We start from the raw sequence: 144,179 nt of genomic DNA, 5'->3' as shown, positions 1-144,179 counted from the left end.
AGGAATGTGCAAAAAAGACAAAGGAACAAAGTAGAATTTGTCAAGGAAATGCTGAAGTATAATTTCAAATTATGTACTCACGTTTGAGGGTGTGTTCAAAGTACAGCTTCAGACAATGCAGTTGGATATCTTGGGCGGAAAACTGCTTTAAACTACTTTGGGATAACTACCAGTAGAAGCCCCTAACTCTGACTCTAATCACATCACAACATCATCAACTTAGGGACTATTTTCCAAGTGCAAAGTACAAAAAAGAGGGCTCATCACAGTTAGTGTTCTGGTTGAAGTAATGGCAATCACATAACTTTTCTTATAAGTCTTCATTTTTTTGGAAAATGTAGGAAAAAGTAGGAAAAAGTAGGTAAAAGTAGGAAAAAGTAGGAAAAAGCCAAGTAAATATTTTGCATGTACCTAAATTAAGTGGGACGCGTTATGTTGGTCTCTTTTTAACTGGGAAGCTATAGATTACGTCTTTTTATACTCTAACTTAGAACAATGATCTGCTGTCAGTTATTTCTTCTCTTCCTCTTCTTTTGCCCTTCCACTTACATAATTTTTATTTAAAGAGACTTACTTGAGCTTGCATTTCTAAATTCTTCAAAATTATCTGAATTTCTTCATATTTCTGGAAGCCTCCTATATCTTTTTCAAGGGAATATTTTGTCACTACCATTTTTATCCTATATGATGTCTTCTTGCCTAACTCTGCAAGAAATACATTAGAGTTATCCAGGTATCTCAACACTTGTACCACCATAAAAAACTATCTTACTTAGAAATCATGATTTTAGTATATCTGGGGAGGCGGCATCTGTCACTTTTTAATGACCCCAATGATACTTACATGCAATCATGATTTAAACCAACATGCCACTCAGAAGATGAACAAATCCATTAAACACACACACGGTGGAATTGGAAGCTTCCAATTCATAAGAAAATGGAAAGACTTGGAAAAATCCTACTAAGAAAAATAAGCAAGACACAAAGAAACAGATTCCATGCTTTTCATCATGTGTAATAATTAGGTAATGTCTAAGATAGTCCTAGCGGATGAGCAGGATGGCTCAATAGCTATGTATAAATATACATATAAGAGGATGCTAAACAAAATGAACTCCTAGACATGGAAACAGAGGTTTTCCTTTGTGGTTGTTGTTTTTACTGTACTATGTGATTTCTTTTTTCTTTTGTGTTTTTCCCTATGGTTTATTTCCTGCTGTATTTGATTTCAATATCCTGTGTATTATATACACATGTATCTTAATTTAGCAAGGGAAGAGGAACAACAAAATGGCGAGAAAAAGGACAACATGTAGGATATTCACATGACAACTTGTGAGGGGTATTGGGGTAAAGTAAAAGTGTGAGAAAAATGAGGGAGGGCATAAAAAGTTAGACTTTTTAGATAGTCACTACCTTACAATTAATGCAACCCCTTCCATATATCACCTTGACAATAAAATTAAATTTAAAAACAAGCTACATAAAATATAATTTCACTGTATTTCTATAGTATATGATATTCTATATGTATTTAATTTTTTAAAAATGAACAATAATTGGCTTCTCATTTGAATTAATTGCCCCTTTCTTTTTCAGAGGGTCATCAACTTGAATCCTATCAAACTATACAAAATTTTCAGAATATACTGCCATTATTTTAAAAAAACATTATTTTAGTATTGTCTCATACTAAATAGGAAACAGTCCAATTCTCTGGAAACTCCTAATTTTTAAAACTAAATATTTGTTAAGAGGACAGAATATATGTGTTCTACTAACTACTCATTTTCAAATTCTTAGCATGCCATACCAGAGGCATTTAAAACAGTGCCTGTATGCATTTTATTTAATTCTTCAATAGATACAGTTTCCAATGTGGCATTACATATTTAAAGGTCAACAGAGAAACTAGCCTCATTCTGGTAGAAGATAAAACTATGAAGTATCTATAATAATTAATTCCTCTAGAGTAAACATTTTTTCATCATAATAAGCTATTATTTCAATGACAATCAATTCCAACATTTTATGCAGTAAAGTCATTGTAGCCCAACAGTTTACACTTTGTAAGCCGCACCTTAAATTTCCCTAAATTCACAGCATGACTAGCTTATCTCTATTGTGAAAAAATTCTACACTTCTGCTAATATTATGCCCTTTCTATTGTTGAAAAAACACTACACTAAACTTTGCTGCATCGTTTTCTCTCAAGTGGTATCTTTCAGATCAGAAAACTTGAAAATATTATTTATACATATCTTTTCGTCTACCATGGATATTCATGACACAAAGATCTGTATATTATGGTTCAAAGCCCACCCAGTCAGGAAGGTTCCTTAGATTCTTATCTCCAATAAACTGCTCAGGAAGAGCCAGACACAAGTAGCACTGAGGTTCAACTGGTAGAGCAGTATCCATGAGCAAAAAACAGGCTCAGGGACAGTGCCCAGGCCCAGACGTCAAGCCCTAGGACAAACAAAACAACAAAAACAAAATGAAAACATACCCCAAACCTAGCATTTTTCTCATTGTATACATAGGTATATAAATAAGGAAATTTCTTCCTATGTTATGTACAGGTAGAAGAAAAAAGATTTCAAACAATAACTCTCTTCATATCATGTTACACCAAACTCTCAAAACATTGCTCTTTTTCTAAATTTATAAATTAATAGCTTCTATTTATTCTCAACTCTTTCTAGATTATTCACATTATCATGTTATACATGAACTGCTGGAATTAACTATTAACTAAGTCCTAATTACAACTCTCTTGAAAGAATATTCTAGACAAATAATATGTCAGAATCATTTGTGAATTTGTAAATTAAAATTTCTACCTAAAAAGTATTTTGTAGTATCCTATAGAATATGAAATTACAAGCAAAAGATATTTATTTCAAATCTAAATTCTAATTTAGTAAGGTCTACAAAGTCCTAATTAGATAACTTTGCTGTTTCTCCAGGCTTAAACTTTTGTAATCCTTCATTATTTCTTTGGAATCCAACAGAATGATGCTAAATTTTTCAAATTTTTGGTTCGGAATCCTGACATATTTTGTATCTAGAAGTATTCTGTAATGAAGACAGCATTTAAAACATGACTGAGTATGATATATGAGTTGCATTTCAATAAGAAACTTGATTTCTCAAAACATAATGACAAAATTAGCCCAAAATCCAACTATGTATTCCTTTCTTGTTCTTTGGTTTGTTTTATGGAGGCAAAATTATACTACCTAATCCAGGGAAGGTATCACTACTTAATCCACTCTCTAATCACCTGTATTAGTCTGAGTGCTAGAATTCCAGACTTGTATCACATTGCCCTGCCATAGTTTCTTGTTTTATTTAATCGACAAACATACTAGTAATTCTGAACTTCTCCGATGTTCTTATCCATGACTGACTGCTCAAACTATTTCTGTGCAATTTTCAAAGACGTTCTAACATTTGACACAGGATATGAACATTTTCTGATGCACCTGCAGGGATATCTGATTTGTTCTTCCATGGATCCAATCCCTTTAATAATTATTACTTGGCTCTTTTACTATCTCTGGTCAGTACCTATGTAATAGTCTCAAACTTTTGGGGGGAAAGTTCACTTGAGGACTTTCTAATATTAAAAATTATCACTTGATTCTAGTCTTACTCAAGACATATTTTCTATTATTTTCTAACTTTTCTACACATTGTGAGAGTTGTTTCATATTTGTGTTTGCACATATAAGTGCTTCTGTGTGTATGTAAATGTTTGTATGTATGTATGCAAAAACCTCAGGCTATTATTCAGCACTCTTGCTCATAACGAATATCCCATCACTTGAGCCATTCGTCCAATGTAGCTTTTGGCTGGTTAATTATAGGTATTGTTGCAAAGACTGTTCTGCCGAGGCTGGATGCAAACTGAACTTTTCAGACCCTTTTATATTCTTAGTTTTTATTTTTTCCAGGAGTATGGTTTTAAGCTACAAACATTTTTTTTTTAAATTGTATTTTATTTTATTTGAGAACATACTGTACAAAGGGGCTACAATTACATGGGCAGGATAATGGATACATTTCTTACCAAGCATTGCAGCCTCCTCCTTTGTTTACCCTTCACTTCCCTTCCCCGCCTCCCCCCTCCCCCCACCCAATTTTACCCCCCTCCCCCCACCCAATTATACCCCCCTCCCCCCCCCCACACCGGCATTGTAAAGCTGGTTTTGACATGACATTTTGTACTTCTCATTGTTGCAACAGGTCCACCTGAATCCTTAAACGACTTGTTTGTCCCCATCTACTCCACATGTTATACTGACATCAAATATAGTGAAAACGGGGGTTACACTGTGGGGGAGGGACATACAAAGCAACAAAGAAATAATCTTATAAATGCATTAGAAATACATGCATGAAAGAAACGAAAACATTAAAATACATATTTAAGGGTTCATTTTCCTAGCATCACATTATCTGACCTTTTCGGCTTGACTCATACCTATACTAGATATTGCAAATAAGGGAAACCATGGGACCTATGCTTCTTTGGGCCTGGCTTACTTCACTTAATATAATTTTTTCCAAACCTTTCCATTTCCTAACAAATGGGGAAATGTCATTCTTTCTGATGGAGGCATAGAATTCCATTGTGTATATATACCACATTTTCTTGATCCATTCATCTACTGAGGGGCATCTGGGTTGGTTCCATATCTTAGCAATGGTAAATAATGCTGCAATAAACATAGTTGTGCTGGTAGCTTTAGTGTGGTCTTGTTTGTAAACATTTGGGTAAATGCCCAAAAGTGGGATTGCTGGATCATAGGGGAGATCTATGTGAAGTCTTTTGAGGAACCTCCATACTGCTTTCCAAAGTGGTTGAACAAGTTTACATTCCCACCAACAATGAAGTAGGGTTCCTTTCTGTCCACATCCCCTCCAGCATCTGTTGTTATTGGAGTTCTTGATTTTTGCTGTTCTAACTGGAGTGAGGTGATATCTCAATGTTGTTTTGATTTGCATTTCTTTTATGGCTAGGGATGTTGAACATTTCTTCATGTGTCTATTGGCCATCCTTCTTTCTTCTTCAGAGAAGCTTCTCTTTAAGTCTTTCGCCCACTTATTTATTGGGCAGTTGTTTCTTTGAGGATTTGTTGTTGGGTGGTTTAATTTTTTGAGTTCCAAGTATATTTTAGATATGAGACCCTTGTCCGTTGTATGGCTAGTAAAGATCTTCTCCCAATCGGTGGGTTTTCTATTGATCTTGCCAGCTATGTCATTTGCCCTGCAGAAGCTCTGCAATCTTATGCAATCCCATTTGTCCAACCTTTCTTTGATTTGTTGTGCTTCCGGGTCTCTATTCAGAAAATTTCGACCTGAGCCAAGGAGACCTAGGGTTTCTCCTATTCCATCCTGTAATGTTTTCAGAGTGTCTGCTTTGAGTTCAAGGTCTTTGATCCATTTGGAGTTGATTCTGGTGCAGGGTGATATATAAGGATCTAGCTTTAGTTTTCTACATGTAGTTAACCAATTTTGCCAGCACCATTTCCTGAAGAGGCTGTCTTTCTTCCATTCTATTGTTTTAGCTTCCTTATCGAAGATTAGGTGGCTATAGGTCTGTAGGTTCATTTCGGGATTTTCAATTCTATTCCATTGGTCCTGAGGTCTGTTCTTATGCCAATACCAAGCTGTTTTGATTACTATGGATTTATAGTAGAGTTTGAAATTTGGTATTGATATTCCTCCAGCAGTGTTCTTTCCGTTGAGGAGCGTTTTTGCTATTCGGGGTCTTTTATTGTTCCATATGAATTTTTGGATTGCCTCCTCTATTTCCTTGAAGAATGAGGGTGGAATTTTGATAGGTATCGCGTTGAATTTGTAGATAGCCTTGGGAAGTATTGCCATTTTCACGATGTTAATCTTGCCAATCCAGGAGCATGGGAGGTTTTGCCATTTTTTAAGTTCTGTGTTGATTTCCTTTTTCAAGATTTTAAAGTTTTCATCATAGAGGTCCTTCACTTCTTTGGTTAAGTTAATTCCTAGGTATTTTATTTTTTGTGGGGCTATTACAAATGGAGTTGCTTTCCTAATTTCAGCCACACTTTTCTCATTGTTGGCATATAGAAAAGCCATTGATTTTTGGGGGTTAATTTTATAACCTGCTACTTTGCCAAAGTTTTGAATCAGCTTGAGTAATTTGGGAGTGGAGTCTATGGGATTCTTTAAATACAAGATCATGTCATCTGCAAAGAGGGAGAGTTTTATTTCTTCTTTCCCTATTTGGATCCCCTTTATGTCTGCATCTTGTCTTATTGCTGTAGCTAGGCATTCTAATACTAGATTGAAGAGAAGTGGAGAGAGTGGGCATCCTTGTCTTGTTCCTGAGTTAAGAGGAAATGGCTTTAGTTTTTCACCATTGAGTATAATGCTGGCTGTAGGTTTGTCATATACAGCCTTTATTATATTGAGGAATGTTCCATGGATTCCTAATTTTTCCAGAACCTTCATCATAAAGGGGTGTTGGATCTTGTCAAATGCTTTTTCTGCATCTATTGAGATAACCATGTGGTTCTTATTCTTGCTCCTGTTGATGTGATGAATAATATTAATTGATTTGCGTATATTGAACCAGCTTTGCATCCCTGAAATGAATCCTGTTTGATCATGGTGTATGATTTTTTGGATGAATTGTTGAAGTCGATTGGCCAAAATTTTGTTGAGAAGTTTTGCATCAATGTTCATCAAAGAAATGGGTCTATAGTTCTCTTTCTTTGATGAGTCCCTGCCTGGTTTTGGGATGAGGGTTATGATGGCTTCATAGAATGTGTTCGGTAGTGAGCTTTCTCTTTCAATTTCATTGAAGAGTTGGAGGAGTATTGGTGTGAGCTCTGCTTTGAAGGCCTTGTAAAATTCCGCTGTAAAACCATCTGGTCCTGGACTTTTCTTAGCTGGGAGGTCTCTTATTGCTGTTTCTATTTCGATGCTTGATATGGGCCTGTTAAGCTGGTTTAACTCATCTTGGTTTAGTTTTGGCATGTCAATATTTGCTAGGAAAAGGTCCATTTCTGTCAAGTTCTCAAACTTATTAGCATAAAGTTTTGAGAAGTATTCCCTTATAATGTTCTGAATCTTGGTTGTTTCCGTGGTGATGTTTCCATTCTCATCTCTGAGTTTATTAATTTGGGTGTGTTCTCTCCTTTTTCTGATAAGGTTTGCTAAGGGTCTGTCAATTTTGTTAAGTTTTTCGAAGAACCAACTCTTTGTTTTGTTGATTCTTTCTATAGTTTTTTTGGATTCTAATTCATTTAATTCTGATTTAATTTTGATTATTTCTTTCCATCTACTGGATTGGGGTTTATCTTGCTGCTCTTTTTCAAGGAGGTTTAGATGTGTCATTAAATTATTAGTTTCCGATCTCTCCAATTTGTTGATGTAGGAGCTCAGAGCTATAAACTTGCCTCTGAGTACTGCCTTTGCTGTGTCCCAGAGGAGCTGGTAATTTGTGTGTTCATTTTTGTTGAATAGCATGAACATTTGAATTTCCTTTCTAATCTCTTCCATGACCCACTCATGATTCAGCAGTGTGTTGTTCAGCCTCCATGTGATACCGGACTTTCTTTGGTGGCTTTTGGTGTTGAGTTCTAATTTTATTCCCTTGTGGTCAGAGAGAATGCAAGGTATAACTTCAATGTTTCTGAATTTAGACAAGTTTGCTTTGTGGCCTAAAATGTGGTCTATTTTAGAAAACGTCCCATGTGCTGCTGAGAAGAACGTGTATTCTGATGCTGCTGGGTGAAATGTTCGGTAAATGTCTGTTAAGTCTAGTTGATCTATGCAGCTGTTTAGATCTGCGGTTTCTCTGTTGAGTTTTTGCCGAGTTGATCTATCTAGTGGGGAGAGTGGTGTGTTAAAATCCCCAACGATTAATGTCTTTGGATCTATCTGGGATTTGAGGGAAAGTAGTGTTTCTTTGATAAATTTGGGTGCTCCATTGTTTGGCGAATAGATATTTAGAATTGTAATATCCTCCTGAAGGAGAGATCCTTTAATTAGTATGTAGCGACCTTCTTTATCTCTTCTCACGAATTTTAATTTGAAGTCTATTTTATCTGATATTAGGATTGTAACTCCCGCCTGTTTATGAGGGCCGTTTGCTTGGTAGATTTTGTTCCAGCCTTTAACCTTGAAAATATGTTTGTTTTTACGGGCAAGATGTGACTCCTGCAGGCAGCAGATAGAAGGGTCTTGTTTTTTAATCCAACTAGACAGTCTATGTCGCTTAATTGGAGAGTTCAGTCCGTTAACATTAAGAGATAGGACTGAGAGGTATTTGGGAGTTCCTGCCATGTTATCCACCTTCTTGGGGGCTGTGAAAACTGGGTTCTTCCTAAGGCTCTTGGATTCTCAGTTTGGGTGCAGTTTCTTGGCCTTTGTTGCGTTCTTGTTGGTTTTCTATGTGTAGGACATCTTTAAGAATCTTTTGCAGGGCTGGTTTGGTGGAGATGTATTGTTTCAATTTTTCTTTGCTATGGAAGGTTTTTATTTGGCCTTCAGTTATGAAGGAGAGTTTAGCTGGGTACAGTATTCTTGGTTGATAGTTGTTTGTTTTTAGGGCATGGCATACATCATTCCAGGCTCTTCTTGCTTTGATTGTCTCTGGTGAGAAATCTGAGGTAATTCTAATTGGTTTCCCTTTATAGGTGATTAACCTTTTCTCCTTGACAGCTTTAAGGATCTTTTCCTTGGTCTGGGTTGATCCTGTGTGGATTATAATGTGATGGTGGGATGTCCTATTCTGGTCTGGTCTATTTGGGGTTCTAAAAGCTTCTTGTATCTGAATAGGCCTATCTTTTTGTATGTTTGGGAAGTTCTCTGCTAGGATCCTGTTAAACAAATTTCCTAGACCATTAACTTCTGTTTCTAGGTGCTCCTCTACACCCATTATCCTTAGATTGGGCCTTCTGATGGTGTCTTCCAGGTGTTGGATAGACCTATCATATATCTTGGACTTGTCTTGGATGGTTGTATGTTCTTTCTCTATAATATCTAGGCTGTCTTCAATCCCTGAGATTCGATCTTCTGCATGGTCTAACCTGCTGTCAAGACTCTCTACTTTGTTTTTTATCTCTTTTCCTTCTAATTGGTCAGCTTTGATGGCTTCAAGTTCTTTGTTGAAGCTCTGTTTTAGGTCTTGTATGAATTTCTTTACTTCCTTAATTTGGTGTTCAGTGTTTGTTCTCAAATCACTTAGTTGATTGGTTATGGTTTCTTTTGACTCCCATTCCTTCTGTTGGGTTCCATTCAGCCTTCCCTTTGTGGTCTCCCTGACTTCCTTCAGCTCTTTGTTAATGGATTCCATGAATGTCTTTAGTGATCTTTGTGTATTCTCTACCTGGTCTCTTAATTCGTGAATTACTCTTTGATTAGTTTCCTCCCTTCTGTGGGATTCCTGCAGTTCTCTTTGAGTGTTCTCTGCCTGCTCACGCCATTCCTCCCTTTCTCTTTGAGTATTCTCAAGTTGTTCACGCAAATCCTGTATCAGTTTTTGAGAAGCTTCCTCACGCTTATGATGTTCCTGTATAAACTTCTGGGATGCCTCCTCTCTCTCCCTATCACGCTCATACAGAGTCCATTGTACATTGTCAAACTTCTCATTTATCATGTTTGCTATTAGTGTTTGTAGAGCTATTTGGGAACTCTCCTCTGGATTATTCTTTATCTGTTCTAATCCCTGATTATCAAGGTTGGGAATTGAGATACCCGAATTTGCCATTTTTCTTGTGTTTTTCCGGCTTACTCGGCCCATTTGAGATAAAATTGCACCAGTTTTGTGCTAGAACACTATCTTAAGGCAACCATCAACCAAAGTTTGCATTTGTACAGTCAATAGTCTACAGATACAATCTAGTTCAACAGATACATCTATTCAACATCAAATGACTATATGTTAAAGGACTTCGAACCGCAGAAAAGAATTTGGAAAACCAGAAATTATTAGGATTAGGGAGAGATGTGGGTAAAAAATAGGAATAGATTGGTGTGGGGAGGCACAGGGAGAGTTAACTATGTCCTAATCACAGTGCAGGAAATGGGTTGGGTAGGATGCAAGTAGAGAGAGAGAGAAAAAGAAGAGACGGAAAGGGGAATAAAGAGAGACCAGAAAAAGAATAGAAACGTAAAAATTAATGTTATTATAGAGGTTAAAAGACCGTCTATTTAGAGAGGAATGTGAATATGTTCAGAGAAGGGGAGGGACATAGAGGAGATGTGGAAAGCTTTAAGGATGGGAAAGGGAGAAGAAAAGATCAGAAGTTCAGTAGAGCTAGATAAAAAACAAAAAGATAATTAAGAATGAAAGAAAAAGAGAAAGAAGACAAGAAAAGAAAGGAAAACTCTCATTCACGTATTCCTAAAATAAAAATTATAAGATGAGAAAAAAAATTACTGGAAAACAATTATTTTTTCAGAAGAGGCAAAAATTAAAGATTAATAAAAGTTTTAGAAGGGAAAAAATTTATATATATATATATATATATATATATATATATATATATATATATATATATATATATATATAAGGTAACAAAAAACAAAAAACAAGCAAAAAAAAGAAAAGAAGAAGAAGAAAAAAAAAAAAAGAAAAAAAGAAAAAAAAGTCTTTTGATTTTTTTTTTTGGGGGGGGGAGGAGTGGGAGGAATCCTGTATCTCCCTTTTGTCTGCGACCAGTCTCTTGTTGTAGTCTCTGGTCAGCTTGAGGTCCTGTGGCTTGATTGGTTTCTTAAGTCGGTTGGTTGGAAGAGGCAGAAAAATGCTCTGCTTTACCCAAGATTTTGAGATCCCCCTCCCAGGTTAGTTTTCTGGGAGGGTGGTCTGCTTTGAGAGTCACAAAAGAGGGGGATGTGGTTATGAGGCGAGGTTCTGGGTAGGGTTGAGGCCTTTCAACAAACAGTAGCTTTTCCCTGGGGCTATTTTGTGATAGAGCTCACAGCGCCCAGCCTAGAGCCATTCTCAGGGTTTCTGTTTTTCAATTGATTGTGGTGGCTGCTAGAGGGAGGGGCAGCCTCTGGCTCTGGTTACCCAGTGAAGCTAGACACTCCGATGGCTGGCGCCTGAGCTGGGTGACTTTTCCCTGGATGGAGCTGAGTCTGGCAGGTCACTTCGGCGTTAAGTTCTTGTGACCTGCTAAATGACTCGTTTTATTCCAAGGCCTGAGCTGGAGCTAGCAGCAACTCCGAGCTTTGTCGGTATCCAAGATGGAGATCACCGGTGCTGGGGGGGGAGGGGTGGCCTTCCCTCCTCTGCTCCCTGAGGAGTGAGGATGTCGGGCTTGTACTCACGCCGAGTCTTGGATCCTGGGTCGTCTCTGGTCTGCAAACAGCAGGATGAAGATGTTCGCTCCTTGTCGGTTCTTGTTGGTGTTGAGTAGAATCCGCTCGTCCGCTGCGTCTGGCTCCTTCGTCCCCGACTCTCTGTGTCTCAGGTATGACTCCGCGGCGGTGGTCGCCGCCGCGACCCCGCCGCCGGAGCGGCAGCTGATGCGTTTCCTTGGCTTCTTCTCTCTTGTCTAACTCTCTGTCCTGTGATGGCACACTTGGTGTGATTCTCTGGCTTAGGACTGTTCACTGGAACTCTAAACCTACTTTCTATGCGAGAGCTTGTTCAGATTCCAGCTTCTCCTCCGCCATCTTCCCGGAACCCCCCTAAGCTACAAACATTTTTGTGGATGTAAAGTCTAACCTGTAGCCTAGATTTTAACTCAAGAAATCATACAAAGATAGATGAACATACACATTACATATCCTGAGTGTACACTGCTAGAAATGTGATCTTAAGCCTGGTACTGATGGCTCAAACCTATAATCCTAGTTACTCAGGAGGTTGAGATCTGAGGATTGCAGTTCAGATCAAGCACCAGGAAGAAAGTTTTCTGAGGCACTTATCTCCAATTTACCACCAGAAAACGAATTGGAACTGTGGCTCAAATTGTAGAGCTCTAGCCTTGAGCTGAAGAGAGGAAGGACATTGCCTAGGCCCAGAGTTCAAGACCCACAGCAATAAAAAAAAAACAAAAAAGAAAAAGAAATGTGATCTTATCCACCAGTTCATTGCTGCTATATTTCCTGCTCTCTCAACATGGCCTTTTTTTTTTCCAGTTGTCTATGCTCTTATATCTGACTTGTTTTGGAACCAGAATTACTCTTCTGTTCTACTTTTTTACAAATTTCCATGATTAGCTACCATGATTTAGATCTAGTAGACAAGAAGAGAGGCCTCATCCTTCATGTTCCACTTAGTAGAAAAGCTTTCCCTGTATCACCCGCATAGATCTACATATTGGCCTTGTATTTATTGTTTCAAAGTTGTCTTATTGAAGAGTCTTCTATAGTGTATTGAACCATTATACTTAAGCACAAAACTTCTTTTTCTCTTATTATTCTTATTGTTTTTCCTACTTCTAACTTATGTACACTTGGGAAATAATGCACAACACACACACTCACAAAAAATGTTTCTGAGAATATTCTTCCCACATAAAATTGGTCTTAATTACAGAGCACTTAGGAAATTTTGAACTTAAAGTAGTCCAGGATGTTTTTTTCATGTTTTTTTTTAATTGTAAAAATGGTTTAAAGAGGGGTTAGAGTTACATAAGAACGTTAATGAGTACATTATCTATCAAGCGTTGTTACCTTCTCTTTTGTATTTCTCTTTCAATTCTTTTCCTCCCCACCAACCAAACTCCCTTCTCCCCTCCTCAAGTTGTAAAGCTAATTTTCTACATAGTGCCTTATACAAATCATTGTTACAATAGGTCATACTGTATAATTGTTTAAGCATTTTGTTATTTCCCTTCCCCTCCCCACATTAGAAAAATGTATATGCAAGATGCAGGTCACTGACAATAAATATAGTGAAAACAGGGCTTATACACCATGGAAGAAGAAAATAGAAGAGAAACAAAAAAATCGCATACTACATGTTAGATATATTAAAAAAAATAGCAAGAAAGAAAAAGCAAGTTGTGTCCCTATCTTGGGTTCCATTTCACTTAACATCATCTTATATGGCCATATGTACATGAATGAGGTTTTATAAGCCATGCAAATTCCATATTTTCTCGCTATGAAGTTATCTCTGAAACACATATTACCTCATGTCCAAAGACATACTTGTGCTATTTCAGTGAAGCCAGAAAACATTCATTTTACCTGGAGCAGCACCATGGATTGTTACTGGAAGTAAGTGGAAGGAACTGTTATTGCAAGAGAGGAATTGAACATAGAAAAATAACAAAGTTCAAGGTAATTTGTGCTGTCCTTTTTACGTTACAAGAAAATAATCCAAGGCCTGAAGGAAACTCTGTCCCTGACTTTTTCAAGTTTTCCTTTACTTATATAAAACATGTCTGTAAACTTCTAGTTGAGAGTATAACAAAAGTTAACAATATGCCATTTGAAGGCCGGCATAGAATAAAAGGAAATAACTTTGTTTTAAAAGTGTTCTCCTGCAAAGAAACAAAGATATGGGGGTTTTAAAGAGACTTATGCACGGATATTTCACTCCTGAGATGATTCTCCTGTTGCAAGAGTCAGTTACCCAATTCTTCAGTCTGGTCCTGAGTTCTCCATAGCAATAAGGATTCCAAAAAGCAGGATCCAGTGAGTATGATCAGCAAAAGGAGCCTCTTCTCAAACCAATGCTTTAAGGATGGTCACAAAGAAACAGGTGGGTTTTTTCATTTGCTTGTTTGTTTATTTAGTTTGTGCTGGTTTGGGGGCTTGAACCCAGAGGGTGAACCTGGTCCCTGTACAGTTGTCTTTCCTGCCCACCTGCCCCCAAAGCTAGTACTCTATTGCTTGAGCCTAAACTCCACATCTGGCTTTTTTAGTGTTTAAATACAGATAAGAGTTAGACAGACTCTCCTGCCTAGGTTGGCTTTGAACTGAGATAGCAATAAATCCAAGTGAGTTCAACTCTATGGACTTCTCTTTTTTAATTTTTATTTATTTTTTATTGTGAAAATACTGTACAGAGGGGTTACAATTAGATGGGCAAGATAATGAGTATATTTCTTATCAAGCCTTGTAGCCTCCTCCTTTGTTTCCCCATGGATTTCTCTTTTGAACCACGAAATATTAGATGAAGTTTATATAAATCTAATATTTGACAATGTTAAAAGAAGAGAATATGTCCAGCAAAGAAACCATACCTTAAATAACTCAACAAAAGTAGGTGCACTGAATCATTTTGGAATATTTTTTTTTTCTACTTGAGAAGATTACTATTCACTTTGTCGTTCCTTTTGGGGAAACTTAAAGCCATATTTGCACTTTTTGTTGGTCATGGGTCTTTAACTCTGATACTGGACCCTGTCCCTCAATTCTTCAGCTCAAGTTGAGAACTCTGCCACTTTTGGTACAGTACCACTTCTGGGTTTCATGTGGTTAATTAAAGATAAGAGTCTCATGGACTTTCCTGACCAAGCTGGTTTTGAACCACAATTCTGTGGTCTCATCTTTATGAGTAGCTAGGATTACAGGTGTGAGCCACCAACATCCATCTTATATTTGCATTTATGTGCACTTATTGCCACTATGTAGACAAAGAATGGAAATTTATATCAAATGATGACATTGTAACTTTTTAGGAAAATCGAGGTAACAATAAATTTATCCCCCTTTTCCATGTTGTTACATTAATGATTCATGTGTTATGGGACTCTTATATTAGCATCTTCTTCTGTCTGCATTTGTCGACTTAGTATCAGAAATTGTTCATAGAGAAATAAAAAAGACTGAGATTTTTAGAAAGCAAAGAAGTTCAGGTATGAAAGTACAGCATAGAAGGATATACAATTTATCACACAGAGATAAAGATTTAGCCTAATTACTAGAATGCTAAAGGCAAGGAGGAATAAGCCTAGTTGATGACTAGTTCTTTAATAACCAAAAATGGTTCCCTAGAACATTTTGTGGTATAACTTAGTTATTACCATTTATTCCTTCTATCTAGAGTTATTCCTTGTCTTCTGTAAAAAGTATAATTAGCCTCTGCCTTTTTGGTGCCATATCTTATCAAAAAGATTTCCAAATCTCACTTATACTATCCTTCTGATTGTGATTAGCAGTGACCACTCAAAAACCTGGAATCTTTGAATTTCCAGAATTAATCTTCACCTGATATCTAAGCACATTCCTGGCATTAATTGCCATGACTTAATGAACAAAAGTTTTTGGGTTTTTTCAATATTGTATACTAATATAGGTAAAGTACATGAATTAGGGACTATTGTCAGGTATCAGTATGGAAGGAGCAATTATATATTCTAAGTATGAGTTGTTTATTTTCCATTTACTAACTAAATATTTGTTGTTGTTCTTGTTGTTTTGCCAGTCCTGGGGCTTCAACTCAGGGATAGGGAATTATTCCTCAGCTATTTTTGTTGTTGTTGTTCTAGGCTAACCCTCTACCACTTGAGACACAGCGCTATTTCCAGTGGTTCTTTTTCTGTTTATGTGGTACTGAAGAATTGAACCGAAGTTTTCATGCATGCTAATCAATCACCATACTGTGAAGCCACATTCCCAGAGCCCAAAATGGCTTTCTTAAGATGACATTACTTTTTCATTCCGTAACTATGTATCATAATTTTAGCCAGAAATTTTTGCTAGAAAAGGACATTGAACACAATACTGAGTCCAGTAAGGCTAGATGGACAAGGAATAACCGTCACGGTCTAGCCAGAGCACAGAGGGGCTTACCTCATGGAGCTGGAACAACAGACTGAGCGAGACAACTCCTAACTCACAGCCCACCTCCAGAATGAGAGGGCCACATTGGTTCCAGCCACATGGGGATGCTGGGCCACCTCCTCTAGCATCCATTAAATAAGTTCTTCAGAGAGAGAGAGAGAGAGAGAGACAGAGAGAGAGAGAGAGAGAGAGAGAGAGAGAGAGAGAGAGAGAGAGAGAGAGAGAGAGAGAGAGAGAGAGAGAGAGAGAGAGAGAGAGTCATAATTACACTTAAGCCAGGTGCTGGTGGCTCAGGCCTATAATCCTAAATACACAGGAAGCTGAGATATGAGGACTATGGTTTATAGGTAACCTGGGCACGAACATCTGTGAGACACTTATCTCCAAAGAATCACCAGAAAACCAGAAGTGGTGCTGTGACTCAAAATGTAGAGTGCTAGCCTTGAGCTGAGGAGATCGGGGACAGTGCCCAGGCCCAGAGTTCAAGCTCAACGACTGACAAAAAGTGGACTTCCCACCACAAGAAGTGAACTGAATAGCACCCATTGTCCTAGGGAGCATGGCAGAAAAGTCAGGCTGAGCTTCCTGTCAGCTCTCTTATTTTTTTTGTTTATTTTTATTATGAAGGTGATATTCCAAGGGGTGGGTTACAGTTACATAAGTAAAAGTACTTTTTTTTTTTACAGTGTTATCACTTCCTCATTTTTTCCTGCTTCCCCCAACACTGATATCCCATTTCCCCAAAGTTGTAAAGTTCATTTCTAACATAGTGCTTAGTGTATATCACTGTTGCTTTGGTTAATCTTTGTCCGACCATTTCTGTGATTTCCCTTCCCTTCCCCAAATCAGATAAACTTATATGTAAGACAAAGGGTACAGAAATCAAAAACAGTGACCACAGGGAATAATCCAAAGGGGGAAAAGTAAATAGAAATATCTAAAAGCAGTTCACTATACAATCATATTATATCCATGTCTTGGAGCTCATTTCAATAAGGATCATTTTCTATGATGACATGCATATAACTATTGAGCTGTTGTGATCTTTTATAAGAATATCCTAGACATATTCTAGTTCTTTTAAATGAGTGAAAACATGTAGCCTATGATTCTTTGGGTGTGGTTTGTTTGATGTATTATGTTTTCCAAGTCTTTCCATTTCCTTACAAATGGGGCAATGTCATTCTTTCTGACGGAAGCATAGAATTTTGTTGTGAATATATATGACATTTTCTCGATCGATTCATCTACTGAGGGGCATCTGTGTTGGTTCCATATCTTTGGTATGGTAAATACTGCTACAATTGACATAGTTGTGATGGTAACTTTAGTGTGGCCTTGTCTTTGGTCATTTGGGTAATTGTCCAGGAGTGGGATTGCTGGGTTATAGGGGAGATCTTCTGAGGAACCTGTATACTTCTTTATGGAGTATTTGAACAAGTTTACTTTTCAACCAATTGTGTAGTAACATTCCTGTTTGGCTACATTCCCACCAGACCAGCCTCTGTTATTATTAGTTTTCTTCATAATGGTCATCAAACTGGAGGGAGGTGGAATCTCAATGTTGTTTTTATTTGTATTTCTATGGCCAGAAATGTTGCATATTCCTTCATGTTTCAATTGGCCATTCATATTTATTCTTCCGAGAGGTCTCTCTTTAAATCTTTAGCCCACTTATTAAGAGGGTTGTTTCTTTGAAGATTTGTTTTTTGGGGGAGTTAACTGCTAGGGCTCTAAATATATTTGATATGTAATGCCATTGCCTTTTGCAGAGCAAGTAACGAACTTCTCCCAACCAGTGTGCTTTCTATTTATCTTTCTATCTATGTAAGTTCTCTTCTTAGATTTGGTAAGGGTCTGCCAAGTCTGTTAATTTATTGAAACAACCAATTCTGTTTTGTTGATCTTTTTATTTTTTAGTTTGTCTTTATTTAGTTATTTCTGATTTAATTTTTTTATTTGTTTCTGTCTTCTGCTTTGGGTTTGGCCTCTTTCTTGTTTTCAAGAATTTTCAGGTATATAATTAAAACAAAACTTCAGATTTCCCCAATTGCTTGATGTAGGCACTTAGAGCTATAAATTTTCCTCTAAGTACTGCATTTACTGTTTCCCAGAGGAGTTGTTATTTTTTGTGTTCAATTTGTTAAATTTCAGAAACTTTCAGATTTTCATTCTAATGTATTCAGTGTCTGGTCATTCAGCAATGTGTTGTTCAATCTTCATGGGTTTGGGAACTTTTTTTTGCTTTAGCTTTTTTAATTCTAAGTTTATTCTGTTGTGGTCTGACAAGATATGGGAATTCAAATAATTTTTCTTTCAATTTGGATAAAATTTCTATGTGATATAGGATATGTTCTATTTTGGAGACTCTTTCATGAGCTGCTGTGAAGAATGTGTATACTGATGCTGAATGTATATTCTGTAGATGTCTGTTAGGGCTAGACATTCAATGTAGTTATTTAGGTCTTCAGTTTCTTGGTTGAGTTTTTCCTGCATGACCTATCCATGCATTTCAATGATGTGTTGAGAAATGTTTTTTTGGTTAAGTAATATTTGGTTGATGAAGTGGGGTGCTCCAGCCATTGATACTTAGACTTGATATATATACCTAATGGAGATGTGCTTTTATCAATATATAATGTCTCTTCCTAGTAATTTTATTTTGAATTCTATTTTATCTTATGTTAGTAATTCTACTGTGGCCTGTTTATGGTGTTCATGTGCTTGAAATTTTTCCTTCCAGCCTTTCAGTTTGAGTATGTGTTTTTTTTTTCAATAAAATGTGTCTCTTGTATATATTACATGCATGCGTCTTGTTTTATTATACTATTTAGTTTGTTTTCTAATTGGAAAGTTAAATCCATTGATATTGAGAGTTAAGTCTGTGAAATATCTCATAAGTCCTGCTATGTTATTCACCTGCTGTTAGGCTCTGTGTCTCATCTACTCTAAATATATTTACCTTGTTCACTGGTAGGGAGCATTTTATATAACCAGTTCCTGTTCTTCATGAGCTTCTCTATGTAGGATATATTTGATTAACTTCTATCCTGTTGATTTGGTGGAGATACATTGTTTCAAGATTTCTTTGGCATGAAATATTTTTATATATCCTTTTAATGTAAAGGCGAGTTTGGCTTGGGACCATATTTACGGTTGGTAGTTGATTGCCTTTAATGTTTGTGATATATCATGTGAGGCTCCCCTTTTTACCATATCAACTAAGAAATTTGTATTTATTCTGACTGTATATCCTTTATATAATCTGTCTTTTCTCCTGACATATTTAAGAATCCCTTCATTGATGTCTAATGATCCTCTAATGGATTATGATGTGATGGTGGTTTGTTCTGTTCTTATACTGTTTGGTGTTCTAAAGGGCTTCTCTTATCTTAATTAGCCTCTCTGCTTGATTTCCCTGTCTTACAATTGGTTATTTTTTTAGGGCTTCTATCTCTTTATTAAAGCTTTATTTTAGGTTTGTATGGATTTTCTTTACAACTTTTTATTGGATGGTGGCTTGGGAGGTATGTGTTTTAGCTGTATGTTCTCTCATATCTTTTAACTTGGCATCCATTTTTCCCTTGGACTCTCTTGCCTTCTCAGAATTTATTTTTCTTTGTGTTTGGAGTCTCCATGAAATATTTTGCTGATCTTTGCTTGGTCTCATCTTGTTCTCAAATTTCCTTGCAGAGGTTTTGTATCTTTTCATTAATCACATTTTTCAGCAGTATTTGTAATGTATTTTGAAAAATATCTTCTAGATAATTGATTGTTCTAATGCCCGTTCATTTACTGTGTGAATTATATTACCTTGGCATGACTTTTCTCATAATTTTCTGATTTGTTCTGTCCATTTGAAGTGTTTCTTGGCTTTCATTTGGGGGAATGTATGATTTTAATAGGTGACTATCTATGTTCTTGGATGATTTGTCAGGTGTTTCTTTGGTCTTCTGTTGTGATTTGTTTTTCAGGAATTAGGTTTTTGTCTAGATCATTAAGTGTAGGAGAAGAGATCAGTTGTGAGAGATGTTGTGAAATTAATACTTGTGGTTCCAAAGGCAATTCTGACTATCCAGTGGTAAGGTGAATTGTGCCTGTGTTTATATGTGACTGTCTCTCTGTTCATGATTTTTTTTCCCAAGTGGCCCTTTCATTTCCACACTGCAATTGTGTTTTTGAATATGTTGGCCAACACAGTCACAGCAGTCACCTTCCTGCCTGGGTAACTTTTCATAGATTTCTGTTTTTTTGTGAAGACAGTATAAAATATTCTTTTGAATTGTGTATCAATATATAATTATGCCTAACTTGGTGTGACACCCTAGAAATGGAGTACCTTCTAGGACTCTAAATCTCTGTTTCGTTAGGGAAATCTAGGGTACATTCCTGTTGTTATTCTGCCACTGTTTTTCCCCTTCCTCTGGTTCATTTATTATATTGTGGATTTTTTTCACATAATTTAGGATTTGTGATGGTTGTATCAAGTTATTTTTGTTTTTCAGTTTGTGTTACTTTTACATAGTGATTTCTGGCTTGTATGAAGAGACAGTAATAATATGAAATGTGAAGAGCTAAAAGCTTAAAGAGGCACAATGAAGGCCTAAGTAACTACATTTCAGGCTAGCAACCATCTTGTGAGGTATGAATTATGAAAATAACCATGGGTTGGACCCAGAAATGACACAAAAGAAAAACACTTCCTGGACAACTGACACATAAACAATCCTCGGGAAAGCCACAGGAATTTTCTCCAAATGCATTGACCAAACATTGGTTGGCCATGCAGGACACGGTGACCCAGTGGCCAGACACTTCTAGTCAATAACACCTCAATAATATTAGCCAATCACATATGTATAGCTTAGTTTATTTAACTGTTAATCAATCACGTAATTTCTCATTTAAAACTTCCATAAAGTTGTTTGTTCAATACTATAAAAACTGTGCTGATTCTATGCTTGGGGTCTCTTAGTGTCATGGGTTACCGATTGCACAGAGCACCAGCCTGGAGCTTGCAAATAAAAGATGCCTTTGTTACTTGTATTGGTTGGGTGGTCTTCGGGGGGTCTTGAGTCTAGTAAAACAAATGTAAGTTATTACATTGAAAGAAAGAGTGCAGGCATTTTAACCTATTTGCCACAATTAAATTAATATTAAGCAAAGCTACTTAACTCTTATTTACTCTTCAGAGGATGAGTATAGTACTGTTGGATATCTTGGAGGAAAAGACTTTAGACTGATTACAACTGATGCCTTTCATTGAAATTACTGGCAAAACATTCTCCTTCAGAAAGGCAAATGCTCCATTTTTTTTCGTATTAGTATTATAAAATCATAACATCTGCATGTTGAATTGATTTCCTCTGCTATTTTCAATACCATTCTTCATCTATTAGGTATCTAGGGCTTGGAATGACCCGTTCTTTAAAATACCTATATTGCTTATATTGTGATATAAATCTCAGTAATATTAATATGAATTTATCACTGAGTCTCATCTTGAGCTACATTCATATGTAATTTATGCAGTCTCAAGCAAGAAACCTATTTTACTCTTTTCTATTCTTTAAACAATAAATCTATTATCTTTAGAAATATGTTCTAAAGAAAATATGTTCTTTTATATTGTTCCAGTAAACATCATTTATTTCTAGTACATTTACTGAAATAAATATAAAGCATGGAACATGCAGACAACCCCCCCTTATCACTTTAATGTATATCCTTGGGGACTATGTTATATATAAAAATAAAAAAGTGCAATGCACATGTTTATACATGAATCATCTAATGGTTATGTCAATTAGACACAAGAACTATCATACCACATCAAGTCTCAGTTTACTTAAAGGCACCAACATATTAGTGTTCATGAATATCACTCATCTTTAGAAAATGACAAGTCTCAACAAAGTTTATATTTCAAATTTAAGAAATAAAAATTACACCCAGATTTGATGTGAATATCTTGTTTCCAGGAAAACAGTTATTCAGCAAACAGGGAAACAAAAAATAAGGGCTTGTCATATAGAAAGAAAGATGTAAAAGCATACTGTCTTATTTTAAGATGATACATACATGCAAATCTTTATTCAAAGATACTATAAAAATTCATGAGCGGATTTGTGATCAGAAGTGATAGGTAAGCAAAGTAACTGGAAAACTGTATTTGTAAATAGTGCTTTCAATATATGATTACGTTTTCAATAAATACGCCTATAGATGATGATTTTGTATCTGTAACACATATCCAGTATTCTACATTTTAGACATACTCCCATTCTCTTACCTCGTTTCTTGATCAATATTCTTCTACTTTCATGATGTCAATTTCTACTATAGTAACAAGGTGGGTGTTCTCTTGGTTTCTACATCCAAAAAATTTTAGTATTTTGCAACGGTGTATAAACTCATGGAGTTTGACTGGGATGTGAAGTTTGAGGATACTGTATTCAGGGTATTAATTGGCTTGAAGCAGGCAGGAACCTATTGTGAATACACAGACACTCGGTATACTAAGAATTAGGGACTTGAACTCGGGGAAAGATAAAGGTCCAGGAAAGATCTTGAAGCTGAGATAAAGCAATGCAGCAAACATTAATCAACAATCATTACAAGGGAATGGAACATATATCTGATGTGTCTGGGTGGAAGTGGTGTGTCTGTGTGCTTGTTTGTGTGTGTGTGTGTGTGTGTGTTTGTGAGTGTGTTTGTGTGTTTGTGTGTGTGTGTGTGTAGAGAATTTTAGTGTGGCTTCTATATTTACAGTCCATAGGGCATTAATTGTTAAGGAGAAGGTGCCCTTACCAGAGCTCTGATACCATTGTCATCACTTTTTACTGCAAAAAAAAAAAAACAAAACAAAACAAAAAAAAAACACTTGCTTAATCTCTAACTAAAAAGGGAAAAATAAACTAACATCTTACATGATTGTTCTGAAAATTAATTGGCAAATTGAAGGCCAAAGGGAGAAATTGGAGATTAATACAATCTTTTTCCTCACTTCTGATTACTAAACTGTAATAGCTGTGATTTTCAGGAATCTCCTGTAATGTACTTACTGCTTAATTATTAATATGTTTAATAATATGAAACATATGATAGAGAAATAGATCAGCCAGCAAGCACAAGACCTAGTGATAAGATTGAGCTTTTGAGCAGGGTTGCCACATCTTTTAGTAAAGCAATTCCTTCATATGAATTTCAAAGGTTATGGCTTTCCCTGTGTGATTAAAAGGTAAGAAAGTACTGTAGAAACAAAAATTCCTGTTCAGCCAAGTAGAAAGTGCTCATGTTCTCATCCTCATGTTGCAAATTTCCATTCCGTAAAGACTCTTTGTTAGTGTGCTTTCATTTAATATACTTCAGCACATCATCCTTTCCTGTTGGAGACGGAAAAAAAAGATAATTTTTTTGAATATTATCTTACATAAGTTAGTGTGTACCGGCATGATTTGTATAATTACAGAAGTTTGTAATTAATATAAGTAGGGATCATATCACAACTAAAAAATATAATTAAAATCACATAAGACTAGAAGTTACAGAATTTTGTGCATGAAAACATACATTAGATTAGTTGTAGAATTTCTATTTTGAGACAGACTTTATCTTAAAGTATAAAGCAGTTTACTAAAGGTTAAAACATTTTAATAAAAAAATATATTCTTAAAGATATTTTTGCTTCATATTTTAAGAAGAAAAATGGTCCCAAAGTAATTATTTTTAAAAAATTATTTTCTTGTTTCCATGTGATTAACCTCCTAATTAGAAATCCAGATATTTAATTTAATTTAATTTAAATTAACCAAAAATATTTATTGAGTATATGAAACTTCTGCTCTCTACATTCTTCACACTAACTTTACCAAATATGATGAGTCTGAAATAATCAGTCTCTTTGTGACCTGTGTTGATATTATTTACAATGTGAGCAAAATCTTTAAAAAGTAGTATATAGTTTAGCTTAATTTCTCTGAAGAGACAATAAATGATATAATCAAAGGCTGAAAATGATAAGATTTAATTTTCAGAATTCAGGAAATGTTTTGACCACACTGGTTATTGGAGCCTTTGCAACAACCTCATGAGATAATTTATATTGATGAAGCAAAAATCCCAGTGGTTAGACATTTATGAATACAAAAATTCTGTCATTCTGAATATGTGGAGCTACATATCAAACATAGAATTTTTAACTTTTAAATACTTGAATATGCTAATACATTTAATTGCAGGGTAAATACTTGTTTTGAAAGGAGATAAAATTGCATTTACATTGAAAAGTAAACCTAAGTATTCATTTGAATGAAAGACAATGTTTAAACATCACACATTAAAGAAACAAGATATACAGTTAGTTGTTTGTCATGCCAATATGTTATCTAAAATAACTAGATTAGTAAACCTAAATTATTGCTTCATAGAAAAATAGAAATTTAGTTTCCTAAAATTCATGACTATAACTTTTTCTCAATTACTAAAAAACTGTTTTATGATTTTTTCATGGAATCTTATTTGATATATTTTTCTTACTAATAATTAACCAATAACAATATAAAATATGCATGAACAAAGTTTATCTAACACAAGTATTTTATTCACAAGACATATCATGGCTCTCTTAAAAAATACTAGACAACAGTGTGTTCTTTATTAATTTTTAGTTATTTTGTTAATGGTTATTAATGTCAGAAGTGGCAATTCCATAATATGTTTAAAGCATTTGATTATACTCCCACCTTCTATTTTCTTTTCATTACTTCTTCTTCCAAAGATCTTCTGTATTTCACATAAAGTTACATCTTTATATATGCACATATAATCTAATTTGGAAAAAAAATTAAGGTAAACTGCAATTTAATTCAACTTGTATAGTGGATTAACAAGATGAATAAAAACTTGAATATTTTTATTAACTTCTGAATTTAGCTATCATTATTATTATGGTTAGATTTAGGATCCCAGACAAAATTAGAATTAAGGTTAGTGAAATAGGTTCAATACAGGATGACTCATTGCAACAATGATACTCAGAAGACCCTATGTTGTAAAGGGATTTTACACCAAGAGGAGGGAGGATTAAGGGAGGGGGGCTAGTAGGAGAACAACAAAGAAGGGTGTAACAATGCTCAACAAGAAATATACCCATTACCTTACTCGTATAACTAATCTGTCTTTAAAGCATCTTTACAATAAAATAAAATTTAAAAATATAATAAAGATGGGTGTCAGTGGCTAACACTTTTAATCCTAGGTACTCAGGATGCTGATGTCTGAGGATCAGAGTTCCAAGCAGCCCAGGCAGGAAAGTCTGTGAGTCTCATATCTCCAATAAACTACTAGAAAACCATAAGTCGCGCTTTGGCTTAAGTGGTAGAGCACTCGCCTTGATCTGAAGAGTGGAGGGACAGTGCCCAATGCCAAAATTTAGGCCCCATGACCGACCAAAAAAAAAAGAAAAAGAAAAAGAAAACCTGACAGGAAATAGAAAAACACTTAAAAAATGTAGGCTCAAAATGCAAGTAAAATTTAGACCTACATCCTGAGCAAGAGAATTAAAGTGCAATAGAGGCTTGCTATTAACATTATGATTCGGTTATATGTAGGTTTAGGATTAGGCAAGGTGTTCCAGTTAGAGCTGGGGTTAGCATGAGAAAAAGATGTAAGATTTAAAAAGGTGCAAAATTGCAACATATTTTAAGAAGAATGAATGGCATCAAGGTTAGAATTAATGAAAACCAGTGTCTGTGTAACTTTAAACATTTAGACATAATTTGGCTTAAAGGTGAATTACATTTTGTTCTCCTTAGGTTTAGGGAAGGATAAGCTTTAGTGTAAAATTTAGTTTTCCAATAAGAAGTAGAAACAAAAAAATGTGTGATTGAATAATCTAGACAATTTTCCTTACAGTAACTATTTGGTGTTAAATCAGATTTTGATTAGGATTAGGTTTCTGGTTAAAGGGGGTTGAGAATAGGATAAATAAATTGGTTAAACTAGTTTCTCGTGCCTATTATCTTAGCTAGTCAGGAAGCTGATTTCTGAGGATCGCAGTTCAAAGCCTGCCAGGGCAGAAAGTCCATGAGACATTTATCTCCAATTAACCACCAGAAAACCCAAAAGTGGTGCTGTGGCTCAAGTGGTAAAGTTTCACACCTACAGCTAATGAACTGAGGGATCATGACCTAGAGTTCAGGGATCATGCCCAGGCCCAGAGTTCAAGCCCCACGTTGGACAAAAAGAAAAAGAAAAGAAATGTGTTAAATGTTAAGTAAATCTGAACTTATTTTAGGTTCTAGGAATTCAGGAAAAGCTTGGATATTGGAAGTATAATGTATTTCATAATATCAGGATTTGAGATCAATGGATATAATGATTCCTGTTAAGGAACAAGATAGATTCAGAGTTAAAAGTGAGAAAATCCATAGGGTTTAGGAAAACCTGCAATTTATTTCAAGAATTACAGGTGAAATTTCAATAATGATGACACAAAACAGGCATTTTTCATCAATTTTAGAAGTGAGATACTGTTAGTGTCAAGGATATGGTTACGATTCTAGCCATGATTGGATTTAGAGTGAAGGAGAAAAAAATGAGAGTCAAATTGAAGGTAAATTTTAGAATAAGCCTGGCAGGAATTAGAATGAATGTGAACTAGAGTATTGCTATTAGTATTAGAATCTACTTGCAATTAGGGTTATGGTTATTCTTAATGTTCCAGTTAAGATTAAGTTTAGGGTTAGAAAATGACTAAGATATTGGAAAAAAATTGAAACATATTTTTGGAAAGCTTATTTGAATCAAGTTAGGATGAGTGAAAACAAGTTTACTTGTGTTAGTGTTAGTATTGACATATAATTTGGATTATCATTAGGGTCAGTATTTTGTTCTGAGTATGAATAGTGTTATGAATAGTAAAGTTTTTAGTATAATATTAAGTTTTCACTAACAAGTGGAAGCAAAAATATGAGATTAAACAGTAACTTGACCATTATCATTATATTTATTTCTCAGTGATCATTCTTGTAATGATTAATGAGAGTTTTCCAGCCAGGTTTAGGTTGAGAGTTAGAGTTAATTAATGGACTAGATGGTAAGGAAATCTGATATTGTTTTAGGGCACAGGGGTTCAGGAAAAGGTAGGATCATTGGAAACTACAGTATTTTTCCTGATTAGAGAATGTGAGGACAACTAAAATAATGGTTCATGTTAGGGAACAAGATAACTTCAGAGGAAGAGTCAGAAAATTTGTGGGAATTAGGGCAAACAAACTCATTTCCAGAGTGCAAACTGGAGTATTCATTAGAATGAATAAAAACTAGAGTATTTTTCTTAAACATTAGAATTGGACTATCATTAGTGTGAAAGTTAGGTTTTAGGTCCAGCTGGAGTTAGTGTTAGCATTAGGGAAATGGAAAGTTTAGGGTCCAACTCAAAGTAAATCTTCGAATAACAAGTCTAGTTAGAATTAGGATGAATGTGAGATAAGAAACTGCTAATAATATTAAGATTAGGGTATGGTTATTGTGAGGGTTAGCTTCAATATTCCAGTTAGGGTTATGGTTACAAAAATGGCAAGATAATGAGTAAAACTACAAAGTATTTTTAGAAGGATGAGTTAAATCAAAGTTAGGATGAATAAAAACTAATGTATTTTTATGACCTTTAGAATCCAAAGGCTATTAGTTCTAGGGCTTGGGTTGCTTTTCTAGTTCAGGTTAGACTTAGGCTTAGGGAAGGGTAAGCTTTCAGGTAAAACTGAGTTTTCTGCTAACACTTTCAAGTAAAATAAGTGTGAAATTTAAAGAAAACTACAGAGTTTTCTTAAGTTTATTATTAAGGGTTCAATAGGGTTAAATTTAGAGTTAGGTTTCTAGTAATGTTTAGATATATAGTTAGGGTTAAGAACTAGAGTAGATTTTAAGTAAACCTGAAACTTCTTTTTGGAGATAGAGGAGTTCATTAAAAGTTAAGATTAGTGGAAACTACAGAAGTTTTCATGATATGAAGATTTGAGGTTAATGATTAATAATAGGGAACGATTTCAGAGTCCAAGTCAGGGAATCTGTAGTATTTGGAGCAAAGTCCAAATCATTTCAAAGACAATGAGTATCTGTTAGGATATATTTTCCATTAATTTTAAGATTGGGTTACTATTATCATCAAGGTTACTCTTAGTGTTCTGTCCAAGATTTGAGTTAGGATTAGGGAAATGGAAGATTGAGAACTTGAGTGACTTACTTCCCCTGTGTTTGTATATGCACTATTCTAAGGCGTGAACTTTAGGATTGGGTTCTGCCTCTGAGCTTTTTGCTGTAGGCCAGCATTCTACCACTTGAACCATGAGTCCACTTCCAGCTTTCTTTGGCAGTGTGTTGGAGATGAGAAACTCACAGACGTTCCTATCTAAGCTGACATTCAACTGAGATCCCCAGATCTCTGCCTTTTGATTAAAGGTAGGATTAAAGGCATGAGTTACCAGTGCCCAGGAAAGTGCCTGAATTTTACTGATTGTTTGTACTTTTGTTCGAGATTGAGACTTGAATTCATTATCTGACAGCTTTGCTCACTAAGTAGCATTTTGCCACTTGAGCCATATCTCCAAAATGATTACTATAAATAACTGAAAATCATTAAATTTTCTTCAGGTGATATGTATCATTAGTGTTGTTCTAAAACTTATCCTAACAAAAAAAACTTATAGACCCTGGAGTTGATCAGAGCAAATTTTCATTCTTTGCTTCTAATTGCATAACAGTTTAGGGACATGATTTTTTTATTATTATTTTAAGTAGAAAGAAATTTTAAGCAGTAAGAAATTATCATTAAACAAAGCATTTTATGCGTACAATATACCTTGATCAGTGCCAACCCTTTCAATGTTCTCATCCATCCTTCCTCTATGCACTTCTTCCTTCACTCTTCTTAATATTGTAGGATGTTTATTGGATTCCTTTCTGCATTTTCCCCCTTTTCTCCTGGTCATTCATCTACCTTTTAACCCTTCACCCCTCATTTGACTACCCACTTCCATATGATCCAGCAACTCTACTCCAGGCATTTACCTGAAAGATTACAAACCAGGATATAGTAAAGGTTTCATCCAGACCATTCTTATTGAATATGCCCAGATAACCTTCAAGAGAAAAAAAATCAAGAAAATGTAATACACACACACACACACACACACACACACACAGAGGAAATTCTACTTACCCATAAGAAAGAATATTTTAACATTTGTATCTCTCATTTCTAATTTCATCTGCCTAGTATCCCACTGTTGTCCTACTGTCCCTGTACTGCAGTAACTGAAACATGCAAACTGATGTAAAAGATTTTCAGGGTTATGGGCTAGCCATAATTTCCTGAATATGAGTTCTTTGCTCATTCTCTTTGTCTATTCATGCATTTGAATAGTGATTATACAGATTCATTTGTACCATTTGCTACACAGAATAGAGATGAACCACTTGTATGTATGTATGTATATATACATACATATAAATACATATACATATATGTATGTATATATACATATATATACATACATACTTGGATATACATATATACATGGACATATGCACACATATGGATATATATTAAATACTTGAGTACATTTCATGTTTTCAAGAATTACAGAGCTAACAAAAATCACATGTATTTTCCTTTTCAATTTTTTCAAAATCTAAATAACTTTGTCTCTTTTGAATACCTAATTTTAAAGAGAATGTCATCATCTCTGATCTGTCAGGCTCCTTGAAATTAGATGTTCAAATAGGCTAAAATTATTTAGGCTTTTTGGTGGAAGGGTTCTATTCAGGGGTTCCCTGTTTGCTAGATAGGACTCTGGTTGAATAGCATCAAGAAGCTCAACTACTTTTACCATACTTCTAGTCCATTTAATTACTTGAGGTCTTGAACTTTTTGCCCAGGTCTGATCTTAGATTGACTGAGACTTTGCTACCTATGCCTCCCACATAATTAGCTAGGAATACAGATGTGAACCACTATGGAAAGCTCATTCGTTAGGATGGCCGTCTTGGCAGTTTTTTCTCTGGCCTGGCCTCAGACCATGATCCTTGTCATCTCTGCTTCCCAATCAGCGGGAATTACATATGTGGGCTGCTATACTTGGTGTACATGACACCTTCTGTTTTATAAAAGAGGTTTTTACTGTAAAAATATGGTATAGAGGGGTTATAGTTACATGAGCAAGGTAATGAGTACATTTTCTATGAGGTATTGTACCTCCTCCTTTGTTTTTCCCCTACCCTTTCTTCCTCCCACCTCCACAACTACACACCCCCCTCTCCTCCCTTCCCTGCTTCCCCACCCATATTGTAAAGATTCTTTTTCAACATAGTGTCTTGTGCATCTCATTGTTACAACGGGTCAGCCTGCCCTATTTAAACATTTTGTTTTTTCCCTTGCCCTACCCAAGTTAGAGAAATGGTGTATACAAGATGCAGGGCACATACATTAAATACAGTGAAAAAAGGAGTTATACCTTGGTGGGGGAAAATACAAAAACAAAAACAAAAAGAAATCACATGGTAAATTATAAAGCCTATCTTGGGATTCACTTCTCTTAACATCATCTTATCTGTTGGTATGTACATAGCTTTTGAACTCTTATGCGTGTCCCAGATATACACTAGTTATTCCAAATAAGGGAAACCATGGGACCTATGTTTCTTTTGTCTGACTTACTTTACTTAATATAATTTTTTCCAAGACTCCACTTAGAGCTCCCCTATACCCCAGCAATCCCACTTTTGGGCATTTACCAAATGATAACACACAAGTCCATACTAAGCTACCGGCACAACTATGTTTATTGCAGCATTATTTACCATAGCTAAATTATGGAACCAACCCAGATGCCTCTCAGTAGATGAATGGATCAAGAAAATGTGATACACACACAAACACTGGAATTCTATGCCTCCATCAGAGAGAATGAAATCGCCCCATTTGCTAGGAAATGGAAAGATGGGGAAACAATTTTATTAAGTGAAATAAGCGAGGCTCCAATAACCATAGGTCCCATGGTTAACCTCACTTTCAGAAAGTAGTACATGGTACCATATAACCTTATAAGAGAATGTTATGTGAAATAAGATAGGGACACAAATGATTGTTTTTATTCCATGAGATTCTTTTCTCTATGTTATCCCCCAAATAAAATTCGAAGGAGAGCTGTGGTTGAAATACAGAGCACCACCCTTGAGGGAAAAAGCTTAAGTGAGAAGGTAAGGTCCTGAGTTTAAACCATAATATCAGCACTAAAAAAAGTGATTTCTTTTCCTGGAGGTTTTTATTAAATTGCTCAGAATATAATCAACGTTGTATTTATGTTTAGCATTATTATTAAAATCATGTTACAATTATTGATGTTATTTTCTTAAATTTAACTTACACATTAATATCCAATACTGATAAGAGATGATTACTGTTTCACAAGTTTTTATGTCAGCTGAATATATGGATGAGAGGTGTATACAAGGAATTTGGGCTGAAAATAGATGTTTGAAAGCTCTTCACATAAGTAAATGATTGCTGAAGAAGCTGTGGACAATTATGAAATAAACCAAAGAAATTAGCAAGGAAAGATAAGGTATGATTCTGGAAAGCACACAATTTTGGAAGAAAAAAAACACAAGGAAAATATGTAACTTTTGGTAATAACGTTGTAACCCACCTACTCATTTGATTCCTTATTTCTAGTGGAAGGCATTTCAGTTAACTTCATTTTACAAAATTAAACATGATTGACATTTAATATTAACTGGCCTCTGTCTCAGGTAAGCAAAAAGCCAGGTGCCAGGGACTCAGGCCTATAAACCTAGCTACTCAGAGGGCTGAGATCTCTAGATCCTAGTTCAAAGCCAGGTTGGAGAGGAAAGTTGGTGAGACTTTTCTGTGCAACTAATCACGAGAAAACTGGAAGTGGCACTGTGGCTCAAACTGGCAACCCAATCTTGAGTAGTAAATCTCAGAGACAGAACCCAGGCCCTGAGTTCAAGCTCTCTGAAATTATTCTTAAAATACTTGTTATGAGGATTTCTTTAACTTGTTTAGAAGAATGTTTTAAACTTAGGGATTTTTAATTTCATGTTGTCAGCATTGATTTTTAAGATGTGCAGGGAAAAAATTATTTATAGTCAGAAAGGGTTTGTATTGTTTTGTATTACACATTGCCTCTACATCGAGAGATCAGCTGGAAAGCAGATGGCCAAATCCTGGCTGTTGGCAATGAAGATGGATACGTATTTCTTTTAGCAAAGAAAAAAACTTATGAATTGGTAGCCTTTATATATAACACCTTAATAGTAACAATAAAATTAATATTATTACTATTACTATTTTTTGTCAGTTGTGGAGCTTGAACTCTAGGCCTGGGCATCGTATCTCAACTCTTCAGCTCAAGACTAGCACTCTACCACTTAAGCAACAGTGCCACTTCACATTTTCTGAACCTTTAGTTGGATATAAAGGTCTCACAGACTTTCCTGCCCTGGCTGGATTCGAACAGTTCTCAGTCTCCTTAGTAGCTAGGCCTGGCAGTAAAATTATTTTGAAAAAGAACAAACCCACGATTGTATACTTAAAAAAATCACAGTTTGGCAAGTGTATCTATAACATTGTTGTATCAATTAACTATAGGCACCAATCATTTTTACATCTCACTATGTTCTTTCCAATGCCAGATAATATTTCATTAATTTATTTTAATTTTTCCTAACAAAGTTCATTATGAATTCCCAACAGCACTATTTTCTAGTGAGTATAAAAATTCTTCAACATATTTATTTCAACAAACAGCATTTTGCACTTGTTTTTTTTTTTAAATTTTGCCAGAGCTGGGGCTTGAAATCAGGGCCTGTGCACTCTTCCTAAATTTCTTTTGCTCAAGGCTAGCACACTACCAATTGAGCCACAGCACCACTTCCAGTTTTTCTGCTTACGACATACTGAGGAATCAAATCAAGTGCTTCTTGCATGTAAGGCCAGCATTCTACCACTAAAAATACTCCCAGTCACTGGGTCTTTTGTTGTTGTTGTTTTAAGATAGCATTTTACTATATGTCCTTCTGATTGCCTAAAACTTAGGCTGGCCTCAAGCTAACTTCTAAATCAGCCTCCCAAGTTCGGAGATTACAAACATTGACCACTATATTCAGCTCATGATTCTTTGTGAGAGAATACTCTTTTCAGATATAGAAAGTTATTCGGTCTTCCTTTGGATGGTTTTTGCATTCAGCAATTTTAATCACATTTCTTGTCCTGGTATGTTTCCTCTTCTAGATGAATAGAAATATTTCAGGTTCTTAACTTGAAGCTGATCCCTACTATCCAACAACATCACATTCTGGTGAATAGCACCAGCTAGCCTCATGAGCATAGCAGCCAGCTGGAGCTCAGCTATCTGATGGCTTTGGGCTCCAATAATGTAATTATTTCTGTGCACAGACTGAAAACTGTCATAGGTAATTTTGATTTATTCCATTCTGTTCTCAGCTACTTGCCATTCTCAGCTTTGTATGTTTTAAATTCTGTTAAACGTTAATGACTATTTCCAGCCACTCTCAAATGTAACATATATGTATTACTTTAAAATTCATTCAAACAGGCAAAAATATTAACGTAGTTGATTTCCACCAGTGGCTCATATTTTAAAACCTATCTACTTTAGAGGTCAAAAACTGAGGATTCAGGTTTAAAGCAGCCCATGCAGAAAATCTGAGATATTTCTCCAATTAAGAAAACAAAATCCAGAAGTGGAGATGTGGATCAAGTGGTAGAGTGTCATCTTTGAGCAAAAAGACCAAGCAAGAATAATACATTTAATTCTAACTCCAATATTACTCATGGAAAACACACAGACACAGACAGACAGACAGACAGACAGACAGACAGACAGACAGACAGACAGACACACACACACACACACACACACACACACACACACACACACACACACACACACACACATATACAATCTACATTTTCCTAGATTCCCCTTCCTGAGCAGTATACAATGCCATTAACTTAATGTATGTTTTCTCCAAATTATTTTGGTAGGGATTAAACTACATTTGTATTTATGATAATATTTGTTTTGTACTTTTTGTTTTACAATTTTGTGTACTTATGTGAGAGAACAGTGTTTTGTGAAGACTAAACAGAAATCAATGTGTCAGTAAATAAGTAGGTGACAGGTAGACTGAAAGATGGAGATAAAAGCACTTGAAATTTTATTTCTACAAGTTTAAATATATATGCATATGTATGTATTTAAAATTTCTGCCAAGATTTTATTTTTATTAATAATGATCTATTTGTTACATTATATAAATTTAACATATTGTATGTTTCATAGTAGATTAATATTTATAGAATTTCTTTCCTTTGGAGACCAGGTTTTGCAGCGTAGACCAGGCTTTCCTCACCTGCTTATTCTCCTGTGTCAGGTTCCTGAGTATTGGCTGGTATTACCATGTGGTAGGATCGTACCATATCCAGTTATATTATTTACATTTTGTACAGTAGAATATTACTGTGAACAGCTTTAAGCCAAATATCTTCATGAGTATGAATGAATTTCTTGCTAATATGTTATAAATAGAGTTACTGAGTGAAGGCAATTATAGTAGGCTTGCCTGTACTCCCAGTACCCAGGAGGATTGTAAGTTTAGGAGCAGCCTGTGCTACACAGAAGTCCCTTTTAAAACAGAAAAAATCAGGTGAGCTTGGAAAAGGAAATATATTGTTAAGCAGGGTGATAGGAACACAAACAATTTAGTGTGTGTGTGTGCTTGTGCATGTGTGTGTGCTTGTGCTGGTCCTAGGGCTTGAACTCAGTCCCTTGGCACTGTTCCTGAGGCTTATGCTCCAGTATAGCACTCTACCACTTGAACCAAACTCCACCTCAATCTTTTTTAGAGATCATTGGAGATGAATCTGATCCAGTTTCCTCCAGACTTAAAACCTTGATCCTCTTTTCTCAGCCTCTTTTGTAAGTAGGATTACAGGCATGTTGTATTACTCTTAAGTAATATAGTAAACATCATGCCAGTTTTTACTCCTTCCAGCAATGTTTGAGTGTTGCACACACACCAAAGATAAAACCGCTCCATGTTTGATGACAACCAGATCTCATAATGCTGTGAGGTACGTATTGTTATGCTCATTTTACCTGTAAAGAATTTGAGATCCAGAGAGTTTCAATAATTTTGAGCCCCCATCTAGTATACAGTGGAGCATGTATTCAATTCCAACTAGTTCTGTTTATTTCAGAAAATGTGGAGTCATCAAGTGGTCTAGTAAACATGTGTTCTAGTGAGTACTGCTCTTTGCAAGTACAGTTCTGTGCCTGACAGATTACCTTTCTCTTTCTTTAACTGCACCCCTTTTCATAAGCTAAGGAAAGCACAAGTGATAAGAAGAACCATTTTTGAAGGAGAAATTGATAAGGGGGTTGACCTTGGTATCACATACATATTAGTCTGACCTCCCATTTGAGTTATGGCTCCAGCACTACATTTCTGTTTTTTCTTTTGTATTGTTATTATAAATGTGAATTACACTGAGGTTACAGGCATATAAGTCAGGTATGGATATATTTCTTTTTGAAAGGTCAGTCCTTCCCTTGCTCTCTCAATTTTTCTCACTGGTTTGGTTTTTTTTTAACTTCCTTCTTCTTCTTCTTCATCATCATCTACTTCTATCATTATTATTATTATTATTATTATTATTATTATTATTATTATTATTATTGTGCTGTAGAGGTTTTAGTTACAATCGTGTGGTAAGGATTACATTTCTTTTTTCTTGTTTTTGTTTTAGTCAGTAATGAGGCTTGAATCCAGGGCCTGGACACTTTCTCTGAGCTCTTTTGCTGAATAATGGCACTCATATTGCACCACAGCTCTAATTCCCTGAGTGCATTTTTTTGGACAATTTTACCCTTTCACTTTATCTCTTTTTCTGTTTTCCCATTCTTCCCCCAAAACAAATTTCATAGGTAATTTTCAACATAGTACCAATTGAATACCAGTGTTGCACGTGTTCATTCTTTGTCCCTCCTTTTCTATGACCCCTTTAACTTCTGAAAAAAATGACAAAAAGGAAAGAAAATATATATCATCTTGTTTCTGTTTCCTGGTCACTGGTTATTTTTGAGAATGTGTGTGTGTGTGTGTGTGTGTGTGTGTGTGTGTGTGTGTGTGTGTGTGTGTGTGTGTGTGTGTGTGTGTGTGAATACTGGGGCTTGAATTCAGGGAGCTGACATTTAGCTTTTTTAATCAAGGTTGACAGTTTAAGACTTGAACCAAACTTCCATGTCTTGATTTTGAATGGTTAATTAAAGATCAAAGTTTCAGTGGATTTCCTAACTAGTCTAACTTCAATTCACTTTCCTCAGATCTCAGGTTTCTAACTAGCTAGAATTACAGGTGTGAGCCACCAGTGGTACTTGGCCTACCTTCTTTTTGTTAAGTAGTTGAAATGTAAAAGACAGTTGCAACCATAGTAAAAAAGAAATCAATTTAACTTTCCCAGCTTCATTAATTTTTAATATTTTGTCACATTTGATACATACAGAAAAACATTTTTTGTAAATGCTCCTGCAATTTGGTTTTCATATCAGATTTTTCGTCATGATGAACTTGATTTTTATAGCTTTTTACTTACTAAATATTGATGAGAATATGTTCAGAGGGCATTGATGACCTTTTCTTGGCTTTCATGCAGAAATGTTGCAAGCTAACACTTGATAAATTTGTGTGCAAGACCCCGATGATATATCCACATTCTTAGCCAGAATACAGTAGTGCCTGTTACAAATCATCTATATCTGACAAACCCTGACTCAGGCCTTGTTACCACCTTCATGAATGTCCTCTTAGTGTGCAATACTGACTCTCCAATGACCATGACAGAGCCCTGCTGCACGTTCTCATGACACAGCCAAGGTCACCAGTCAGGCGTGGCACCTACAGTATGATGGGAGACTGGTGACTGTTCCTATGGTTGAACGACACAGGAAATGTTAGGTCCTTAAGCTGTCATCAGTCCCCAGGGTTCTTCATGAGTATTCGATCCTAAGATTTAAGGAGACATCAAACTCTCTCTTCCTTGTGCAAGTTGTGGACAAGTTTTTCTTCTGGGGCTGTCATCTTCTGTGGAAAGATATGATCTGAGCTCTATAAGCCATTTTGTTTATTCTAGGCCCTTAGGGTAAGTCTGGCATGTATACTTAGACAAAAAGAAATGTAGTGATAAAAAATAGGAGACAACATTTTTCCTGGTCTATTTATTACTCAAATAGGTTTTCAGATTCTACCAATAATTCTTATTAGTAAGAAGCACTATCTCAAAAATAATCAGTGACCAGGAAACAGAAACAAGATGATATTTATTTTCTTTCATTTTTTTCATTTCTTTTACATTTATCTCTCTTTCAGAAGTTTAAGGGGGGCTGGGAAGGTGGCTCAGTGGTAGAGCGCTTACCTTGCATGCTCGAGGCCCTGGGTTCGATTCTTCAGCACCACATAAGAAAAAAGAAAAAAGCCGGAAGTGGCGCTGTGGCTCAAGCAGTAGAGCGATAACCTTGAGCTGAAGAGCTGAGGGACAGCACCCAGGCCCAGAGTTCAGGCCCCATGACCGGACCCAAAAAAAAAAAGAAGTTAAAGGTGTCATTGAAAAGGAGGGACAAAGAATGAACATGTGCAACATTGAAACTTTGATCTCTAATTAACCATTCAAAATCAAGACATGGAAATTTGGTTCAAGTCGTAGACTGTTACCCTTGATTAAAAAAAGCTAAAGGTCATCTCCCTGAGTTCAAGCCCCAGTATTCACACACACACACACACACACACACACACACACACACACACACACACAGACACACACACACACACACACACACACACACACACACACACACAAACACAAACACACACACACACACACTAGTCCTTAGTGCTCAGGATCCTGACATGGAGATCAGCCTTTTCCAGCTCAATTTATCCTAGTTCTGGTAAGGACAGCTATTTAAGCTGAAGTTTGGTGGATAATAGTCATTCCTTCTCATTCTTTTTGCCTGTTGGTGTTGTTGAGTCCACTTCAGGGCAAAATCAGTGCCTGACACCTACTTGCTGCCATGGCAAAGTTGGCTGTGACATCCTAGATGTTATGGCCATTTTATTGTGAAGCCGTGTGAGGACACCCAACCCCACACAATTTTCCCCAAGGTATGTGTCTCCTTTGCCCAGAAGTGCATTCAACAATTCAGCAACCAAAATATCACCCAGTTCCTGATAAACTCAGAGTATGTTTCTATTTCCTTTAAAAAAATTCGACATGCCTTTGATAATTTGTCATTGAATTACTGAAACAGAGTATATAATTTTATGTATTTGTAAGTCTTTGACCATCTTTCTTTAGCTCTTGTCATATTTCTATGTGTTTGCAGCTTGCGAAGGGAAAAAGATTTAATTCAATATAGTCAGACTATCGTTCAGAAGGATCTTTTTAGAACCTTGTGGAGGGAATGCCAACTTTCCATCTGGTGTTCTAAAGATGGCCTTCTTGGTACAGGAACTGAGTACACAGTCAAGATAAGAAGCTTGTCCTGATTTCTACTGACTTTCCTCTGTGGTCAGGGAGTTTGATCCCATGGCATATGTTTGTTTGCTACACTGGAGGGCCCATGCCTCCTCTGAAAAATCTAGGGCTTGGGGATAAGAGATACTAAAACTCAAAACCGAGCTTCCTACATCAGTAGGATTACAGGTTTGAGTCTCATGTACTCAACTTTTTTATACATACTAAACTCAGTTTCATTATATTCACTTTCATTATATTCACTTCATAGACAGATATATACAAATATATGTATATAATATTTATGTATAATCAGTGTTATATCTAGAAACACACAAATATATATTCATATAATTATAATCAAATTATATCACTACTTTCTCCAATAACATTTACACTAATGTTTTGTGCAAAAAACACGCAATTCTAAAATTTTAAATGCGTTTTTACTTTGAAAAATCATATTGAATCTTATATATTACATAATATACTATGTAGAACATAAAGAATATAACATGTATTTACATATAACTGATTTAATTGTGGAAATTTTTCCTGATTTTGTGTTTGTTCATCTATGTAAGCCTTCTTTCTTCTATTGATGATGGCTTTTACTTTCCAGTATACATATCTCCTATATATTGTGTCAAATATTTTCAGCCCAAAGTAGACTTTTTATATTATTGGAGCCAAATTTTCCTTCCATATTTGCTCAAGGCAAATGAATGCAATGAAAATGTATACAGATTTGAACTCATTGTTGGAAGAGAGTCCCACTTAACGCTATAAGTATTGTGGTATTTGTCCCAATTTACAGAATAGCTTTCTAGGACATCTGATCTGCTATGTCCTAGACCTTTTGTAGCCACCTTATCACCCCATACAGGCATGGCCTGGCTTCCTTCTCACTCTTGTTGCATTTAACAGCTCCCATTATATCCAGTAGGCTCTCTTCTACAGCCCCCTGTCACTCTGCTTCCCCGCCTCCAGAACAGGTATGCACGATTCTTCAGTTTGTAGGTTTAAAAAGAAATATATTTAGGATTCATGAATTCTAGAATATGTCAAAAATATTTACATATTAATAAAGTTAGAAAAATAAATAGAATGAACCTTTTACAAAAATCAGAAAAAAAAGAAAAATAAGGATTTTCTTAGGAAGGGGAGAAGGAATCTCAAAATCTAGATTGGCCTCTAAGTTGCCTTCAGACAGAAATTCTGCCTCAGAGTCTTCAAAGGGATCTACTTCCTCCATTAGCACATATTTAACCATCACACCAAGAAGTGTTTTTTTGTTGACTGATTTAGAGCTGATCTAGCTGGATTGTGAACATCAATGGAAGACATTCTGTATCGTCTTCTTCCTTGGTGGTATGTGTAGATACACCTGCATCACATGTGGGGTTCAGAATCAGTGGGATGTCCACAGGACTCAAAACCTACTTTGGCCTTTCTACAAATTGAAAAACACCCTCTACCTTCACAGGATTTCTGGAGATCAGCGATGGCTTCCAATCTCCATCAGTCACCATAGACGACATCACTGATGGGTTCTTTACCTGGAGTTCTGCAGAAGCTTTTCTACGGTGATGCAAACCTGAGAATGAAAATAGGTACAGGAGTCTTTGAGTAGACCCTCGTAGTTAAGGTGTCACTAAACTTCCAAGATGATCTAATAGGAGAAGCAGTAGGATTTGAGTTGGGACTGAACACTGATGAGGAGGTAGGCTTTTTCTAATGAGTGGCTACTTCCAAGTTCTTTCAAAAGGAAAACAGACATTACCTGGCAAAGAATATCCATAAAAGGAAATTTTGCCAAGCTGGGGAGTACTAAGGGCTCTTGGCCAATCAGAAACATCCCTAGAGACTCAGGTTCCATCCCTACTCACAAGCTCTGGGGCATCTAAACAAGGACTTCTTCCTCTTTTTCTTGGTCTCATGGGTTCCTCCAGCTGGTCCAGAAAAATATGTAAGCGGAAGAGCAGGTCTGAAGAGGCCATGATGAGGTTGACATTCTGTGTAAGTTCTTTCAGGGTGTCATTGTTCTTGGGCTCATAGAAATCATCAGGGTAGAAGTCCATCCACATGGGGAGGATGAAACAAACAACGCTGTGGGCAGATTGAGTGTTGGGAAGTGGAAAGAGACTCCTGCAGGATGCTCCTCACAACCCACTTCTAGTAATTTCTCAAATATAATCCTCTAAAATTCTCCCTGTAATAGGAAGAGAAATTTTTTCCCCACTGGATCTGACTTGCTACACACAGCCCTCCCTGTCATCCATGAGAGTCCAAAAGCACAACCACAACCACAACTGTGTAATCTGCTATCCACTGATGTGCCAAGCCTCAACCCCCTGTTGAAAATCACAACTGGTGTTCAAAGAAGAAAGTTGAGTTTGATTCAGAAACGTCAAAGATACCAAGTTTTCAAGGATAGAATTCTTTGTGCCAGCGTCCACTTACTTCTTCACTTGTTCATCTTCTTCTCAGTTATGGTAGAAGTATCTGTACCAATGGGAGGAGAGAAGGAAGTTAACTCTATGCTTCTCCTTTTCTGAACTAACAGGACACACATAGGACTCGCTAAGTCCCACATGGTAATGTAAACATGACACACAAAATTGCAGATATGTATATACAACTTCATGGTAATTCTGTGAAGATGCTTATGTGCATCTGTCCAAATAAATGCACAATGGCTCATGCCTCTAATCCTACTAATCCGGAGGGTGAGATCTGAGAATCACAGTTTGAAGCCAGTCTAGTTTGTAAAAATCTAAATATACTTATCTTCAATTAAACAGTCAAAGGCCAGAATTGGACCTGGGGCTCAATTGGTAGTGTGTTAGAAATGGGACAGCACTCAAGCCCCCAATTAAAGTAAAAGTTGCCTCCTTTCTTCTGTCTATATTCCTTCAAAGGCCTCAAAGATAGTGATTTCCTAGGTGAGCGTTGACGTTGGGTGCCACTTGCTCCTTCCTTAAATCCTAGTCTCTCAGCAAGCAAATTACTAAGGCTCCACTAGCTTATGAGGCACATGAAATATTCTGGCAGCCCAGTCCTAAGGAATTAGCCAAAGACTGCACTTCTTTGTCTCAAGCCAAGCTCCTTTGACTAGACCCCAGTGAAACTGTCTCAGAGATGTACCTAGTATTCCAATATTCTGCCAGGGGGTATCATCAGCCCTGGGTTTGAAGGAGGAACACTAACTTCTTTTGTTTGTCATGGGGCTTGAACTCTGGGCTTGGGTGCTATCCCTCAGCCTTTCAGCTCAAGGGGAGCACTCTACCACTTGAGCCACAGCACCACTTCTGGTTTTCTAGTGTCTTATTGGAGAGGAGTATCATGGACTTTCCTGCCAGGGCTGGCTTTGAACCGTGAACCTCAGATCTTTGTCTCCTGAGTATCTAGGATTACAGGTGTGAGTTACTGGTGCCTGGCTTAGGAACACTAACTTTTTTGTTTGTCAGGGCTTGAACTCTGGGCCTGGGCCCTGTCCCTCAGCTCTTCAGCTCAATGCCAGCACTCTACCACTTGAGCCACAGCACCACTTCTGGCTTGTTTTCTGCTTATGTCGTGGTCAGGAATCGAACCCAGGGCCTCATGCATACAAGGCAAGCTCTCTACCACTAAGCCACCTTCCCAGCCCAGGAACACTCACTTTCAGAATATCCAGCAACTGCTCCATTGTCCTACACTCTGTGAAGTGGTGGAGGAAGTTTCCCACATAGAAGGGATCAGCTTTCTGGTAGGCAGGGACAAGGTCCATTACCAGAATTTCCAGAAAGCCTGAGTCCAGGCTCCATACATAATAAGGCACATTCAGGGTTTGGATGGACTCATTGTCACACTGAGGTGGTAAAAAAGAATGGATCTATGAAACATGGAAATGAGAGTACACTTCAAACTGAGTAATTGTAGTAGAGTGGATTGAAAAGTGCACAGCAAATATTTTCTGTCTACACATATAAAAGCACATAAGAAGAAGTTTCTAGTGTGGGCTAGGATGAGATTAAATAGGTTTACTGTCATAGTTATACCTGGCCTGAATTTCCTTGTGATTTCCTTGGTTTCTTCTTATAAAAAGTCCTGAGACATTGGATTCGTGGTTGGGCACTGATCGAATGTCTGCAGCATCGAGTGAGGCACTCACACCTCTCATGCTTGAGACCTGAGTCTCTTGACTTTGAAAACAGTACAGGAACATCTTTCTTGTTCCTGAGCCACAGGCCAAGTGAGCTGGCTTGAGCTAACTGTAGGTTACAGTTGCGTGGCTCTCAGAGATCTATATTCTATTCCATTGTGAGTGAGGTAGTGTCATCTCTCAGAGCCCAATGATCTAAGCTGCTTGCTCACATAAGACCATCCCCAAGACAAACTGGAGGCTGAAATCTCCCCTCCCACATCAATTTATACACATGTGGACATTGTCAAATCCCAATAGCCTCAGCTAGGCCTAGATACAGGCATGTCTCAACCTCAAATAGCCCTTCCTAGGTCAGATCCAGGCCTTATTTGTCACTATTCCTCTCATCCTGCACAAATCATTTTGCCTCTCAGGGCCCCCTCGGCCTGCCATGTGCTTCTTGCATCAATTTTTGACATCTACTTCCTAAGACATTATTAGGTTTTTGTTTCCTAATCTTACTTGCCTTTGAAACCCCAGTGTGCTTTCATCTGGAAAAAAGGCAAGTTCTTAGCGGTGGGAAAATCAAACAAGTATTGGAAAACACATGTATTGTTACACATATAGACAGACATTTTTACAGGTGTACATTCTTGTAAGATAAAAGAGTATTTTTGAATCTTTTGTCATATTTTATGACAGAGGGGAAGGGGAGAAGGGAAGAGGTGCATTGTTTTCTCATAATTCAATGATTTTTTTTAAATAGTATAGTTGAAGGAATGTAAGATTTAAAGATAAAAACCCTGCTCCTTTCTTTTTATAAGCTAGTCGTTTATAAAGTATTCCTCACTAAAGTCTTGTCGTCTGTGTCCCATGAACTATCCTCCTCCATCAAAATAATCAAGGAAAATCCTTCACAAGTAAGTAGACAGTTGTCCGATCTCTGGATAAGTATTTAAGGTACAACTTTGCCTGGTAATTTGTGCGTGTACAAGTGTGTGGGAGTATGTGTGTATGAATGTGTGTCTGTGCATATTTGTGTCTTAGGGCTTGAACTCGGGGGCTATATGACAATCCCACGCTTCTTTCCCTTGACCTTATTGCTCTACCAATTATACTACAGTTCAGCTGCAAGCTTTTTTTTAGTGAACTAGAGAGGAGAGACTCATAATATTTCCTGCTCAGGCTGTCTGAACTAAATATCAGTTATCAACCTCCTGATTAGCTAGAGTTATAATTATCAGCCTCCAGTACCTGGTGATAAAGCATTGTTAATGGAGGCAGTGGAGTTGCAAGTTTCAGTCCGGCTTCAAGACACTATATCATAAAACAGCAACAGCAAAATCCTATATCAAAATACAATAATAAGATGTAATTACAATACAATATAGTGATATAGTCTGCTAGCATAACTTTCAGGAAACCTTGGTTTTAATGATTTAGCAACACAAAACCAAACAAAATGTGCTAATTTTAGGAGACTCAACGATTTTTTAAATTCCATCTTAATAATTTCAAAACATAAGAAACAAGAAAAAATTCATACTTATGAGAATGTAAAAAGATTAAAAGATGGCAGATAATGAAATGGAAAATTCTATTCTGCAGGAAAATTATTGTCATGGTGAATATATGGTGGTATTTTTATGGTGAATATATGATAATGTTCTTCAAAGCAGCAATAGATAAATATATATTTACTACACATAGTCTAACTTGTCTATATCTATCAACATTTAATCTTCTAGTGCACATTATTAATGTATTCATGTTTATGGTATATTCGAAAAAGTGACTAGCAGAGTGAGGAAGTTACCAAAATATATTAGCTGCAATGTTTTAGGAGATCAACTTGCTAATTATATTGACTATTCTATATATTAAACATGTAATGTGTTACCATTTTATCTCTAAGTATGTACAAACACTACTTCAAAGTGAAACGGAATACAACAAGGTTTTGAAGGCATATGCCTGTAAAGCTAGCCTTTTGGGACATCATTTCAAGACCAGTGAAATTTTACCTGCAATGATCCCCACCCCTGGCTGTGCATGATGGAATACTTCTATCACCCTGGTCCATGGGGAGGTGAAAGCAGGAGGATTTCAATTATATGCCAAACAAGGCAAGAACTACCACATGGCTCCCTCTCAACCAAAGAAGGCTAAACACTGGCTAGAACCTATATCCCCCACCAAGGTAAAAATAAAAATAAGAGCATTGTAGTATAAGAAACAAACGATATTAAATAATGCCAATGCAAAGCATCATGAACAACGCACACTCGGTGTTTGTTTCTCATACCTTTATTCTTAACTATAGCTTGGATTATATATGTGAGCCAGAGACACTAAGCAGTTCATCATTATAAAATGACTATTTGAGTGTCTGCTTTGACTCCAAGGTCTTTGATCCATTTGGAGTTGATTGTGGTGCAGGGTAATATATAAGGATCTAGCTTTATTTTTCTACAAGTAGTAACCCAATTTTGCCAGCACCATTGTAAAGCTACCTTATCGAAGTTTAAATGGCTATATGTCTGTAGGTTCATTTCGGGGATTTCAGTTCTATTCCATTGGTCCTGAGGTCTGTTCTTTTGCCACTACCAAGCTGTTTGGATTACTGTGGCTTTGTAGTAGAGTTTGAAATTTGGTATTGATATTCCTCCAGCACTGTTCTTTCTGTTAAGGATAATTTTTGCTATTTGAGGTCTTTTATGATCCATATGAATTTTTGGATTACTTCATCTATTTCCTTGAAGAATGACGTTGGAATATTGATTGGTACCACATTGAAGTTATAGTCTTGGGAAGTATTGCCATTTTCATGATGTTGATCCTTCCAATTCAGGAGAATGGGAGGTTTTCCATTTTTACATTGTTTTGATTTCCATTAACAGGTTTTTAAAGTTTTCACCATAGAGGTCCTTTACTTCTTTGGTTAAGTTAGTTCCCAGGTATTTTTTGTGGTGCTATTACGAACGGAGTTGCTATCCTAATTTCAGCCACGCTTTTCTCATTGTTGGAATACAGAAAAGCCATTGACTTTTGAGGGTTAATTTTATACCTTGCTGCTTTGCCAAAGGTTTGAATCACCGTGAGTAGTTTAGGAGTGGAGTCCGTGAATAAGAGACTACCTAGGTCTCCTTGGCACACGCCGAAACTTTCTTAAGACACCCAGAAACACAACGAATCAAAGAAAGGTTAGACAAATAGGATTGCATGAAATTGCAGAGCTTCTGCATGGCAAAGGACATAGCTAGCAAGATCAATAGATCAACCACATATTAGGAGAAGATCTTCACTAACCACACAACGGACAAGGGCCTCATATCTAAAATATGCCTGGAACTCAAAAAATTAAATCCCCCAACAACAAACCCTCAAGGAAACAACTGCCCAATAAATAAGTGGGCTAAAGACTTAAAGACATACTTCTCTGAAGAGGAAAGGAGGATGGCCAATAAACACATGAAGAAATGCTCAACCTCCCTGGCCATGAAAGAAATGCAAATCAAAACAACATTGAGGTACCACCTCACCCCAGATAGAATGGCTATAATCAAGAACTCTAATAACAACAGATAACAACAGGGGATATGGACAGAAGGGAATCCTACTGAATTGTTGGTGGGTCTGTAAACTTGTTCAACCACTTTGGAAAATATTATGGAGGTTCATCAAAAGACACCACATAGAGCTCCCCTATGACCCAGCAATCCCAGTTTTGGGAATTTACCCAAATGATCACAAGACCATACCAAAGCTACCAGAACAACTATGTTTATTACAACATTATTTACCATAGCTAAGATGTGGAACCAACCCAGATGCCCCTTAGTAGTTGAATGAATCAAGAAAATGTGGTCTATATACACAATGGAATTCTATGCCTCTATCATAAAGAATGACATTGCACCATTTGTTAGGAAATGGAAAGACTTGGAAAAAATTATATTAAGTGAAGTAATCCAGGCCCAAAAAACATAAGTGAAAGAAGCATAAGTCCCTTGTTTTCCCTTATTTGCAATAATTAGTATATTTTTGAGACATGCAGAAAAGGTCAGATAAGTTGATTTTGGATGAGATATACCCCTAGAGAAAGATTCAAATACTTTTTTTCTTTCTTGCGATTATTTCAAAGATATTCATAAGATGATTTCTTTGTTGTTTTGTATGTCCTTTCCCCACAGTATATCCACTGCTTTCACTGTATTTGATGTTGGTATAATTTGTGGAGGGGAAGGAAAAAACACATTTTTAAAAAAGGATACAGGTGGACCCATTGCAGCAATGAAATATACAAGCCAATATTTTGAAAATCGAACTTTACAACTTTGGCCAAGAGGGGTGAGAAGTGGGGGTGGGGTGGGGAGGTGTGTGGTGGAGATAAAAAGGTATGGGATGGAGAAACAAAGGACAGGGCAACAATGCTTGATAAGAAATTTATTCAATAACTTGTCCATTTAATTGTAACTTCTCTGTATGTTATTTTCACAATAAAAAAAAGTCTATGTGAAACCAGGTGCCAGTGGCTCATGCATGTAATCCCGGCTACTCATGAGGCTGAGACCTGAGGATAGCGTTCAAAGCCAGCCCAGGAAGAAAAGTTCCCATAAGACACTTATCTACAATTAACAACTCAAAAGCTTGAAGTGGCTCCATGGCTCAATTGACCCAGTGTTAACTAACTTTGGCACAGAGTCTCAGAGTCAGTGCCCAGGCTCGGAATTCAAGCGCCACAACTGACAAAAAAATAAACATATAAATGTCTGAATTTCTTGTGAATTAAAATGACAGCTCTGGTATACAATTCTACAGTCTACTACAGATTTCATTATATTTACGTTTAGAAAAAGTAGCAGCACTTGAATAAAGGACACTTTTTCATAAACTAGGGCAGATTGGTCTCTAATTAGAGGAAATTGCTGGGCTCATACATAATACTTTTGGTTGGTTTTTGTTTTGTTTTTAGGACAGGATGAGAAATCTTATTTCTACCAATGGCTATTTGGATATGTATGACATCATTCACAGGCCATGCAGAATTAATAGTAAAGACAGGACACAGTAAACTTGCAGTAAACTTATTTGTCTTTATGTGATATTCCGAATGATTTGTTTAGCTTATATTTCCCTATGGCCTATAGTTTCCTATTCGTGCCTTCCTCAAATACAAGCATTTTCCACCAATTCAGATTTGAGCCAGGCAATATGTAGTATTAGTGCCAAGAGGTGAGGAAAATTGTAACACAACCAGGAAAGCATGAAACCAACTCTATATTAGCTGGACACTGGGGACTCAGGCCTAATCCTAGCTACTCAGGAGGCTGATGATCACTGTTCAAATCCAACTGGAGTGAGAAAATCTGTGAGACTCTTCTCTCCAATTAACAACCAACAACCATAAATGGAGCTGGGGCTCCAGAGGCAGAGTAGCCTTGCTTACAAAAAGTCAGAGGCGAGGGCTGGGAAGATGGCTCAGTGGTAGAGTGCTTGCCATGCATGCATGATGCCCTGGGTTCGAGTCCTCAGCATGTCATAAGCAAAAAGAAAAAAAAACATAAGTGGTGCTGTGGCTCAAGTGTTAGAGCACTAGCTTTGAGCTGAAGAGCGAGGGACAGTGCCCAGGCCCAGAGTTCAGGCCCCATTAACGGACCCCCCCAAAAAAAATCAGAGGCAGCACCCAATCTTGAGTTCAAGCAGAAGGTCAGGCACAAAAACAAAAACATTCAACACACACAAAAAAACAGAAACTGGAGAAAGCTCAGGAAAGGATGGCCTTGTCTACAAGACAAATGTACACATTACATGAATTGTGAAATGGTAACCTCACTGTACAATTAGTAATAATTACATTTTTAAAAAATCTGAGAAATCCTGTAGCCATTAGCCCTTATGATGTGCATCTACTTTCTAGGATTTCAAAGTACCATCATCTGAGCTGGCAACACACAGGTTGTAGCCCGGGGTGATTAGAAAATATGAAACCAGAGATCCTTTCATATTGTCACGACAACTCTTATTATTTTAAGCAAAAAAAAAAAAAAAAAAAACAGAGGAAAGTAAACAAAATAGATGTTATGGTGAATTAAGCTGTTATTAAGGATTCCTGGCAGAATTATAATCTTAAATGATGAGTTAATGCATGTGTTTTCTAGATACTGAACTCACATGTGTCACTAAAATATCCATGGATTCATAACTAGAAATTCTGAAGTGTAAAGCATACTAATTAGTTGAATTTCATTAGGTAACCAATGCCGAGAACACAACATGGTATTAAGCCAGGTAAAGTTGTTTATTTACTGAACTGCTGCCCATGCCATACATGGTGGAAAGGGATGTACAAAAAATAGGGCGACCCAACCTCGGGCCTGGATGTATCTAGGCAAAGGATCGGATGAGGTGTGGCAAGGTAGGGGGAAAGACTAGCAATACTGCATCTGGATGTGACTTCAGGGCCTGGGATTCACCTCCAGTCAGATGGAAAGTGTGATCAGAGGCTGACCAGGTCGTGACTTAGTGGGAGGAGGAGGTGGCTGCCTCCAGGTGTGCCAGATACCTAGATAACACATAAAGGGTGGAAACTTAGCGAAGAAGTGAAAAGGCATCTGCATAGGGTCTGCATGGCCTGGGGCAGACCTAATATTAAATACACGTAGTACTGCCATGTGACTCCAGACTCTAAAAAATTCATTCTCAAACATTTTCTTTCTCTCTTTCTTTTTCTTTCTTTTTTTCTTTTTTCTTCCTTCCTTCCTTCCTTCCCTCCTTCCTTCTCTCTCTTTCTCTCTTTCTCTCTCTCTCTCTCTCTCTCTCTCTCTCTCTCTCTCTCTCTCTCTCTCTCTCTCTCTCTCTCTCTCTCTCTCTCTCTCTCTCTCCTTTCTTTCACTCACCCTCTCTCTCTCTCCTACTTCAGTATTCTCAACTCTCAAATATTGAACACTTGCTGAGTTGAACTCACAGGCTGAGAAGAGCAGCTCAATTAGTGAATGTGAACTTTAATTTAATGTTCCTTTATACCTCTACCACAGATCACTGGAATCAAATCATGAACACTCAGCAGCATGGAATATTAAGGCATTTAGGGGAGTAAGTAAAGCAATCAAGCTTACTGCATTCTGTGAAGTCCAACCTAGGAAAGTGTGGCAGACTCCTCCCTCCTCTTGAGCAATCTCAGCCCAGTTTCTGCATCAGGAGAGTTGACTGGCTCGATGTGAGCCAGTTACCTAAGTGGCACAGGTACTTGACAGAGACTTAGTCTCTGGTTGTGCTGAAATTAATGGCATGCTTCAAAATGATCCACTAATTTGTTGAGATTGGGACTTCCTAATTTTTTGGTTAGCCTATGATCAAATGGTGATCTATTTATTTCTTATTTCTAACCACGATCAGACCACTCAAAGTCTTTATCACACATGGAAGACATGAAGTTGATTTTCCCAAATGACATACAAGTTGACAGACAGCAAAAGTAAGTCCTTAATTTTGGTCGAGATGTGTTTTTAATGTGAAACAAAATTACTTAGCAAAATATCTGACTACTGTGATTATACTTGCAAACTCACCCTACATTTTTATATCAAATCACCTATATTAATCAATGATTAACTCAAATTACCTGTAATCATTTATTTCTGTCATATCTTTTAGAAGTAGGCAGAACTCACACCATAAAATAAAGTGGTAGAATTTGAGAGGATCACAGTTCTGAATCAGTCAAGGAAGGAAAAGAAACACTCATATCAACATACTAGGTAGGGATATTGGAATGCAATCATAATCCCTGCTTTCTGGGATGGGTGCAAAAATTGCTACTATAGGAGTAAAGTAACTTAAATGAGAAAGGATTGATGGAGTGGCTCCAGTGGTGGAGTACCTGTCTGGCAAACAGAACATCAAAACTCAAATCAACTTCCTAATGATAAAATAAGAAAAGGAAAGAAAAAACAACAATACTGACCATGTGTTCAATGTAAAGATTTACACTAAATTATCATAGTAATAAATGCCATCATTTATTTCTAGGGCTAAACATATTTTCTGTTAAGCCTAAATGAAAAAATAGCACACTATATATAAATCTTTGGTAAAACACAGGTCTAGCTTACAATGATGAACACTTAAGTTTGCATGTCCAGTGGTGTTGCAGGGTTGTTAAGGTTTATGGAAGTCCATCCTTTTGATGAACTTGACATGATGAAATTACCTAACCATACATAACCAGACAGTTTACTGGACAGATACTGCTGATACACACACACACACACACACACACACACACACACACACACACACACACATACACACACACACTTGTATGTATTTATATATTAACATGTAAATAAAAATAAAAAATTTGTAATGAATAAATTAATTGAACAGATACCTTTCTTAAAGAATTATTTTATCTGAACCAATTCATGTCTTCAAGTCTCTAATGCTATATCACATTTACATAGTTGCTGATCGCTTTCAGCTTTTTTAGGATATTGTTTTTTCTTTGTTTTTCAGATGAAAAAAGCCTGCCAATAAACATACTTGTATGACATTCCTTTCTTTAGAAAATGAAAAGCACGTTGTGTTATGTGGCTCTATATGAATCATCAAAATATATTTTTTATAATTTCAAGTACATATTGTCTTAGACTTAAATCTCATTCATTCTCTTCCAATAGTATCTATGGGAAGGAGAAAATGAAGGATCATACTGTTACTTTGGGAGCTTTGGTTATTAATCACTGAAATAAATATTATGAAAATGAAAAAATTATTAAAAGAGATGACTTGAAAGTTATCTTTCTACACACTCATGCTACTCCCTCAACTATATCATAGAACTTAAAATAAGTACCATTTTAGCTGTGTGCCATTGGCTCATTCTTGTAATCCTAGCTACTCAGGCGCTGAGGTTTGAGGATGGTAGTTCAAAGCTATCCCTGGCAGGAAATCTGTGACACTCTTACTTCCAATTAACCACCAGAAAACTGGAAGTGGCACTGAGCCCAGGGACAATGCCCAGACCCAGACTTCAAGCTCTATGACCAAGAAAAATAAAAAAAAGGAAAAAAGAAGGAAAAAGTAACATTTTTACAATTAATGTGCACATATAACATATACACAAAAATTTTCTAGAAATAAAACTATAACAGTCTTTGGACTGGCAAAGAAAAAGAGATTAAAGTGAAATTGCCTTTAATCATTCATTTAGACAATCTATACTGAGGGCAGGCTACTGGAACTCACATCACTAATTGAAGAGCTATAACTTGAGAGCATCACAGTTCAGAACCAGTGTGCAAGGAAAGTAATAAGAGTCACATATCATCCCAAATCCTGGCATGTTGGAATGGATTTGTAATCCCAGCTACTTGACAGACAGAAATGAGGAACTTAGCCTCTGTTTGGCCCTAGCAAAATTGATAACCTATGAGCAAAGTAACTAAATCAAAAAAGAATGTTCTAATGGTAGAATACTTGTTCAGCAAACAAAATATCAAAATTCATACTCATTTCCTAAAAGAGGAAAGAAAAATGAAGAAAGAAAGAAAGGAATAAATAAAAGAAAGAAGGAGGAAGAAAGAAAGGGAAAAAGAAGTATAAACAAAAACCTCAACATGCGTTAGATGTTAATAATGACTTTAAGTAATTTTAGCTATAAATGTCATCATTTAATCCTGGACAGAGACATTTTGAATCAAGCCTGAATAAGCCATAGCATGCCCCATACAAAGCTTTGGTAAAATACTGGTCTGGCTTACACTGTTGGACCAATAGGAATGTAAGTCTAGTGGGTGGGTTCTTCATAATAAATGTGTTATGATCTCAAAATGCGTCTTTATTTCTGGCATTTTACCTGAGTAATCTCACTTAAGTCTTTTCCAAAGGGCACTTTATTGGAAGGAGGAAAATCATTGATTCTGGTAGACAATTTCTGTTACTAAAAACTCCAGTATATAGTAAGGGAAGCAACTTCAAAATTATTCATTAGAGAGATGAGTTGAAAGTCATCTTTATACACACTAACTGTTTCCTCAACAAAGCCAGAGGATTTAAAATAACTAATATTTTTAAGTTAATGGGCACAAATGTGCATGATATTTCCAGAAATAAAATGATCACTCATGAAACCTTACTAATACTTCAACGGATGTTTTCCAATTAGAGGAATCATCTTGATACATTTTCACACAATGTGTATCTGCTTGGTAACAGAACCTACAACTAGTCTAAGGCATCTAATAAAATTTATGAGGTGGTGTGGGGTTTCTGTCTGGTTCAAAGGAAGAGTTGGTATTGGCACAGTCCCTGCGGTGGAGCAGGACGGGGTTTTGAGGATGAAGGCCAGTCTGTGTAGGACTTTGAGAGAGTAGGGAGGGACAGGAAGGACTAGACTTGTGGAATAGGTGGGACTTTAGGATGGAGGCTGGCAGGTAGATGGGTTTTCAGTGTAAGAAGACTGGGTCACTGGGGAAGAGGCTGTTTGGGGAAGAGCTTTGAGAAGGAAGAACAAGGCTACAAAGAGGGAGGTTACTTAGAGGAGGGGTTCTGGTGGAGCACTGTGAGCTCTAGTAGGATATGTAGGGTGGGGTTTCCCATAAGGCAAGGAATGGAATGGAGGCAAGAGGCTGACAGAAGGTGGGGTTTCTGGTGCAGGAATATGGATCTATGAGGGAGAGGCTTTTCAGTGTCTGGCTTTAAGAGGACAGGGCAGTGCTAGGAAGAAGTGGGCTAGTAAGAGGCATGGTTTCTGGTGGAGAATGGCAGGTCTTTGGGAAGTGTGTTAGGGAGGAGGTGGGGTTTCTGGCGGAGCAGAATGTATTCACAATGTATAGAGAAGCTTTTCAGTACCAGGGCTTTGTTAAAGCAGGGATAGGATCCAATGGACTAGATTGGTTAAGACGGTTTTCTGGTGTAGCCAGACACCACTTCGAAAAGAGGAGTAAGGTTGGGTGGGGATTTCAGTGTTACAAGGCAGGACAAGGACTTTGGACAGGGTTTCCAGTAGTGCAAGGCAACTTTCAAAAAGAGACTACGGAGGGACAGGGATTTACAGTTGAGCATGGTGAGGCTTCCAGAAGGGGGCCAACTGGTGCAGTGGTTTCCAGTTAAGCAATGTGGGTGTCGAGAGATGGGATAGTGTGGTGGGAGATATTTAATGGGGGTTTTGTAGAGCAGGTCAGGGCTTACAGCCATGGGGCTAATTGGAGGAGGGGCTTTGAGAAGGAGTGGAAAGTCTACAAAGGTGTAGGATAATTATGGGCAGGGTATCTGTTGGAGTAGGGTGTGGATCTGAGGGAGCATCCAATAGGGTTGGATTTATCTGGGGAGCAATCCAAGGCATTGAGAGAGTAGGAATGGGAGGTGGAGAGACTTGTTGTGAAGCAGAGCTGGCTTTCCAAGCAGGAGATGGGCTATGTGAGAAGCTTCTGGCCAACCAAGGCTGGGCTTCAAGGGCAGTTATACGGAGGTGGAGGGTTTTTGTGTAGCATGATTGGCATTGTGGAAAGAGGTAGGGTTGGGGCTGTGTTTGACAAGTTAGGCCACTTAGAAGCAGACAGAGAGGGGCAGAGTTTCTGATGAAACCAGAAGGGACTGGAGGGAGAAGTCTGGTTGTGGGGTGGGGTATGAAAGAGAAGGGAGAAGCTTGGAGGTACTATGATATGGGATCAATGGGTTGATGAGGAAATAGTGTAGTTAGGGGCTGGGAATCTGGTGGATGAAGTGAGGATTCAAGGGAGAAGCCCGATGTAGGCTGGGTTCTTGTTGGAGCAAGGAGAGATTCCCCATTTGTTAGGAAATGGAAAGGCTTGGAAAAATTTATATTAAGTGAAGTAAGCCAGGCCCAAAGAAACATAGCTCCCATGGTTTCCCTTATTTGCAATATCTAGTATAGGTGTCAGTCAAGCCGAAAAGGTCAGATAATGTGATGTTAGGAAAACAAACCCTTAAATATGTATTTTAATGTTTTTGTTTCTTTCATGCATGGGTTTCTAACGCATTTATAAGATTATTTCTTTGTTGCTTTGTATGTCCCTCCCCCACAGTGTAACCCCCGCTTTCACTATATTTGATGTCAGTATAACATGTGGAGGAGATGGGGACAAACAAGTCGTTTAAGGATTCAGGTGGACCTGTTGCAACATTGAGAAGTACAAAATGTCATGTCAAAACCAGCTTTACAATGTCGTTGTGTGGGGGGGAGGGGGGTATGATTGGTTGGGGGGGAGGGAGGAGGCTGGGAAGGGAGGTGAAGGGCAAACAAAGGAGGAGGCTGCAATGCTTGGTAAGAAATGTATGCATTATCCTGCCCATGTAATTGTAACCCCTCTGTACAGTATGTTCTCAAATAAAATAAAATAAAATAACAAAAAAAAGTTGTTGAAGTAAAAAAATATTTTTTAAATGTCTCACAGTAATAATGGACACTCTATTGTCTTAAAATTGTGAATGAATGAAACTTTTACTCTGACCATTTTAGAAATACTAAAACTATGTAAGTAGTAATAATGTTTTAACTTTTTATAATATTGGAAGGTATACAAAAATTAATTAGGAAAATATAAACTGTACACAGATTGTTCATTCTGCAGCATCAACTTTAATCTAAAAGAATTTGAAACAATAAAATTGCCATATAGTGAGATTGTAGCATGGTTTTTTTTCCAGTCATCAAAATGGTGACTTAAACGATGTGTATTTATCTTTTGATGCATCGCTGTTAAAACATATCTAAGAAGGAAAACACTTCTATAGAGACCCTGAAGAGACTCAGAAGGATCTGTGAAATGATGTTGGAATAAAATTAATGACTAATTACAGTAGGAATTGATTTTCTGTAGGCCCAAAAATAATTTCCAGAAGAAAAGGCTGCATTGAAAAATAAACAAAACAACGAAAAGGAAGCAGGCAGGCAGACCTTGAAGTAAACATTATCCAATGAGCAATACCTATTGAGGCATGATTGCAATCTTCTTTTATTTAAGTTACAATTACTGACCTATGTTCTTCCCTAATGCCAAATAATAAAGCCATGAAAACGCAATAATCCTTTTCAAGGCCTTATACTTTACAAAAAAATTCGATGAATGTATTGCTAGAAAGTATAGATAAATGTCTGAGATGAAGAGTGAAGAACATATCCCCAATTTCTGGCTTCTCAAGATGAGAGGGGTACAAGCCAAAGCACAAGGGGAATGGACAGAAGTACATTAGTGCATACCTGTAGTTCCCAAGATGAAATAATTAATATAACAGGGGAGAAAATCAACATGACCATCACAGGATTTAACACTGGAGAGTAGAGAGAAGAACAGTGAAAAGGAATGGAAAATTACAAAGGATGCCCTTGCATATTTGGCAGAAGAGTGCGTGGCATTGAGGTCTAAACTATGTGGAGTGTTATAGGAAACTACCTGTGCTCATATGGTGCCACAAGCAGTGAAGAACTTACGATTTACAAGACATTGAATAATCATAAAAGTCTTGCTTCAGTAGTACAGAGTTAAACCTTGATAAATTCTGTTTGGAAACACCTAACAGACTATAAAACCAAGACCAGAAGATTCAAATTGTATATAAGTAACTTGACTGTTCACAAAAATAGAGTTCAAAAAATCAAATCATATAGTGTGGATGCAAAAGCATAACATTATTAAGGTAACCGTTAAACCACACACATTTTATGGGAGTAGTCCTTATTATAAAAGATTTATTTTCCTTACACATTTTGGATGTACAAAACCAACAAAAAACAAAAGCAAAACAAAGAAAAGACAATTGGCAATAGAGCTGGATGCCAGTGCTTCCTTCCTATTCCTAGATAGTCACGAGCCTGAGATTGGAATATCATGGTTCACAGATGTCTGGGGTAGCAATCCATGAGACATTTCTGTTCAATTATTCAATCAACGACAGAGTTAAACCTTGGTTCAATACTACAGACTCAGTCAATCATGAGTGAAAAAAAACAAGCAAGAGTATGAGGCTCTGAGTCAAGTTTCATTAGTGTACATGTGTGTGCGTGTGTGTGTGTGTGCACACACACAAATGGAATGAGAGAGGAAGAGGGAGAGAAAACAGGGAATATTAAGAGTTTAAGGACTATCCTAACCATATATTAATAAAAATGAGGGAAACCATGGAACCTATGTTTCTTTGAGTCTGGCTTCCTTCACATAATATGATTGGCTTCTAAGTCTTTCCATTTTATTATGAAAGGGTCTGTGTCATTATTTCTGATAGATGCATAAAATTACATTGTTTCTATATACCACATTTTCCTGATCCATTCATCTGTTGAGGGGCATCTTGATTGGTTCCAATAATGCTCCCAAAAACATAGTTGTAGATTTAATGGGTTTTAGCTTGAGATCATTTCGACAAATGCCCAGGAGTTGGATTACTGGCTCCAGAGCTAAGTATATTTGACCTTACAAAATGAAGCTAATTAAAATGAACTCCAAAACATGGTAAAAACTGTCTTTTTTCAGATGTCAACCTTGATGTCCGTAGAGTATCTAGATTTTATTTTATTTCATTTGTCTTTTACCATTGGTTTATCCCTGGCAATCTCTGTCTTGATTCTGGTTCCTTCCATCTTGTATATACATTTATCTGATTTGGAGAAGGAAAGGGAAAAAATATAATGATGAAAGAAGTAAAAAGAGTAACTCATTACAACAATGATATTCACAAGATACTATATAATGGAAATGCCCTTTACAACTTTGGAGTGGGTGGGAGGTATAGGTGGTGGGAAGTGATAGGAGAACAACAATGGAGTGGGTAACAATATTCAATAAGGAATGCAACTTGCTCATGTAACTGTAACTACCCTGTATAGTATTTTTGAAATAAAATAAAATTTTAATATTGAGCCTATCCTAGACAAAATATCGTTTTCAAAATAATACATCTGTCACAGACCTTGTGAGTGACTCTAAAGTCAAGCTATTAGACTTGGAAAAGGATAGATTGGGAAGCCATCTCAAACAGCAATCGAAAGGCTGAGAGCTGTGCTCTGTAAAGGCCAAGCAGTCAAGGGAAGACAGGGGTATGATTTATTACCTCAAGAGTATTTAAGTTCGAGCTTTTGGACACTAAAAGATTAAGACTTCGGAGACACAATGGATGTCTGTGTTATGGTTAGAATGACTATTGTTCCCTTCTGCTCCCTAACAATGAGGGATTCAATTGTCACTATGTCTACAAACAATACTTCATGTTAATAGTTGTAACCACAAGCTATATTGATGTCTTTGCGGACATACCTGCAGCCACTGACCACCACCCCCGGTAGTAGAATGAATATAAAGTATGTCAAGCAGGATTTAAGGATCCAGAAGTTGGCAATGACGCTTTGGGTCCTCTAGTGTCTTCTTTCCTATCACTTCCTGTGATTTCTTAGTTCTTTGTTCAGGTATCCCATCATCTTGGTTGTCCCATAGTTGCAGTTAGTGACAGTACTGATATTCTGAACACCTCAAAACAAACTATGACAAACACTTCCTCAAAGAACATTGACAAATGTATAGGAGCACATGGAAAGATACCAAACATCAGCAGTCACCCTATGATCCTCTAGCAAGAAAGTACAATTCAGGAGTATCTTTACTTCTGATAATATGAGATAGATAATTGTCCCTAGGTATTTGGTATTGCATACATTTTCAAAAACACATATACATTGTGAAATAATGTCATTCATTTCATAGATCACAGACCATGTGACTGGAGTGATTACCCTAACATCTTATCTCAGTTTCCTGATTCAGAATTAGATGAGTGTGAATTGCCTAATTATGAGCATTTCTCCAAGAAACTCAAGAACACAAAATGAAGTGTCAGGGTCAGGCAGTTACATACCTGTAAGGATTTTACATATATTAGAGTAATATACGCCTACACTGATCAGCATTCATGGCACATTGGTGTGTTAAAATGGTATTCAGATCAGAAATATGCTAAAGCTTAAAGTAGGATGATGGGCTATACATTTTCAACGCAAGAGTGATGATCACCCTCTGCAATTATTCTCAGTGGAGAATCCTTCCTGTACATTTTACTGACTTAGCATCTATTCTGGGCTTTACCATTATCAGGCAGGGTCACACTGTACTGAGCTACAATACTGCAGCAACCTTAGCTGCCTTTGAATTTTATCTCCAATATTGATACCAAGGTCAACTCTGCAACTCTAATCACATAGTTAGTGAACACCTGGACTTTTCATGTGTGGCTAAATATTCAGCTATCACTGCTCATTGCCAGTGTTAAAGATCTCACTCCTTTAGATTTATTTTGTATCTTCTTGTATTTCCAACACTGCTTTAGATGTTGGAGTTTGAAATAGAGCTTTTAGTTTGCATTTGATTTATGGAGGTGCTAGTGGTGCCAGTTGAACTGCATATATTATAATGTAAGTAATTTGATGTTTTGACATATAAATTTAATTTTGGCAATTGAGGAGGGGAATATACATGACTCACGCAAGTTTTTTATGTGTATTCGTATTGCTATATTGTGAACTTCCTAAAAGCCATCCATGGGAGCACATGTCCCTAATCCCATCACTTCTGTCACTGAGATAAGGCTTGAAAGATCCAGACCACTTGGCGCTTCATAGTGAGAACCTTTCTACAAAGAAGAGGGAGAGAACAGCGAAAAGAGAAAATGAATCTTCCAACTGTTTCCTTACATTTTCTTTACACTTACCCATTGAGACCACCATAATAGTATTGTTTATGACTTCTTTCCTACACTTTTACTGTTCTTTGCTTTTTTATTTATGGATCTCTAAAAATCATATAAGAAACACATAAAAAATGTATATAAATCATATAAGAAATCATAAAAAATAGTTTGTTAGGGATATATAATCCAAAAAGAATAATTTTAGGAAAGTAGTAAGCACATAAAATGTAATGCATTGTCATTGTTGAAAACTTCAGCAGTTGTATTTTTTACTCTCATAACAAAGTTTGTAAACTAAGTTACAATAGTATTCCAAATGGAAAACAGAACTAGAAACATGAAGGGTAGCACTAAAGAATGCTACTGCTACCACTAATAGAGTAAGAATGAAATTTAGGCAAAATTCCTTCAGAGTAAAAGCCACAGGACAGCCCCAACATTACTTTCATTGTTCATATGAAGAAAAGAACTTTTTTGGTAGAAAAGACAAATTTTCACAGATATTAATATCAATTGGGTATATATTTCTTAAGGCCTTCAGGAAGGATGCTGTGACCATGTTGGTGGAAACTGACTTCTTTGAGACCTACTTCACAATGTGCAGACACCATTCCAAGCACTGCACTTGCATTAGGGTAATTTTAGTGCTCATGTCTGTTGTTCAAGTTAGGAAATGAATTAAGTATTTTATTAAAAACAGAAGTAGGCAAGAAGGCCAAACAAATTTCCCAAGTACCTAAGACTGATCAGTTGTCGACCTATAATTCAAATCCAGGTTTCCACCAGGCATATCTGAGGCTATTTTCTGTAACATTCATTACCTTTAAAGAGTTATGGAGTGGATGAACTCACATTATCTTCCTAATTATGGTTATAAGGGCAATAACAATGCTACAGAACATAAGCATTTTTAAATAAAAAGGGTGTGGATAATGAGAGTGTAAGTGATCTTTATACCAAATAAAGATCGGTTTAATTTCTACAAAAATACCTGAATAAACATCACTCACCGTTCACTGTTTATTATTCCTGGAGTAATTCCTTAAGGAGAACAAATTCCCTTTTTCTGATGAACACAGGCTTTTATCATTAAGTACCTTGAATACACAGGGAATAGTTTTTATGGATATATAATACAAAAGAAATAATTTTTGACTAGTTACTTTCTTGTTGTACTAAAGAAAATCTATTCCCTATTCTAAAACTTATATCAATTTAATGGATATTAGTTTTATCAGTATAAATTAGGTGTGCATAATATATGTAATGTATTCTATTACATAACATATAAATGATATATTTATAATACATGTATCATTATTGATATTCTATAAATAATATTCTATAAATATTATAAATAATATATGTATAAAACTGGTTTTAGTATTATACTGTGAAGGATACAAGGAATGACAACTTTATTTAACTAAATATATTTGTATGTTTTAGTCACATAATTTATTTTTGTGCCAGTACTGATACTTGAACTGTGGTCTGGGTCTTGTCCCTGAGCCATTTCACTTAGACTGGCTTCATATAGCTATCTTCATATCTCAGCCCCTAAGTAGCTGGGATTACAGATATGAATCATGTTATATATATTTTTTATTGTGAAAATACTGTACAGAGGGGTTACAATTGCATGGGCAAGATAGTGAGTAGATTTGTTATCAAGCATTGTAGCCTCCTCCTTTGTTTACCCTTCCCATCCCTTCCCATCCTCCCTCCCCCCACACCCAATCCTCCCCCCCCAAGTTGTAAAGTTCGTTTTTGACATGACAACTTGTACTTCTCATTGTTGCAACAGGTCCTCATGTTATATTTTTTGAATTCCATCCTTGGCATGTTCCTACATAATTATTTCTGAATGTTCAATTATGTTATGATATTCCATTTCTAAACCAATTCTGAATAAATAACTATTTATTGGGTAAAACGCTATGTTGCAATCGAACTTGTAAGGACCATACTTTACTATCAATTTTCAAAGACATTTCTAATTTAATTCCTGGAGAGATGAGCAGAGAAATTAAATTATGTATGCATAATATACATAAACTACTATATTACATAAAATATAAATGATATATTTATAATATATGCATAATTAGGGATATTCTATAATTACTATAAATATTATATTATAAAACTGGTTTTAATATTATACTGTTAAGGATACAAGGAATGTCAACAACCCTATCTTAACTGTCTCATTTTCAACAGTATATAAACTATGCTATGAACATATAACTCAAGAAAGCACACACCTCTGTAATCACGTATTCACCTTCAAATATTCTCCTCAACATTATGAGGACAAGAAGTGGCACTGTGGTTCAAGTGGTAGAAGGCTCCCCTTGAACTGAAGAACTCAGTGATATGTTAACACCCAGGTCCTGAAATTAAACCCCAGGACCCACAAAAATACAATTTGAAGAATTAAAGCATTAGGGCTGGGTAGGAGACTCAGTGGTAGAGTGCTTGTCTTGCATTCATGAAATCCTGGGTTCAATTCCTCAGCACCACATAAGAAGAAAAAGTGGAAATGGCTTTGTGGCTCAAGCGGTAGAGCACTAGCCTTGAGATGAAAAGCTCATCAAGGACAGTGCCCAGACCCAGAGTTCAGGCCCTCCTACCACCACCACCAACAACTACAAATTAAAGCATCAAACAACCTGAAGTTGTTATCCAGAATAATGAGGGCAGCATTATCCGTTTACATGACTTAGTGACTTTAAGCCTAGTTTACCAGGGGAGGTAGTGGACAATTGTGTGTTTACCAAAACCTGCAAAATTCTTTTGTACTTTCCCAAGGAGGGAGAAAGGAGGGAATGTGAGGAGGAGGGGAGGTGTTTGGTGACCTTGCCTTTTGGTGCAGTGATTGTTTTCTAGAATAAATTCAGAGAAATTCTGCTTGCAATCCTAGTTGCATGGGGAATGAAGAAGCCATGCCCTGGAAGTGTTTTTATCCTGTCCTTGGCCTGGTTCCAACCACCACTGTATAATCCAAGTACCACTTCAGGACCAAGAAGCTGTGAAGACTACTGATCCACTGGACAGGTAGACCTAACCACAGCCAGAAAAGGCAAAAAATGCAATGCCCAGGGCAGCACTGGAAATCTACACCAGGGAAAGATTTTTTTTATATTTTTTATTGTAAAAATGCTATACAGAGGGTTTACAGTTACATGAGTAAGGTAATGATTACATTTCCTATTGAGCATTGTTACCTCCTCCTTTGTTTTTCCCCTACTACTTCCCTCCCCACCTCTCCAACTCCTTCCTCCTTGACTCCTGCCCGACATTATAAATTTATTTTCGACACAGTGTCCTGTATAACTCATCGTCACAATGCATCCCCATTTCAGCATTCTGCTATAACCTTTCCACTCCCCAAATTACAAAAATGTATATAAAAGATGCAGAACACTAAATCAAATACAGTGAAAACAGGAATTATACCATGGGGGTATGAACCTACAAAAGAATCCCATAGTGCATTATAAGTATATTAAAAACAAAAGGCAAGAAAAATAAAACCACTTGTGTCTCTGACTTGGGGTATATTTCGCTTAACATCATCTTATATGGTCATATGTACATAGCCTTTGATCTTTTGTGCTTGTTCTAGACATGTACTAGTCCTTGCAAACAAGGGAAAACATGGGACCTATGTTTTTTGGGCCTAGCCTTACTTCACTTAATATAATACTTACCAAGTCTTTCCATTTCCTAAAAAATGGGGCAATTTCATTCTTTCTAATGGAGGCATAGAATTCAATTGTGTGTGTGTGTGTGTGTGTGTGTGTGTGTGTGTGTGTGTGTGTGTGTGTGTGTGTGTGTGTGTGTGTGTGTGTGTGTGTGTTTGTGTGTGTATCACATTTTTTGGATCAACTCATGTACTGAGGAGCATCAAGGTTGGGTCCATATCATAGTTTTGGTGAATAATGCTGCAATAAACATGGTGGCGCTTGCAACTTTGGTATGATCTTGTTTGTGATCATTTGGGTAAATGCCTAAATGCCCAAAAGTGGGATTGCTGGGTCATTGGGGAGCTTTACCTGGAGTCTTTTCAAGAACTTCCATACTGGTTTACAAAGTGTTTAAACAAGTTTACACTCCCACCAACAGTGCAATAAGAGTCTTTTAGACACATCCCCTCCAACATCTGTTGCTATTATATTTCTTGATTATAGCCATTCTAACTAGAGTAAGGTGCAATCTCAATGTTGTCTTGATTTGCATTCTTTTGTAGCTAGAATAGTTGAGCATTTCTTCATGTGCCTAATGGTCATTTTTATTTCCTCTCCAGAGAATTCTCTAAGTCTTTAGCCCACTTAGTTATCAAGCGGTTGTTTCTTTGAGGATTTGCTGTTGGAGAATTTAAGTTTTTGAGTCCTAAGTATATTTTAGATGTGAGACCTTGTCCATTTTATGTCTCATGAAATCTTCTACCAGAATGTGGGCTTTCTATTGATCTTGCTAACTATGACCTTTGCTTTGCAGAAGCTCTGATGTTTCATGTAATCCCATTTGTCCAAATTTTCTTTGATTTCTGTTTTTTTACTATTATAATATGTTTATTGTATACAGACTCCATTAGCACTTGGAATTTATAATTCCATCGCATCTTGTAATAGCAAATTACTAGTTTCATAAAGAGATTAATTAAAAAATTAATTTCTTAACTTATCTTTCTTTACTCTTTGTTTCTGGCTCTCGATAAAGAAATTTTCTGCCTGTACTAAAAAGCTCTCGAGTTTATCCTATTCCTTCATGCAATGTTTTCATGGTGTCTTCTTTTATTTTGAGGTCTTTGATCCATTTGGAGTTGATTCTCATGCAGGGTGATATATACGGATCTAGCTTTAGTTTTCTACAGGTGTTTAACCAATTGTGCCAACATCATTTACTCAAAATGCTGTCTTTCTTCCATTCTATTTTTTTGCTCCCTTGTCAAACATTCGGTGGCTATAGGTCAGGGGACTCATTTCTGACTCTTCAGTCCTATTCCATTGGTCCTCAGGTCTGTTCTTGTGCCAGACCAAGCTGTTCTTATTACTATGGCTTTTTCGTAGAGTTTGAAATTTGGAACTGATATTGCTCCAGTGCTGTTCTTTCTGCTAAGGATTGACAAACCTAAAGCCATCATTATACTTAATGGTGAAAAGTTAAGGACATTTCTTATAAATTCAGGAATGAGATAAGGATGTCTGCTCTCTCCACTACTCTTCAACTTAGTATTAGAATGCTAGATGGGGCAACAAGACAAGATGGGATCCAAATAGAGAAAGATGAAGTAAAACTATCCATCTTTGCAGATGAGCTGGTCTTGTATTCAAAGAACACCATGTACTCCACTCCCAAGTTACTTGAGCTGATCACAAACTTTGGCAAACTAGCCGAGCATAAAATTCACCCTCAGAAATAAATGGCTTTCCTGTATTCCAATAACGATATGACTGTGGCTGAAATTGGGAAAGCAACCCCGTTTTAATATCCACACAAAAAATAAAATACCTAGGAATTAACTTAAGAGGTGAAGGACCTCTATGATGGAAATTTAAAAACCTGAAAAAGAAAATGAAAGCATAACTCAGGAAGTGGGCAACCTCCCACGCTCATGGATTGGGAGGATTAACATCATGAAAATGGCAATACTGCCAAAGGCTATATCCAAATTCAATGTGATACTTATCAATATCCCAATCTCACTCTTCAATGAAATAGAAGAAGCAATCCAAAAAGTCAGATGGAACAATAAAAGACACCGAATAGCAAAGAGGTCTTTGTGATAACCCTGCCTGTAGCTCACAAAACACTTAATTCTTAGGTCTGGACGATTGTTCCTAGATAGTGAATTACTTAAGTGTAATTTGAACGCATAAAACATGCATATAAAAATAGCATAGTTTCATCTCATGCGAAAACAACCTTTTTTCCATCTCAAATTTATTTCCTGAAAGGCATTTTTAGAGTGAATCTATTTTCATTTTTAGATGAAAGGCTTGTAGGAAACTATGTTCATAATCTGGCTCCTCCTCCCGCACCTCAACACCTAAAACACAAATTGCACAACGTATTTACAAGAAACAATAAAAAAAACCCTGGGAATGCTCAGATGCTGAACGTTTTTACAAAACCCAGAAGAAAACTCTGCTGACTGAGGGAGGGGCTCTCTGAATAAATTAACAAACAAACTCAAAAAAGCAGCCAGGAGTACAAGATGTGAGTGTCCCTGGTTGCTACTCCATGGACAAGGAGCATGGAAGGGCTTCCTGAGCCTACTGGAGAGAGCATGGAAGAAGTTTCCTTGCCAGCCTGAGTACAAAAGTTGGCATCACCCCTCCTGGGCCTGCCTTTCTTGTCTTCTCCCCACAGCAGAACAGAATAGTTCTGTGCTCCATGAAGGATAAATATTGTACAAGCTGATCCACAGACTGGCTTCTGTTTAATCTGTACTCTTTCCTAGGTGGGCAGCCCCTGCCCTGTAGTGTATGTGTGGTCCCAGGGGCTGATCCTCAGGGCCCAGGCCCACGGAGCAGGCATGTGCTAGATGTGAGTCAGTGACATTGTGTCATTCACGCAGCAGCTGCCGGGTTGCTGCCCTAGCTCAACAGCAGGTGCACCCTGATCTTCTCCCACAGTCCCAGGAGAGGTGCCCACAAGGGTCCGATATGGTCATGCTGCCACTAGGATCCTACTTCACCAGACAGATCAGCATGCCAGGTGAAGTGGCTGCCACCTGAATTACTAATTATTTTATAGAGCAGTATTAAACAAAGTGATACACATTACTGTATGATTTGTAATGCTCTATCCTTGAGTCTCTAGTCAAAAATCATTGAACTTTATACTAGCAAGAATGGATTTTATTGTTTGTATTCATAAAGCCGTAATGTAAAACTGAAATAAAAGTACAACAAATCTCTTAACCGTAAACACGTGATTAAATATCAGAATTTGAAAAATAATTGTATGTAAGTAGTACAAATAAAGTTATACTAGAATAGTAAAATACACACAAAATATATTACATTAGTTGTATTCAAGTGTAAAATAAGTAATTACAGACAGAATTCCTACTGGATAAAAATATTACAATGGTTTAACAAGTTGAAGTGATATAGTTTATATATTTTGTTTTTATAAAACTTATTTATATCTCTCAGTTCTGTTTATCTCAATGAAGGGAACTGTTAGAAGTAGATATTATATGTGGCACATCTTGCTTCCAGTACCATGAAGGGGAGTGGCACTTCCTTTTGGGAGTCCTGGGATGAAACCCACACCGGGCCCATGTAGACCGATCAGTGGTCCATGTGGTGACTCTAAGGGGTCCCAGGACACTGCATTGCTGCTGCAGCAAGTATAGCACTTGTTGCGGTGGGCTGTAGCCAACAAGGCTCCATTAGTGACCAAACCAAGCAACCCAGATTCAGATGTCAAAGCCAGGGGGAAGGCAGGGCAGACGCCAAGTCCTGCCTTCCATCAGTGCAGCCTACACTGCCAAAACTAGGCCCATTCCCCTGCTTTGGAGAACAACGATGGTAGGGGGTGAGCCCTTTGCCTCCAAATGGAGTATCCCTGGAATGGTACCCAGAGCTGGGCCCATATGGGCCAGAAGGGTGATGGAGGAGACTACACAGCAAAGCAAACGGGGCTTCAGTCCCTCGGTGCTGCAGCTGGTGTGCTGCAAGTCCAGGCTCCTCTGGCACGGTTGGGCATATGTAGGGTTGGCCCTGTACCTGACTCCACAGGGTCCAGAAAATGGAGGTCCACAGAGATGCTGAAGGGGCTCCAGGTTGCTGAGCTGCTGCAACTGTCACAAGCCAGCTGGCAGAGGGGCCAGCACATGGCTCCAGTCCCCCGCCCCCCTTAAAGCCTGATGATGTGAACCAAGGCTAGGCTACCTAGCCCTAAGGAGGCAGACTGCATTCTCAACCTTCCTTTACCCATGGACTGTGCAGTGTACAAACATGGTGTCCCCCACCCCTCACTCAGGAGACAGGCAGTGACCCCAGAACAGAGTCTCTCTAGGATGGGCCACACACTCAGGAGCACAGAAGACAAGTACCAGCACAGCTGGAGGAGGAGAGGGCAGCAGTGGCCTCAACTCCAGCCCCATGGCTGCCAGCTGCTGGGTGAAATGGAGCAATTGAGACTGGGAAGTTAGGTGGGATGCGTGGGCGGGGTTCATCTAGCAATTCTGGGGAGCATGCACACACATCCATTCACTGCACATCCACCATAAGGGAGTTGGCCCCACATCTCAACGGGTGACCTAAGAAGGCATCCACACCCATAGGGACTACAGAAATGGAGTTTCACATAATGACTTGGAAAGGGCTCCAGGGCACAGCCTTGGAGCAATGAACAATTGGCAAAAAAAAAAAAAAAACAAAAACAAAAACAAAAAAGAAAAGAAAAGAAAAAAGAAAGAAAAACGAAAAATGTCCTGGAAAACTATTCATCAATGATAACCTATTACACTTTAAAAACAGTTTTGCTTTCCTCTTGTCCTATATTTTTGCATGGGGACTTCTGAATTAGTGTCCTGTTTCCCTCTTCCTTCTCTCCTACCTCTACTTTCTCCCTGTGCTCTCCTCTTCTCTCTCGTGCTATGACCTTTCTCCTCTCTTACCCCTTCCTCCTCCTGTCCTTTCCTCTTTCTCCTACACTTTCACTTTCTTCTACATCTTTATCGTCCTGGGGGTTGGACACGCACTAAGCAAATGCTCTGCTGCTCGCTACAGGCCTCCAGTCTGGACTTCATTTCAATGACACTCTATTTCTTTGCTAAAAACCCAACAAAGTCTTTTGATTCAGGATTTAATTCATTGTACATATTCTACATCATGAATATGTGCTACTTCATACAGTGTGGCTAATAGGCTTGGATTATGCTTTGGGCTTCAGTTAAACTCATCAGAAACAATGTCTTTGAAGGCAAACTAACGTGATACTGTTAATCCCACATTAATGAAATGGTTACTTTGTATCTTGCACAAGTACTTCCATATTGATCCCAGTTTAATGAACTGTCACTTTGTGGTAGCACCCACAGTAATACTAACCCAAGGATTGCTGGGGATCAGAAGATTAAGTCCAGACAGGAAAATCCATGAGATATGCATCTCAAATTAACTATTGAAAAGCCAGAAGAAAACTTGTGACTACGCGGTATAGTGCCATACTTCCACAGAATAAGCTGACAACAGGACGAGGCCTGAGTTGAAGACCTGTGGTGGGTGCACACACACACACACACACACACACACGCACGCATGCACGCACACACAATTTCCCAGCTAGAGCAATACAATATCTGTTTTCCCAATGACATATCTGAGTTCCAATCCTATGTGTTTGATGTTTTTGAAAGCTGTGTCATAAACTTACCTAATTTTAATAAATGACACCCTGCTCACTATTATTTAATCCTGGTTGGAAAATATTTTAAGACACATTTTCATGTAGAAAATTGAGTTTTTTCTCCAAATTGTGACTGTCTTGGTTTATAAGAAAGAAAGAAATGTGCCTTTAATTTATTAGTTCATACATTAAAAAAGTAACCCTAACCCTAGAACAAGTTGCCTCTGCATTCAAAAAGCCACACAATATATATTAAATTTATACATCCTATCTTTGATTCAACTCATCTTTCTTAAAATTATTTCTAGTTTTACTCAATATCTTGTCATTTTTCTAACACGAACCCTAACTGGAACATTCAGGCTAATCCTCACACTAATCATATCCCAATCCTAATATTATTAGCAGTTTCCTATTTCATATTCATCCTAATTCTATCTTGACTTGTTATTCGAAGCTTAACTTTCAGTTTGACCCTAAATTTTCCATTTCCCTAATGCTAACACTAAACCCAGCTGGAACTGAAACCTAACTTTCAACCTAATCATAGTCCAAAATTAATATTAAAAAATACTCTAGTTTTTATTCATTGGAATGAATATTCCAGTTTGCACTCTGGAGATGAGTTTCAATTTGCCCTAATTCCAACAAATTTCCTGACTCTACCTCTGAAGTTATCTTGTTCCCTAACATGAACCATTATATTATTTGTCATCAGATTCTCTTATCAGGAAACACTCTAGTTTCCATTGATCCTACCTTTTCCTGAACCACAGTATTCTAAAGCAATTTCATATTTATTTATCATCTACTTATCAATGTTAACTCTCAACCTAAACCTGGCTGGAAAACGCTCATTAATCATTACAAGAATGATCACTGAGAAATATATGTATATATATATATATATCATGGTAATGCTCTAGTTACTATTCATTCCCACATTTTTGCTTCTACTTGTTAGTGAAAGCTCAATTTTATACCAAAACTTTCCTATTCATAACACTAATCAAAATCAGAACAAAATACTGACACTGATTTTAATCCAAATTATACGTCAATACTAACACTTACTAGTTAGTGTTACAATAGTTTTCATTCATCCTAATTTGATTCAAATATGCCTTCCAAACATAGGTTTCTATTTTTTCCAATATCTTAGTCATTTTCTAACCCTAAACTTAATCTTAACTGGAATATTGAGAATAAATATAAGCCTAATTGCAAGTAGATTCTAATATTAATAGCAGTACACTAGTTCACATTCATTCTAATTCTTACCAGACTTATTCCAAAATTCACCATCAATTTGAGCCTCATTTTTTTTCTCCTTCACTCTAACCCTAAACGTGGCTGAATCCTAACCATAACCTTAAGAGTAATGGTATCACAATTCTAAAATTTATGAAAAATGCTGGTTTTGTGCAATCCTAACTGAAATTCCACTTGTAATTCTTGAAATAATTTGCAATTTTTCCTCAACCCTACAGATTTTCTCATTCTTATCTCTGAACCTATCCTGTTCCATAAAAGTAATCATTAAACCAATTGATCTCAAATCCTGATATTATGAAACACATTTTACTTCCATTATCCCAGCTTTTCCTGAATTCCTAGAACCTAAAATAAGTTCAAATTTAATTAACCTTTATCCTATTCCTTTTTTTTCTTTTGGTTGATTGTGGGATTTCATCTCTGGGCCTGGGCATAATCCCTGAGTTCTAGGCATAGGCATGATCCCTGAGTTCTTTAGCTCAAGGTGTGCACTTTACCACTTGAGCCACAGCACCACTTTCTGATTTTCTGATGGTTAATTGGAGATAAAATTCTCACAGACTTTCCTGCCTGGGATGGCTTTGAACTGCGATCCTCATAAATTACCTTCCTGAATAGGTAGGATAATAGGCGCGAGCCACCAGTTTAATATATTTCTTTACTCAATTCTCAACCCCCTTTAACCAGAAACCTAATCCTAATCACAACCTGAATTAACAACAAATGGTTAATGTAAGGGAAATTGTCTGGATTCTATTCAATCACATATTTTTTTGCTTCTACTTCTTAGTGGAAAACTTAATTTTACCCTAAAGCTTATCCTTCCCTAATCCTAACAAGAACTAAAACAGTAACACTTTAAACCAAATTATATATGAATGTTTAAGATAACATGCATACTTGTTTTCATTCATTCTAACTTTGATGTCATTCATTCTTCTTAAAATATGTGGCAATTTTACACAATATCTTACATCTTTTTCTCATTCTAACCCCAGCTCTAACTGGAACACCTTGCCTAATCCTAAACCTACATATAACCGAATCATAATGTTAATATCAAGCCTCTATTTCACAATTATCCTATCTCTTGCTCAGAGTGTAGTTCTAAATTTTACATGCATTTTGAACCTAAATTTTTAAAAATGTTTTTTTATTTCCTGTTGTTTTATTTTTCATTTTTAAATTTTATTTTATTGTAATGAGGCTTACATAGGGATTACAGTTACATGTGTAAGGTAATGAGTACATATCTTGTTGAGCATTGTTACCCCCTTCTTTGTTGTTGTCCCACTATCCCTTCCCTCTCCCACCTCCATCACTCTTCTCTCCCCATGTTGTAAAATTCATTTTCAGTACAGTTTTATTTTTGTTTTTGTTTTTGGTTTATCCTGATAATCCACTGTACATCTTGAATTAAGTTGCAGTTTAGCTTAAATCTTCCAAATTACTTTATATGTGCATATATGAAAATATAATTTTATGTGAAAAACAGAAGATCTTTGGAGAAAGGAGTAACAAAAAGGAAATAGAGGGAGTAAAATCAAATATTTTTAATAGATTATGGAAAGAGCATAATTAAACTGCCACTTCTGAAAATTAATAACCATTAACAAAATAACTAAAAATAAATAAATAAATAGCACACTGCCTTCCAGTGTTCTTGAAGAGAACCATGATATATCTTGTGAAAGAAATAATTGTGTTAGATAAACTTTGTTCATGCATAATTTATATTGTTATTGGCCACTTATTTAACTTAATGAATAAAAATTTATCAAATAAGATTTCATGACAAAAATATAAATCAGTTACTTAATAAATGTTTGAGAAAAAGTTATAATCATGAGTTTTAAGAAGCTAAATTTCTATTTCCCTACAAAGCAATGATTAAGGTTTACTAACCTAGTATTTCTAGTAAGTTTAGAGAACATAATTGGCATGTAAAACAATGAACTGTACATCTTGTGTTTTGGATTTTAAACGTTGTCTTTTATTCAAATGAATACTTAGGTTTAATTTTCAAAATAAATGCAATTTTATCTCCTTTCAGAACAAGTAATTACCCTGCAATTAAATGTACTAGGATATTCAGGTATTTAAAAGCTAAATTTTCTGTTATGTAGCTCTACATATTCAAAATGACATGATTTTTCTATTTGTAAATGTCTAACCTGTGAGATTTTTTCTTCATTAATATACATTATCACATGAGGTTGTTGTGAAGGCTCCAGTAACCAGTGAGGTCAAAAACATTTCCTGAATTCTAAATTTTAAATCTAATCATTTTTAACCTTTGATTATATCATTTATTGTCTCTTCAGTGCAATGAAACTAAAATAAATACTACTTTTTAAACATTTCACTCACATTGTAAATAATATTAACATAGGTTAAACAGAGACTAATCATTTCAAACTCACCATATTTGATGATCTTAGCGTGAAGAATGTAGAGAGTATAAGAACCCTATACTCAATATTTTTGGCTAGATTAAATTAAATGATATATCTGGATTTCTAAATTGGAGTAAATCACATGGAAATAGGAAAACAAGAAGAAAAATGATTACTTTGGGATCACTTTCTTCTTAAAAAATTTTTTATTGTGAAAATATCGTACAGAGGGGTTACAAATATATGGGCAACGTAATCAGTTCATTTGTTATCAAGCATTGTTGCCTCCTCCTTTGTTTCCCCTTACCATCCTTTCCCATCTCTACCCCTTCACCAGCCAAAGTGGTAAAGTTCGTCTTTCGACATAACGTCTTGTACATCTCATTGTTGTAATGGGTCCAACGGTATCCCTAAAATTATGAAACAAAAACTTCTCCAAGAAATATATTTTTCAATAAAATGTTTCAATTCTTAGGTAAAGTGCTTTATCCTTCAAATATTGAGGGATAAAATTTTTCTCAAAATAGAAATTCTGCAAATAATCTAATGTATGTTTTCATGCACAAAATTCTATGACTTCTAGTCTTGTTATGTGATTTTCATTATATTTTTATTGAGAAATGATTCCTAATTATATTTATTACAAACTTCTGTATTTAAACAAATCATGCCTGTACATGCTAATTTACATAATTTAATACACAAACAAAATTATATTTTTTCCTGTCTCCCACAGGTAAGGATGAGGTGCTGAAGTATATTAAATGAAAGCACTCTAAAAGAGAGTCTATGTGTCTTTCCCCTTCTCCTCCACAAATTATACCGACATCAAATAAAGTGAAAGCAGGGGTTATACTGTGGAAGAGGGACATACAAAGCAACAAAGAAATAATCTTATAAATGCATTAGAAACAATCGCATGAATGAAAAAAAAACATTTGAATACATATCTTAGGGTTCATTTCCCTAACATCACCTTATCTGACCTTTTCTGCTTGATTCAGACATATACTAGATATTGCACATAAGGGAAACCATGGAACCTATGTTTCTTTGGGCTTAGCTTACTTCACTTAATGTAATTTTTTCCAAGCCTTTCCATTTCCTAACAAATGGGGCAATGGCATTCTTTCTGATGGAGGCAACAATGAGAACTACAAGTCGTTATGTCGAAAACGAACTTTACAACTTGGGGGGGGGCGGGGAGGATTGGGTGGGGGGCGGAGGGAGGATGGGAAGGGATGGGAAGGGGAAACAAAGGAGGAGGCTGCAATGCTTGATGAGAAATGTACTCATTATCTTGCTCATGTAATTGTAAGCCCTCTGTACAGTATTTTCACAATAAAAAATAAATAAAAATTAAAAAAAATAAAAGAGAGTCTATGTGGACTGGAAATTTGCAACATGAGGATGGGACTCATGAGCACTTTCTACTTGGCTGAACAGGAGTTCTTGTCTCTACAGTACTTTCTTGCCATTTAAGCACACAGGGAAAGCCACAAAATTTGAAGTTCATATGAAAGAATTACACTCATAAAAGTTGTGGCAACCCTGCTCAAAAGCTCAATTTTATCACTAGTTCTTTGTGCTTGCTGGCTGATCAATTTCCCTATCATATTTACATATTATTAAGCATATTAGTCATTCAACTGGCAGTACATGGCAGAAGACTCCTGAAATCACATCTATGGCTGTGTAATATTTAGAAGATAAGGAAAAGATTATATTGATCTTTAATTCCTCCCTTCTGCCTTCAATATAGTAATTAATTGTCAAAACAATCGTATAAGATGTTAGTCTATTTTCCAAATTTAATTAGAGTTTTTTTTTTTTTTTTTTTTTTTTGCCAGTCGTGGGGCTTGAACTCTGGGCCTGGGCGCTGTCCCTCAGCTCTTCAGCTCAAGGCGAGCGCTCTACCACTTGAGCTACAGCGCCACTTCCGGTTTTCTGGTGGTTTATTGGAGATAGGAGTCTCACGGTCTCTCCTGCCCGGGCTGGCTTTGAACCACGATCCTCATATCTCAGCCTCCTGAGTAGCTAGGATTACAGGCGTGAGCCACCAGCGCCCAGCTAATTAGAGTTTAAGCAAGTGTTTTTTGCAGTAAAGTGATGACAGTAGTATCACAGCTCTGATAGGAGCACATCCTCCCTAACAGGTAATGCTCTATGGACTGTAAATATGGACGCCACACTAAATTCTCTCTCTCTGTCTCTCTTTTTCTCTCTCTACTCACACACACACACACACACACACACACACACACACACACACACACACACACACACACACACACACACACATAGTGCTGCCACCCAGACACATCGGAGATCAGTTTCATTCCTTTGTAATTATAGTTGATTGATGTTTGTTCCCTTGCTTTTCTTTGATTCAGGATCTTGCTTGGACCTGTATGTTTCCCCGAGATCAAGTCCTTTCTTAGTATACCGTGTATCTTTGTATGTTTCATGCCAATTAACAGTAACTTGAATACAATATCTTCAAACTTGACATTCAAGTCAAACTCCATGAATTCATGCTACTATTCCAAAATATTAAAATGTATTGGATCTAGGGACAGAATGCCCACCTTGTTATTTTAGAAAGAATTGACATCATGAAAAATAAGAATATTAATCAGGTACTGAGGTAAGAGAATGGAAGTATGTGGGAAAATGTAGAATACTGTATGTGTGTTAGAAATAGAGAATAATAGGCTCATTTATTGAAAACTTGTCATCCTATATTGAAAGCTCAATTTATGTATACAGTTTTCCAGGTACTTTTCTTACCTATCACTTCTGATCACAAATCTTCTTATGAATGTTTATAGTATCTTTGAATAAATCACACAATTTGCACGTACTTATCATCTTAAGGAAACACAGTCTGCTTCTACGTTTTTCATTATATGTGACAAACCCTTATTTTTTGTTTCCCTGTTTGCTGAATAAATGTATTACTGGAAACAGAATATTGACAGCAAATCTGAGTGTAATTTTCATTTTGTAAATTTCAAATATAATATAAACTTTGTATTGACGAGTTATTTTTTTAAATGAGTGATATTCATGAACACAATATTTTGGTGCCTTTAAGTCAATTGAGAATTGCTGTGGTAGTTCTTGTGTCTTTTGACTTACCCATTATGTTATTCATGTATAAACATTGCATTGCACTTTTTTATTTTTATATATAAAATAATCCCCAAGGGTTTACTTTAAAGTGATAATGGAGGGAGGTTGTCTTCTTGTTCCAAACTTTATATTTACGTCAGTGAAAGTACTAGAAACACATGATGTTTACTGGAGCAATATAAAAGATGAGAACGTATTTCTAAAGAGAATGGATTTATTGATTAAAACATAGAATAGAGTAAAATAGTCAGGTTTCTTGTTTGAGAGTGCATAAATTTCATATGAATGTAGCTCAAGATAACATTGAAAGATAAATTCATATTTATATTACTGAGATTTACATCAAAATATAAGAAATATAGGTATTTTAAGAAATTGGTCATTCAAAGCCCTAGATACCTAATGGATGAAAAATGGACTTGATAAAAAGCAGAGGAAAACAATTAAACATGCATCTATTATGATTTTATAATACTAATATGAAAGCAATGGAGCTTTTCCCTTTCTGAAGAAGAACGTTTAGGCACTAATTTTAATGTAAGTTATAAATTGTAATGAGTCTAAAGTCTTTTCTTCCAAGATATCCAAGAGTACTATACTCATCCTTTGAAGAGTAAATTAGTAATTATTTTCATTAGCTTTGCTTAATATGAATTTATTTGTAGTAAATAGGTTAAAATATCTTCTTTCTCCCAAATTTAATAACAAACATTCTGTCTCTTTCTGTTTCTTCATACAAGCCTGAAATCACTACTTCAACGTAATATAAGCAGAAAAACAAAAATAACCTGATACAACAATCGCAAATCCTAAATTATGTGAAAACATCCATAATATAAAAATAAATCTGAGGAAGAGGAAAAACAATAACAGAATAACAACAGAAAATTACCCTAGTAATCTCTAATGAAACAGAGGTTTATAGTCCTAGCAGATACTCCATTTCTAGAGGGTCACATTAAATCAGCTATAATTATAGATATGCTATAAATATGTCTATAGATATGTCTATAAATATAGAGATAATTATAAACATATCATTCATAAGAAGATTTTATACTGTCTTCACAAGAAAATAGAATTCTATGAAAAGGTTCCAACCAGGTAGTTGACTGCTATGACTGTGTTGACCAACACATTCAAATGCACATCTGCAGTGTGAAAATAAATGGGCAACATGGAAAAAAGCAGGAACAGAAGCGTACATCAGAGAAAGCCACATCAATACACATAGACAATTCACCATACTACTGGACAGTCCGAACTGTCACTGTAACCACAAATATTAACATCACAACATCTCACCACAACTGTTTTCTATTCCTACACTTAATGGACCTGACGAAAATGCAAATCCAGAAAAGCAAATCATAACAGGAGACCAAACAAAGACCTGGCAAATCAACCAAGAACATAGAGAGTCACCTATTAAGATCATAGATTCCCCCAAAAGAACACCTCCAAATGGACAAAAGAAATCAGAAAAATACAAGAAAATAGATGTCAAGGTAGTATAATTCACACAGTAAATAACCAGGCATTTGAACAGACAATCAAGGACCTAGAAGAGAGTTATCGAAACTTATTACATATACTGCTGAAAAATGTAATTAATGGAAAGATAGAAAACCTCTACAAGGAAATTTGTGAACAAATGAGACCAACCAAAGATTAGCAAAATAATTCATGGAGACTACAAACAAAAAAATCAATAAAGTCTGAGAAGTCAAGGGAGTTCAAGAAAAACTGGATGCCTAGTTAAAAGATATGAGAGAAGACACAGCTAAGAAAACAACCCTTGCAAATCCCCCACCCAAAGAAAAAATGTACAGAGGGATGGGAAGGTGGCTCAGTGGTAGAGCACTTGTCTTGCCTGCCTGAGGACCTGGGTTCGATTCATCAGCACCACATAAGCAAAAAAAAAAAAAAAAAAGAAAGAAAGAAAGAAAGAAAGAAAAATCCTGGAAGTGGCACTGTGGCTCAAGTGGTAGAGCGCTAGCCTTGAGCTGAAGAGCTCAGGGACAGTGCCCAGGCCCAGAGTTCAGGCCCCATGACCGGACCCCAAAAAATGTACAGAAAGTCCATAAAAGACCTAAAACAAAGCTTTAATAGAAAGATAGAACTCCTAAAAAATTACCAACTAGAAGACAGGGAAATAAAAAACAAAGTAGAATGCCTCCACAGCAAATAGATGACATAGAAGATAATCTCAGGGCCAAATACAGAATAGATCTAATAGGAAAGAGGAAAAAATCACTTAGAACAAATCCAAGAAATAAGAAATGATCTTGCCAGAACGTCAAGACTCAGTTAGAAGATCAAATTTCGGAGAGATTGGTATCAAGGAGAAGAGCAGGAAACTAAATGGATGGGAAACATATTACAGAATTCTATCAGAGAACATGCCAAACATCCAAACAGATAGGCTCATTCAGAGAAGAGAAGCCTTTAGAACAAACACAGAATTCTAGAACTGAACAATCCACCATGACATCCTAATCCATTAGAGGATCATTAACGATCAAGGAAAGGATTCTTAAAGCTGCCATACAGAAAGATTGATTATTTATAAAGGATATACAGTCAGAAGAAAAACAGATTTCTTAGCTGATTTGGTGAAAAGGAGAGCCTGGAATGATATATGACAAACACTAAATGTAAACAACTACCAACCGTGAATAAGGTCCCACGCCAAACTTTCCTTTACATTTAAAGAATAAATAAACATATTTCATGACAAAGACAACTTGAAACAACGTATCTCCACCAAATCAGCATGATAGAATTTAATCAAATATATCGTACATAGAGAAGATCAAGAAGAACAGGAACTGGTTATATAAATGTTCCTTACCAGAGTTCAAGGTAAATTTATTAAGAGTAGATCAGGCACAGCTCCTAACAACTGGTGTATAACATATCAGGACTTATCAGATATTTCTGTCAACTCTCAATATCAATGGACTTAAATTTCCAAATAGAGGACATAGATTAGGTTGCATTTAAAAACAAGATGCATCCTTCTAGTATCTATGAGAGACACATTATCAAACACATTCTATGAAGCTAGAATTAGACTCTTCCCCAAATCACATAGGGACTCACCAAAGAAAGAGAACTATGAATTCAACTCTTTGATAAGCATTAAAGAAGAACTTCTTAATAAAATTCTCACTAACCAATTTCAGCAACTACCAAAGAAAAATCATATGGTATGATCAAACAGGATTCATCTTAGATACAAGTGGATTTAATATTCTTGTGAATAAACGTAAAACAAACTATCAGCAGAAGCAGGGACAAGAAACACATGATCTTCTATAGGGATGTAGAAATAGCTTTGAACAAGCTCCAGTACCGCTTTATGTTTAAAAGGTCTGAGAATCAATATAATACTGAGTATGTATATGACACAGATAATTAGCATTTACCTCACGGTGGAAGCCTAAAGACATTAACATCAGGAATGAGACAAGGATGTGCACTCTCTCTACTACTCTTCAATATGGTAGTGGAATTTCTTGCAAGAACATTAGACAAGAGAAAAACATAAAGCAGATCCAAATATGGAAGAAGTAAAACTATCCCCTTTTACAGATGAAATGACCCTGTATTTAAAGGACCCTGCGGCTTCCTCCCGCAAGTTAGTTCAGGTGATGCTACCCTTCAGCAATGTACCAGGGGGAAAAACCACAAGAAGCATTAGTTTTTCTGTTACCAACAATGGGAAGATCCATGGGGAAATCCAAAATACAACCTCATATGTATTAGCCTCAAAAACAAATCAAATCTAAACAAAACAAAACAACAACTACAAAACTAGGAATTAATTAATTTAACTAAAATTGTGAAGGACCTATATGTGAAAACTTTAAAAATATAAAACGGGAAATTGAAGGAGATTCAAGGAAATAGAAAGTCTTTCAATGTTCCTGGTTGGAAGAATTAACATTTTAAAAATTGCAATACTGGGCTGGGATGTAGCTCAGTGGCAAAGCGCTTGCCTAGCAAGTGCAATCTCCTGGGTTCGATCCCCAGTGCCAAAAAAGAAAAGACACACATAAAAATTGCAATACTTCCCCCAAACAATTGGCAATGCAATACTCATCAAAATCCCAACAATATTCTTCAGTGCAGTAGAGAAAGCAATCCAACTTTAATATGGAATTACAAAATTACAGATGATACAAAATGCTTAGAAATGAATTTATGGGCCTATAGTCATCTTACACACATACACACACACAGAGAGACACACAAATACACAAACACACACACACACACACACACACACACACACACAAACAATGGGATTACATTCAACCATCAGAAAGATGACTTTTCACCAGTGGTAAGGAAAATGAAAGGTTTGGGAAAATTACATTAAATGAGAAAGGAATGCAGACACAGAGCAATATAGGTTTCATGGATTCATTCACTTATTGAAACTAGAAGGTGCATACAAATCTATAAGTAAACAAGACAGATTCTACTTCGTCCCAGTTAATATGGCCATTACTAAGAAAACTAACAGTAGCAAATGCTGGCCAGTTGGGAACTCTATTACACTGTTGGTGGGAAATTAAACTGGTTCAACTATTGTGGAATGCAGGACGGAGTTTCCTGAAAAGACTAAACCTATATCTCCCTTAAGCCCCAGTAATTTTCCTCCTGGGCAGTAATCCAATCAATAACAAACAGCCTCACATGAAAGCTCCCAGTATATCCATGTTCAGGGCCCAGGCCCAGAGTTGAAGGACTGGAAAAAATTTACCACTGCTGGTATTTGTTTCCGCAAATATGAACCGTTTGATATAAGATAACAAATGAATCTATTTCCAATAGCTAGTTTAGGACTTAAAGGTAGTGGGTGATAAAATGGCTCCTTTGTTGAGTGTTAAGAGAAGATGTAGGCAATCCATGAAATGGGGATATGTTGTTGTTGTTCGAGGTGCTTGAAGTCTGGGCTTGGGCACTGTTCTTCAACTCAAGGTGAGTGCTCTACCTCTTGAGCAACAGTGCCTCTTCTGGTTTTCTGGGGGTTAAATGGAAATAAGAGTCTCAGGGACTTTCTTGCCCAGGCTGTCTTTGAATTGAAGTCCTCAGATCTCAGCTTCTTGAGTAGCTAGGATTACAGCTGTGAACCACTGGCACCAGGTAAAAATGGGGGATTTTTAGAAAAGAAAATCGCCCTCTTCACCTGTATCTAAATCTCAGATATTACTATTAGAACACTTCACCTTTTACTCATTTCATCAGATATTTGTAAATTTTCTCTTTTCCTTCATGTGGGAATACTGCAGTCAGTATCAATTCAGCTGGGAGACTGGATCAATTGTATGGTAATTACTAGCACCTAATTTAAGAACTTTTACATCAAAAGAAATAAAACCCTCATTTGGAATAAATGTGTTTTCTTTTTATTACAAATCTGTGCTGGATTACTTCCTAATGTGATATTGGACCTTCTATGAGAATGATGCCATTTTCTTTCTCTTCAGTCTTCTCCCACATATGGTCAAATATTTAAGAATTCAAAGATTTGAATTGATAATTGATTAAGCTGACTTCTAAGAAAATGTGAATTTCTGGAATTTGGTCTGCTGTCTTTTTTTTACATGCACAGGATTTCTATGATTTATATGTTCTACAAGGAATTCTACTTTCTAATCTTTGTGTGACCAATATTAGTCTCTCTGATCAGACTTTCTGACCCTCTCTCTGGAGTCTCATTTGAGTTTGCCTCATAAAAATATTTTAGCTATCGGCTAAATGACTCTCAGCTTCAGTTTTTTGCCTGACTTCATGTAGGCTGTAATAGCAATCCTGCTTGGCTGTGCTTACTGGAGTGCTTTTTGTGTGTTTGTGTGTGTGTGTGTGTGTGTGTGTGTGTGTGTGTGTGTGTGTGTGTGTGTGTGTGTGTGTGTTGTTTTAGAGGTCTAGGATTACTATTCAAGTTAGTAGTTTCTCTTGGCCCCTGTGATCCCCTGGCCTAGAGTCAATGGGTTTTTTTCTAAAACTACAAAGAACAGCTTACTAAATTCCTGTTTTAATTGTCCCACAATGAGGCAATCAGGCATCATTGCAAAGCCATCAATAGTGCTTTGTAACCACTTACAGAAGTTGTCTATCAAGATGGCTTTCCAAGGTTGACTGTGAAAATTGTTCATTTCCAACTAGGCACCATAAAGTACATCACATTCCTGGGATCAAACTTTTGGAAGGAAGGTTCCTCTTCTTTCCTTCTCTTATGATAAATTAAACCGTAATATTATTCAGTTGTGGAGCCTGGAGCACATTTTCTCAAGAATATTCTGTAGTGTAAAAAAGGACCAACTTTCAAAATAAAGGTGAAAATACTTGTCTACTACAGACTGATTTATCTTGTTTATATCTGTTGATATTTTCATTACCTCAAACACATGGATAATTTATATTGGTATTAGACAAGTGGCAAAGGATTAATGGAATAAGCATTCAGTTTCCTTTTGTATATCCAATATAATACATTAGCCCATTATGGAAAATTAACTATAACTGTAGAAAAATGTCAGGAATATAAAATAAGCCTCAAGATAGGGTGTGGAAGATGGCGGGGGAGAAGCTGGAGGCTAAACAAACTTTAGCATAAAAAGCAGTTTTAGTGTTCCAGTGAACAGTACTAGGCCAGAGAATTACACCAAGTGTGCCATCACAATACAGAGAGTTTGGCTAGAGAGGGAAAATCAAGGCAAAGAGACAGATCTGAGCACTTGCCAGGAGCTGTGGCAGCGGCAGCAGCTGTCACACCTGCCACATGGTCTGGGACAAATGCACCAGATGCAGCGGGCAAGCTGATTCTACACAACACCAGCAAGAACTGACAAGGAGCAGATATCTTCACACTGCAGATAGCAGATCAGAGATAACCCAGGAACCAAGACTCTGGCATCATGAGTAGAAGCCTGACATACTCACTCCTTCTCATGGATCAGAGGAGGGAAGGCATTCATCCCCCACCCCACTACTGGAGAGCTCCATCTTTGATACTGACAAAGGCTCTGCTGAGCTGCCAGTTCCAATTCAGCCTTGGGAGATAACAAGACAGCTATTTGGCAGGTCACAGGAACCTGCCCAGACCTGCCAGGCTCAACTCCACCCAGGAAAAAGTTACCCACCCCAGGCAGAGGAAATCTGCCACCTGGGAGTGGCTTTCTTCACTGGGTAAACAGAGCCAGAGGCTGCCCCTCCCTATAGCAGCCTAGTCAGTTGAAATTCAGTAAACATAAACTCTGAGAAAGGCTCCAGGCTGTGCTCTGTGAGTGTCTCAGAAGCTAGCCCCTCAGGGAAAAGCTACTGTTTGCTGAAAGGCCTCAACTCAACCCAGAACCTAGCCTCATCAAAGCATCACCAAACAAGAGAAAACAGATATCTCCCTCTTTTGCAATACTCAAAACAGATCCCTCTCCCACTGAACTAGCCTGAGAGGAGGATCACAAAATCCTCGCTAAAGCAGAGCATTATCTGCTTGCCCAAACAAACTGCCTTAACTAACCAATCAAGCCACAGGAAAACCAAACACCACAAGCAGACCAGGGACTCCACCAAGAGGCTCGTTACTGACACAAGGGAAATACAGAATCTTCCCATCCCTCAGCCCACAAAAAAAAAAATCAAAGTACTTTCTTATTGTTTTTGTACCTTATTTTTATTTATTTATTTTTTTTTTGTTTTTTAAAATTTTTGTTTTTATTGTTTATTGTTTTCTTCCTCATATAATTTTTATTTTAGGTGTGTGCTTATTTTTTAATCTCTACTGAACTTTTGATCCTTTTCTTTCTTCCTTTCTTTCTTTCTTTCTATCTTTTCTCATTCTTTTCACTTCTTCTCTTTCATTCTTTTCTGCATGACTTAATTGCTGTTCTGCTCAACCTCAAATATACCTGTCGTCGATTATTAGATCTTATACTCCATTGTGTACACACTTAATCCAGAAATTTATTACTCAATTCAAAACCTCATAGACTTAAATTCTTTAATAGCAGTATTACCTCTTTATACCCATATAATATTTTAAAACATTTTTATTTTTCTAGTTTTCCATATTTCCTTTCTATGCCTCCCCTCCTCTCATCCCATCACCATTCTTCTCTGAATACTGCTTCTTCAAACTTGCAGTTTTTAAGGGTTTCAATTTTTAATATTAAATTTTTGTTTTTCCATTTTTTCTTGTGATTTTTTTCCTTTTTCTTCCCTTTTCTTACTCTTTTTTCTCTCGATGCTATCATTCTGTCCAATCAATTTCCCTCTTTGAGATGAGGACATGGTTAAATCCACTCTTCCTCACCTTCCCACATCCCTCCAATCCTATTGTTCCCCAAATTTTACCTAAACCTAATAATTTCTGGTTGCCAAATTCTCCTTTGCTGTTCTTAGTCCATTAAGACATAGTTGTTTGATGTTCAATAGATTGCATCTCTTAAACCAGATTGTATCTGCAGACTTTTGACTGTGCAACTAGGGACTTTGGTTGATGCTTACCTTAAAATAGTGTTCTAGCACAAAACATGTTATTCTCATCCCAAATGGGCAGAACAAGCCTGAAAAACACAAGAAAAATGGCAAGCCTGGGGTTCTCAACTCCCATTCATGACAATCAGGGGAGAGAATAGATAAATAATAATCCAGAGGAGAGTTCCCAAAAAGCTCTACAAACAATACAGGTAAACAGGGTAAATGAAAAGAGTTAAAACCTGCAAAACTCTCAGTGTGAGCATGATAGCGAGAGAGAGAAGGCAAACCAAAGATCAATACAGGAGACTCATGAGCTTGAGGAAGCTACTCAAAGATTGATACAGGAATTTCGTGAGCAGATTGAGAACACTCAAAGAGAAATAAAGGAATGGTGTGAGCAGGTTGAGATCAGACAAAGAGATAGACAGGAATTGTGAGTGTAGGTTGAGATCAGTCAAACAGATAGACAGCAATTATGTGAGCTGGCTGAGAACAGACAAAGAGAAAGTCAGGAATGGCGTGAACAGGCTGAGAACACTCAAAGAGAAATACAGGAAATGTGTAAACATGGGGATCTTAATCAAATAGAAATACAGGAACTGAGAGATCGGGATGAGAAAGGACAAAGATGAATGGATGCATTCATGGAATACAGAAACAGAGAGCTGAAAGAAATCAGGTAGACAGTAAAGGGAATGCTCATTGGAGAACAACAGAAGGAATGGGAGTCCTAGGAAACCATAACAAATCAACTAAGTGATTTGAGAATAAATACTGAACACCAAATTAAGGAAATAAAGAACTTCTTACAAGATCTAGAACAAAGGTCCAACAAAGAATTTGAAGTCATCAAAGTCGACCAATTAGAAGGAGAAGAAATAAAAAATGAAGTAGAAAGTTTGACAGTAGGTTAGACCATGTAGAAGATTGAATCTCAGGGATTCAATACAGCCTAGATACTATAGAGAAAGAACATAAGCCCATCCAAGACAAATCCAAGAAATATGATTTATCTATTCAATTCTATTTGGAAAACACCATCAGAAAGCCTAATCTGAGGATAATGGGTGTAAAGGAACACCTAGAGTCAGAAGTTAATGGTCTAGGAAATTTGTTTAACAGGATCCTAGCAGAGAACTTCAAACATGCAAAAAGATAGGGCTATTCAAATACAAGAAGCTTTTAGAACTCCAAATAGACCAGACCAGAACAGGACATCCTACTGTCAAATTATTATCCGCACAGGATCAATTCAGACTAAGAAAAAAATCCTTAAAGCTGTCAAGGAGAAAAGATCAATAACCTATAAAGGGAAACCAATTAGAATCACCTAAGATTTCTCAGCAGAGACAATTAAAGCAAGAAAAGCCTAGAATGATGTATGCCATAACCTAAAGACAAGCAACTATCAACCAACAATACTGTATCCAGCTAAACTCTCCTTCATAACTGAAAGTCAAATAAAAATCTTCCGTAGCAATGAAAAATTGAAACAATATATCTCCACCAAACCAGCTCTACAAAGATACCTAAAGATGTCCTACACATAGAAAACCTACAAGACCACAATAAACACCAAGAAACCAAACCCAAACTGAGAATCCAAGAACCATAGGAAGAACCCTGTTGTGGCAGCCACAAAGAAGGTGAATAAAAGGGCAAGAACTCCCAAATACCTCTAAGTCCTACCTCTTAACATTAATGGGCTTAACGCTTCAATTAAGCGACATATACTGTCTAGTTGGATTAAAAAGGAAGATCCTTCTACCTATTGCCTTCAGGAATCCCACCTTGTCCATTAAAAACTACACATTTTGAATGTGAAAGGCTGGAACAAAATCTATCCAGCAAATGGGTCCAATAAACAGGCAGAAGTTGCAATACTAATATCAAATAAAATAGACTTCAAATTAAAATTAGTTAGAAGAGATAAAGAAGGTCTCTTAATACTAATTAAGGGATCTCTACTTCAGGAGAGATTACAATTCTAAATCTCTATTCCCCAAACAATGGAGCATCCGAATTTATCCAAGGAACACTACTTTCTCTCAAATCTCATATAGATCCAAATGAATTAATTGTTAGGGGCTTTAATACACCACTATCCCCACTAGATAGATCAACTTGGCAAAAACTCATCAGAGAAACCACAGATATAAAAAACCGCATAGATCAACTAGATTTAAAAGACACCTACCAAATATTTCACCCAGCAGCATCAGAATACATGTTCTTCTCAGCAGCACATGGAACATTTTCCAAAATAGACTACATTTTAGGTCACAAAGCAAACATTTCCAAATTCAGGAACACTGAAGTAAAATCGTGCATTCTCTCAGATGACAAAGGAAAAAAATTAGAACTCAACACCAAAAGCAACAAAAGAAAGTCCTGTAACATATGGATGCTGAGCAACACACTGTTGTACCCCCAGTAGGTCATGGAAGCGATTAGAAACGAAATTCATGTGTTCATGGTATTCAACAAAAATGAGCACACAAACTACTAGCTCCTCTGGGACACAGCAAAGGTGGTACTCAGAGGCAAGTTTATATCTTTGAGTTCTTACATCAACTAATTCGATAGATCTGAAACTAACAATTTAATGAGACAGCTGAGCCTCCTTGAAAAAGAGCAAGATAAACCCCAAACCAGTAGATGGAAAGAAATAATTAAAATTAAATCAGAATTAAATGAATTAGAATAAAAAATAGAAAGAATCAACAAACAAAGAGTTGGTTCTTTGAAAAAAATCAACAAAATAGACAGACCCCCAGCAAATCTTATCAGAAAAAGAAGAGAACACACCCAAATAAACAAACTCAGAGATGAGAATGGAAATATCACCACAGAAACAAACAAGATTCAGAAAATTATAAGGGAATGATTCTCAAACCTTTATGCTAATATGTTTGAGAACATGGCAGAAATGGACCTTTTCCTAGCAAATATCAACATGCCAAAACTAAATCAAGATGAGTTAAACCATCTTAACAAGCCCATATCAAGCATTGAAATAGAAATAGCAATAAGAGACCTCCCAGCTAAGAAAAGCCCAGGACCAGATGGTTTTACAGCAGAGTTCTACAAGGCCTTCAAAGCAGAATTCACACCAATGCTCCTTCAAATTTTTAATGGAATTGAAAGAGAAAGTTTACTACCAAATTCATCCTATGAATCTATAATAACTCTCATCCCAAAACCAGGCAGGGACTCATCAAAGAAAGAGAACTATAGACCCATATCTTTGATGAACATTGATGCAAAACTTTTCAACAAAATTTTGGCAAATCGACTTCAACAATTTATCCAAAAAATCATAGGTCACAATCAAACAGGATTCATTTCAGGGATGCAAAGCTGGTTCAATATACGCAAACAAGATAACGTAATTCACATCAACAAGAGCAAGAATAAGAACCACATGGTTATCTCAATAGATGCAGAGAAAACACTTGACAAGATCCAACACCACTTTATGATGAAGTTTCTGCAAAGACTAGGAATCCATGCAACCTTCCTCAGTACAATAATAGCTGTATATTAAAACCTCAAGCCCGTATTATGCTCAATGTTGAAAAATTAACTCCATGTCCTCGAAACTCAGGAACGAGACAAGGATGCCCACTCACTCCCTTGTTCTTCAATCTAGTATTAAATTGCCTAACTACAGCAATAATACAAGATGTAAACATCAAGGGGTTCCAAATAGGAAAAGAAGAAATATAACTCTCCCTTTTTGCAGATGACATGATCTTGCATTTAAACAATCCCATGGACTCTGCTCCCAAATTCTTCAATATGATTCAAAACTTTGGCAAAGTAGCAGGGTATAAAATTAGCCTTCATAAATCAATGGCTTTTGTATATGCCAACAATGAGAAAAGTGTGACTGAAATCAGGAAAGCAACTCCATTTGTAATAGCCCCACAAATAATAAAATACCTAGGAATTAACCAAACAAGTGAAGGACATCTATGGTGAAAAATTTGAAAACCTGAAAAACGAAATCAAACCAGAACTTAGAATTTGGCAAAAACTCCCATGCTCCTGGATTGGAAAAATCAACATTGTGAAAATGGCCATACTTCCCAAGGCTATCTACAAATTCAATGTGATACCTATCAATATTCCAATCTTATTCTTCAAGGAAATAGAAGACGCAATCCAAAAATTTATATAGAAAAACAAAAGACCCTGAATAACAAAAACAATCTTTAACAGAAAGAACAGTGCTGCAGAAATATCAATGCCAAATTTCAAACTCTACTACAAAGCCATAGTAATCAAAATAGCTTGGTACTGGCACAAGAAAAGACCCCAGGACCAATTGAATAGACTTGAAAACCCACAAATGAACCTAAAGACCTGTAGCCATCTAATCTTCGATAATGGAGCTAAAAAAAACAGAATGGAAGAAAGACAGCCTCTTCAGTATATGGTGCTGGTAAAATTGGTTAACTACTTATGGAAAACTAAAGCTAGAACCTTATATATCACCTTGCACCAGAATCAACTCCACATGGATCAATGACCTCAGAGTCAAAGCAGACACTCTGAAAACATTACAGAATGGAGTAGGAGAAACCCTAGGTCTCCTTGGAATAGGCCTAAATTTTCTTAATAGAGCCCCAGAAACACAACAAATGAAAGAAAGGTTGGACAAATGATATTGCATGAAATTGCAGAGCTTCTGCATGGCAAAGGACATAGCTTGGAAGATCAATAGAAAGCCCACGCATTGGGAGAAGATTTTCACTAGCCATACAACAGACAAGGGTCTCATATCTAAAATATACCTGGAACTTAAAAAATTAAATCCCTCCATAACAAATCTTCAAACAAACAATTGCCCAATAAATGACTGTGCTAAAGACTTAACGAGAAACTTCTCTGAAGAGGAAAGAATGATGGCCAATAGACACATGAAAAAATGCTCAAGTTCTAGCCATTAAAGAAATGCAAATCAAAACAACAATGATATACCACCACATCCCAGTTAGAATGGTTATAATAAAAAATTCTAGTAACAACAGCTGCTGGAGGGCATACTGACAGAAGGGAACTTTACTGCATTGTTGGTGGGAGTGTAAACTTGTTCAACCACTTTGAAAAGCAGCATGGAGATTCCTCAAAAGACTCCACATAGAGTTCCTTTATGAGCTGGCAATCCCACTTTTGGGCATTTACCCAAATGATCACAAACAAGACCAAACTAAAGCTACCAGCACGACAATTTTTATTGCAGCATTATTTACCATAGCAAAGTTATGGAAACAACCCAGATGCCCCTCAGTAGATGAATGGATCAAGACAATGTGGTATATATACACAATGCAATTCTATGCCTCCATCAGAAAGAATGACATTGCCCCATTTGTTAGGAAATGGAAAGGCTTGGAAAAAATTACATTAAGTGAAGTAAGCCAGGCCCAAAGAAACATAGGTCCCATGGTTTCCCTTATTTGTAATAACTAAGTTCAGATAAGTTGATGTTAATGGAATGAACCCCAAGATAAGTATTCAAATGTTTTTTTTTTGTTTTTTCATTTTACGCAATTGTTTTTATCATATTTATAAGATGATGTTTGTCTTGAGCCTCCCTCTCTTTTTCGTGTTCTTTGTTTTGTTGAATGTTGCAGATCTGATGGGAGTATTCTTCTGCTGATGTTCTCGTAGTAGTTCTTGTCCTCAGCTCTCTCATGGAATCTTGTTGTTTCAGACATCTGAGAGCTGTGATGGGAAAGATGGGCTGGCCACATTCCCAGGCTCTGGGAAATCCTCTATTCTCCCACTCAGTGACTAAGAGGTCAATAAGCTCTCTCATGGAATCTTGTTGTTTCAGACATCTGAGAGCTGTGATGGGAAAGATGGGCTGGCCACATTCCCAGGCTCTGGGAAATCCTCTATTCTCCCACTCAGTGACTAAGAGGTCAATATCCTAACCTACTCCAAAGTTTCCTCGATCTCTTGCTCACCACTCAGCCACCTCTACTTTCCTCAATGGCTGGTAGTGGTGTCAACCAACAGAGGTAATTCTGGTGCTGCAGGGCAGCATGGAATGTGGGCATGGCCAGCATTCTTGAATCCCATTGGTCAGAAAGAACCAGGAAAGAATGGGTTTGTGGCCGGAATCCTGTGATGCAGGCAGCATGGGTGGAGTAAAAATGACAGCGGCTTCGCCAGACCCTTTCACAGGGAACTCTGTCCAATTCAGTTGGGTACAAAAGGGTGACCTGCTTTACTTGGATGGCTGCACAAATTGTTGTGTATGGCTGTTTGTTGCCAGTCTCAGACCTTGATCTCAGGATCTGGGCACAGTCTAAGAGCTGCATTGGATCAAGGCTAGCGTGAGCCACATGTCTCTTCTTGTGGCTTTGTTGCCACTTAAGTTGGACAGTGGTCTCAAGGACTTTCCTGCCTAGGGTGACTTTGAACATGACCCTCCTTTCACAGCCTTGTAAGTATCAAGGAGGAGTGCTGAGAGCCACTGTTGCCTGCCTAATCATTGGTCTTGCTGATGTTCTTGGACAGACCGGTGAGTTCCCTATCCTCAGGTTTAAGTGGTGGTAGCTGGAACCCACAGTTTGAATCCTGGTCCTGCCACTTTCAAATGGCAGGAGATACTAAGAAACTCATTTTATCCATATGAATACCAATGGAATGTGATGTGAGTCATGATTGAATGGGCAGTTCTTTGAATGATTCCAGTATAAAATTATATACAATGATATTACAGGACACTGATCGATTTTAGTTAATACTTTATTAAGCATTTCAACAATCACATTCATTAAATGGAGGCGGAATGAAATACCTAAGAATTGGGTGTCATATAGCATAGAGATGTCATTTTTCTTGCCAGGACTGGGATTTGAACTCATGGTCTTGGTAACTGTGTTGCACCGTGTGGGAAGGGGAAGCTTGCCTCCTTGAAGTCAAGAAATACAAGTCTATTCCTTAGGCCTGAAATCGATCATCTGCACTAAATAAAATCCTATTCATGTACATTTTAAATATATGATTTATATTTACAGATATATGTATGTACATATTGAGTTCAGTATATTTATTCATTTTATTTTTTGTTTTGTTCACGTATTGACTTTATTTTATTGTCTATTATGGCACATAGAACATTGATTACATTGATTACATATGTTATAGGTGTACATATGTATTCTGCTTCATATCTGACACCCAGGATTTTCACAGAAAAGGAAAACATGTGTCACCATCAGCTTTTTATTCCATGATTCGTTGTTTGGGAGTTCTGACATCTGATCTCATGAATGGGTCACTGTCAGCATGGCATCCTGGGGCAAATTGAACTGACAGGAAGTTCCCAGGGCCTGAGATTGAGCCCCAGCAGTTGACAAAATAAGAACAGATTGACACTCAGATGGTAGTACGCTAATAAATATATATCTTTATAGAGTGCCAGAGATGTCTATCCATTATTCAGTTATATAGACTACATTACTACCATTCTTGGGTATTATTATGCCTCCATGTAATTAATGTTCTTGTTTTTATCCTCACTGAGATGTACAAGTCGTTATGTTGAAAACTAATTTTACAACTTTGGTTTGGGGTTGGGGTGAGGAAGGGGGGTTGGGGAGGATTGGATTTGGAGGCGGGGGAAGGATGTTAATGGATGGGAAAGGGAAACAAAAGAGGAAGCTACAATGCTTGATAAGAAATGTACTCATTATCTTGCCCATGTAATTGTAACCCCTCTGTACATTACTTTCACAATAAAAAAATAAATAAATAAACTCTTAAGTAAAATTGGCGCCCTGAAATCATTGCATCCCTGTAAGAAAGAGTATTCTTTTAATGTTTCATATTATATAAAATGAACCAGCCGACTAAAACCATGATGTCTAATTTTATACGAGTATCATTCATGAGCAACTCATTCAACAGTGACATTTATAACATTCCACCATTATTCTTATAGATTGAAATGAGTCTCTTAGGATCTCCCATCATGCAGAAGTGACATGACTGGGATTCGACTCTAGTCCTATATTGCCCTGCAGGACTATGGCCCAATAGCCCAATAGCCCACCAGCCTTAAGCAATGCAAGGTGAAGTACCCTTTGGAGCTTTGTCATTCAGACCCAGATGGTCATGGTGCAAAATCTAAAAAGGTCATCCCACCACTTATTTTCTCTGCATCCCCCCCCTTGCATGGCCTGGAGGTCTAGGATCCCAGGATCATCTGTGGTTCCAGTGGCTGCACTACAGCCTAGGGTGATGGAAGCTGAGGCAGAGTTGCCATGACCTGAGTTCAAGAAATTGCTTGGCAAAAAAAAAATTTCCCTGGCTTGCAATTGTTGCCATTTTATCTGCCAGGCTTTGGATTTGAACTTAGGGTCTGGGTAACTCTGTAGCACTGTGGATGAAAGGGAAGCTCACCATGCTTGAGGACAAGAAAGTCAGGCCTGCTCCCTAGGCCTGAATTCATGCCCCAGCCCTGGGAAACACACTATTTATATACATTGTAAAGATAAGATTTGTACCTACCTATTGATGTTCAGTCCATATACTGTTTGTTGTGGTTATCTATTGTATTTCTGTTTTATTCATTTATTTACCACTTATTTTATTGACTGTGATAACACACATTCCATTTATTATATTGATGACATCCTATCACATATATCTAGATTTGTAGACATGTTCTCTTTTATGTCTTACACCCAGGACACTCAGAGAAAAGGAAAACAGGTGTTACACTCCACTTTTTACTCCACGATCCAAATGTTGGCAGTGCTGGGACCTGAGCTCAGGGCCTAGCAGACCCAATTCATGAATGGGTGTGTCAACATGGCAAACTCTAGCCCAGGAAGCTGCCAGGCAGTTCCCAGACACTGAGATTGAGGCACAGTGGTGGACAAAATAGCCATACATGGATAGGCAGGTGGTAGTTTACCAATAAATATATGTTTGTATAGAGTGCCAGAGACATCTGCCTAGGATTCAAGTATATCAACTAGGTTCCTACCAACTCTTAGGTAGTTATTATGCCACCATTGAAGAATCTTTTCATGCTTAATAGACTATTCATGAAGATCAATCAGCATCCTAGGATCATGGCATCTAATTTTAGACTAGACTGATTGATGCACTCAGAAACTTCTCATTCAATCATGAGTTTGCTCACATTCCATCGGTATTTCGATGCATAAGAACGAGTGTATTGGGAATTCCACATATTGGTATGTGTCAGGACCAGGACTCGAAATCAGGGCCTACATTGCTGCATGGGCCTATGGCTTCCCTTATAGCCAACTATCCTTCACCATTGCAAGGTGAAGTGATCTTTGTCAGCATGTCATTAAGACCCAGGATGGTCACCTTGGAAAGGAACAAAATGTAAAAATCCATCCCGCGGCTTTCCTCTCTCTCTCCCTTTCTCCCTCTCCCTCTCTCTCTCCCTCTCTCCCTCTCCCTCTCCCTCTCTCTCTCTCTCTCTCTCTCTCTCTCTCTCTCTCTCTCTTTCTCTCTCTCTCTTACTCTCTCTCTTTCTCTCTATCTGTGTGTGTGTGTGTGTGTGTGTGTGTGTGTGTGTGTGTGGCCCATGGCATCCCACCACCCTGAGGTGATTGAAGCTGAGGCAGAGTTACAACAAATTGAGTTTAAATCCTTTCCCTAGAGAGTCCAGGAAGATGACGGAGTTGAAGCTGGAGTCTAAGTAAGCTCTCACATAGAAAGCAGATTTAGAGTTCCAGTGAACAGTCCTAAGTCAGAGAATTACACCAAGTGTGCCATCACAGGACAGAGATTTAGGCCAGAGAAGGAAATCCAGGCAAGGAGACACTTCTGAGCCCTTGCCAGCAGCTGCGGCGGCGGAGGCAGCTGTAGAGGTGGCAGCCGAGTGCAGCCGCCACACCTGAGCAACACAGAGTCCAGAACGAAGGAGCCAGATGCAGCAGGTGAGTGGATTCTACTCAACACCAGCAAGAACCGACAAGGAGCAGACATCTTCATCCTGCAGTTCGCAGACCAGAGACGACCCAGGAACTAAGACTCGGCGTGAGTAGAAGACTGACTTCCTCAATCCTTCTCAGGGAGCAGAGGAGGGAAGGCCACCCCTCCCCACAGCACTGGTGATCTCCATCTTGGATACCGACAAAGCTCGGAGGAGCTGCTAGCTCCAGCTCAGGCCTTGGAATAAAACGAGTCATTTAGCAGGTCACAAGAACATAACGGCGGCGTAACCTGCCAGACTCAGCTCCACCCAGGGAAAAGTCACCTAGCTAGGGAGCCAGCCGGAGGAGTGGGTTTCTTCACTGGGTAATCAGAGCCAGAGGCTGCCCCTCCCGCTAGCAGCCTCGTCAAGCAATTGAAAATCAGTAAACAGAAACCCTGAGAATGGCTCCAGGCTGGGTTCTGTGAGCTTTTCACAAACCAGCCCGGGAAAAGCTAACAGAAACTAGCCTCATCACTGCATCCCCCTCTTTTGTGATACTCAAAGCAGATCTGTCTCCCAATGAACTAGCCTGGGAGGAGGATCGTGAAATCCTGGGTAAAGCAGAGCATTTTACTGCCTGTTCGAACAAACTGACCAAAGAAACCAACCAAGCCACAGGACCACAAGCAGACCAGAGACTCAAACAAGAAGCTGGTTACTGACACAAGGGAGATACAGGATTTTTCCCACTCCTCCCCAAAAAAAAAATCAAAGAACTTTTTTGGGTTTTTTTGTTTTTTGTTTTTTGTTTGTTTTTCTTTTTTTTCTCTTCTTCATCTACTTTTTTAATTTTTAATTTTTGATACCTTATATAAAATTTTTTTTCTTTTCTAAAACTTTTTTCAATCTTTAATCTTTGCCTTTTTTGATAAAAAAAATGTTTTCCAGAAACGTTCTTTTCCTCTTATAATTTTATTTTGGGGATATGGGAGTGGGCATTTTTGCTTTCTTTTTTGGTTTTCTTTCTCTTTTTTTTTTCTCTTTTTAAATTATCTTTTTGTTTTTTGTTTAGCTCTACTGAACTTCTCATCTTTTTCTTCTTCCTTTCTTATCATTTTCACCTGCTCATCTCTTTCGTTCTTCTTTATGTGACTTAATTCTTGGCCTGCACACCCTCAGATAAACCCGTAGTTGACTATTAGACCCTATCCCGCATTGTGTACACACTTAATCCACAAATTTATTACTCAAGTCAAAACCTCTAAGACTTAAATTCCTTAATAGCAGTACTACCTCTTTATACCTATATAATATTTTAAGCATTTTTATTTTTAAGTTTTTCACATCTCCTTTATATCCCTCCCCTTCTCTCAATAAATTCACGTTCTTATCTAAATAGATTGTTATGGATTCTACATAATTTTATTAATTTTTACCTTTCTATTTTTTCTGGTCTCTTTTCTTTTCCCGTTCCCTTTTTTTTCCTCTCTCTCTAATTTCATCCTACCCAACCTATTTCCTGCTTTGAGATTAAGACTTAGTTAACTCCCCCTGAGCCTCCCCACATCAATCTATTCCTATTTTTTTACCCACATCTCTCCGTAACCCTAATAATTTCTGGTCTTCCAAATTCTTCTTTGAGGTTTGTAGCCCATTAATGTATAGTTGTTTGATGTTGAATAGATGTATCTGTTGAACTAGATTGTATCTGTAGAATATTGACTGTGCAAATTCAGACTTGGGTTCATGCTTGCCTTAAGATAGTGTTCTAGCACAAAACTGGGGCTATTTTCATCTCAAATGGGCAGAGTAACCGGGAAAAACACAAGAAAAATGGCAAATCCGGGTATCTCAATTCCCAATCCTGATAATCAGGGGACAGAACAGACAATGAATAATCCAGAGGAGAATTCCCAAATAGCTCTACAAACACTGCTGGCAAACATGATAAGTCAAAAGATTGAAAGCATACAAAGGTCTCTGTATGAGCATGATAGGGAGAGAGAGGAGTCATTCCAAAAGTTTATACAGGAATATCATAAGCTTGAGGAAGCTATTCAAAAGCTGATACAGGATTTGCATGAGCAGCTTGAGAATACTCAATGAGAAAAGCAGGAATGGAGTGAACAGGCTGAGAACACTCAAAGAGAACTACAGGAATCCCATGAAGGGGAGGATGATTATCAAAGAATAATATAGGAATTGAGAGAGCAGGAAGAGAATACACAAAGATCACTAATGGCATTCATGGAATCCATTAACAAAGAGCTGAAGAAAGTCAGGGAGACCACAAAGGGAATGCTGAATGGAACCCAACAGAAGGAATGGGAGTCCAAGGTAACCATAACCAATCAACTAAGTGATCTGAGAATAAACACTGAACATCAAATTAAGGAAGTAATGAAGTTCATACAAGATCTAAAACAAAGCTTCAACAAAGAAGTTGAAGCCATCAAAGCTGACCAATTATAAGGAAAAGAGATAAAAAATAAAGTAGAAAGTGTTGACAGCAGGTTAGACCATGCAGAAGATAGAATCTCAGGGATTGAAGACAGCCGAGATATTATAGAGAAAGAACTTACAAACATCCAAGACAAGTCCAAGAAATATCATAGATCTATCCAAGACTTGGAAGACAACATCGTAAGGCCTAATCTAAGGATAATGGGTGTAGAGAAGCACCTAGAAAGAGAAGTTAATGGCCTAGGGAATTTGTTTAACAGGATCCTAGCAGAGAACTTCCCAAACATGCAAAAAGATAGGCCTATTCAGATACACGAAGCTTTTAGAACTCCAAAAAGACCAGAACAGAATAGGACATCCCACTGTCACATTATAATCCACACAGGATCAACTCAGACCAAGGAAAAGATCCTTACAGCTGTCAAGGAGAAAAGATTAAACACTTATAAAGGAAAACCAATTAGAATCACCTCAGATTTCTCAGCAGAGACAATCAAAGCAAGAAGAGCCTGGAATGACGTATGCCATGCCCTAAAAACAAACAACAATCAACCAAGAATACTGTACCCAGCTAAACTCTCCTTCATAACTGAAGGCCAAATAAAAACCTTCCACAGCAAAGAAAAATTGAAACAATACATCTCCACCAAACCAACCCTACAAAAGATTCTTAAAGATGTCCTACATATAGAAAACCAACAAGACCACAATAAATGTCAAGAAACTGTACCCAAACTGAGAATCAAAGAACCATAGAAAGAACCCAGTTTTCCCAATCCCCAAGAAGGTGGATAACATGGCAGGAACTCCCAAATACCTCTCAGTACTTTCTCTTAACGTTAATGGACTGAACTCTCCAATTAAGCGACATAGGCTGTCTAGCTGGATTAAAAAACAAGACCCTTCTATCTGCTGCCATCAGGAGTCACATCTTGCCCATAAAAACAAACACATTTTCAATGGTAAAGGGTGGAACAAAATCTACCAAGCAAACGGCCCCCATAAACAGGTGGGAGTTGCAATCCTAATATCAGATAAAATAGACTTCAAATTAAAATTCATGAGAAGAGATAAAGAACTCCGCTACATACTAATTAAGGGATCTTTCTTTCAGGAGGATATTAAAATTCTAATTATCTACTCGCCAAACAGTGGAGCACCCAAATTTATCCAAGAAACACTACTTTCCCTCAAATCCCATATAGATCCAAAGACCTTAATTGTTGGGGATTTTAACACACGACTTTCCCCACTAGATAGATCAACTCTGCAAAAACTCAACAGAGAAACTGCAGATCTAAAGAGCTGCATAGATCAACTAGATTTAAAAGATATCTACCAAACATTTCACCCAGCAGCATCAGAATACACGTTTTTCTCAGCAGCACATGGAACATTTTCTAAAATAGACCACATTTTAGGCCACAAAGCAAACTTATCCAAATTCAGAAACATAGAAGTTATACCTTGCATTCTCTCTGACCAAAAGGGAATAAAATTAGAACTCAACACCAAAAGCCACCAAAGAAAGTCCGGGATCACATGGAGGCTGAACAACTCACTGCTGATTCACGAGTGAGTCATGAAAGAGATTAGAAAGGAAATTCAAATGTTCATGCTATTCAACAAAAATGAACAAACAAATTACCAGCTCTTCTGGGACACAGCAAAAGAAGTACTCAGAGGCAAGTTTATAGTTCTGAGCTCCTACATCAACAAATTGGAGAGATCTGAAACCAAAAATTAATGACACATCTAAATCTCCTTGAAAAAGAGCAGCAAGATAAACCCCAATCCAGTAGATGGAAAGAAATAATTAAAATTAAATCAGAATTAAATGAATTAGAATCCAAAAAAACTATAGAAAGAATCAACAAAACAAAGAGTTGGTTCTTCGAAAAAATTAACAAAATTGACAGACACTTAGTAAATCTTATCAGAAAAAGAAGAGAACACTCCCAAATAAATAAACTCAGAGACGAGAATGGAAACATCACCAAGGAAAAAACCAAGATTCAAAACATTATAAGGTAATACTTCTCAAAACTTTATGCTAATAAGTTTGAGAACTTGACAGATATGGACATTTTACTAGCAAATATTGACATGCCAAAACCAGCTTAACAGGCCCATATCAAGCATTGAAATAGAAACAGAAATAACAGACCTTCCAGCTAAGAAAAGTCCAGGACCAGATGGTTTTACAGCAGAATTTTAAAAGGCCTTCAAAACCTAGTTCACACCAATTCTCCTCCAACTCTTCAATGAAATTGAAAGAGAAAATTCACTACCGAACACATTCTATGAAGCCATCATAACCCTCATCCCAAAACCAGGCAGGGACTCATCAAAGAATGAGAACTATAGACCCATTTCTTTGATGAACATTGATGCAAAACCACTCAACAAAATATTGGCCAAACGACTTCAACAATTCACTCAAAAATCATACACCATGATCAAACAGGATTCACTTCAGGGATGCAATGCTGGTTCAATATACGCAAATCAATTAATATTATTCATCACATCAACAGGAGCAAGAATAAGAACCACATGGTTATCTCAATAGATGCAGAAAAACATTCGACGAGATCCAACACCCCTTTATGATGAAGGTTTTGGAAAAATTAGGAATCCATGGAACATTCCTCAATAAAATAAACTGTATATGACAAACCTACAGCCAGCATTATACTTAATGGTGAAAAACTAAAGCCATTTCTTCTTAACTCAGGAACAAGACAAGTATTAGAATTAGTATTAGAATGCCTAGCTACAGCAATAAGACAAGATGCAGACATAAAGGGGATCCAAATAGGGAAAGAAGAAATAAAACTCTCCCTCTTTGCAGACGACATGATCTTGTATTTAAAGAATCCCATAGACTCCACTCCCAAATTACTCAAACTGATTCAAAACGTTGGCAAAGTAGCAGGGTATAAAATTAAACCCCAAAAGTCAATGGCCTTTCTGTATGCCAACAATGAGAAAAGTGTGGCTGAAATTAGGAAAGCAACTCCATTTGTAATAGCCCCACAAATATTAAAACACCTAGGAATTAACTTAACCAAAGAAGTGAATGAACTCTATGATGAAAACTTTAAAATCTTGGAAAAGGAAATCAACACAGAACTTAAAAAATGGCAAAACCTCCCATGCTCCTGGATACAAAACATTAACATCATGAAAATGGCAATTCTTCCCAAGGCTATCTACAAATTCAACGCGATACCTATCAAAATTCCAATCTCATTCTTCAAGGAAATAGAAGAGGCAAGCCAAAAATTCATATGGAACAATAAAAGACCCCGAATAGCAAAAATGGTCCTCAACGGAAAGAACACTGCTGGAGAAATATCGATACCAAATTTCAAACTCTACTGTAAAGCCATAGTAATCAAAAGAGCTTGGTATTGGCATAACAGACCTCAGGACCAATGGAATAGAATTGAAAACCCAGAAATGAACCTACAGACCTATAGCCATCTAATCTTCGATAAGGGAACTAGAACAATAGAATGGAACAAAAATCGCCTTTTCAGTAAATGGTGATGGCAACATTGGTTAACTACTTGTAGAAAACTAAAGCTAGATCCTTATATATCACCCTGCACCAGAATCAACTCCAAATTGATCAAAGACCTTGAACTCAAAGCAGACACTCTGAAAACATTACAGGATGGAATAGGAGAAACCCTAGGTCTCCTTGGCTCAGGCCGAAATTTTCTGAATAGAGACCTGGAAACAAAAGAAATCAAAGAAAGTTTGGACAAATGGGATTGCATGAAGTTGCAGAGTTTCTGCATGGCAAAGGACATAGCTAGCAAGATCAATAAAAAGCCCCGGATTGGGAGAAGATCTTTACTAGCCATACAACGGACAAGGGTCTCATATCTAAAATATACTTGGAACGCAAAAAATTAAATCCTCCAACAACATATCCTCAAATAAACAACTGCCCAATAAACAAGTGGGCTAAAGACTTAAAGAGAAACTTCTCTGAAGAAGAAAGATGTCCAATAGACACATGAAGATATACTCAACATCCCTAGCCATAAAAGAAATGCAAATCAAAACAACATTGAGATATGCCCTCACTCCAGTTAGAATGGCAAAAATCAAGAACTCTAACAACAACAAATGGTCGAGGGGATGTGGACAGAAGGGAACCTTACGTCATAGTTGATGGGAATGTAAACTTGTTCAACCACTTTGGAAAGCAGTATGGAGGTTCCTCAAAAGACTCCACATAGAACTCCCCTATGACCAAGCAATCCCACTTTTGGGCATTTACCCAAATGTTTACAAACAAGACCACACTAAAGGTACCAGCACAACTATGTTTATTGCAGCATTATTCACCATAGCTAAGATCTGGAACCAACCCAGATGCCCCTCAGTAGATGAATGGATCAAGAAAATGTGGCATATATATACAATGGAATTCTATGCCTCCATCAGAAAGAATGCCATTGCCCCATTTGTTAGGAAATGGAAAGACTTGGAAAAAATTATATTAAGCGAAGTACGCCTGGCCCAAAGAAACATAGGTCCCATGGTTTCCCTTATTTCAATATCTAGTATTTGTATGAGTCAAGCGGAAAAGGTCAGATAATGTGATGTTAGGAAAATGGGAAAATGATCCCTTAGATACCTATTTTAATGTTTCTTTCTTTCACGCATGTTTCTAAACCATTTACAAGATTATTTCTTTGTTTCTTTGTATGTCCCTCCTGCACAGTATAACCCCTGCTTTCACTATATTTGATGTCAATATAACTTGTGGAGGAGATGGGGAAAAACAAGTCGTTTAAGGATACAGGTGGTCCTGTTGCAACAATGAGAAGTACAAGTTTTCATGTCCAAAATGAGCTTTACAAAGTAGGTGCCGGGGGTGGGGGGAGGGAGAAAGTTTGGGACTGGGAGGGGAGGGGGGAAGGTGGGAAGGGATTTGAAGGGTAAACAAAGGAGAAGGCTGCAATGCTTGGTAAGAAATGTACGCATTATCCTGCCCATGTAATTGTAACCCCTCTGTACATTATGTTCAAAAATAAAATAAAATATTAAAAAAATCCTTTCCTTGGAAATAATAATAATAATAATAATAATAATAATAATAATAATAATAATAATAATAATAATACTATCTGGCTCAGAACTCGCACCATTTTTCTCCCACAGCTGGGATTCCAACTCAGGTCTCGGTAAATCTATAACACTGTGGGGGAAAGGGAAGCTCACCATCCTTGAAAATTATAATATCAGGCCAGGTCACAGGTCCTAAATTGAAGCCCCAGCACTGGAAATAATAATGTACCACCTATTTTACACATAGGATCTCTATTTACATATATGTATAGAATGCATCATGAGTTCAGTTTAGTTACTCTTTTTATTGTGTGTCTTAGTCATGGATGCATTTGTGGTTTATTGAGTATGATGACAGACATAACTGTACCGACACAGATAACAACTTATTCCTATGGTTATAGAGTTGCCTATATAGAATTCTCCATCCTCCCTGAGACCCAGAACTTTCACATGACAGGAAAACAAGTGGATCGATGGGCTTCTCACATTAGGATTAATCTTTTGGCAGTATTGGGATTTGAACTCAGAGCTTAGCAGGCCCAATTGGCGAAAGGGTCTAGGTGAGGATACCAACCTGTGAGCAACTAAGTAGCTAGGGGTTTCCCGGACCTGAGTTTGAAGCTCGGGGTGGAATCCCATCTACCATGTTGTCGGGTCTTCGTTCATCCCACAAAAGATGGACAGGGTCTGTGGAAAGGTAAGTGCGACCACTCGCCCGTTTCCAAGCCTCCCTCATCGCAGGAGACAATCAGACGCAGCAGGGAGTCAACTCAAGCAGGAAAACTCATTTATTAACACAGATCAAGCCGTTTTTAAAGCCAAAAAGAGTGGATGGCATGAGAGGGGAAGAGGAACCAATCACTGTTAAGGTCACATACTATCATGCACCTAAGCTTCCATGGTCTGGTTACATACACATACTATCATGCACCTAAGCTTCCATGGTCTGGTTACATACTGTAAAGCAAATCGGGCTCTGCCCACTCAACTCCCTATCAGCGCCATCTTTACTGTCCATGTGCTCTATAGATTCCCTCTTTTTTGTTTAAATGGCAGACCCACCTCCAAGTTAGTTATCTTTTTCCCTCCTCTGTAAAGGTTATTTTAAAAGGATTCCATTGGTATGGATAGCATTGGCCATCAGTCCCACCACAGTTAGAAATGTCCAAAGCAGTTCAATTAATTCCTGGGCATATATAAAAGTCAGTATCTCGTAAGGCCATCCTCTTCAAAACCTGGGAGCAGCCTGGGTATTGGGAGTTCCACACATGTGGCATGGTGCATCCTCGTGGGCCCCCATACTCAGGCCATTCTACTATAGTCCAGAAAAACAAGGAAAATTTAAAACAAACTGCAGACATAGCAGAACAATCCTGGGTACCTGGTGTCTTTTAAGTAAGCCAGTTCCTTGTACGTGCCTTTAAGCGAGCACAGTGTTCAAGATGACTTTGAGCTTTACTTTAAGCTCCAAATGGCTCCCAATATCTTCCCCTGTCTTTGTTTAAGGAAGTGAACCCACCTATTTTAGTTTGGGTGGATCGCCTTGTCTGCCTGACCCATCATCGAGAACTTCTTCAGAGCAAGGGACAGACTGACACCCCCTCTTACCCATTTCTGGCTGCGATTCCTCCCTGGGAGAAATTTATTCACTTGGAGCTTGATCTTATGTAATTGGCTGGCTAAACTCATAAGAGTTTTGCAGTGCACATATAATGCAAGTAAGGCATAGAAAAACAATCAGCAAAAGCATTCCCAGGCCAAGTAATGTCATTAGCAGTCTTTTAGCATTAGTCAGGGATGGGATAGCAGTCTTTGCCACTTCAGAGTCCAGAGGTGGGGGTTGTTTTGGAGCAGATTTTAGACATGTTTACAGGAAAGCATAACAAAAGGTGGTTGTACAAGCAAGTAGTAAAAGAACAATTAGAGCCAGTAACATTAAAATAAGTGCTCCTACACAAATATTAAATGGTCCATACATAATGACATAGGGTGGTGATCAAAATGAAGGTCAGGCCTCCAGGTCAAAGGAACAGCTTCTCTTGAAGTCTATTGATGATTTCTGCATTGTCAGTGCAGATCACTGACCAGGTCACCTGTTGGGGTGAGGGACTTGAAAGAGAGACACTTTAAGAAGGACTGCTTACAACAATCCCCCCGCCAAATGGCTGGGAGGGGGAAATTGCCCCCTACACCCTGCAAGTCCCTCTCCACGATGATCTTGGGGTTCCTCGGCCCTGGGCTGCCAGCGCCTGGGTAATAGCCTCAGTCATGGCAGATGTCTGAGCCTGTAAAGCTAAAGCTAGTGATTGGGACTGGTGCTGTTGCATTCCCACATCCTGTGAGGCCACCACCCATCTGCTCAGTGAACTCTCTCAATCCCGCAAAGGCCGTGCAGTGGTATGAATTCATCCCTTCCCAGACCAGTAGCTTTACAAACTGATCCCGGAGGTTCCCTGCTGGAAGCTTGTAATGAATGCTCTGTTGGACTCAGTCTACAAACTCAGCTAGAGGCTCACCAGGTTTTTGCCTCACTCCTGCTATAGGGGACTCAGTAGGCCTATCATCCAGTTTGTACCAAGTGACAAGTCCTGCTTGCCTCACCTAGTCATGGTATGGACCAGGTATTGCCTCCTGTTGGATGCCAGTGGAGTACCCTTCCCCGTCCCTGTTAACAAGGCATAAGTAATAGGTATCATGGGTTGAGCCTGCCGGTTATTTTCTACTTGCCCTCTACATTCCTCCTTAAAGAAAGCACACATTTAATAAACTGAGAACTAGTGAGGACAGCTTTAGCCACATCCAGCCAGGCTTTAGCAACACCTGGGTGATAAGCAATGTCCTGTAATAAGCTCTGGGCCAAAGGAGAGTTTGGGACATCCTCCGCCACCACGTTGCAGAGCTCTTTAAGATCCTTAGCTTCCCATGGATACCATTCCAAGGGCCTGTTTGCTCTTGGTGCCAGATTGAACGTTTACACTTGGGGTAGCAAATCCTGTGGCCTAGGGTCCATGCTCTCAGGTGGCCCTTCCTTTCCAGGGTAGGCCTCCTAGTAGGTTACTTCCCCCGCCCTACACCCCTCCGTGGATGGTTTGTAGGGGTCCGATTCTTGCAGGTATCTCTCACAGATCGTGTAGGGTTCCGTACCTCCCCTCCAATCGGGGGAATAAGGAGAGGGGCTATGACCATCAGGGGCATCTGAATCAGAGGGACTAACTTTCATCCTCGTTTTGACTTCCATGGTGCATGTTTCAGTGTGTTCTAGGTCAAATTTGACCCATTCCTTTTCCTTCTCACTTCCCAAGTCCTCCTTTTCTCCTCCTAGGCCTAATATTGCCTCCTCCTCCTTCTTCTGTAAGATAGCATTACCCATAGTAAGGGTTTCACTTACGCTGACACACTGCTTAGCCTCTGCTGGTATTTTTTCCTTTCGTGCCCCTTGTTGGGAGCCAGATGTTGGGTCTTCATCCATCCCACAAAAGACGGACAGGGTCTGAGGAAAGGTAAGTGTGGCCGCTGGCCTGTTCCCCAATCTCCCTCAGCCAGGGAGACAATCATATGCAGCGGGAGTCAACTCAAGCAGGAAAACTAATTTATTAACATAGAGCAAGCCATTTTTAAAGCAAAAAAGAATGGGTAGCATGGGAGGGGAGGAAGAGGAACCAATCACTGTCAAGGTCACATCCTATCATGCACCTAAGCTTCCACGGTCTGTTTAAGCACTGAACATAAAGCAAATCGGGCTCTGTCCACTCAACTCCCTATCAGCGCCATCTTTGCTGCCCATGTGCTCTACACCATGTGAGTACTGATTCTTGGATCTTTCCCCTTTCCTCCAATTTCTAAATGTGATCCTTATTGTCACACTTCATGAACTCTTAATTAAAAATTATTGTTGTGCCATACGTCTTGCCTATCATTTCCTATGAGAATCATGCATGAACTAAACTCTTCCCTAGGCCTGAATTCAAGAACCTCATAACATTTATTGACATGTTAAATATACGAGTTATATTTACATCTATATATTAAGTCTATATTGTGTTTGTTGGAGTGAATCATTATGTTTTATTATTGATTTATTGATTAAGCATTTATTTTACGAACTGTGAGTGCACCCATAATATTTACTACATTTATTCTAATCTATTCCATAGCATGTAACTTTACAGACATATTATGAACTTGCACAGAAAAGGAAAACAGGTGTCACACTTGAAAACTTACACCAGGAAGAAATTTTTGGCAATGATGCGACCTGATCTGAAAGCCTGAGAGGTCCAATTCTTGAATGGGTGAGTGTCAGCACCACAGCCTCTAGCCCATTCAGCTGCCAAGTCGATCCCAAGACCTGGGATCAAGCCCCTGTTTGGCCAAAATCGCAGTAACTTTCTATGACGATGATGGTACATAAATAAATATAAATATCTAAATTTGGCCAAAATCACAGTAACTTTCTATGACGATGGTGGTACATAAATAAAAATAAATTTAGATATTTAGGTACTGCCAGAGGTGTGTATCTAGTATTCAATGACATATACTACGTTCCAACCGATTCTCATGTATTTAGTGGGGATGCCATTTAATCAATAATATTGTTTTAATGCATAATAAACTATGAATTAAAATCAATCTGTGTCCTGTGATTATTGGGTCTAAATTTATTCTAGATTCATTTTGAGGGACTACTCATCCATCCATGACATTTATCACATTTCCATGGTATTCCTATGGACAGGCAATAGTTTCTTAGACTCTACAGCCCCTTTTAAATGGCATGATCAGGATTCGAACTCAGAGCCTAGCATCCAGGTTGGCCTATGGCTTCACTGACAGCCTGCCAGCCTTCAGCAATGCCAGGTGAACTACAGGTTGCAGCCATGTCATTCAGACCCAGGATGGTCCCCGTGCAATGAAGAAAAATAGAAACTGCTGACCTTCTGTGGTTCGTGGCTTTTTTTTTTTGATGGTGTTTTCATTTTGTTTTCCTGTTAGTCCCTGAGGCCTAGGACCCAGGATGGGCTGTGGGTACAGTGACTGCACCATCCCAGCCTAGGGTCATGGAAACTGAGGAAGAATTGCCATGACCTGAGTTAAAGCCCCGTGCATGGGAAAAAATAAATTAATTAATTAATAATATTACTAAAGCTCCCTGTCTTGGATTTTGTGCCATTTTGTTGTTTGCCAGGCAGGGATGCATCTTGGGATCTGGGTAATTTTAATGCACTGAGCGGGTAGAGGAAAAGAAAGCTCTCCTCCCTTGAAGACAAGCAATTCAGGCCTGTTCCCTAGAACTGAATTCAAGCCCCAGCCCTGGAAAACATAACATTTATAGACATGTTTATTATATGATTTATACTTACATCCATATATTCAATTTATATCGTGTTTGTTGGAATGATTCATTATATTTTATTATTTATTTATCTACTTACCATTTATTTATAGACTGACTGTGAGTGCACCTATAACATTTATTACATTCATTCAAATCTATTCCACAGCATGGAGCTTTGCAGACATATTTTTACATCATACCTGACACCCAGCACTCGCACAGAAAAGGAAAACAGGTATCACATTTGGAATCTTTCTCGAGGAAGACATTTTTAGCAATGCTGGGGCCTGAACTGAAGCCCTAGGAGGCCCAATTCATGAATGGGTGAGTGTCAGCATGGCAGCCTCTAGCACATTCAGATGCCAGGTGGATACCAGGACCTGGGATCGAGACTCAGGTTTGGCCAAAATAGCAATACTTTTCTATTCAGACAGTGGTATAAAAATAAATATATATTTAGAAATTTAGATACTTCCAGTGATGTGTATCTAGTAGTATTCAATGACATATACTACCTTCCTAGTGATTCACAGGTATGTAGTGAAAATTCTATTTAATCAATAGTATTCTTTTAGGGGCTGGGAAAGTGGTCACTGGGAGAGTGCTTGTCTTGCATGCACGAGCCCTGGGTTCAATTCCTCAGCACCACATGATCAGAAAAAGCCGGGAATGGTGCTGTGTCTCAAATGGTACACACTATCCCTGAGCTTAAAAGCTGACGGAGAGTTCCCAGGACCAGAGTTCAGGCCCCACTACCGACAAAACACACACACACACACACACACACACACACACACACACACACACACACACACGTATTCTTTTAATGCATAATAAACTATGAATTAAAATCAATCCACAGCTTGTGAATACTGGGTTTAATTTTATGTTAGGCTGATTGACAAACTACTCATCCAACCATGACATTGATCACATTCCTCTGGGGTTCCTATGAACAGACAATAGTTTCTTAGGTTCTCCAGCCCTTTCTAAGTGCCATGACCAGAATTCAAATGCCTAGGTGTTCAGATTGGCCTATGGGTTCGCTGCCAGCCTGCCAGCCTTCAGCAATGCCAGGTAACCTACAGGTTATAGCTGTGTCATTTGGACCCGGCATGGTCACCATGCAAGGAAGGAAAACCGAGAAACCGCCGACTGTCTGCAATTCGCGGCTATTTTTCAGTGCCATTTTCAATTTGTTTTCCTGTCATCCCCTGAAACCTCGGATCCCAGGATGGGCTGTGGGCCCAGAAGCTGCACCATTCCAGCTTAGGGTGATGGAGGCTGAGGCAGAGTTGCTACGACCTAAGTTCAAGCCCCGTGCCTGGCAAAATAAATGAATAAATAAATAAAATAAAATAAATTTTAATAAAGTATATAAAAAGTAAAATAAAAAATTTTAAAAATTTAAAAATATTAAAAATACTAATGGAGCTCCCTGGCTTGGAATTCGTGTCTGCTTTTTTCTGCTAGGCCTGGGATTTGAACTCAGAGTCTGGGAATCTCTAATGCACTGTGGAGAATGGGGAAACTCACCCTCTTTGAATACAAGCAATTCAGGCCTGTTCCCTAGGCCTGAATTCAATCCTCAGCCCTGTTAAAGTAATATTCATCCACACTTGAAAAAAATTTTAATATCTACATAATTATGTTTACTGTATATTGCTTTCAGGGTATTTATTTTGTGTATTATTCATTCATTATATTTATTGACTATTACTATACTTATTACACATATTAAATTTATTACATATTATGAGAACTATACAGATTTGCATATATATTATATATCTTACTTCAGACCCAGGACATTCACTGAATTTCTATATTAGATGATCCCATGCTTAGAAAAACAGAAAGAATACACCAACCAAAGTCTAATTTATCCCTAGGCACCCCAGTTGCCCACATCTGTAATCCTAGCTACTCAGGAGGCTGAGAACTGCACGATGAAATTTCAAAGGTAATGAAGGCAGAAAAGCCTGAGAGAACTCATCTCCAATTAACTGGCAAAAAGCCCAGCTACAGGTATGGCTGAAGTGGTAGAAAATCAGCTATGAACAACAAAGGCAAGAAAGACCAAGCTGAGTTCAAGTTCATGGAGGGAGAGAGGGAGATAAAAGGGAGAGAAATCCTCCAAAAACAGAGAACAAAACAACAGTAGAAAAATCCCACATAATTTATGGTACCAACCAAACTGGAAAAAAAATAATGAAGTTGTGCAGTTGTATAACTTTACATGAGCATATATGCTCTTAGGTACACTTCAAAGCTACATTTTTAATAATATATGCATATATATTCATAATGAATATATAATATATCTTTAAATAAACTAAGAAACCAGCCAATGAATAAATACTTCTGAATTAGTGCCTTAAACATAGCATTATAAATTATTTATACTAAAAGTATATTCCAGGATTATTTTCTCAGAATCAATCTTTAAGAAGTTTGTTCACGTGCCTGGCAGAGGTGGCTCATGCCTATAATCCTAGCTAATCAGGAGGCTGAGATTTGAGGATGGCGGTTCAAACCCAGCCTGGACAGGAAAGTCGGTGAGACTCTTAATTCCAATAAACCACTAGAAAACCGGAAGTAGCATTGTGACTCAAGAAGTAGATTGCTTACATTGAGCTGAAGAGTGAAGGGATAACCCCTGAGTTCAGGCCCACGACCAAAAAAAATAGTTTGTTCATACAGATCATAAAATTCTAATACTTTGAGCTTTAGGAAACTCAGAGTCTTATGCCAGAGTCTTATGCTCTTTAGGCGAATACTCCACTACTGACTACATCCCACTCCCAATGTTATTGTTTTTCATTTTACAATCTAGTTTATTCCCAAAATGCTTACAAGTACCTGCTGTCCTCACAAAAGTGAGTTTTTATTCAGAAACACAACTTTTGGTGCTATGACTCCCCTAGTGTATTTCGTTGTAGGCACGGAGGAAAACTAACATGACACAAATGTAGAGTTTATAAATATAGAAATAACTCTAAATATAAATAAAATCAACTGTCCCAACCTTCTAGGGAGAAATGGTGTCCTTATTTTCATGTTCACTCTTCATAGAAGATGGTCAAAATAGAAACACCAATGTGCTATGATGAAATGTAAAAGTTTAAAGTCTTTTTTTGAAAAACTTTAGTGTTATAAAATCAAAATGTATCAAATAAAGGTGAAGTGAACTGAAAAAATATTAAAAATGCTAATGAAGCTCCCTTGCTTGGAATGTGTGGCATTTTTTTGTCTGCAAGGCCTGGAATTTGAACAAGAGGTCTGGGTAACTCTGTTCCACTGTGCAGGAATGGGAAGCTCACCATGCTTGAAGAACAGAAAGTCAGGCCTGTTCCCTAGGCCTGAATTCAAGGCTTATCCCTGGAAAGCATATTCCTTATATACATTTCAAAGATAGGATTGAACTTCCATACAGATGTTCAGACTATATTATGTTTGGGGTGGTTATTCATTTAATTTTTTGTTTTATTCATTTATTTACCATTTATTTTATTGACTGTGATGACACCTAATAATGTATTATATTGTTTGCATCCTTTCACATAGCATTTAGATTTGTAGATGTCTTCTCAATCATGCCTGACACCAAGGACTCTCCCAGAAAAGGAAAACAGATTGGCTTCTTAATCCAAGATTAAATTTTTGGCAGTGCTAGGATCTGAACTCAGGGACATGCAGTCCCAATTCATGAATGGGTGAGTTTGAGCACGGCAGCCTCTAGCCAATGAAGCTGTCAGGTGGTTCGCAGCTGCTGAGATCTTGCCCCAGGATTGTACAAAACAGCATTACGTGGATAGGCAGACAGTGGTATACAAATAAATATATATTGGTAAAAAGAGCCATAGCCGCCTATCTATGATTGAATGACATATATTACGTTCCTACCAATTCTTAGGTATTTATTATACTACAATTAAAGGAATAGTATTCTTTTCATGCTTAATAAACTATTAATTGGGATCGATCCGTGTCCTAGGATTATTGCATCCAATTTTAGACTAGACCGATGCACAAACTTCTCTTTCAATCAGTATTCCTATGCATAGGAATGAGTCTCTTGTGATCCCCTGTCATTGGTAGGTGTCAGGACCGGGATTTGAAGCCAGGGCCTATGTTGACAGGTTGTCCTATGGTTTTCTTGATAGTGTGCCAGCCTTCAGATATGGCAGGTTAGATCAACTTTGCAGCTATCTGATTCAGACCCAGGATGGTCACTGTGCAAACTAAAAAACATAAAACCCCAGACTTCTGCAGCTCCCCACTTTTTGTTCTATCCCACTTTTATCCTCATGCAAGCCCTCTGGGCCTAGGATTCCAGGATTGGGTATGGGTCCTGAGCAGCAGCTAGCCTAGGGTGATCGAGCTGAGGCAGAGTTGCCACGACCTCAGTTCAAGCCCCATGGTTGGCCCCCCAAATAAAAAGAAAAGAAAAGAAAAATTAATTAATTAATTAATGAACTAAATTTTTAAAAAAAGCTCCCTAATTTGGAATTTCTGTCAGTTTTCTTTCCTAGCCTGGGATTTGACCTCAGGGTCTTTGTAAATCTGTAGCAATGTGAGGGAAAGTGCAGATTTGCCACTACTGGGGTTCATACCCCATGCCAAGCCAAAACTAAAAATAAGTCACTCAGATTGGCAGGAGGAGTAGTTTTGGAGATGGGAGGGAAGGGATGGTAGGAGGAAAACAAAGGAGGAGGCAACAATAGGAAATATACTCATGACCTTGCTCAAGTAACTGTGACCCCTCCGTACAACATTTTTACAATAAAAAAAGTACAAGAAAGAAACAATGTAGTGTTCAGAGAAGCACTTTGTGAGTAAGGGACGGACGTCTGAATAGCTGTACAAAATTCTACACTGCTTTTTTTAATGTTCATTATGTAACTGAATAAACATAACTCCTTTCATTAAAAAATTAAGTCACTATCTTGGAACTGGCCAATATTTTTACCATTGGTTGGATTTGATCTCACCCTCCAAGTAACTCTTTTGTACCATGGGTGAAGGCGAAGCTTACTGTCCTTGACAAAATGAAATTCAGGCTAGAGTTCCCCTGGCCTGAATGGAGGCCCTGCAATGGAAAAGATATTTCTACACATATGTAATATAGGATATATACTTACATAATTATGTTTATTACATATTATGATTTTTATTATTGATTTTGTATTTATTTTTTATTTGATTCATTTATTTATTGAGTATTTTATTTAGTGTTATCATACACATATTTATTACATTTTGCACATCTATTATAAAATTATACACAATAATTTAGGACATTGACTCATTTTTCATTAAAACTTTTTGTGTTGAAACATGATACATAATTAAATGGCATTTGTAATAATCTTCACATGTTTAGGGTCTCTCTCAAGTATGAACTTTGTCTTATTTATCTTTGAACACGTTCCTATAGGGATTTCTTTAATGATTTATACTCAGAAGCGTTTTTTTTGGACAGACAAGTTGTGGGATAAGATTGTAAGGGTGAGCCTAGAAATGTGGCTTACAGGTAAAGAGCTGGCTCAACATGCATGATGACCAGGGCTTGAATATTCAGTGCCACATACTCAGAAAAAGCCAGAAGCAGTGGAGTGGCTCAAATGGCAGAGTGCTAGCCTTGATAAAAATAAGCCCCAGGACTGTCATAAACAATTGGCCAGATGCGGGTGGCTCACACCTGGAACCCCAGCTTCTCAGGATGCTGAGATTTGAAGACCACAGTTCAAAGACAGCCTAGGCAAGGAAAGCCTGTTAGACTCTTATGTCCAATGTACCACCAAAAAAAAACCCTAGTGGCGCTGTGGCTCAAGTGGTAGAGTGTTAGCCTTGAGCTGAATTGCCCAGGGACAGGGCCCAAGCTTGATACAAGACACACAACTGGAAAAAAGTAAGGGTTAATCAAAGTACTTTTCCTATCTGCTAATTAGGAGAACGTTCCCTGGAAAATAAATGCTGATGTAAACCAGAATTGGAGTCAGAGCTTAAGGTTGAAGTGTAACAGATCCACTTGCCCAGGCTCTCAGACTCTAGCATTATAACCTTGTGTGCTAAAGGGATCTGAATGGTCCAATGTTGAAAGGCTTAATATGCTCCCCAAGCCCTTTGTGATAAGCACTTGACTTGTATTGTCAGTGTCATTACAGTCCTAAACCTAGCAGAGCACCAGTAGCTTAAACTCATCAACCTAGCTAAGGAGGCTGAGGTCTCAGGATTACAGGGTGAAGCCAACCAGGGCAGGAAAGTCTATGACACTCTGACTTCCACTTCTGAAAGGTCAGGTGTTCAATAGTTTCTTATGTTTCCTTTGGTGATGAGAAATTACTTGAACTCTAAATGTTATTAGAATTCTTGTGCTATAGAAGAAGGAAAGAAACATCATTGACCCATCCAAGGTTCAAATGAAATTCTCAGGATTCAAGCCCTAGCCCTGTTAGCAGGGAGAACTCCAGTGTAACACTGTATTTGAAGGACAGAAAACAGTATCAAAAGCCAGGCTAGGTGGAGAGACCTAGGCTTGTAGGATTAGGATGCAGAAGATACACACTCAACAGGGAAGTGAGCTGCAAACCACTTCATTATATTCATTCCAGACACATCCAGCAATGAGGGGAAACCTGAAATATTTGTTACAGTTACACCACGGTCAGGCTTTCTCAGCCTCTTCAAACGATGCATAACCTTCCTCCTTTAGGTGAAGGGAGCCTCAGGCTATCTTTAGGTTACCAATCGAGAGTCAGTTTAGTGAGAGAGAGGGCAGGAACAGAGTAGAAAAACCATGCTCTCTGTTCTTAGGGAGTGGATTTTTTACTCTACATCTGTCAGATTTGAAGGCCCTTCTTCTACCTCTGCCAGTCCATTCTCCTTCCTTCATTCTCCACATCATTAATGCAAATCCCCAGTCGAACGTCAGGCAGGGCCGTTTCTCTTCTATTTCCAAGCACCTGAGTTAGAACTTGGCTTTGCCTTCTTGGTTCTGGGGCCGTCATTCTGCCTGAGAAGTGAAAAAGAGACAGTCTTCCTGCTCTGTGGTTGTGTGAAGGCGATGCTGGTGTCCTGGCACACTGCAGAAGGACTCATGACTGGGAATTGTTCCCTTCTTTCCTCCTGACATCCAAGACCAGATTCATGTATCATTTTTCTATCTATCTATCTATCTATCTATCTATCTATCTATCTATCTATCTATCTATCTATCTATCTATCTATCTATCTATCTATCTATCTATCTATCTATCTATCTATCTCTCTCTCTCTCTCTCTCTCTATCTCTCTATCTATCTATCTATCTATCTATCTATCTATCTATCTATCTATCTATCTATCTATCTATCTATCTATCTATCTATCTATCTGTCTATCTGTCTGTCTATCTGTCTATCTATCTGTCTGTCTATCTATCTATCTATCTATCTATCTATCTATCTATCTATCTATCTATCTATCTATCTATCTATCTATCTATCTATCTATCTATCTATCTATCTATCTATCTATCTATCTATCTATCTATCTATCTATCTATCTATCTGCCTGCCTGCCTGCCTGCCTACCTACCTACCTACCTATATATCTCTTTGACATTTCTTAGATTGAACTCAAGGACTGGGCATTGTCTCTAGCACTCTACTACTTGAGCCACAGCACCAATTCTGGCTTTTTCTCTGTATATACTACTGAAGAATAGAACCCAGGGCTTCTTGCATGCTAGGCAAGCATTCTCTCACTAATCCACATTCCCTGCCCCCTCATCTTTTTTTCTTAATGGTAGTTTTTACATAAGTATGCTACAGTTTGTGTCCTCAAGTGTAATTTTCTGAATACCGGTTATTTCTATAAACCCTGATCTTCTCTTCCCTTGCCTTATTTGTGACTGTTCCTGGATTGGCCTCATAATAAAATGTAACTATAGGCTGCTGAGAGCTGCAATGTGCATTGTATAAGGACAGAGGCCTGGAACCCTGGAAGAGCAAAGCGATGGGGCTGAAATAAAAAGAATGATGCAGTATGCGTAACAAGCATATCTGAAAAATCAATCAGTATATGAAAGCAAAAGCTTTGCATACAGTCTGTTTGCACTCAAAGAATTAACATACACAAGTAAGAAAGTAGGGCACTGATACATAAACTTGGCCTTCTCTTTTTGAATTTTATTTTTTGGACATCTCAGTGCTTAAACTCAGGGTGCAATGTGTTCCTCAGCTGTTTTGCTCAAGGCTGAGCTTCTAATACTGCCATAGCTCTACTTCCAGCCAACTGGTCGTTAATTGGACTTAAGCAACTCCCAGACTTTCCTGCCTGGTCTGGCTTGTGTTTCCTGCTAGGCTTTCTCTCCCAAAACTGGAGCTCTATCTTCTAGGCCACTACTCCACTTCTGGTTTTCTGGTGGTTTATTGGCAATAAGAGTTTCACAGACTTCCTGCTTGGGCTGGCTTTGTAAGGCGATCTCCTGAAGAGGATTCAAGCAGCTTTCCTCAGGGATTTACCAAGGAGCCACTCCACAAAAACCTTTAATCTTAATCTCAGGAGGTACTAGATAAAAATAGAAACGTGCAGATACTTGTAGTGTGTCCTAGATAGTTAAGGTTGGAGACACACAGCACTCATAATTATCAGATCATTTTATAGGCAAAAGGAGCAATGCAGACAGTATGATGATCGTTCCAGCTTTTGGTCCTCTCATCCTGAGACAGTAAATTCACTGCAGCTCAATGCTAAGTGACAGAACTGGCATGTCCTGTGGACATTTGCTCCTCAATCCTGTGACACTCATTTCTCACTTTTGTCTTCCAACCTGTGACCAGAGTGGAAGATGAGGAGAGAAAATCCTTCTCTGAGAAAGCAGCTATAAAGAACATTGGGTAGTCTCTTATAAGTTCAAACCATTGGAATGACCCACTAAGAAGTCAGATTGTCCAGATTAAAAAAAAAAATTAAGAAAAGAAAGATGGTACCAGTGGCTGCTGACTGTAATCCCAGTTCCTCAGGAGGCTGAGATGATGTAAAGAATCTGAATTTGAATCCGGCCAGTGTAAGAAAGTCCTTGACACTGTTATTTCTAAGAGATCACAGAAAAACCCAGAAGTGGGCTTTGACTCGAGCTTAATGCACTACCCTTGAGTAAAAGGAGCTCAGGGACAGCGCACAGGCTCATAGTTCAACCCCAGGACCTGCCCCCTCAAAAAGAGCCTGTATCTCCACGTCTTGGTCTATGTATGGATGTATTCCTACAGGTGAATCTCCAGAGTAAGAGTAGCTATGATGAATGGCACCAAGCGAGGAAATTTGTATTCAAAACTATGAGTTCATAACACAGAGGATGCTTTTATGACATTGCATATTCAAGGGCTCCACTCACTGCTCCCAGTATAGCCTGAAGGTTGCTCTGCATCCCAGTCCTGCTGGAAGAAGTCTTTCTCATTGTCTGGACAGGCAGACAAAAGTCCTCAATCCTGTACAGCTGTGTAACAAGCATCTCTATCTGGGCCACTTAGTGAGGAGGAGTGTGGGCAGGCTCTGAAAGTCAAACGATCTCTCTCCCAAGTGCTCTATTTTGACAGGAAACCTTCATTTATGCCACCTCCCATGGAAGGCCAAGTTCTGTGCACTTATACTGCCTTTGTGAGACTATATTCTGATGTTCAGATACAGGGCTCAATATAATTCAGGAGTCCTTCTGGCAAACAACTAGGGCACTTAACTTAATTAAATGTTTCATAACCTGCGATGATGGGCCTATGATGCCTCTCCTAGCTTTCCGGAAGCTTTGGAAATCCAAGAACATCTCAGATATCACAAAATTTCCTGTCATCTAGGGCTGGTGAAGCGCATCAAGTTTTGAAACCTTTGACCTCTCCTAGTTGGGCCCTGAGAGGCTAAGTTTTGTGGTTAAACCCAGGGCGTGGGTGCTGACCATGATCTCAGAGCAGAAGTCTACTGCCTTCCCATTTTGTGTCACAGCTTCACTTCTACTTTCTGTGTGTGTTTGTGTGTCAGTAAGCGAACGCACGTGGGAGTGTGTATGTGCATACACTAGTCCTGGAGCTTGAACACAGGACATGAGCACTGTATCTAGTTTCTCTTGTACAAGGATTGCCCTCTCTTACTTGAAACACAGAGCCATTTCAGGCTTTTTCCTAGTGATTTGGTCCAGAGTATTCAAGCCTAGGGTTTCATGTATGCAAAGCACTCTACCCCTAAGGTACATTCTCAGCCCTCTACTTCAGGTTTGTTAATTGGCTTATGTCTTTTTTGTTGTTGTCAGTTGTATGAGTTGAAGTCTGGTTCTGGGTGCTGTCCCTGAGCAATTCAGCTCTAATCTTGTGCTCTACCACTTGAGCCACCGGTTTTCTGGTGGTTCATTGGAGCTAAGTGTCTCACGGACTTTCCTGCCCAGGCTAGCTTTGAACCATGATCCTCAGATCTCATCCTACTGAGTAGCTAGGATGATCAGCATGAGCCACAAGCACCCAGCTTCCACTTCACGTTTCTTAGTGATGAATTGGAGATAATAGTCTCATGGGACCTTTTGTGTCTGGGATAGTTTGGAACCCAGATACTCTGGTCTCAGCTTCCTGAGAAGCCAGGAAGACAGACCTTGGCGATACAACCCTAGGCTGTGGCACTCTGCTGCAAGAGGTTCCTTGGCTACACGTGGTGGAGTGCTGGCCATGAGTCCAAGAGGTAAGGATCAGCGCCTAGACCCTGAGTTCAAGGTTCATGACTGAGAAAAAAACAAAACAAAACAATTGTCCGCAGTAGACAACTCACTAGTCTTCATTAATACATAATTTTGTCCCTGCCATGGGGACATATCTGAGCCTCAATATTCTTGTCTGCCTAATCATCCAAGTTGTGGAGCTATTACAAGGGCAAGATGAAAGAATGCACCCTTTGAAGGACAAAACACATTACACTCTTTACAGTATTCAGCACACAACATCCAGTGAGACTCATCACCCAGCACCCAATGCAGGACTCAGAACACTGCACCCTGTGAAGGACTCAGCACATAGCATCCTGAGCAGGACTCAGCACACAGCACCACACGAAGGACCCAGCACCTCAGGAAGAACTCATCACATAGCTGTATCCCACAAGATGTCATTAGTATTGGGTGCTTTCATCAGTATCACCATTTTTTCAGAAACACATCACAAACTGCACAAAGTTCACATCTAATCATTGAGATTGGTGAGGGTTTTTTTGGGGGGGAGGGAGTCAGCCATAGGGATTGCACTAAAATGTTGAGGGTACTGTCCTATGAACTTTTGCTTGAGCCACAGCACAGAATTTCACAGACATCCTGCCAGGGCTGGGTTTTAAACCCATCAGTGTGAGATCTCAGCCCCCGAATATCTTGATGACAGGGGTGAGCGAGGCAGCAGCATGTGGTTCTGTGGAGCTGGCTTGCAGTGGCATACCTCTGGCTAAGTCAGGTTAGATGGCAGCTGTCAGCACCAGACTCATGGCTTGCTCTGTGATGAGGTATTTGAAGTCCTATACTTATAGAGTTGCATTCACAACATTCAATCATATTTTGGTGCCAGTCCTGGGTCTTGAGTAAGAGTCTAGACACAGTCCCTATGGTTTTGCACTCAAAGCCAGTGCTCAAGTGCTTGAGTGACAGCACAACTTCCGAATTTTTATATGCATGTGGTAGTGGAGAATCGAATCCAGGGCTTTGTATGTACAAGCCATCACTATACAACTGAGCCCCAGGAATGACAAGTGTATAAACAAATAAATATGTAGATTGACATATATATGTATATATATATATATGTATACATATGTATAAAATAAGAGAAAGTTGTCTGTATATTATGAAATTACATATATTACTAGTAATTATTGACAAATAAATTATTCCTTCAAGTTTTAAGTATCATGGTTGAATATATAACAAGGTATTAATTGAAAATTAGTCAAAGTAGTATAATTATTGTGTATAATTTTATAGTATACTCATACACTACTAATTTAATGGTTACTTTTATAACATTCCATTTGTATGGATGTATATTGGCATGCATTTCTTAGAATCTCCCAACGATCATTAGTGGAAGTCCCAGGATTCGACCTCCAGGCCTAAGTTGAAGTTTCGGTTATGGCTTCCCTCATAGCCAGCCAAACGCAAGATCATGTACACTTTCTGGGCCTTTTAATTTAAGCCCAGGATTGTCAGAATGCAAAGGGGAAAAAATGTAAGACCATGTTATTGAACTTCTCTGTTTTATCCTTCTCCTTTTTATTTTTTGCCAACCCCGAGATTTGAACTTGGGTCCCAGGAACCAAGGGTCAACTGTGGCAGAGATGCCAAGACCTGAGTTCAAGCCCTGTGTTTAGCCAAAGGAAAAAAAGCCCTGGTTTTAAATTTGCACCACTTTTCTGGCAGGCCTGGGATTTGAACTCAGGGTCTGGGTAACTCTGTGGCACTGTGGTTCAAGGGGAAGCTCACCGTTCTTGAGGACAAGAAATTTTAGACCAGTTTCCAGGGCCTGAATAGAAGCCTCAAAATGAAATAATAATATTCATATATGAGATTTATTTACATGCATGGGTTTAGTGAGTATGACGTTTATTACACTTATTTCTTTAGTATTATAATACACATAACATTTCATTTATTACATCCTATCACACAGGATATATTTGCATATAGATTATATATCATACTGAAACCCAGGATATTTTTCAGGAAAAAAAATGTGTCAAAAGTGGCTTCTTACTCCATGAATAAATTTTTGGCCATGCTGAGATTTCAACTCATGGCCTAGAATGCCCAATCCATAAATGGGGTCACAGTCTTGGCTCACCATCCTCTGGAAAACTGAGCTGCCAGGAAATTCTGAGGACCTGTGATCAAGCCACAATAGTGCCCAATATATAGAGGATATCATTAAATTATATATATATATATATATATATATATATATATATATATAGTTACCAATTATTAGTTTAAGTTATTTCTCCATTTAATGAAATATAATGGCTGAATACTTATGAAAGAATTAATTAAAACTTCGTCAATATCCTTCCATTAGAGGAATCATATCATGGTGTTAGAATGGAAGATTTAAGTTCAATAATTTTTCTGTGGCATTCTAAAATAGAATCATGAATTAACTGCAAATTTAATTATTACTTTGATTACTTTGATAATATTCCATTAGCATTCACATAAATAGGAATGAGTTTGTCAGGATCTCCCTCCATTTGTGAGTGGCAGTCCTGGCATTCTAACTCCAGGCCTAGATAATTTATTTCAAATGTAAACAATTGGAATAACACTGTGAAGATTTCAGATTGTCATGATTTTAAAAAGAACAAGAAGAAAAGAAAGCCAGGTTTCAGTGGCTCCTGTATTTAATGCTAGCTCCTCAGGAGGCTGAGGTGTAGAGAATGCCAATTTGAATTCAGCCAGGGCAGGAAAGTCCTACACACTCTTAATTCTAAGAGATCACAGGAAAATATGCCCATGGGTTGGGCCTGTACCTCAAGGGCAGAGCTCTACCCTTGAGCAAAAGGAGATCAGGGATAGGGCTTAGTCTCCTATTTCAACCTCGGACCTGCCAAAGAAATAAAAGAATTCAGTAACTCCATGTCTCTGTGTGTAGATGTATGGACGATGGGCTTTCAGCAGGCTGCCCATGCCCAGACCCCTAACCTGGGCAAGCTGGGAAAAGCCCTCAGAGAGTACTAAGTATGAGCCAGTAGCTTGAACAAAGCATCCTTCTCTGGTATTTAATAAGGGAAACCCTGAAGGCTTGCCTGGGCTGGTGTATGCAACAGATGCATTACATTCTGGCTGAGGTATTTCATTGGGACATCTAGCAGCCAGCCACTACCTCCAGGGAGACCACAGTTGCTAGGCTGTATGAGTTGTGGAAGGTTCTGGCTCCATATTTCCTATCCCTCTGTAGGATGTGAGCCTAGATCTCTGAGGCCTGGTGGCTATCACTCATTCACCATTCCTCATTGCCGAGTCTCAGGCTGGTCCCAAATCCTGGCAAAGATATAAAATGGCCAGCGATTTCTGTGCTGAAATCCCACCCTCCTAGATCCTGTTAGAAGTGAGCCTTGGGCTGTGAATGTGGCTTAGTGGTAAAGTGCTTACCTAGAGAGCATGAAGCTCGAGGTTCGAATCCTCAGTACTACATAAACAGAAAAAGCCAAAAGTGGCACTGTGGCTTAATCCCAGACCCTTAGTTCAAGCCCAAGATTAGCAAAAACATGTGAGCTTGGTGAGACATACTCTTCTGGGACTCAGAGGAGGGCCGAGGTTATAGGTAAGAGGGAGATGGCAGATGCTGATGGCTCACCCCTATACTCTTAGCTACTCTGGAGGCTGAAATCTGAGGATTATAATTGCAAGACAGTGCAGGCAGGAAAGTCTATATGAGAATCTTTTCTCCAATTAAACACCCCAAAAGCCAGAAGTAGAGCTGTGTTCCACGTAGTAGAGTGCTAGCCTTGAGCATAAAAACTCAGGAATAGCATCCAGGCCATGAATTTCAACCCCAGGAATGGCACACACACACACACACACACACACACACACACACACACACACACACACACACACACACACACACACACACACACACACACCAATATAGAGCATTTGCCAGTCAGTCTACCAAGTTCCATCTCTAGGAACTCAATATTTTTTAAAAAGAGAGAGAATGGAAGGAAGGGCTTGCTCCAGGAGGTGATATAACTAGTGCCAAAATTCCACAGGAGTTCTAAGATGTGGAACAGGACAGAGAGCCTCAGGCAGAAGGTACACAGCATGGGCAAAGGTCCTGAGGTGTGGTGTAGAGCAGGTGGTGTGGGAGGAATGAAGGCTCTGTGTCTTCAGGCAAGTATGGCTGAACACTCAAGGCTGGGTCAAGGTTTGTACTTGAGTCACAGGTAGGGCAGAGGGTAGGGTCCAGAATGGGGCCCAGGGGAAGATTAGCTTGATTTTTCACCATGGACCCCAGTCATTTCCTGTGGCTGAAAGCCTATTTTTCACAGCCATTGACCCTAAGGCCTCCTTTGCATGGAGGAATCAGGGCAAACGCAGGGAAGAACACTTGCTTAAGAAAAGCTTCTACCCAGTGCCACCAGTAACTCAACCCTTGTAAATCCTAGCTGCTCAAGAGATTGAAATCAGAGATCGTGGTTCAAAGCCAGCTCAGGGGAAGAAAGTTAGTGAGACTCTTCTTGCCAATGAACCACCAAAAGCCAGAAATGGAGCTGTGGCTCAATTGGTAGAGTACCAGCCTTGAGGGAAAATATTAAAAGACCAGAGCTTAGACCCTGAATTCAAGCCCCAGTATAGGCACAGAAAAAATAAAGAAGATTTCAGAAGCTCAAAATCCAATGTGGAGAAAGGCCATTATCAGCTGGGCGAAGGTGGATCAAGCCTGTCATCCTAGCTACTCAAGACTGAGACCTGAGGATCAATCAAGATTCAAAGCTATCCTGGGCAGTATCTTACCTCCAATGAATCACCAAAAAGCTGGGAAGTTGAGCTACTGTAGTTCAAGTGGTACCGCACGAACCTAGTGTAAACAAGCTAAAGGATAACATCTAGGGTCTGAGTTCTTGTCCCGGTAAACACACACACACACACACACACACACACACACACACACACACACACATACACACACACACACACACACACACACACACACACACACACACAGACTAACATCATTAGCAGGTGCCAGCAATTCTAGCTACTGAGCTCTTAGGATGGCAGCTTGAAGCCAGCCCAGGCAGGAAAGTCCATGAGACACTTATGTCCACCAAACTACTAAAAAAGATGAAAGTTCAGCTGTGTTTCAAGTGGTAGAATGCTACCTTTGAGCAAAGGAAGCTCAGGGACAGTGCCTAGGCCCAGAGTTACAGCTCAGATTTTTTTAAGACACACTTTGCCAGCCCCGCAGGCCATAAATCCAGATTTTGGTCATCCTAGATCTCACCTCCACTTCCGCCACTTCCACAGTACTGCCACATGTGGCCAGTGTGTGGCCAACACTGGGTTAAGAAGTGAACATACACAAGGGGGGAGGGGCATAGCCAGGTAAAGACTAATATGCCAGAACATTGATTCTCTCATCTCCCAGCTCCCTGGCCCTGGAATCTAAAGTCTGTGCCTCTGTATTCTGGGCATCCGAAATTGTCTAGAAGGCCAAGCTGGGGCCAGAAGATAGACTTTCCTGTGATAAAGTACATTTACATTACCTAGACACCGACCAATATTTCCAAGCCACCTTGGTCTCACCTCCCATGTAGCCCTGGATCCTCCTTGCTCGGGTGGCCTTCAGTCAGCTGTCAAGCTTGAGTTGGCCAGACCCACCAGCAAACCCCCATTCCCCACTCCACTGCCAGCCTGTTGAGAGGGATGTCAGAAGCCCAGCTGAGGAAAAGGACAGGACATCATATGACTGAGGCCCTCCATCTGAGGCATGAGAGACCTATGCCAGCTGGCACTGCTGTACCAGAATCTGCTGGAGGCGGCCAAATATTTGGACAGCCAGACTTGTGCCCCAGAGAAAATATGGAACACAGGCCACTGGCAATTTTTGACTCATTGTAGATGCTGATAGGGAGCTAAAGGCAAGGTTGGTGTGGAGGAAGGGCACCATCTGAAGTCAGAAAGAGGAGGACAGGAACCTAAGAAGGGGGCAGAGAAGGATGAGGGAAAATTACACACACACACACACACAAACACACAGACACGTAAACAGACACACACACACACACACACACACACACACACACACACACACACATACACACACACGGACATTCCAAGGCCGCAGCTGTTCCTGAGAACAGAACCACGAACTCCCTCCATTCGGATCATATCTGACCAGTGAGAAGATGGCACTATCATACTCAGTCCAACTGTAGACACAAGACTGAGCCTCTAACATATCTGGAATGTCTCATAACCCAGCATGGAATTTCCTAAATTTCCTACCATACACACTGCTATGTTGAAAACTCAGCCACCTCTTTGTTTATTGCTGGTCATGGGGTTTGAACTCTGGGCCAGGGCACTGACTTTCAGCTCTTCAGCTGAAGATGATCACTCTACCACTTGAGCCACAAAGCCAGTTCCTGTTTTCTGGTGGTTCATTGGATATGAAGTATCACCAAGCTGGCCTTGAACTGTGGTCTTTACATCTCAGCTTTATGAGTAGCTAGGATGACAGTTGTGAGCCACCAGCAGCACCCTGCTTTAGCCACGTTCATATTCCCAGAGGAAACTCAATTTGTCAGGACACGAACTTCTTGCAGCCCTTGACTTCAAACTTTGACACTCAGCATCCAAACCCATCCTTCAATGGAGAGAATACAGGCACAACACTCCAATCTCTTCACCCATTTACCCACTCACTGCCTGCCAAAGGCCTCGTCCTCTTGAGTTCTTGGTAAGGCACCGCCCATCCTACTGTGGCTTCAAACTGGGGAAAACTTGGGGAGTTCTTAGAAATGTCTGTAAAGTGAGGCCAGCACCTGGTCTCCACAGCACCCACACACACACACACCTCCACATATTTGCAGGCAAAGATGTTTTACTTTCTTTCTTTTTTTTGGTTGTGTGGCTTGAACTCTGGGCCTGGGTGCTGTCCCTGAGCTCTTCAGCTCAAGGCTTGATCAACAGCACCCCTTCTGGTTTTGTGATTGTTTGTTGGAGATAAGAGTCTCAGAGTCTTTCCTACCCAGGCTGGCTTTGAACTGGGATCCTCAGATCTTACCTCCTGAGTACCGAGGATGGCAGTCATGAGCTACTGGCACTTGGCCAAAGATAATTTTCCATGATTGTCATCTTATCCCCTTAGGAAACTAAGATCTGAGGACTGCAGTTGGATGCCACCCTTTGCAACAAGTCCATGAGAACTCTTTGTTTTCCAATTAAACCCAAAAGAGCTAGAAGTAAAGCTCTGGTTCAAAGGTTATCTTTGAGCATAAAAGACAAAACACCCCCTAATTTTAAGCATTTCCTAGCAAAATCCACCCAAGAAAGGGAAGCAGGTGGGCACACGGGTGCTCAAAACTCACACATAATAATCAAGACTCTCAGAACTCTCCCACCCTGCTATGATTCTCTAGATAATTTGTCCTACACCATGGCAGTCTTAGATGGGCCTGACCATGCACCAAATTAGGACGTTCAAGTACGATCTCATACTGAGGATCCCCTGAAATTATCAAAGACTCAAGATCTCTCAGAGTTCTGCCTCAACACTGGACAGTAAAGTGAGATCTAGTTATCCAAACACATGATATGGGAACCAAAGGGTTTCTTGGTCAAGGGACTGAGACTGGGGAGCTCTAGGTCCCTCTCTCTTGGGAAGGTGAAAATGGCTAATCTATCCCAGGAATGTTCCTGTGTTTGAGTATTAACAAAAAAAGCAACCCTGCTCAGAGCCCAGTGCCTCTGGTTTTCCCACCAGTCTCTACCTAGCCCTGCCTCACCTTCAGCCTGCCCTCTCTGAATCCCAAATCTGCCATCTAGATTAAAGACTGAGCCACGAAAGAGACCCCCTTCTGCCACTGAGAATGGAAGTCACAGGGCCCTAACACCTTCTAGATGAAGTCTCAGAGCAACATGGGTCCCAACTCCCGCCCTCATTCCCAGGCTGCCCTGTGCCAGTGGCATGCTTACCTCTGTCTCTCATGGAGGAATAAACACCAGGGGTGTCATCTTCAGATTGAGCCCAATTGAGCACTCGAAAGTCCCAGCCCCCAAGGATGAACTGCACAGGCATCCTGCAGTGAATGACAGCCAGGTCGTCAACGGTGATACCAAGGTGCCAGGACTTTTAATAGTATTGTGGCTGGATCAAAGGCTCGATCACTGGTAGTCTAGGTTGTCAGGTGAAATCATAGCTAAAATATCCTGACACCCCTGACCTGGAATCATCCTCCCTCTTCATCATCCTAATTATCACTTGCCCCCACCCTTCACACTCCCTCTCCCCAATACCTCCCTAGCCCTTGGACATTTTCTTCTTATCTGACCAGAAAATAAACTCGTTGGGGCCAGAGATGATTAAACCTGGTAACCCACCCTGATCCCTAGGGTCTACTGAGGCTGCTTTCCTCTGCACTCGGTTGAGTACACAGCTCTTGGATGTCATGAACTTGCTCAGGGGTCAGTGGCTTGATCCAACATACTGGCTTTAATCTCTGAAACTGTCCCCACAGAGATTGTGTGAATGGTTGGCTCCCTTGATCCAGGGACTCCAAAACAAGTCTTGCATGTTCTCCCTTCTTCCTTCCTTTCCTCTTTTTCTCCTTCTCTCCTTCCCTCCTCTCTCTCTTTCTCTCTCTCTCTCTGTCTGTCTCTGTCTATGTCTCTCTCTCTCTCTCTGTTTCTCTCTCTCTCTGTGTGTCTTTCCTTTCTTTGTGTCAGTCATGGGCCTTGAACTCGGAGCTTAAGTGCTATCCCTGAGACTTTTACTCAAGGCTAGCAGTCTATTGCTTGAGCCATACAACTTCTGTTGTTTTGTTTTTGGTAGTTAATTGAAGACAAGAGTCTTACAGGCTTTCCTGCCTGGGCCAAAAGCCTCCATCCTTGGATCTCAGCTTCCTAAGTAACTAGGATGACAGGCTAGAAGCACCAGCATCCAGCTCAAACCAAGTTTTCTTCATGTTCTGTGGAAACAGTCCTGGAACCTTTCATTGTCTAAGACCTCCCAGAGCATGGTGCACACTGTATAGGTTTGTTGGATAAATAAATGAGCATCTGTCTATGACAATACTACAGAAAAGTCCCATCTGATTCAGGTATGTATCCCCTGTAATTATTCCTCTGATGAAGCCTGATGAAGCTCTCCCACAGTTCTCTCTCTTCCCTCTTCATGCCCTCCTGGTGGCACCACACTTAACTGTTTTGACTCCTAGGATGTGAGCTATGATGTACTCACTGGATTCCAGGGCCTCTATGATGCCTATCTTCTCAAAGATCTCTGTCCAGCTGCTGACCAGCTCTGTGGCAATCAATTCGCCACTCAGGTATGAACGAGTTTGCCATGAGCTGAATGACTGGCTCAAGAGGCCTCCTCTCCTCCCCCTGGGACCAGCCAGGATGGTCTACCAAATCCCGCCCCCAAGTTTCATGGTGCAGACAAAGGATCTTTGAGGCAGCCTGGGATCTCAGAGTCTCCCATAATCCAGTGCAGTTACTGGGAATCGTCTCTGCTCACAGCTGCAGGCTGAGGATGTCAAGGTCACAATCTCTGCTCCCCAGGACGTCCCCGACTGAGGTGGTCACCCTAGAGAGAACTGGAGGAGATTCAGCAGCTGCCAGAGAAAGGCTTAGTCAAGGCACAAGGTTCAAAGCAAGAAATAATCTGGCCTGGGAACTCTGCCTGTGACGCTTTGAACGTCATTGTTTGGCAGCTGAAAACGTCCATCCAAGGCATTAGTGGAAATTGCCAGCTTAAATAAAAAAAAACCTGGAAAATGTAGCATTTAAATTGTCCCAATCAAACTTAATGTGTTCCAAAATCAGTGGTCCCCTTTTGCTTCCAGACAGCCTACAGCAGGTTATGGAAACTGGGATTTATCGATCCCTATCTAATTGCCATATCCTGATAACAAGCGGGCTCCAGCAGAGGGAATGGACTTGCCTACCACTGTCCAGCTTGAAACATCCCAGATAGGACACAGATTGGAGTCTGCAGGACTCCAGGGAGGATTGACCACTGGTGCACTGCCCCGGGAGAGAAACCAGGCCACCAGTGGGGCCCCGGAGCCCTGGGCCTGGATGTCCACAGAGGCCATAAACGCCCTATGTAAGGATCCCCTCTCATCCTCGGTCATGGTGAAACATCTTCCATGTCACACTGTACGCCAGCCCCCAAAACCTCATAGCTTCACAGCCCCTGCCCTATCCTTTCTCCCATCTCCTTCCCTAATTATGTTTGGCAGACACATTCCCAACCCTTGAATTAGCTCCAACTATACACTGAGAGCAGCGTGTCTGTCTGGAAGAGTGTGGCTGTGGACACTCTTGCCTCACCAAACTTCTGGCCTGGGATAGAAGGACAGGTGTCCACTCGAGTTCACACAGGTCTCCTAGTGGAGGGCCACGAGAGCCCAGCAGCTATTGTGGGTTACAGGAAAAGGGGAAAAGTGAGGTGGAAAGGGGAGGAAAGGAATGTCTACTGAAATCTTCATAAAGGATCCATGAAACTGTGAAGGAGAAAACAAAAATTGTGGCTGGGCTCATACTTGGTACTGATGAAAAAAGAACAACAACAAATACATACACACAGAGAAATAAAAGGCTTTTGCTATTTTTAGACATGGTGACACACACACACACACACACACACAAATCCAGAACAGTGACAGAAGTGTCTTCCATGCAGTACCTGCAATTTGTCAAATGATCACTCACCTGAGCACAATCAGGCTGTACAAGGAGAAAGATGATCGATCTCTCTCTCTCTCTCTCTCTCTCTCTCTCTCTCTCTCTCTCTCTCTCTCTCTCTCTCTCTCTCTCTCTCTCTCTCTCTCTCTCTCTCTCTCTCTTTCTCTCTCTCTCTCTCTCTCTCTCATACACACACACACACACACACACACACACACACACACACACACACACACACACATACACACACACAGACTCAGAGTAGTGCCTCTCTTAAGTTTGTTGGTTACTCATCTGGGACAATGTACAGCTGGAGCATGCAGGTTCCCATTCCCCATTCCCTTTTCAGAAGCAAGGGTTCCCACCCAAGGGGAGCACCAGTGTAATGACACAGCACCACCCTGCCTCTTGCCTTCTCTAGGGCCAAACTCCTCCCCTTGGGTACAACCAGCATTAAATCCCCAGACAGGTGGCTCCTCATAGCAAGAACTGAAAACAAGCAGGGGGTCATGGGTCCCCAAATGGGTGTCTAAGCTGGGGTGGGCATGGTGTTGAGGAAATGGATGGGGTTCTAAAGACTACAAACATGGACACATTCCCTACTTCCAGCCTAGATGCTTCTGGGCAACTGGGTGGATTCTTGGAGGGACAAGGAGAACAGATGGACCAGGAGCACCAGCAGATGCTGGAAGAGCTGGGAAATGTGACCAACCTGTGAGTACTGTTGACAGCTGGCATAGGGCAAGGGGGGGACAGGCCAGGTGTATGGGTGTCAGAGAGAGTGTGTTCCTCCAGATATTCACCTTTCATCTGACCCCCAGTGCTCTCACCTCCCTAGTCGGATTTTCTGATACCCTCCTCAGGTGAGAGGATGACTGAGAACAGAGGACAAGAACTCACACAGCAAAGGGTCTCTATCTTCTGCATCCAACACCGCCCCCACCCCCAGAAAAAAGGAAAAGACCCGAGAAGGCAGGTGTGGAGTTGCTGCTCCCCACCTCTTTATAAAGCCACAAAATTCCCACATAGGAGAGGAAGGGTGAACATGTGGGGTTGTGTGGTTCCCACTGCTCCAGGCCAGGGGCTTGGTGATGCCACCTTCTCACCCAACCCTGCATCTCCCCATTTCCTTGGACACTGACACTAGTGATAGGGGTGGGATCCTTGGGTCGACACCAACTCCCCCACCCCCCACTCCTGGGGAGCATTTGTGGCAGAGCCAGGGTTGGCCCCTGGCACTGGTGAGGCAAGGTTAGGATGTGAGAAGGGAAGTGGGAGTCGCGAGTCTGGGTTGGGGTGGGGAAGAGGGGATTTGGAGAGGTCACAAGGTGCGGGCCCCTGGGACGGCCACTCATGTGTGCTGCTAGGAGATGCTATAGGCTGCCATTCTGGGTGTAGTGGGCATCAATGGCAGCATCATGGCAGATGCTCAGGCCCAGAGCAGAGGATGGGGGTCAGTACATGGTCAGGGCCACAAGCTGGCCTGGGGCACATCACTGGATGACTCTGAGAGGTGCTGCAGGTCCGAGCCAGCAGCCCATGTTTGAAACGTAATGCCACGGGTAGAGCAGGAAAGGGGGCCAGGACAGGGGTAGGAAGGTGGCAGGACTGAGCCCGCCTTAGGCTCAGCTGAGCTCCTGGCACTGGAATCTCAGACTCAATGCCTACTTGGCCTCTGAGCCTCCAATGGCCTGTGGGAGGGATGTGCTTGCTGTGCTGGCTTTGTGTGCTCTGTGCTCCTAGCCCAGACCCGTGATCCTACAGGAGCAGAAGCCAGACATTGATGCCGCCTCCCCTGGTGCTTGTGCCTGCTCTTCTGTCTGCTGTCTCTCTCTGACCCCCACTTCTCTCCCGGGCCGCCCCACCCATGCTGCACAATTGAGCCAGCCCCCATGTGCCCCTGGCTGCAGCAGATATGTGCCCCCTCGGCCACGTCCTGTCCTCTCCTCAGTCACGCCCCCTCCCCACTCGACCACACCCCCCATCCCTGACCTTGTGGTGCCCTGACTCCCTAAGGCTAACAGGCCATGGAAGAAGCAGCCTCACCTCAGCTCAGGGCTTCTTCCGAACCCCAGCAGCTGCCCATGGCAACGAACCCCTCCCTCAGTCCAACAGCTGGGAGAGACTATTCTCTATCCACCTCACACACTAAGCAGGTGCACGGTTACCCTCTGTTAGTGTGTGTGTGTGTGTGTGTGTGTGTGTGTGTGTGTGTGTGTGTGTGTGTGTGTGTGTGTGTGTGTGTGTGTAATTTTCAGGGATACCTACCTCACAAGGACTCAGAACATAGCACCTTTTTGGATGACAACAAACAGCATAGTTTAAAAAATTAGCACAAAGAAACCTGTGTAATGGACTCATCACAATGCGCCTTTTGAAGGACTCAGCACATAACAACCTTTGGGATCCTCATGGTAATCTAATGACCAATAAAATTAGACATGTCATTTTGACATCACCAAGCTTAAATATCATAGAATTATGACAGCATGTCATAGTGAAATTATAGACATATTGTGAATGCCTATTTTGTGATTTCATTCTAGTTCAAGCAAGCAATATTGGTGGATATCAGAAATCCATTGTGACATGAAAATCCTTTTGTGATATCACTGTGCCATTGTGATATCATTAATCTGTTGTGACATCACAAAGCTGTCCTGTCCATTGTGACCCCCTCACCAATGTGACATCACAAAGCCATTGTGATATCACAATGCTGTTGTGACATTACAATCACCCTGAGACCTCCCAAACCCATTATGACATCTTTAGCACTTTTGTAAAAACACATGGCCTTTGTGACACCACAATCCCTTTGTGTATCTATATCTTCATTGTGAAGTGTCAATTGAGATCAGATATGCCATTGTGAGATCACAAAACATTTACAATATAATCACAGGTGTGACATCACATTGTCATTATGACATCAGGTCATTATGATATCCCAAATCTATAATGATATCATACCATTATGACATCACATTTTCATTGTGACATCATATTTACATTATGAATGCGTATTATGTGATGTCATTATATTTCAAATGTGGCATGTGGGTTCATATAAAAAACACATTTTGACTTCATAACCATTGTGACATCACAATCCCTTTGTGACAAAACTTTGCCATTGTGATATCTCTAAACAAATGTGACAACTCAAACATGTCCTGCCCTCCTAAGTTTTGACATGTTGCCAGTGTGTTATGTTAGGCCCATTGAGAGCTCATTCTATTTTTGACCTCATATTATTTCAGGTATGACATAAAATATTAATAATGTACTGTGACATCTTGAGTATTGTGACATCACACTGCTAGATGTAATGACCATTGTGTCACATTGTCACATCACAAATCTATTCAACTTCATCACATTTGTGCCAACAAATGCCTTTGGAATCCTCACAATCCCATTCTAAACTCATATACTCATTGTGAGCTATTGACAATTGAGGTGTCAAATGCCATTGTCACATCACCAATCTATACTGCGACATCATAAAACGATTTTGAACTCATCACTATTATGGCATCACCAACTAATTGTGATTATAACAACATTCTTATGACATTATAATTTGACATCATATTGCAATTGTGATATTACTGTACCATCATGCTTTCACAAACTTATTATGACCTCATAACATCTTAGAAAATGCACGATCTTTGGGACATCAAGCTCCTTCTCTGAACTTGTATCATTGTGAACTTGTAGCAATTGAAATTTGAAATAAAGTGTGATATTACAAACTAGTTTGACATCACTTACGCATTTTTATATCATTAACACTTTGACAAATGAAACCTGTTAGGATCCTTAGCACTTTTGACAAAAAAAATGGCCTTTGTGTCATCACAGTTCATTTGTGTATGTCATTGTGACTTCATTCTCATATACTCATTATAAACTAATGGCAGTTAAGATATGACATGCCATTATGACCTCACAAACCCTTTGTGACATCATGAAACTGTCGTTATGATATCATCAGCTCATTGTGACATCACCAAGCTACAGTGACATCATAGCATTATGACATCGCATTGCCATTTTACTGTCATAGACACATTGTGAATGTATATCCTGTTATTTCACTCTATTTCAAATGTGGCATATCAGTTGATATCAGAAACATATTGTGACCTCATAACCATTGTAACATTATAAACCCTGTGTGATGTCATAATCATTGTGACACCATATTGTTGTTATCACATTTTGGCTTATGGTGACAACACAAAATGAGAATGACATTATAGCATTTGCCATTATGTCATTGTGACATCATATTCACATTATGAATGCCAAATCTGTGATTTCATTGTATTTGAAATGTGGCATGTGGGTTGATATCAGAAACTCATTGTGATGTCATAACCATTGTCACATCAGAATCCCTTTGTGACATCAATTTGGCACTGTGACATCACAATAGCAATATGATGCTACTAAAGCACCATGATATCACAATGGTCATGAACTCACAATGGGTTTCTGATATCAACCGACATGCCACATTAGAAATACAATCAAATAACATAATAGGCAAACACAACATGTCTATGATATCAGAATGACATTGAGATGTTACAATGCTATGATGTCATTGTAGTTTTACATGTCCATGAGCTGATGGTGTCATAATGGCAACATGATGTCATAATTATGATAATGTCAGAAAGGATTTTTTTATGTTTAAATGGTATGTCTGATGTCAGTTGTCAGTTCCCCATGAGGATATGGATACAAAAATGTTCTGTGATGCCACAGAGGCCATGTGTGTTTTCAAAGGTGGTAAGAGGTCATAATAGGTTTCAAAGGGCACAATGTGATCCATAATGTCACAATGAAAATGAGATGTCCCATTGGGTTTTTGATGTTACAATGGTGATGAGGTCAAAATGGTTTAGTGATGTCACAGTTTGTAATATCAGAATGATACATCCAATTTCAATTACTCATAATTCAATATGAGGATACCGGGTGATAGAAGGAGCTTCATAATATGTGGTCATACTATGTGAAAACCCAATGGAACAGTGATTTCACAATGACAATGTGATGTCTCAACATCATGTTATAATAATTTTTTGATGTCACAATTGGTGATGTCATACTGATGAGGGGGTCACAATAGATTTGAGATGTACCAAGGGGTTGGTGATGTCACAATGGCATGTGGGATCTCAATTATCACTAACTCACCATGAGTATATGAGGAGTTTGGGAAGGGATTCTGATGTCACCAAAATATTTGCAGTCAAGATAGTGAAGAACTAACAGGTCTGAGATGTCACAAAGTGACACAATGGTTATGATGTCCAGGGGTGTGTTATCATGATGTTAAATTGGATTTTAGATATCTCATGTCATATTTGAAATATGAAGTCGAACACAGATTTTCAACTCACAAAGGGCCTAAGAAATCACAATGGCATTTCACAAAAGTTATGAGGACAGGAGAGGTATTTGATGTCACAGTGGATTAATGATATAACAAATGCAAAGTGTTGTGACAAAGAGATTTTGATGTCACAAAGGTTATGAGTTCACAATGGTTTCCTGATATCAACCCACATAGCACATTTGAAATAGAATGAAATCAAAGTATAGGCATTCACAATGGGTCTATGACATTAAAGTGACAAGGGGATATCAAGGCAGCAAGGTTTGATAGGATATGTACTCATTACCTTACTCATGTAACTGTAATCCCTCTGTACAGTACACATACAATAAAAAACGTACGGAAGAAAAAAAGAGAAAAATGGTATTGTGTCATTGCGGTTTTGTGAATCACAATGAGATGATGGTGTCATGATGACAATGTGATTTCACAGTCATAATTATTGTACAAAGTATTTGTGACGCTACAATGCTATGTGTGATCACAATTTTCATTAGTTCACTATGAAGATATGGGTACTCAAAGGGTCTGTGATGACACAAAGGTCATGTGTATTTTAAAGGTGCTAAGAGTTCATTATTGCTTTGTGATGTCACAATGTGATTGTGAAGGCACAACAATAATGTGATGTCACAATGAGTTTGTGATGTCACAGTGATTATGAGGTCACAATGCGTTTGTGATGTCACTAAGAGTTAGTATTATTACAATGACATGTCCAATTTCAATTTCTACTAGTTCAAAATGAGGATACAATTTCAAAGAATCTTAAGCTCCAAGGACCATGAACTGTTAGTCATAACGTGTGATATGCTGCCATTAGGATATTTTAGGGCTTTAGTAAGCTTATATTCTGTTTTGACTCTGACAATATGAACATTGTGACATCACATTGATAGACATCAAGACCATGGTGTCACATTGTGAACTCACAAATGTGTTAAGACTTCATCACATTTGCCTCAACACATGACTTTGGAGACAACACAGTCCTTTTGTGAACTCATATCTTCATTGTGAATTAAAGTTATTTGAGAATCGGCATGCCATTGTGACATTTCCAACCAATTGTGACAGCACAAACCTATTATAGTAGAAACACATTGTGATCTAATAGCCATTGTGGTAGCACAATCCTTTTGTGACCCCATATGTCCATAGTGATATCACTAACCCACTGTGAAATTCCAATCCTCTCATACCCAATCCAGGTATGAAATGTGATACCCGAATGCAGTGTGACATCTAGATCATGGTGACATCACACTGATAGATGTTCTGAGCATTTTGTCATATTCTGACAACACACACCTGTTAGGACTTCATCATTTTTGAGACAACGCATGACTTTGGAGACATCACAGTCCCTTTGTGAGCCCATATCCTCATTTTGAGTTGACAATTGAGATCACATGTGTCATTTTGATATCACCAACCCATTGTGATATCACACACCTCTTGTAAACTATCACCAGTATGGCATCACCAATTGTGGCAACAAAACTTTATTAAATCATCATATTGCAACATCCCATTGCCATAGCGATATCACTGTTCCAATGTTTTTTCAAAAACCTAGTATGTCTTCATAGCATTTTAGAAAATTCATGGCCTTTTATATTTCAGTCTTCTTCTGTGAACTCATATCCTCATATCATAGTAGCAACTGAAATTGGACATGTGAGTATGAGATGTGACTTCACAAAACGTTGATTTCATCACCAATGTGACATCACAAACCCATTGTGAGCTTTCATTGCCACTTGATATCACTATCACATTGTGACATCCCAAACCTGTTTGGACCTCTTAGCACCTTTGAAAAAACACATGGCCTTTGTGACATTACAGTCCCTTTGTGTAACTATACCATGATTATGAACTGACAATTGATATAAGACATGCCATTGTAACATCATGAACTCTTCGTGACATCACCAGTGTGACATAACATTCTCATTATGACAGGACCAACTACTTTTGACATCACAAAACTATGACAAGATAGCATTATGAGATCACATTGTCATTGTGATGTTATAGAGAGATTGTGAATGCCTGTTTTTAATTTTTTTTTTTTCGGTCATCGAGCTTGATCTCTGGGCTTGGGTTCTGTCCCTGCTCTACAGCTCAAGGCAAGCAATCTATCACTTCAGTCACAGCACCACTTCTGGTTTTCTAATGGTTTTTATTGGAGATAGTCTCATACACTTTCCTGCCTAAGGTGGCTTTGAAGTGCAATCCTTAGATCTCAGCCTCCTGAGTAGCTTGGATTACAGTCATGAGCCACTGGCTCCAGGCTTTTTCATTCTTTTTTCAAATTTGACATGTGTGTTGACATCAGAAACATAATTTGAACTCATAACCACTGTAACATCATAAATAAGCAGTGACATCAAATTGTCATTATGACACCTTCAGCTCGTTGTGACATCACCAAACAACAATGGCATCATAGCATGATAAATCACAATGACATTGTTACATCATAGTCATAACAGTGTGAAGGCTTATTCTGTGAATTTATTCTATTTCAGAAACCCATTTTGACCATATAACCATTGTGATATCACAATCTTTTGTGACATCATTAATCTGCTGTGCCATCACAAACCAGTCCTTATAAGTTTTGTGACATGCTGCCATTGTCATATGTTAAGCCCTTTGTGAGCTCATAATCTGTTTTAAATCTCATATTTCTGGTATGACATGTGATATCAGAAATCCCCTGTGACATCATACTGCCAGCTATCATGAGTATTGTGTCACATTGTGACATCACAAACCTGTTAGAACGGCATCACATTTGTGACAACAAATGCCTTTGGAGACATTACAGTCCCTTTTTGAAATCATATATTCATTGCCAATTAATGACAATTGAGATCTGCCATGCCACTCTGACATCATGAACCCTTTGTGACATCACAAACTTATTGTGACCTCATCACAAGAATGGCATAGACAACTAATTGTGGTATGAAAGCATTATTTTGACATGATATTGTGGTATTGCCATTGTGATATCACTGTCCCATTGTGTTTTTTACAAAACTATATGGTCACATCACATCTTAGAAAATTCATGGCCTTTGAGACTTCAAGCTCTTTCTGTGAACTCCTGTACTTATAACTTCTAAGGGAAAGAGACAAACCATCAAGTCACATTTAGTATAATAATCCAATTTACACTAGAAAGCGGACTGTGATTACCATATCCTGGACTGGATACCCAGGTGCAAGAGCAGCCTTGACCACCAAACCTCAGAACTTCAATGGGCAGCCCCACCCTTTCTTAATTGGTCTGCAAACCACCAGTCAAAAAATTATGATCTCCAAAACTCCAAACCTCAATGAGCAAGGTTTTTTACTTTTCCATTCCTCCCTCCTTCGCTACAGACTTGTCCTTCCTTCCTGGTCTTTCCCTATTTCCCTTCCACCACTTCCTTCAGGCCTCTCCAGTCTCCACAGGCCTGCCCTCCTCTGCCCCAGTGACCTCTTGCCAACCTTCTGCTCTCCCTCAACTTCCTCTTTTCTCTTTTCCCTTCCTGCTGTCTCACCACTTTCTTCCATCTGGGTAGCTCTCATTTTTATGTCCCCTTCTAATGCTCTGAAAATGCAAATTATATATAGGTTGTACCCCTCCTCACACCAATGTGTCGTCTGCCTAACAGTTTTCAATCGTCACTTCCCAAACTGCCCAATGTTCAATTACTTCTTGACAGCTCACCATGTGAGGCTTGACACCACCACCTTTAGCGGTATTCCCCTCACTCTCCGGTGGGCCAGGCCAAGAATTTACAATGATTATGGGCTCCCACAGATAATTCTGGCCTCACTGGTTATGATAGTTTCCTCATAGTGAATTAGAAGAAATTGAAATTTTTATGTCATTGTTATATTACTTGATGAGACATCACTAAACCGTTGTGACCTCATCACCATGGTGACATCACAAACTCATTGTGATGGGCTGGGAAGGTGGCTCAGTGGTAGAGCGCTTGCCTTGCATGCCTGAGGCCCTGGGTTCGATTCCTCAGCACCACATAAGCAAAAAGAAAAAAACCGGAAGTGGCGCTGTGGCTCAAGTGGTAGAGTGCTAGCCTTGAGCTGAAGGGCTCAGGGACAGCGCCCAGGCCCAGAGTTCAGGCCCCACGACCGGACCCAAAAAAAAAAAAAATCTCATTGTGATATCACATTGCCATTGTGTCACCATGCTCACATTGTGACATCCCAATCTTAATATGACTTCAGAAGCTTTGAAAGAAAGCATGGCCTTTGTGTCATCACAGGACCTTTGTGTACCCAAATCCTCATTTTGAGCTAATGACAATTGAGATCAGACATGCCATTTTAACATCTCAAAACCTTTGTGACATCATCACCACTGTAACATCACATTGTCATTATGACAACATCATCCCATTGTGACATCATAAAACAACAATGACATCATAGAATTATGACATCACATGGTCATTGTGATGTCACAGATACAATGGAATGTCTATTCTGTGATTTCATTCTATTTCAAATGTGACAAGTGTGTTGATATCAGAAATAGATTGTGAACACGTAACCACTATGGCATCACAATACCTCGATGACACTACATTGCCATTATGATATCACTAACCCACTGTCTCTCCTACCTCATAAATGTTTTGACATGCTGCCAGTGTGATCTCTGGCCTCTCTAAGCTCATAAATTGTTTAACTCATAATACTTCAGGTATGACATGTGATATCAGAAATCCACTGTGACATCATGACCAATGTGACACCGCACTGCCAGATGTCATGACCACTGACTCACATTGTGACATCACAAACTTGTTAATACTCATTGCACTTGTGCCAACATATGTCTTTGGATACATTATGCCTTGTGAACTTATATATTTATTGTTAATTGGAGACCTGGCATGAAATTTTGACATCAACATCCCATTGTGAAATCACAAATCTATGTGACCTCATCAGCTGTATGGCATTACCAATTATTTGTGACATCAAAACAATACTGTCCCATGTAATAGTAACATCACATTGCCAGTGGGATATCTATGTCCCATTGCATTTTCACCAATCTCTTATTTCTGCATAATATTTTACAAAATCCATGGCCTTTCTGACTTCTAGCTCCTTATGTAAACACGTATCTTCATTGTGATCTAGTAGAATGAAATTAGATATGTAATGGTGATATTACAAATTCATTGTGACATCTCTATCCATGTGTGCCTTTATCAGCACTGTGACATCACAAACCAATTGTGACATCACATTTCCACAGTGATATCACGATCACCTTGTGATATCCCAAATCTGTTGTGACCTCTTAGCACCTTTGAAAATGGACAAATGACATCAAACATGCCATTGTACCATTACAAACGCTTTATGACATCATCTCCAGAGTGAGATCACATTGTTGTTAGCATACAATCAGCCCATTGTGATATCCCTAAATGACAATGACATCATAGCATTATGACATCACATATTCATTGTGATGTCCTAGAGACAATGTGATTGCCTATTCTGTGATTTCATTCTATCTCAAATGTGGCATATAGTTTGATTTCAGAAACCCATTGTGACCACATCACCATTGTGACATTACAAACCCTTTGTGACCTCATATTGACATTATGATATGATTAATGCAATGTTGCATCACAAATCTGTCTTGTCCTCCTAAATTTTATAACAAGCGACTAACTTGACCTTGGCTGGATGCCCAGAGCTACATGCAGCCTCAACCATGAACCCTCAGAACTCCACAGAGCAGCCCAGCCATTGGTTAACTGGTCTTCAAACAACCAACCCCAAAACTAATGATCTCCAAAGCTCCAAATTTCAAAGGACAAGGCTTTTTCTTATCTCCTCATCCTTCTTCACTACAGACCTGTCCGACATTTCAGGTCTTATTTTTTTCCTTCCACCAATCCCTTCTTCTCTTCAGGCTGTTCTACACTTTACAGGCCTGCCCTGCCCTATCCAAGTGGCCAGGTGCCATCCTTCAGCTCCTGCTCTCCCTCAATTTCCTTTCCTGCCAGCTCTTTATCCTTCTGCAGTCTCATCACTTCTTTCCTTCTAGGCCTTTCCTTTTTTTCTGTCTCCTTCTGTTGCTCTGAACCTGCAGCCTATATTTAGGCCGTACCCTACCCCTACTGAAATATGTTTCCTACATAACAGTTTTCAATCATCACTTCCCAAATGTCCATGCCCAATCACTTCTTGGCAGCTCACCATGTGGGACTTGACATCCTATCACCTTCAACAGCATGTCCTGCCCCTTTCAGCGGCATACACCCCTCTCTATGGTGGTCCATACCAAGAGGTCATGATGACTATCTGTTCCTGTGGATTATACGAGCACTGATGGTTATTACAGTGTCCTCATGGTGAAGTAGGAGCAATTGAAATTGGACAAATAATTGTGATATTAAAAACTCATGACATAACTAACCCATTGTGACCTCACCAACACTGTGACATCACAAACCCATTGCGACATCACATTGATATTTTAACACCAGGATCACATTGTTATATCCCAAATCTATTATGACCTCTTATACATTTTGAAAAAATACATAGCTTTGTGACATCACATTTCATTTGTGTACTCAAATCCCCACTGTGAAATATTGACAATTGAGAATCAGACATGACATTTTAATATCAAAAACAGTTTGTGAGTTTATCACAATTGTGACATCACATTGTCATTTTGACACCATCTACTCCTTGTGAAATCACAAAACTAAAATGATATGATAGCTTTATAACTTCACCATGTCATGTGACTTCATAGACACATTATAAATGCCTTTTCTGTTATTTCATTCTATTTAAAATGTGGCCTGTAGGTTGATATCATAAGCAAATCAAGAACTCCTAACCATTGTGACATCAAAATCCCTTTGTACATCACTCTTCCATTGTGATATCTCTAACACACTGTGACATCACAAACCTATCCTGGCATCATAACTTTTGTGACATGCTGCAATTCTAATACCTTTGGCTTTTTTGTCCTCATAATCTGTTGTCGACCTCATTAGATTTCACATATGACACTTGATATCACAAATTCCCAGTGACATCATGACCATGGTGATATCACACTGCCAGATTTCATAACCATTGTGTCAAATTTTAGCATCACAAACCTTTTAGTATTTCAATATATTTGTGACAACACATGCTTTTGGAGAAACCACAGTCCCTTTGTAAAATCCTATACTTATTGTAAGTTAAAGACAATTGGGAACCATCATGTCATTGTGACATGCACAACAAATTGTGACATCACTAATCTTTTGTGACCTCATCACCAATTGTGACAACAACACAATATTTTGACATGATGTAGTGAGTTGACATTGCCATGATGATATCTGTCCCATTGTGTATTCACAAACCTAATATGATCTCATAACTTTAAAAAAATTCATGTCCATTAGGCCTTCAAGATCCTTCTGTGAACTAGTATGCACATTGTGAAATACTAGCAATTGACATTGGACCTGTGTTTGAGATATTACAAAATTATTATGTCATCAAACACCTTTGGTGACCTCATCACAACAGTTAATCATAAAGCTATCATGACCTTAAGTACCTTTGAAAACACACATGGCATTTGTGACATCACAGTCCCTTTGTATGCCCATATCCTCATTGTGAACACATGACAATGGAATTCATATATGCCATTGTAACATCACCATTTGTGACCCCATCACAAATAAGACAACAAATATTCATTATGACACCATTATGTCCTTGCAATATCACCAATTTATAATGACCTTATAGCATTATGACATTATATTGTCATTGCGATGTTATAGACACATTGACACATTGTAAATGCCTATTCTCTTAGTTCATTCTATTTCAAATGTGGCATGTGGGTTGATATGAAAAAACCATTATGATCTCATAAATATATGGCATCACAATCACTTTGTGACATCACAGTGCTATGGTGATATCATTAACACACTGACATCACAAACCTGCCCTGTCCTCATAAGTCTTCTGACGTGCTGCAATTGTGATGTCTTAGGCCTTTTATGAGCTCGTAATCTGTTTTCAGTCTTATAATATTTGTTATGATATGTGATATCAGAAATCCACTGTGATATCATGACAATTGTGACATCATACTGACAGATATCATGCACATTGTGTCACACTGTGATATCATATTCCTCCTAGGACTTCATCACACATCTGACAACACATGCCTTTGAAGATACCACAGTCCGTTTCTGCACTCATAGTCTCTGTGATTTCATGACAAATGAGATCCTTTATGCCATTTGGATATCACCAACAAATTGTGGCATCATAGACCTATTGTGACCCCTTACCTGTATGGCATCACCAACTAATTGTGACATCAAAACCTTTTGTGATGTCACATGACAGGATGATCATGACATCTGTCAGCGTCATGTCACATGGTCATAATGTTAGTGGATTTCTGGTATCTCGTCATACATGAAATATGAGCTTGAAACAAATTATGAGGGCAAAAAGGTCTAAGATATCACAATGTTAGCATGTCACAAAAGTTATGAGGACAGGAGAGTTTTGTGATGTCACATTGTGTTAGTGATATCACATTGGCACTGCTATATCACAAAGTGATTATGATGTCAAAATGATTGTGTAGGCACAAACATGCGTTTCTGATATCAACTCTCATGCCACATTTGAAATACAATGAAATCACAGAATAGGCATTCACAATGTGTCTTTGATGTCACAATGAGAATTCTTTTCATAATGCGATTATGTCATTGAGTTTGGTGAAGCTCTCATAATGAAAATGTGATGTCACACTGTTGAGGATGTCACAAACACTTTTTGATGTTATAATGGCATGTCTGATCTCAATTGTCATTGGTTAACAACAAGAATATGGGTACACAAAAGGACTATGATGTTGAAAAAGGCATGTGATTTTTCAAAGGAGCTAAGTGATCATAATTGATTTGAGATGTCACAATGGAATCATGATGTCACAATGACAATATTGTCACAATGGGTTTGTGATGTTGTGTTATGATGATGTCAAAATGGGTTTGTGATGTCATAACGAGTTTGTAATATCACAATCAAATTTCCAATTTCAATTGCAACTAATTCACAAGGAGGATACTGTAATAATCATCAGGGCCATGATAATCTATAGGGTCCGATAATCAGCCAGGCACTATCTCCTGGCCAGCTGGAGAGGACAAAGTATGCCACCAAAGAAGGTGGGGCATTCTGTGGGAGGGGCTGTTGCATTAATCCCCACCTATTGAGCTATTAAGAAGTGATTGGGCTTTGGGCAGTTTCTGATGTGACAGTTGAAAACTGTTAGGCAGATGGAGTGGGGAATGGGTACAGATTTTTTACAGGCTACTTGTTCAGAGCAATAGAAGGAAAGAGAAAAAGAGAAAAGTCCTGGAAGGAAGGAAGTGGAAAATGTGTTCATATCTCTGGAGTAACATGAAAAGGAGCTTGGGGCTCTGAATTCCAATTGTGTTCAATTTAAAAATCAGCCCTCTGAACTTAAGAAGAAATGAGGCAAAGAAAAATTCACACACTTCTACCTCAAAATACAGGCTTATAAAAGACTGAATCTCCAATATGTGCCAGTCCAAACCCACCAAGAGTTTAAAAGCACTGGACACTGGAGAAAACAGGGAGAATAATTTGACGTGAAGAAAAGATTTGAAGATATATTCTTGTGAGAGTCAAAAATGAGAAGAAAATCCGCAAAAGGAACTTAGAAAACACAGAATAAAATGAAATTCAAGTACATTAGCCTGGGTGAGCATGAAGCAAATTAGGGGACCACAGATCAGAGGCCAACAGAAGCACAAGACAGCAATGTTGTCATCCTTGCTAACAACAAATGAGGCCAAGAAGAGATACTGATGTTGCATTAAGAAATTGTGGCCATGAAAATGGAGCCAGACCTGATATAAGAATGTATTAGGGTGAAGTACATGTCTGTGGAGAGCTGCAGGAGCCGCGACCAAAGACGGCGCGGTCGTAAGGCGCGGCCGCAAAAATGGCGTGGCCACATGGTGCGGCTGCGACCAAAGATGGCGCTGGCTCCCGCCTTCCGTCTTCCCGGTGACGAGTGTTCTCTGTAAAAACAACTCCTTATATGGCTATGACTTGGCTCCTAGTTTGCTTCTGTGTTTGCGACCCTATCGGTATATGCCATGTGGTGCTTCGTGATTGGCCATCCAGGAGGCTTATAACCGGAGCGCGGGTGGTGGGGGAGGGGGAGGGAGAGAGAAGTGGGAAGAAGAGGGAAGAAGAGAAGCGGCAGAGAAGCTTGTAGCAAGGTCCTGAATAAACTGCATTGAGAAGAATCCCGGGTCGCGTCTTCCTTCCTGGTCGAGGTGGTCGTGACAGCTGGTGGCCCATACGGGGAATTCAGTTCTCTCTGTTGTCAGGGTGGTGCACCGGTAAGTTCCCAGGAAAACGGGGAATCCTCGACAAGAGCGGGGCTAAGTTCCCAGGTGAAGTGGGAATCCGCGATTAAAGCGGGCATAATACGGGGCTCTTCTCTGTAGATAAAAGAGAGAGCAGAAACTCGGGAAGAAATAAAATACAGGCCTAAAGTGAAAGTAACAA

The 144,179-nt window shown here is 38.5% G+C and overlaps 2 long non-coding RNA genes across 2 annotated transcripts; one reads left to right on the top strand and one right to left on the bottom strand.

Annotated features, from left to right (window-relative positions):
* Positions 1-28,123: 28,123 nt before the first annotated feature.
* LOC138841349 (uncharacterized) lies at positions 28,124-40,374 on the top strand. The gene is made up of 3 exons (XR_011376401.1): positions 28,124-28,209; positions 39,855-39,981; positions 40,321-40,374. It is a non-coding gene; the product is annotated as an uncharacterized lncRNA (long non-coding RNA).
* LOC138841348 (uncharacterized) lies at positions 39,853-123,085 on the bottom strand. Its single transcript, XR_011376400.1, has 3 exons — positions 122,990-123,085; positions 40,832-40,873; positions 39,853-39,965 (listed from the first exon to the last, which is right to left on the bottom strand). It is a non-coding gene; the product is annotated as an uncharacterized lncRNA (long non-coding RNA).
* Between the last annotated feature and the right edge of the window lie 21,094 nt (positions 123,086-144,179).

Source organism: Dipodomys merriami, unplaced genomic scaffold, assembly GCF_024711535.1.
Source record: "Dipodomys merriami isolate MVZ:Mamm:240054 unplaced genomic scaffold, mDipMer1.0.p SCAF_317, whole genome shotgun sequence".
In the NCBI taxonomy this organism is placed as follows: Eukaryota; Metazoa; Chordata; class Mammalia; order Rodentia; family Heteromyidae; genus Dipodomys; species Dipodomys merriami.
Note: the sequence above shows the minus strand (reverse complement) of the source record. Positions and strands in the feature narration are given on the sequence as shown.